This window comes from Eschrichtius robustus, chromosome 13 (assembly GCF_028021215.1).
Source record: "Eschrichtius robustus isolate mEscRob2 chromosome 13, mEscRob2.pri, whole genome shotgun sequence".
NCBI classification, from domain to species: Eukaryota; Metazoa; Chordata; class Mammalia; order Artiodactyla; family Eschrichtiidae; genus Eschrichtius; species Eschrichtius robustus.
This window is the reverse complement of record NC_090836.1, coordinates 49,004,849-49,149,027: the sequence shown is the minus strand read 5'-3', so window position 1 is coordinate 49,149,027 and position 144,179 is coordinate 49,004,849. Positions and strand designations below refer to the sequence as shown.

The window sequence follows — 144,179 nt, the reverse complement described above, 5'->3', positions numbered from 1 at the left end:
AAGCCCACGTGCCTAGAGCCCATGCTCCACAAGAGAAGTCACTGCAGTGAAAAGCCCACGCACCGCAACGAAGAGTAGCCCCTGCTCGCTGCAACTAGAGAAAAGCCCACGTGCAGCAATGAAGACCCAATGCAGCCAAAAATAAAATAAAATAAAAAAAGACAAGGGTTCTATTCTCATTGAACTTCCTTTCTAATAGGGTAATATTATAATAAATATCGCATGTGTTTATTATGTAAGATAATGCGTGGAAGTGCTTGGCACAGTACCTGGCACCAAATAACCACTCAGAAATTTAGCTATTATCATTTTTATTAGGCATTAGGTAACATTGTAGGTTTTGGAGCAGGAAAAAAAGTTAAAAGCAGTGTTTTAGAAAGAAGAGTCTATTTACAAGAAATAGAAATTATTAGAAAGGATTGAAATCAGAGGCAGAGAAACCAGTTATGATTTTTATAATTTGTATGGCCTCCTACCATTCTGCCTAAAGTAAGTATAACTCGAAACCACATCTTCAGTTTTACTGGGATTCTGATCATCTTCCTTAGGGCAATTCAGTTGCCTCAATCTTGCCAATAATAGATTCTGGCAATGAACTGCATCTTGGTAGCACACTTAGAACCAAGAGTACATAATAAATATAGCAAAAACCATGTTATATCATGGCATGCTCTCAATTTTTATTTACTAACTAATCACAGGTGTCTAATATACTGGGTAGTATGCTGTACATTCTTCCCAAATTAAATAAGTTCTGATATCTGAGAGTTCAAAAGTGAGCAGAGAAGAAAAATACACAAGCATATTTTTCGAAAGTGGTGGAATTTTAATATGAAAGTTCCAAAGAAGAGCAAATGGCCATCAGAGAAGACTTCATGGAGGGGATAATGGGAGATCCAAGAATTAGTAGGGGTTTACCAGTCATAAGTGGAAGAAGAAGTAATAGCATTCTTTATTGATAATAATGGCTATCACTAACATTCATTGAGCACTTACTATGTGTCAGTTACTATTCTGAGTGTTTTATAAGGATTAACTGACAATCCTAATAATAAACCATGAAATGGTTACTAGTGTTATTCCTGTTTTGTAGATGAGGAAACTAAATCCCAGACTTATTAAATAACTTGCCTATGAACACATAGCTATGAAGCAATAAAGGATGTATTTGAATCTGAGGAATCTAATTCTAGACCCCATGTTCATAATCATGTGCTCTTTCTCTATAGCATATATTGCATTGCACTAATTTCCTATCTAATTAATGTTCTTTAGCAAAAAGATGTGTATACACATCATGTATACACTGATGTGTATAAAATTGATGACTAATAAGAACCTGCGGTATAAACAAACAAACAAACAAAACAACTAATACTAAACTTCCTTTGGGTTATTTGTATGGAAATATGTTAATATAAATGTTTCAGACATTACATGAAATTTCTAAAAATCTTACATGTTCTGGTATAATGTTATAAATCATAATTCTAGTTATTACTTTAAAATGTATATCTCAGAAATAACTAAATTTCCTTGTCAACTGCATTATTATGAACTTTCGTCAAATCTTTAACCGTGGTCATTTTTAAGTCTTTTGTCATTTACAGACAGTTCTGGGTGTACTCTGATGCTTTTGCAAATATGTTCCTATAAAAGGGTTTCATCTTCAAGGAATTCATGGAAAAGACTCTGACAAGGACAGGTTTCTGGTAACTGACTATACTGCTGAACTGAATTGCATTGAATAATGCAATTATTGAATAAGCATTTTCAGAACTCTAATGGAAAACTGATGAACTCATAAAAGTGCTAACAAAAGATCAAGATGAAAAAAAAAATTAATTACATGGGACTGAGTGAACTGAGGTGATTATAATTTTTGTGACTCTCTGTTTGAATGAAAAAAAAAAAATCCCACAAGGACTCAGAGGCAAAAAATATATAAATCAATTTTCACTGCAAAGTAAAGGAGCTGTTACAGTGGAGAATTACTGGACTGAATGTCAATATTATGACATAGTATGAGTGTGTTTCGTGTTTGGTAATTGCAACCACTGTTGCTTTTGTTGTGGTCATCCATTTACAATGCTTGGTGTCAGTCTATTTATCTCTTGTAAAAATAAAATACAGTGTGTGTGTATGAAAAAAAAAATTCACAAGCTGATTCTGAAATACAGAATTGGGTATGGAATTGTAAAGGGCTCCAAATAACCAAAACAATCTACCAAAACAAATTTGGAAGATGAACTTTCTGACTTCCAAACTTACTACAAAGCAACATTAGTCGAAACAGTGTGGGACTGGCATAAAGATAAACACATAATATTGAGAGTCCAGAAATAAACCCATGTATGTATGGGTCAACTAATTTTTCACAAGTGTGCCAAAATCATTCAACTGGGAAAGAAGAGTTGTTTCCAAAAAAAATGGCTCTTGGACAACTGATATCCACATGCAAAAGAATGAAGTTGAAACCTTACCTTACACCATATACAAGAATTAATTCAAAATTGATCAAAAACCTAAATCTAAGAGCTAAAATGATAAATCTCTTAGAAAAAAATCTAGGGGTAATTCTTCATGACCTCGGATTTGACAATGATTTTCTAGGTATGACTCCGAAAGCATGAGCAACAGAAACACGTAGCGGAACTTCATCAAAATTGAGAACTGCTGTGCTTCAAGAGATATTCTAGAGAAAGTGAAAAGACACCCACAGAAAGGGAGAAAGTATCTGCAAGTATATATCTGATAAAGGGTTTGTACCTAGAATATACGAAAAACTCTTCAACTCAGTAATAAAAGACTAATAATAAAATAATAACATTGGATTTTTACCCAATTTAAGAATGGGCAAAAGATCTGAATGGACATTTTTCCAAAGAAATATGCAAATGGCCAGGTAAGCAACTGAAAAGACGTTCATTGTAATTAGTCATGAGGGAAATGCAAATCAAAACCACAGTGAGATACCACTTCACATCCTCTAGGATGGCTGTAATCAAAAATTCAGAAAATAACAAGTGTTGGGAGGATGTGGAGAAATTGGAACCCTCATACAATGCTAGTGGGAATGTAAAATGGTGTAGCCATTTTGGAAAACAGTCTGATAACTCCTCAAGCAATTAAAAACATAGAGTTATTACATGATCCAGCAATTCCAATCCTACGTGTATACCCAAATGCAAACCATATGTCCACACAAAAACTTGTACAGGAATGTTACCAGCATTATTCATAAGTATTCAACAGGTGGAAACAACCCAAATGTCTATCAGCTGATGAATGAATAAACACTGTGTCTATCCATACAACGGAACATTATTCAGCCACAAAAAGGAATAAAGTACTGACACATGCTACAACATGGATGAGCCTTGGAAACATTATGCTAAGTAAAAGAAGACAGTCACAAAAGACCATTTATATGAAATGTCCAGAGCAGTCAAATGTATCGAGTCAGAAAGTAGCTTAGTGGTTGCTTAGGGCTGATGAAGGTTGATAGCTCAAGAGTATCAGATTTCTTTCTGAGGTGATAAAAACTGTTCTAAAGTTGACTGCAGTGGTGGTTGCACATACATATCATACACATAGACTTTAAATCGTACACTTAAATGGGTGAATTGCATGTTATGTGAATTACAATAAAGCTGTTAAATTAAAAAAAGAAAAAAAGAAAAAGAAAAACAGAAGTTAAAAGGGAGAAATAAACAATCCTACTTTCAAACCCTATCTCTCTAGCCACCTCCACTGTGGACGGTTCCTCAAACACTGATTTCCCACATGTTGTGAGAGCAGAGGGTATAATCTCCTTACCTCTTCCTTGGTCATGGGACAGAAACATAAAAGGCTTTTGTGCCACAATCAATTAGATTTGGAACAAGATATCCATCCCTGGGAATCACCTGCTACTTCATCTATCAATGTCACCAAAGTATTGGTGACCTGAAAGAGCAAGGTCAGGTAAGTAAACACTGGAAGAATTTGGGAGATGCCCAGTTTTATCAATAGTTTTCCTTTTCAAATTGGTACAAAGCAGAAGTTAGAAATTCATACTCATTCACAGTAGACGTGTCACCTGACTGTCCATATTGGATTGTCAGAAATGAGAAGGGGATTTAAGGCAAACTATGGATATTTTGTTTTATTGGGGAAGTAAACCCTCTAACAATCAAGGAATAAAACCAGTCTTTCAGACTAGTAGAATATAATTTCTGTTATAAAAAAATGGTGTTTCTTTATCTTTCTTCCAAGAGGGCACAAAAGAAAGGATATTTTTTACAGCTCAAGCCAAGTACAAAGACCTCCTTAATATTACACAAAACTCCTGGGATATAATAAAGATTTCCTAGTAATTAAACTAATTTTTATACCTATCCTAATATGGCTGTCCAATATCTAATTCACTGATTTTAGAGTAAAATAATCAAGTAAATGTAAACTCCAAAAAGTAGCTAAACCTTGCCTGTTTCCAATCATTCCATTTCCATGCAAGACACATCATTTTGTAACACATTTTGTAGGCCACTTTATATGTTCATGCATGTGTTAAAATAGCAGTTTAGCATAGTGGTTACGAGAATAGATTCCTGAGGTCGACTGCCAGCATTTGAATCCTAGCTCCTCCATAGTCATGTGACTTTGAGTTAGTCACTTAGCCATCCTGTACTTCAGTTTTCTCTTCTGTAAACTGGTAAAAATATAAGTATGAACCACATAGAGTGGCTGTGAAGATTAAACGAGTGAACACATGTGGAGTTTGTGGAACAGAGGTTGGCACACAGTGATTCTCAGTACGTGTCTACTATCACTCCCTAATTTTGATTTCACACATTATATCATTTGATGTTCAAATTAGCCAAGATATTTAAGTAGGACAGGTATAAGCAGTCGTAGTTATTTTTTTATGCACTATATCCTTGTAGACTGTATTTTATGTTTGTATGTGTGTGTGTTAAAATCCTGATTACACACATGCCCTGTATCCTGATTATGAATTTCACAATGCTCTGCACACCGTAAGCATTCATTAAGTATGCTATAATAGCAAAACAGATGAAAAAGATATGAGTTCATGCATCCATCTGTTGGACATTGATAGAAACTTGCAAATAAGTGGATAAAAAATAACAACAATCAGAAATATTATTTCTTATGAGGCAATATTAGCAAACAAAAAAAAATGCACAGATAAGAAATTCAGAGAGAAAACATAGGTTCTGCTGTACTATTATTTATCATTTGAGGAAATGTAGTTCCTACGTGTCTAAATGGTTTGCTTAAAATGACTGTCCATTTCCAAGGAGTTAAAATGCTCACAACTATGAGTATTTACTTATATAAAGTACATACGTATCATTTGTTTGTGTTATTTGAGAATCAAGTCAAACCACAAACACTGCTGGAATCACTGGGCAGCCCCTGGTCTCCTTCCCTAGCCCATTGGTCAGCCCAGGAGCTCAGCTTTGGATCTACTCTCCTTTGGTTTTAGACCCAGCACCCATTTCATCACCGTGCTTCAGAGTTAAAACCTGCAAGAGATTCCACTCCACTATTTGTCCTCACAAGGAAAATAATCCTCTTTGTCATAAACACATTGAAGGGTATTAGTAAGAACATAACCAAAATGTTGAGGAAGCTGGTAATCATATCAGAGAGGCCCAGACAAAGACACTGGGTTGATTAGTAGAAAACAATAAGGGATCAGGTGTATCTGATCCCTGACTTGGACTATGTGAAAGGCTGAGATAGGGAAGAGGAATTAGACTTGCTCGTAGAGGACTGGTGACTAAACTTAAAGGATATAGATGTGGACTTCAGATGTGGAAGAACTTACTGATAATCAGCATCCTTGCATGGTCCTGAGATTCCCGTCCTAGAACAGTATCAGCAGGGTCTAGACAATAACATGACAGAGATGCTCTAGAAAAAGTTTCAAAACCAGCTGAATGGAGTAGCCGTACTAAGTGATCTTTGGAGTCTCAAGAGTAGGAATCTACGACTCTACAAAACCAGGGAATATAAGTAAGAAAAATGTGAATAAACTGAAGCTCACAAAAATGGTTTCTACGGGACCAAAACTTTCCAATAGCAAGATGTGTTTTTCACACATTTAAAATTGAAAATGTAATGCGCTATTAAACGTGCATATACATAGTCAGAGTACTAAACATTTTACATACTGCTGTGGGTTAGACTGTGTCCCCCAAAAAGCTATGTTGAAGTCCTTCCACTGCCCCCAGAACGTGTGATCATGACTTTAATTGGAAATAGGGCCTTTACAGATATATTCAAGTTAATATGAGGTCATACTGGATTACTGGGCTCAAAATCCAATGACCAGTGTCCTTATAGGGAGAGAAAGATTTGAGACACACAGATACAAACGGAAGAAGTCCATGTGAAGACAGAGGCAGAGATTTATATGACGTAAACAAAGGAATGCCAAGGATTACTGGTAACCACCAGAAGCTAGAAGAGGCAAGGAAAGATTCTTTCCTAAAGTGTTCAGAGGCAGTATGGCCCTGCCAGCACCTTGATTTTGGATTTCTAGTCTCCGGAACTTGAGAGAATACACTTCTGCTGTTTTAAGCCTTGTAGTTTGTGGTACTTTTCATGGCAGCCCTAAAAAACTAATACGCACGCTTTATTCTCTACAGCGATAGTACGGAAAGAATTAGGCTCTCTAATGACGGATGGACATCCTAAGACTGAGGAGGTTAGAAAACTTGGTCAAGGTCACACACTAGAAAACTGCAGGAACAGACTGCATCCAGCTCTGAATTCCTGACTCCTATCCCCTGCTCCCTGCTCCCCTCTACAACAGGCACTCACCCAGGGAATATCACACACTTCAGTACTGGGGGCACGAAGGTCATCTGACTTATGCAACAGAGCTTCCACCTCCACTTATTTATTCTTGCCCATCCCAGAGACGCCCAGTTTTTGGCCATCATCTGTAGTGAGCTAGATGTTCTTTCAGTACCTGACTTGGGGGGGAGAGGTAGGGTTCAGGAATAAAAGCAAAGTGCAGATCAGTTGGGGCTTCCCTCCACACCACCTGTGTGCTTATGTTCCCACCCTGAGCAGCCCCACACCCCTGTCTTCCCACTTCTAATCAGATATAAGATATTTGCTGAAGCTTGACTTATTGGAAAGGAAATATAGTCAAAGGTACTGAAAACTTTCGATAGGGAGATTACAAAGTAGTAGCTTCTCAAATAAATATTCTTAGCTGTTGGCTTAAAGGATTCAGGAAACAGGGAATTCCCTGGCGGTCCAGTGGTTAGGACTCTGTGCTTTCACTGCCGAGGGCACAGGTTCAATCCCTGGTTGGGGAACTAAGATCCCACGTGCCTCGCTGTGTGGCCAAAAACTTTTTTTTTAAAAAAAGGATTCAGGAAACAATTGCAAGACAGTTTGAAGCCATCGCTGGTTTCTATTTTACTCAGAGCTGATCTAAAAATATCATAAGTATTTGTGACATCTTTAAACAGATTTTTTTAAACCAAGCGTAGGGAAAGCAACAAAGAAAACTAGAATTATGGATGAGCTTCTGAGGAACTCTGATGGAGGCTGACATTCCACCTCTCACACATGTGGTGATCATCTGGAGGTTCATCTGCCCCTTCGCCAGGAGAAGGAGCTTTTGGCATGAGATATCTGTTGGCTGGTGGTAAGCAGCTGCCAGGCCAGCCTCCAAGTGGTTGCCTGCCTCGCTTGAGTGAACCTTTTAAAATATTTATATGTACATGCTAATAAAAACCAAACAGTGTACCCAGGTACTTTTAAGAGTCACGAAAATACTGTGCCACTGTACTCAGGGAATTGCTAAATTTTACTTTTGAGAACACAGTGCTTCACAGGAGTCATGCTGAAAGAATTTGTGTATGTAGAAATATGAAAGTCAGATTTATCTGCAGTGGTAAACTACTAACATGGTCTCAAATCTCTAGAATACAGTTGTGAATGTAGATCTATGTGGGAAGGGTCATTTAGCCTACACGAGAACCATCTCAGCTTCCAGGACAAAGCGGGGCGGTGTGCTTCAAAGAAGTCCTTAGGCTAGAGATGATTTACCCTGGCATTCGATTCACCCAACATTTATTGGATGGATACTCAGTGTCTTGAAGCAACTGGGGTTATAAAGCTGATCCAACAGCGAGGCAGGTGGCGTAGTGGGTGGAAAAAACATTAGCTTTGGAGTCAATTCCAAATCCCAACTGTGCGGTTCACAAGCTCTGCTGTCCTGGCAACTAGGTCTCTCCTAGTGTCAATGTCTTCATCCGTGCACTCGTCATCACGTCAACCTCACAGGCTGTTCTGAGTATTATCAAATGAGACTGTGCGTGTAAAGCACCTAGCCAGGACTTGCATGCAGCAGCATGTCTCAATAAATGTGTCTTTCTTCCTTTCCCTCTCCAATTCTCAATCCCTCCTTGATAGTAACCTTGGTTTTAGGTAGGTCCTACCCTACCCCCAACACCTCCTGAGCAAGGCTCATGCCATCTCTCCTGGTCCCCGAGGCAGAGGACTACATGACACGTTCAATACCTCTGGACTGAGCATAAAGATGGGGCCCCTGAGACAAGGCTGGTTACACAATTGTTGAGATTTGTAGGTTATGTTCAGGATTTTATACTCTTTCATTGTAGTAATAGGAGACACAAGAGTTTTAAATAGGCTTTCACTGGAGACTGAACTTTGGGGACAGTTGGGGATGCAAGGAGACTTTTGCAGTAGTTCAGTCAAGAGACAGTGGGATTCTAGATTGGGGGGACAGGGCAGGTGTCAGTGGAGAGAAAAATCATTGGATGAATTTAAGGAAAAATGCAGGTAAAATGGTGAACTGGAGACTGATTAGATATGCAGTAGAGGGAGAGAAAGAAAAAATCAATGTCGCAAACATAATTGCAAGAGCTTAGAATAGCATCTGGCACATAATGAACATTCAATAAATGTTAGTTATTATTATTACTATACTTAATATACAATATGTTAAAATACACTAAAGCACACATAAATATGATTTTTTGTTAGTACAAAATCATGAAAGGATTTTTATAGTTTTGCTTCTGAAATTCTTTGGCTAGGCATCTCAGTGAATTTACGATTTGTTATATTTTTATTATAAGCAACTTGCATATTCAGGAATTCTTACAAAAAGGGAAATCTAAGCTACAGATAATTTCCAAATATGAAAATTTTGTGAATACTAATTTCAACAATTAATGAAGTTGACTTAATATTATGTTCTGAAGACATTTAATTAAACATTTATCAATGTTAGTTTTATGGTTTCCTTTTTCAGATTTTGGAGCATATCATTTGTTTTTAGGACTCAAATATTTTCAAAGGGCCTTAAAAAAGCTCTCAGGCCCTAAGTCACATGCCTGTTATGCCTAATTAACAGAATGAACCTGAACCAGTGGACAACTGAGAAAGAACAAAGTGAAGCCAGGATCATAATACATCAGATTCTGCTAAAATGGACAATTTGGAGAAAATGACATCACATGATCTAATTTTTCTCAACTTTTATTAAATGGTTCCCAGGCTATCTCCTCCTTAACTTGGGGAGTTTACCAAATGTCATTGTAGTTTAATACATACCATTTACCCTTTTATCTTACTTATGTGTAAATAAGAGCTTATCAAATTATGCCTTTCATCAGACTGTTTAGGATCAAAGTCACTGCATATTAATGATCATCCTTGTGAAAGTACGAGGTTTTCAAAAGGCAGCAAACACTACCTCCACAGGATAGCATTTTTGACCTTAAAAGGACATTAAATATCATATAATTCAAAAAGGAGAAATGACTTGCCCAAAATCATGTAGCAGCTACTGACATGACCAAGGAAGTCAGTCACTCTGGAAACACTCTGACTAGTTCTTACCAAAGTTCTTTCTTGAGTTCTTACTAGTTCCTTAAGAGACAAATGAATGCTAGTCAGCGACTTGTAGCCTAGAATCTCCGTATCAGCTCACAAAGCACTCAGAGTGTTCATACTCTGGTCCCATATGTAAAGGTAAAACCTTGAGAACTCACTCTGAGAACAAATTAGGGAGATTAAAATGATCGAAACAATCTGGCAGGAAATTGGTTATTTACTACGAATTCTACTCAAGGAACTTGAATGCATTTAAGAATTTGCCTGAAATGTACAATGGTAGAAAAAACAAAAACAAAAAACACTCTACCTTTTCCATCTCTTCCAGTGGAAATCGTTATAGTTAGTGGGATTTTCACAAGTGATTCACTTAATGGCTCTCAAGAAATGACCAACTGAAACTTGATTCATATAAAGAGTAACTTTTATTCCGGACAACTCCTACTTGTTACTGCTAGTGGGAAACATCATGAGAAAAGTGAATGCTACACTGATTTTCCAGAGAGTTAACACTGGTCATACTAAAATGCTGGAAAGTGAAGCACTACTTTCAGTAGTGTTGTGATAAAGGAATTCTAACTACCAGAATAATTATGCCTTTTCATTGCAGCTACTACTAATTGACAGCTTACTATGTACAAAACACAATCATTTAAACTTCATGACACCCCAATAATTAAATATTACTGTACCGCTTTTACAGATGAAGAAACTGAGTTTCAGAGAATTTAAACAACTTATCCAAATTTACAGAACAACTAGGCTTCAAACCCACGTCTGTGTGATAGCATGGCCTTGCTGTTAAGAAGTATACAACTCTACATTTGAATTACAAGGTATTAGCCAGTTGTTAGGCATTTCTAAAACCATCCCTGTAATTGGTTACAAGAGCCTAAAGATGGAGCTGGAGTTCTGACAAGAGGTAGAGATCTGAAAGTCATTGGTCTGTGGATGGCAATCAAAGGAGAGGATACATTGTTTCAGTCTTTTGAGGTTTAAATTTGAGACCATCTCATTCCAAAAATATTTAGGGAATATCTATTCAGACCAGGCACTGTTCTAGATGCTCGTGATACATCAGTGAACAAAGGAGGCAAAAAGATCTCTGCCTTCCTGGAGTTTACATTCTTATGGGGGGTGGAGGGAACACAGATAAAAACATAATAAATAAGTAAATTATATAGTATGTTAAAAGGTGCTAAGTGAAATGGTGCTAAGGTGACTACCTGAGGAAGAGGAGAGCACCGGCCCTTACTAAGACTCCTGCAAAAATTCCCATGATCTGCTTAGTGGACACATCAGTAAATGGAAAGTGAGTTTCCTATCTGCTTTAGTACTATCAATACATCTGAGGTGATCCAGAGAGTCTGGGTAAAAATTAAAGTTTTGTAAATGGCTGACTAATAACTCTGGAAGCAGGCCATTGCCCCTACGTACCCCAGGAATGCTACCAGAAGTTAGGAAATCCCACAACCCAGGCAAAGACAATCACAACTACAACTCTGGTTGTAACTAGCCCAGTGCCCTAATTGAAACAAACAAACAAAAATATGGCATCTGCGTTGGGATGGTCTCGTCACCATCTATCCACCCAAGTTTCTCCTTGTTCTGACCAAAATCATGCAGTAAGAACCATTGCTCAGGAATAGACCCAGAGCTTCTCAGACTCCCAGGGTCATTACAGTTCCTCACTCCAGGTATTTCCCACCCATTCAGCAGCAATGCAAAGCAGGCAGGATGAGCCTTTCTTGTGTATGAAGTAAACAGAGCAACAATGAAGTGTGACTTCAGGGGAAGGAAATGGTTTCCTGCCTACATGAAACAACACATCTATGGAGGAACAACATCTACAAGTATTGAAATACTCAACTGTAAAATGAAAACATTAATTAAAGCAGACAAAGGTTCATATCATATACAATCCTACAAATCGTATCTTCAATTATTTTAACTGACTTAAATTTAAAATGTATGTGCCCAGTCTCAAAAATATGTCCATACTACGTTACAAGGATTTAAATAGCTGTATCTTGAAACTTATTCTTTTTAATGTGAATCTTCATGGTAGAATGAATACCTCTTGTTGTTTTGTTGCTTTTTTAAATCATAGTAAACAACACATTGACATAAAATTTACCATCTTAACCATTTTCAAATATATAGTACAGTAGTGTTAACTACATGCACAGGATCTCTAGAACTTTTTCATCTCTCAAAACGGAAACTCTATACTATTGAACAACTCTTTTCACCCTCCCCCCAATGCATAGCAACCACCGTTCTACTTTCTGTTTCCATGAGTTTGACTACTTTAGATCCCTCATATAAGTGGAATCATGCAGTATTGGTTTTTCGTGAGGGTCTTATTTCACTTAGCATAATGTCCTCAAGGTTCATCCATGTTATAGCATATAAGAAGATTTTCTTCTTTTTAAAGGCTAAATAATATTCTATTTTTTTAAATAACTAAGTTTTCTATAATAGGATACAGGCTAAAATATTTAAACTTTCCACAGGAAGTTATAATTATGCAGGAAAAAAGAGACTTCTAATAGTCCAGGAAGGTATTCTTCAGTGGTTTCCCACATCACTTCCTAAACCAAAAGTCTTACTCTGTGTTATTTTAAGTTTAAAAATGTAAGCATTTCAAACAATATTTTGACATGTCACTCTTTGGCTGTCCGAGTGTGAAAGAGGTAGGCATGCAGCATGGGAGCAGGGTAACTGAGCTTCTCTTGCTTATTAAGTTTCAATTAGGATGACTCACTAATTTATTAGTATTTGAGTAAATCTCTTTCCATGGGAAACACGTGACACAAAGTATTATAAATATTAACTCATGTAGAGAAAAACTAAGATAAAACAAAGTTGTTTCCTTTCACACTTAGGATTTACTGAAATCCAATTTTTTCAATGCCTAAATTGTTTTTTCCTTTAAAGCCAGCTAGAAATGTTGACTTTATATAAATGTAAGAAATTGCTATGTTAATTTTGATCAAATATGTAAAGCTATCAAAATCTTTATTATTTCAAATACTTTTTAAAAGACTAGGTATACATTATTAATAAATGCATAAAGAATTAATATAAGCAGATATAATAATCCTAGAAGAATTCAATATGTGGTCAGGAAGTACTGGCTAGAGACTCCATCATTTTGGTTTCAAATTGCTGTATTTTTCACTCTTCTATAATACTTTCAATTATCTACATTTGTGGAACATTGATCACAAGTGTCAACCTGCTCCCTCATAAACTTTTTGTCAGAGCAACTAATAAGTAAAAATCAGGCAGAGAAAAGAACTTTCATTGCTTAATTCTTGTCTTTCTTTTCCATACTCCAGCTCTTCCCAGACAGATGGTGTACTTCACTCCTTGATGCCTTTTCAGACTTCTCCTTTCAAAATATTCTTCTCTGTCCTGCTCTTACCAAACCTGAGTTCATTACTCAAAACTCAGTTCAAAAGGTACCTCTTCGGGGAGCCTTTCTCAACTCCCTGAAGCAAAATTAGTCTCTATTTTAGTACTAACACTTTTTATTATAACTATTTATTTGAAAATCTATCACCCCATCGCACACATAATTCTCAAGGATAGAGACTATGCCTCATTCATTTTTATAGTTCCGGCATTTATTACAGTACCTAGCACATGCATAATAGGTGCTCAGTACATGTTTGTTAAATAGTCTTATTATACACAGACACACACACACACACACACAGATTCTGCTCATTGTTAACACACTGTGCTGTCTCCATTTATTTCACCATCTGCAATATGGATTAATAAATATTTACAGGGAGATTTTTAGAAAACTGTACCAATATTTAAAAATATTCATTAACATACATTAACTGATCTGGGGGGGAAAGTACTTTAGGAGAAACTTTGGATCTTTAAAAATATACATAGGTGATGCCAACAATTATCATGCATTTGATAAATAACTCTTGGGCACTAGGCACTCACAGGAGAGTTCCCTCGTATATTATAAAACTTTCCCTAAGCTCTTTAAATTGTAGCTAATTAATATTACTTATCTTTAAAATGTGATGATGATAGTAATAAGGCTGATGGCATTTATTTCATTCAAGAAGTGACCCAAATAATTACAGACAAGAGTAGGTAATGCTAATACAAAGGAGGGCACTTTGTAACAAAACTACTTCAAAGTCCAAAGGAGTTCCAATTTTTAACAGTTAATGGTTAGTGTGGTTAACAGAAATAGTTCAAAATAAATAGTGCCAACCAATGAGAGCTCCCCAAGTTTGCAAAGCATTCACTGTTTCCAGACGCCCCAGTTTCTTGTCTCTTTTGATCTGATAGGAGTTAACCTCCTACACCATTTAGTTTTTCCCACTTCCAATATCCTAACGAACTGGTCAGAAAAAGTAAAAATAAAAACAAAAACACAACCGACCCCCCATGAAACATTAACATATTACCAAAACCATGCACTGAAAATAAAAAGACCTCAAACTTGGAGCTGGAAAGGGGCTGAGAGAGAATGTTCTTAATACTCCTCTCTTTTCTGAAATCTGCAGACAGCACTTTTACCTCCTAGCTAATTCAATACAGAAAAGCTAAGAATTAGTCCAGCTTCATTTCTTGAACTTGCAGACAAGGAGCTTGATTTCTAGCAATGATTTTATTTTAAGAAAGAACCATTGCAAGAAAACAATTTGGAATTTTCACGGGGATCATAAAATTACATTCCATCTTCTTTGCCCCTTTTCTCCTCTTCTTCCCCTCTCTCTCCCTGTCCCTTCTTCATTTCCTTTCTCTATGTTTGAAAGAAATCCAACCACCCTTGACCTTGCTTGTTTCAACAAGACCATTTCTAAATTTTTCTTTGATGGATCTAAGTAAAAGAAAATGCATTACCAGCTGTGTTTCCCCACTATTTAGCAGAACTACCTCACTGCCACAGTTCTGGGATGCCAGGAGTGAAGTCTCACCAGTGACTGCCAACACCCCTGAAATACCAATACAGTAAACTAGCAGGCATCAAAGGGATTCCTAAATCACACTGAGGACAGTTTTATTACCCATAAAGTAGAAAACCCACACAGAAGAGAAGCTGTCCTGGCTTTACTGTTTATTGGCCAGGTGGAACTGATTAAGAATGTGAGAATCTGTGGTACCAATAATCATGGGCTTCTTGTGTTCAACATAAGAAAGGGTTTCACATAACCCAGCAATAGCAGGGCATTAGTGCTCAAGAAATCCAAACTTGGAGCTATTTATACTCAGGACTGGGCTAGACAGGCTGGCTCAGAGAAAATAATCTTAAGAGACGAGTGTAGAAGACACAGGAATGACTCTCAGAAACCACAAAGAAAGCACAGCAGATTACAATTCCTTTGTAAATGATTGTAAAGATTACCCCAAGTGAAATCAGCAAAGGCTATATTAAAATGGATGGGTAGCTTATAACCAGGCCTGGCTTTATTTAAAATCCTCTTTACAAAGGAGGCCAAAAATTGCATTCCCTGCAGGAGATACTTTCTTGTCTGCAGGCTGCTTTACCAGATGTTGAAATGGGGAAAGATGCTACTGAAGAAGTTAGATCGGGGAGAGAGCAGCCTTTCATCTCTAATCCTTTCATAGAGAAAAACAGCCCTGTTTTATGGAAATCCTAAAGGAGAAGAATCCAGAAAGACAAAACAAATATAATAGGTGGTCTGTATTCATAGTATGAATATTCTTTACACTGCAGAATGTTTTGTGGCAGCATTGCTTTGAATGTGTCCCTAGTACATTTTACAAATGGTTTTATATTTTTTTTAAAAAACCAATATGCCCTTATGTTTCCAAAGGCATCTATTGCATAATCTAAATATACTGTGTGAAGATTATGCCTAAAACCTATATACTGCATTTACCATACAAAAACAAATGATCACTACTGAAGGCCAAAAAATTACAATAAAGTTTGATGATTTTTCATGGAATAATAAGTAATAAGATACGAAGACAACAAGACAGATTTACAGATTCAGGTAGAAGTTTGTTTTTAATGAAATCATTTGGTCTATATCAGATAAAAATTCTCAGGAATTGAATTTTCAAAACTCTCATAATTTCAGATGTTATTCCATAAAAACTTTATAACTTGCTTCTTGAATTATAAATGATTATCAAAGGAAATAAACTTTACCCTAAATATGTGGAATGTAAGTCACTAAAAATAGCTCTTTTACTAAAGAAACTAACACTAAAACTTAAAAGAAGGGAAATATGAGCACATATGTGCAGACAAAAGTGCACATGTCCATAAATCATGTATCAGTCATCAATAAAATAAATGTGGAAGCACAGCAAGTAAAATTAGGGCTTGGAATTTGATTACTATGGTATATATTGTGCCAAAAGAAAAATGAAACAGCCAAACGTAACTGTATCAGTATGCATGAGAAACCATCCGTTCCCAGTACATCTGTGATTACTTAGAGCATAATTCTTTGTGATTCTGAGTATCAAAGATCATCAAAAGCTCTACAACAAAGCAAGAACCTTTCAAGCATTTGGTACATTCTCAATGATGAGTTCTAAGTCTGGCTTAACATTGAGAGTTGAATTTCAGAATATCTAAATTCTGTTCCATTTTAAGACTAGAAGCAACTTATTTCATTCAGCAATCGCTTTCAACTTGAAGGATTAGGATATTCCTAGAACGAAGCAGCCTTCTGTTCCCTTTATGTTATTTTTTCACTATACACATGTAGAGGATTAGGCATAAAGTCATGCAACAGCTGTCTGGTCATGCGTGTGCTTTGGTCCCAAGGAAATGCATCACCCACCTGCACTGCAGCGGTTAATCTGCAGTGGACACATGTTGTCTAATCAGGTTCAAGACAACCAAATGAAGAGCTTAAAGGATAGAGATTATTTTACTCATTAACTTCTAGACTTCTAACTCAATTTTAAAAAAGGGTTTTTTTGTTTTGATTTTGATTTTAAATAACTCTCAAGATTTTCTGAGCTATATTGCAATTTGTCAATATCTTATAAATCTTGAGGCTTCATTTAGAAAGTTGATTTCAGAAAGGAAAATTTCTACAACTGTGCAAATGTGTTGCAGACCTGCTCAGAGAACTGGGGGGTTCTCATGGGACAAGGCAGCAAAATAGGAGGCAAAATCTCCTATGGAAGAAGAGTTCTGTTTGCTGAGTGAAGGTATAAACTGGTCACAAGTCAAAACATGGGCAAGTCAGAGAGGCACCCTGCCTGCAGGGAAGAGAACACTCACAAACTTGAACACCTGTCCGCTCTGCAGCCAGTGAGGGGGGCCTCCTCCACGGACCTGCCTGACAATGAACCAGTGTCTCCCCCGGACCCAGGCTGAGCAAGGCCTCACAACCGTCCTGCTTCTTACATGCCCACATGTGGACTGACATGTGTGCATTCAGTCCTGTATTTCCCAGTGCGTTTATGTGTTTTCACCTGCTTGAAAGGATCTGAGCTTCTAGAAGACTCCCCCCAAAGAGCCAGGAAAAGGTCTACCTTCATCCTGTGTGACCCCACCCCCAAACCCAATTCATTCTCCACGGGATGATTTTACAAAGTACAAATTTGATCACATTCTCCCGCTATTTGCCAGTTTTCAAAACAAAAAATTTTTTTAAAAACAAATTTTTCTCAGCAAAGCCTTCCATCTTTGCGCTGTTAGATTGACTTAGGTGCCCTGGGTATAACCCTAAAATATTGGTTATAATTTCTCATTATTTTTGTTAATACTGTTATTCATATTATTATCATTCTTATCATTTCCACCTTCCTCTGCTAAAGTATCAGCTCTGTGAAGTCACTGCTTTTTCAGTGTCACTTCCCTAGTACAGTGTCTGGCATATAGTAGGCATTCATAAATCGTTGACTGAATGAATGAAATGTATTGCTCTTGGTTATTATGGCTCATTTCTGTTTATAGAAGCTATATTTTGGAAGAGGAATATTTGCCCTGGAAAACTAAAGAACAATACTTTAAAGACTATTTTATTTCAGGTTTACATCTACTATAGATAATATGCTATATTGCATGTAAGCATTGTGTGTGTGTGTGTGTGTGTGTGTGTGTGTGTGTGATACTCAGACTCAGGACTGCTGGGACTTTGCCATCTGTACACACCCAGCACACCAGAGCCTTCCCCTCCTTGCCAGTGTGGTCTATGAACTCAGTACAGTAACATAACCTTGATGTGGGGTTACTCAGGCAAATTAAGTTGTTAGGATTGCCACAAATTACCCCTGGTGGGTGAATGTTCACATCTTTGAGGTCTTTACACTAGTAAGAAATAAAGAGCATTAGAAGAATGGCATAAAAACACCCTTGCTTAAATAGTTGAAAGGTTCAAAACACCGAGTTGGGGTCAGATGCAAATTATTATTGGCATTTGTCAGCTTTGCATTTCAGCTTTCCTTTTCCTCATTACAATTTTGAACTAAATTTATTTTTCTTTGGCTTCTTCCTTACACCCTCCCAGACCCTTTTTTGTAGAACAAATCTATTTCCATATGGTGCCTGTAGCCAGGACAGGAAGACCATGGGCTTCCCTCGGCTTTCTGTGTTCTCCTGATTGTTACAAACTACCCCAGTGAACTGGATTCCCTTGACCTTTAACTTCCCTCTTCCTGGTCTCCGAAATGGAATCACTTACAGATGAAGCAAGGCTGAAAAATTGCAAACATTTGGGTGCGAAGGTGATTGAGGCTCCCTCCAGAGTAGCTCTGTGCATTGTGTTTTCTTGTCATTTATTTGATTTCCAAGCCCTTGATCTGGCCTGAAAATTACAAAAGGAAGCCAGGGAACTTAAGGTTAAAAATGGAATTTTTTGTTTTTAGAAAAGGAAAAAATTGCTATTACATCAAAGTGTTTTATTTCTGAAAATTAATTCACAAGCACCTTCATGTATAGACTTTAGATTCCAGGTCTCAAAACACCTAGATATATATGTGTATATACACATTCACACATACACATATATATATATGTGTATGCATGAGTGCATGCATAGAATTTTCTCTAATTATCATGAGGTCCTTACAATACACATGTTATTATTAAATGAAGAGGTTAAGAAATTTTCCCAAGGTCACACAAGTAAACCAGCAAGTGGCAGAGCTAAGCTTTGAAGTTTGGTCTCCCTAATACCAAAGTTGATGTTCTTTCCACACACCATCCACTCATAAGTACTATATATTATAAAAGCCCAAGCAAAGTGAGATGATATTATAGGAGAAAGAAAGACAAATAAAACAGAAACAAGCTACTGTCAACATAAAGATAAGGAAGTCATTGATGTTTATGATAAATCAAGGCACAAAAAAATCTTTTCATTTCCAGGTTTTTAACCTTCAGCAAGTCAGTTATAAAACTCAAAGAAAGAAATAAGGAAGGGACTATTCTCATCTCACATATATCAACTTACCCTGGACATCAACTAGCCCTTCAAAACTGTGTTGTCTGTGATTGCCCATTCTTAAAACTTAAATTACTTGAGATTTTACCATAATTAAGCATCGCATATAACCTGGGCCTGATATAAATTATAATGAACATATATGTCATATTATTTTGTGTATCAAATACTAAATATTCCAATGAATACAATGTTGTGCATCTCTCTCGCAGGTGCATTGAGGACTCCCCAAATTAAACAGTGGGCCCTCCAATAATAAGAGAGGGCATAACATTTCCAACCACAAAAATCAGGTCTCTGCTAACACAGAAAAGTTATGAATTGAAACACTTATCTGGAAAATTCAAGTTTAAAATTCATCTATGACAGGAATTGAGAGCCTGAGGCAAAATACATCATAGAGACTAAGTTCAAACCCATCTCAACCACTGTATAATAGGTCAGATGCTCAAGACCTTCAGGGTTCACATGGATTCTCAATAGAGAAATCTCCATGTGGTCACTTTCCCAGTCACCATCAATTACTCCAAACGAACAACTATCTACACATACTCTTTCCAAGTAATTACAACCACCTGATTAACTTAGGCACAGAAAAAAAGCCAGGACACTTAAGAACTCAGAGAAGAATCATCTAAGACTAGAGACCATGGCTATGTGAATCCCCCAAGACTAAAGCTCTGAATACTGACCCCCTGAGATACATGGGGTAGAAATATATGGCCTTCGATGGCTCAGAACTCTAGGAGTCACACTGAATGTTCCCAAATCACCCGTTTGGCCACAAACAACCACTAGTGAAGGGAGGAAAAGAAGAGATTCTCCACCTTCGCATTTCCAAAAGTTCGTTTTTGAAAGCAAGGATTCCCCCCTCAGAGATGTACCAATGAACTTAACAGCAAATACATGTTATGGCCTTAATCATGTGGCATTATCTTATGTTCAAGCTTCCCCCAAATCCTTAGTTTCATGTTAGCACTGGTTCTCCTTAAATGAAAAGCCTCCTGAGAGGACATGGAATATGCCCCCATCATAGTCCCATGGGAAGACCCCCTAGTGGAGAAAGCATATGTTTTTTCCTGGCATCTCCTGTCAGCAAGGGCTACAGGGCAGGACACATCCTGAAAGGACTTTCTTCTTCGTCGCTCTCTGGGTCCCCTATGAAGTTGACTTGCCAGTATATGTATCTACTGACATCAAGGAAGATCTAAAGTAGAGCTTTGCCAAAAGGAACAATTTTGTGAAAATAAAAGTGTAAAGACAAACCTTCATGAATGCCTCATTGCCTAGTTCCAGAGCCACTGTTTCAGAAAAATGAGAATCAGGAAAACAAAGTGAGAACAGAACAAGACATCAGCCCCACTCAAGCTCATGATCAAGAAGCAAACTCAACAAAACCTGAGCCTTCTGATCAAAACCCACTGTTGGTTCAAAAACTCGGGAACTTCTCAGGCAAAATCTGAAACTGGCTGCTACAGAGGGAGGGCAAGGAGAGACCCAGGGAGGGCAAGGCAGACCACTCTAGATCGGTAGGTGGCAGTTTTAATGAGCAAGGGAACTTACATAGGAGACCTGTCTTAGAACGCCACAAAATGAGTAGATCTTTATATCTGTCCACCAGAATCTTAAAGTTCATATGGAGGCCTGACCAGGATTCAGTCACATATTCAGTCCAGATGGTCTCAACAACACCTTACTTTCTCTAGACTGTATCCTTGAAACCACCTCCTAGTGTGGGAATGGTAGGTGGAACATACATTCCAAGGACAGGGGAGTAAGTTGAGGAGTCTCTGATTGCCCAGGTCCAGCTCTTGGGTCAACCAGTGGTCATGTCCTCTCGATGACCACCTCCAACATCAATTCCCTTGATCAAATCAAGGTGATGGTTCAGCTTCTCCACAGAGGTCCTGAGGGGGCAGTCAGGTTCCATCTAGCTCTTATTTCAATGGGTGCTTCCATCAGTGTGTCTTCTGCTCAAACTGGTGAGATTGGAGTTGAAAATACTAGCATGGATCTCTCTAGCCACACTTGTTTTATCGGTGTATTTTCTTATTACTAAGCACAGTGCTGAGAATACAGTAAGTGCCTAATACATGTTTGCAGAACATAACTGAGTCTAAGATTTGAAAACAACTTGAGAGATGTGCATTCCCACTAGTCACACAATTCGGGAATCCAGTCTACACCCTCCCTGGTGAGTTTTCATCCACCATCTATTAATACTTCAAGGAATAGGGCTATCATTTCTTGTCCAAGTAATTCACTGTATTATTATCATGGTGGGGGAAATTTCACCCATGAAAGTTATAAAAGGCCTCCTCCAATTTTCACTCACTGCTCCCAGTATTGACTATATAAAGCAACACAGAACACAACCATTTCTGCGTGACAACATGTCACACATTTCAAGACAGCTACCCAGTCTACCCCAAATTTCTCTTTTCTGGGCTAGACATACCCTATACCTTCAGCTATTCCCTTATGACACAGGTTCCTGTAGGTTGAGAATGGAGTTTCTCAGGACTTAAGATCTCCAGACAGATCTGAAAAGTAGGACACTGATTATAAAGTAGTAGATGAAGAAGTTCCTGAAGTCTGGCTTGCCCCAAAACATCTCCTCACGTCTGAAATTCCTTCTCTAGGGGAACTACACCCTGGATACCTGTCAAAATAAAAATACTCAATGGAATCAAAACACACTTTCCATCATTATTCAGTAGTCCCTTTGCTTGGATTCCTTTATCACATAGCAAAGCATCCCCTTGAAAGGGAAAAAACAGAGCTCTGTTTGAATAGGAAACTTTGATATTTGATAAGAGAACATGAGGAGACACACAAGCTGGTGTGTCCCTATTGTTATACAGTTAGTTTGATTCCAACTTTGTGGGGGGTTTTGGTGGGTTTTTTAAAATTTATTTTTTCATGGAAAGGCATTTTATTTTAACTATAGCAGTGTGTTTTAATCAATCATGCTGTAACGAACATTCTTTCATATAGACGTGTATACCTCTGGTTCCATAAAATACATTACTACAAACTGAATTTACTGGAACAAAATGCATAAAGATTAAATTTTAAACTTTTCAATAAATGAGTAATACATGAAATGATTCTCCTTGAGAAGAAGGAGGTGGGGGGAGAGAGAAGGCAAGAAGGAAAGGAAGAGAGGCAGGGAGGAAGGGAGGTTCTAGTCTGATGAAGCTGAAATCCCCTTGGCCACATACCTTCCCAATCCAAGGCACATCCCCTAAAACAGCCACTGTTACCAGTTTGATGTAAATCTTTCCAAACTTTTTTTTTCTCTACATTTGCATACATATGAAATCACAGAGAATATATATGCATTTAAAACAAATATTATATATTATTTATTCTTAAATGTACTCCTCTCATCTGCTATATCATAGATGTAGTTGCATGTTTACACTACTCTACAATTCCTTTATATTTAGACACTCTACTGATAAAACCAAAGGAGTTTCTCAGTCTTTCAGACAATGGTTCAGAGAATAACTTTGCAGAGCCTTCTTTGTGCTCATTTCTCTGATGTCTACTGAGAAGCATATTGGTGGCTCAAAAGGTTATGTGCATTTTAGTTATTTATTTTTTCTTGAGAGTTATGTTTTATTCGGGGGGAATTTTTAGGACTTCAAGCCCCGGGAGGCAGCGCCTCAAGTAACCCTGAGAGAACTGCTCTGAGGAGGCAAGGAGGGGAGTCACATTGCTCTCTCAGCTGTGCTGTGTGTTAGTGCCTATTTCCCCAGACACTGGTCCAAATGTGCTCTTAACAGATATTTAAAGCTTGCCCATCTGGTGGTTACAAAGTAGCACCTAATTTTTGTTTTGTATTTTTCTTGATTATTAATGAAGTAAAACATTTCTCTTTACATTTATTATCTATCTGTACTTCCTTTTTTACACATTGACTGTTAAATACCTGCCCATTTTTCTGTTAGTTGGTCTTATTGAAATTTGGGAGTTTTTAAAATGTGAAATATAGATACCAATCTTTTGTTATATGTGGTAATTTTCCAGTGTTTCATTTGTTTTTTAAACTTTGTTTAGGGTCTATTTTTCAAGTTGATTTTCAGTTTGCTAATGAAAGCTTTCCCTACCTCAAGGTAGGGAAAATTACTCCATAATTTTTCTTGCAAGTTTTTAATACACTTGACTTTTATTCTTTAACTGTGGGAAGTAGAAACACATATTTTTTCAAAATATACAGTTGTCCCACAACTTTTTCCCATTAATTTGAAAGGCCACATTTATCATATCAAATTATGATTTACCCATAGTCCATTTCTGGGATTCTATTGTATCCCACTAATTCATTTGTCTAACCCCACACTGTTTTAATTACCATTAACTCTTTTTATATGTTATCTTGCCTATAGATAAGGCAAGTGCCTCTTTTGTTTTCTTCTTTAAAAAATGTCTATTCTTGGATATTTTCTCTTTCATATCAGATTTAGTTTGTTAATTTGCATGAAAAATAATTTTGAAATTATAATATAAATAGTATTTAGTTACTAATTTTGGGAGAATTCACAATTTTTTCATGATTTAGTCTTCTTATCCATGATCTTTATGTCTCTATGTTTATTCAGCTCTACTTCCCTAAGCCTTGGTAAAATTTGCTTTATTTAACTGATTTAATTGTATTCATTTATTTTCCATTTTAATACCTGATAATACCATTAATACCTATTAGGCTATTTACTACTACTACCCCATTACTACTCCTTTTCAAAAATTTTCTACCTTCTCTTGCTTATTTTATTAAATAATATTTAGCATACTCTTACCTAGTTCTAAAGTAAAAACCATACTTTGTCTTCCTCATTATGAAAAGGCATATCTATTTCAAGCAAAGGTGAAAAAAAGGGACACATTGAGGGGAGTACATTCCAGCAAAAAGGAAAAGCTTCTGCAGAAACAGAAAAATAGGAAGCCACAAGGTATGTTTGATGATTAAACTGTGATGTTAGGAGCACATGTTGAGGGGTGGCAGGTAGTGACAGGAGGTCAATCTAGAAATGGAAGAGGGGATCAGCTCATGGAGAGCTCATGTGTTCCAGGATTATAGTACAGTATTTGACTCTACCGTATTTACCTAACTGTGTGATGCACAAATTTAAACCTAGAGTTCCATCACTAGCATCTAATCACTATGTGTGTGTATATATATATATATATATACACACATAATAGAAGTATAGTTGATTTTACACTGCTGTGCCAATCTCTGCTGTACAGCAAAGTGACTCAGTTTTACACATATAGACATTCTTTTTTTAATATTCTTTTCCATTATGGTTTATCCCAGGAGATTGGATTCCTGTGCTATCCTGTAGGACCTTGAGCAAACAGAAGCTCAGAATTTAGGTAACTTTACAAGGTCAAGTGCTGGCAAGTGGTGGAGCTGGGCTTGGAACCTAGGTTTGTCTTATAAGAAAGGTCTAGAAGCAACTATTTACCTGTGACTACCAGTGTCATGTCAAAGGGACCCAGGGGCCAACTTGAGGCAGTTCCACTGGCCAGAGATGGGGTGATCTGAGCACCAATTAGCACAACTCAATGGACTTGAAACAATATCAAATATATGTGAATCCATGAGATCATAAAGACACTTAATAAAAACTTGGTTTTATGCCTTTAAAAATAAATAAATAAACAAATAAATAAATAAATAAAATGTAATAGTTTGTATCTACCAACCCCAAATTCCCAGTCCATCCCTCTCCCTCCCCCTTCCCCTTGGCAACCACAACTCTATGTCTGTGAGTCTATTTCTGTTTTGCAGATAGGTTCATTTGTATCATATTTTAGATTCTACATATAAGTGATATCATATGGTATTTGTCTTTCTCTTTCTGACTTACTTCACTTAGTATGATAATCTCTAGTTGCATCCATGTTCCTGCAAATGGCATTATTTTGTTCCTTTTAATGGCTGAGTAGTATTCCATTGTATATATGTACCACATCTTCTTTATCCATTCCTCTGTCGATGGACATTTAGGTGGTTTCCATGTCTTGGCTATTTGTGAATACTGCTGCTATGAACATAGGGGTGCATGCATCTTTTTGAATTATAGCTTTGTCCAGGTATATGCCCAGGAGTGTGATTGCTGGATCATATGGCAGCTCTATTTTTAGTTTTCTGAGGAACCGTCATACTGTTTTCCAGAGTGGCTGCACCAATTTACATTCCCACCAACAGTGTAGGAGGGTTCCCTTTTCTCCACACCCTCTCCAGCATTTGTTATTTGTAGACTTTTTAATGATGGTCATTCTGACCGGTGTGAGGTGGAACCTCATTACAATTTTGTCAAATCACCATATATTTTAGTTGTGATTTCAAATATAGAGACTCCTAGCACAGCTGTGGGATGCATGCTCATGGCCAGTCAAGTCATGTTCTAGGTGAAGAAATCTATCTTAGGAAGGGTGTGTAAAATCAGCCAATGAGTATCATCAGAGAATAAAGAGTGAGTCAAGTCAGGTGGATAGACTTTTCCCTTCTTTGTGGAAATTAGAGAAATGAATGCCCTATAGATTAGCAAATTTAAACAGAGCAGCAAAAGCAAATCAGTTTTTTAAATGGGGGAGTGTGAAGAATAGGAAGACTGGGGAACAGGGCAGAGGTTTCTGAGAACGAAGGGTCAGTCAGAAATGCTAAATGCTCCCAGGTAGCCCCTTGCTCTTCCTCCTTCCTTTACCCCTCCTTTAGGTAATTTCTTCCTCCTGTGTCTAGCATTCTTTTTCTCTGGCCTCCCGTTGCTATTTGCCCTGTCACTGTTCAAGCAAAGAATCTTTATTTACTTCCCTCCTCTAAGAAAACATTCCTGGCCCATTATTATGGGGCTGTATCCTCTGCTGGAAGGTAAGAAGTGGTCCTCTATTCATGAGAGGAAGAGATCCTACTATAGAACGATTCAGTTCTCTGCTGCTCTGGAGCAGTCCTGGAGCTCACCCAGATCAAATGCCCACTTTCAAGGACTCCAAAAGACAATTTTGGTCAGGGAGGCTTTTAGCATTTCTGGAATCAAAATGAGCCACTCAGCAGAAAGGGCCTGGTAGAAATTTTTGAGCAGAAACATTGTCAAGAGAAAAAAAAAAAAAAAAAGCTGAAACCTAAGACACTGTCTTCCCTAATGCAGGACATCTGGTTACCTTATCCTAAGGTAGTCAGTGCATCAGAAAAACATAAAATGCAACACACTGATGGCCAAGTTAACTCTGCCATATGAAGCTTAAGCCTGGAATTTCCTGTATTTGTATTTCAATTATAATTCATTTTCTGGATTGATTCTCCTCATTCTTCCTGAAAAGAGGTTAGGGAGAGGGTTGTCGGGGAGGAGAGAGGGAGAACAGAAAGGAGAGAGAGAGGAAAAGAGGGAAGGAGACGGGAGAAAAAGAGAAAGTGTTCAAAAGATTTGTGAAGCTGACATTTAAATGATCATTCCCTCCCACACAGGAGAAAAAAAAAGTCCTTAGCCTGAGGAAGAGAGATTTTAAGCAGACATTTAAGGAATCCCAGCATTCAAAAGAGGTGTGACGCTTATATGTGTTTTGATTATAGCAAACATCATAAAACACTTAAATGAATACGCTCATAAATAAGACTATTAACTCACCATCCATCAAGTTTATCTTCAGAGTCTTTTCCTGTCAAATGCCAGAAGAGTAGTTTTAGTGGCTCTTTAGTTACACACATTTTGGATCAAAATTCCACAATTCTTAGGGACCCAATTTTGAAAACAGTAGTAAAAAGCCTTAGCAAAAAGGGATGACATCTGAATCCTAATCTACTTTTGTGCAGAAGGTTATTCTTAATGTTCCGAAGTAGACAGGCATGTCTGTGAAATCGCTGGGTTTGCCTGACTGAACCTGGGAAGCAGGCATTTTTCTGTGTGCTTATGGCTCTGTGGTCCTGAGTTTGCCACCTGGTCTTCCTCTTTCTTCATTCACATCCCGGGTATAATCAGTGCTGTGCTAGAGCTTTTGCTCATCTGAGCTCCTGAGAGCTGACTGTGCACCTCTCTCCTCAGTTCCACGTACAGGAACCCTGGTAGTTTGCAATTGGCCGTGGTGGGAATATTGACACCATGGACATGGCAGAACACTACAAAAATCACAGCTTTTCTCCAGAGAGCCAGCTGTTAAACATTTACTGCAAAACAGAGTATAAAGTACAGTATCCATATTGTCAGTGTGCTGACAGGCTTTAGAGACATTGTTAAAAAGTGTTTGATTTTGCTATTTTCTATGTAGATTGTAAATATTCTGACCTTGTTTACCAAAGCAGTCTACATGTTTATTTGAACATGGTTCATTATAAACCATTAAAACCATTACAGAAAATCATTAATAAAGAGATTGATTCCCTGTTACTTTGAAAAACAATGAACTTTCAGGTTGGGATTGATCCCAGGCTAGAACTTAATTGAAGTGACACGTGCTTATTCATGACACATCAGCCCATCACAAAGCTCCATTTGCCTCTCAGTATAATTCACTGAAGGTGTCATGAAGGTCCCTCAAAAGTAATCTCATCTTGGACCTTAAAGGGTTAGTCAGAGCTGGCAAAAATTCCAGAAGGAAGGAGCTAGGACATTTGCAGTATAGTTCGGAGTCTGGGTAATTTGCTCCTCCCTCTTTGGTCAAGGATGCAAGGATGACAGAATGAGCCAGACCACACTGATGTGAACCACCTTTGTGCGAAGCTAAATGACACTGCTTTTCTGATCAGGGCCAATCTGTCAAGAGGGCCTCCCAGAAGGAATTGTGTACTTGCAAAACCACAACCCCTGAACTTGAGTCTGTTTCTATTAGAGAATTCTTTCCCAGACATTATGTCACTCTATTTTTCTTTTAATGTTGTTTATGAACAGGTCTGCAACTAGAGTACAGGAAATGTGTTGATTATACTTATCACAATGAAACTGTTTTTCCAAACACTTTACAGTTTTCATGCCAGTAAAATAACTTGGAACATCTTGAGTAGATAGACATTTTATTCATTAAATTGTATATGTATTCATTTATGATGTAATTTTCTATTTCAAATATTCAGATCTCATAACAAAACTATTCTCTCCTTGGGGATTGAAGCAGTGGTTTTATCTGGTTAAGAAATACAAAAACAAAAACGTATCCATTTTTCGAAGAAATGATTAAGCACTGTGAGACATTGACAAGTTTTTTTCCAAGCTGCAAAAATGTATACCCAAGCATTTCCTGAATTTTCAAAGGAATATCAGCACAGTATATTTACAAACAGTGTACTAGCAATACAGAATCAATGGCTTTATAGATATGAAGGATGAAGTCCCCTCCCCCAAAATCAAAGAGCTACAGAAATTAGAAACCAGAGTCTTAAAAATCATGTCTGATTCTCTAAACAGAATCAGAACAGAAGAAGAAGCCAAATGGTGAGGTTAAATGATTTGTTGGGGGTCATACGTGTGGTAAGGTAGCTGCAGCCTTGGCACTAAACCAGGCATTCTGATTTCCAAGAGCATTCTCCGTGGTACCACAGTCTTTCCAAAATTTGCAGTCAGCGTTCCAACAGAGCATTTGCAATGTGACAGTTGTGCCTCCACTTCTCTAGTTTGTTTGATGTCTTCATTTTTAAACTACATACTGTAATGAAGCACCTTTACTAGGCATATGTTGAAATAAAGTATTAACTCTTCTGGGTTAACCATGTTACCTCCCATTTTGCCAAGTGTAGGCATTGTATTTCTGGACATATGTTCTAAGTCCAGTATAAGTCAATCCATGTCAGTAATGATTATAATTCACAGTTAGAGAAATTAAGGCAAAATAGGTTACTTAACATATCCAAACCACAGAGTCATAGTTAGAGTCAGGTCACTGCTTTCTTTCAAATTAGATTGCTTTCTAATTAACTACACATCAATTTAATTTTTTGTAACACAGAGGAAAACCACAAGAGCAACCCAGTGGCTTCAATTACCCAGAGCAAACACTCACGTACAGATGCCTCTTCGGGGCTGTAATGTTGGGAAAAGTCCCCAGTGTAATGGAGATATTCTGAATTCAGCCCCCACGTAGGAAAACCCTAGTACTCTCTACAGTGGAGGTTGCTATTTGGAAAGTTGATTGTTTCTATTCTTTGAGCTCTACCCAAATCTCATATTCGTCCTGTATGTGTGACTTTTTATTTGTTCACTTATTAGTTTTCGACTTTTAGAGTTGAAAGGGGTCTTGAAGATCTAGTCTAATACAGCGATTCCTTCAGCATTGCAAACAATCATCTAGCTTTTGCTTAAATGTCTCCACTGGGAGGGAACACATGGATTCCACTGTCAGAAATCTTATAAAAGCCCTATTGCAATGCAACGAGAAGGGCTGTATCACATCCGTGGTATACTTCCCCCAAATTTGTAACATTGGTCTAATCATAAAAAAAAAAAAATCAGATAAACCCAAAATGAAGGGACATTCCAAAAAACACCTGACCACTAGTTTTTGTTTGTCTGTTTTTTGTTTGTTTTGGGGTTTTTTTTTTTATTCTTCCATTCAGTGAAAGTTTATTGAGTGCCGACCATGAGCCTGTCACTCTTTTGGGTGTTTGGATATAACAATGAGAAAAATCCCTGCTTTTATGAAACTTGCATTCTAGTAGGGGGAGGGAGATAATAAGCCAAACAAGTAAGTAAGCTGTATAGTTCATTCGAAAGTTTCACATATGGAGAAAAGTAAAGCAGAGAAGGGAAAAAGAAACAGTTTATAATTTAAAAAGAGTTGACCACTAGTTTTTAAAAGTGTCAAAGTCACAAAAGACAAGGAAAGCCCGAGAATCTGTCACACAGTGGAGGAGCGATGATGACTAAAGGCAATGTGGTATCGTGGACTGGACAGTGGAACAAAATAATACATTAGTGGAAAAACTGGGGAAACTAAAACATCAATTTCCTAGTTTTGATAAATATACCATGGTTCCGTAAAATGTTTATGTTAGGTATTACATTACATAAGCTGCTGACATTAGAGGAAGCTGGGTGAAGGGTAGGTATATAGGGAGTCTCTGTACTCGCTTTGCAAATCTTCTCTAAGTATAAAATTATTTTAGAACAAAGTTAAGTAAAAAAATATCCTACAAAGATATTACTTCCATTTAATGGTGAAGAAACAGTTTGATTAAGATGTGAGAGTTAAAGAGCAAATTTTTAACTTGAGCCTGTTCATTACCTTTCTGTGTGCCTTAATCAACCTTTTGTTGACAGGGTGCGTAAGAATGAGTGCTCAGTCTTGTTTTGAACTCAGCCTCTGCCACTCACAAACCTAGACAAATTTCCTCAGCTATAAAAGGTCAGGGTTATTGGCACAGCTTTCACGCTCAGTAACTGTTAGCCTCCTACTGAATACCCACTGAAGGCACAGAAACCAACTTAGCTAATATCCAAGCAACCACTCTAACAGGAGTTCTCAAACCTAGCTGAGCAACAAAATCATTGGAGAACTTTTGGAAAATATAAATTCCCAGGCCCCATTGCATTTTGATAAATCTCCTCAGGTGATTCAAATGTGCAGCCAAATTTGGGAGCCACTGCTGTTCAGTGTTTAGAGGCTCACCGAGGGGGAGTTCTTTATGCAGTGCTCCTTGAAAGTCAAGAATTTAAAGCTAAGCCTCTGCATAAAGCACCAATAGATCCTTTATAATAGGTAACATTATACATAGTTCTACCTTCCCTGTGGGAGCATTGGGAAAGGGGCATTTGTACATTATTTAAGGCAAGGTATAACTGCAAGAACTTAATCTCCTAGCCAGTCCTAAATGCAATTACATATTTATGTGTTCTCATTGTAATCATGTTGTATTTAATCCTCTTGCTTTCATTTGTCAGTTTACTAGAGCCAGGAACATGCCCTTTCGTTTAGCTTGAGTTTGCTCATTCAATTACTCAGCCATCATTTTTCAGAAAATAGCCATGACAAATTTGGGCCAGGTGGGTAAACCTACCCTGGGACAGAGGACAATAAGAAAACACTGAACAAAGGCAAAGAATAAAGAGGGGACATTGAATAATGATTTACATTTTCACCTAGGGGTCAAGCCTATTGGTTAATGAAGACAATATATAATTAAAATATCCCCAAATATAAGTGTGTGTGTACGTGTTCATGTGTGTGCATGTATATATACACACATACACACACGTGGACATATGTATATGCAAATGTATACATGTATATAAAAACATAGATAAAGCCAAGTACATGGTTTTCTTTTGGAGTCCAGGGAAGGACAGATAGATAGCAAGATTAAAAAAAAAAATTTAAGAGAAACTACCAGGGGCAAGAAGAGAGCAGCATGGTGAGTAAATAAGATTGAGATTTGGGGATAGGATTGATTAGGCCAGGATTAAAGATAGAAGTGAAGCATTGAACAAGAAAATAGTGAAGAGCAGGCGGGTTACCAAAGGAAGCTACCGCATTTCAGCTAGTGAATCACATGACCACCGCTTGAGATCAACTCACTTCACTGGTTCTGGCTTCTGCTTTGAGAATAAAGATGTTTGCAGAAGACTCATCCTGCTTTTATTTCATAATGATCTTGAAATTCCCATATTCATGCTGAATACTATTTTAGAACAGAATTTGATTTTATTTTATATTTGTCTTACAAAGAATTGTGATTAAAAACAACTAAGCATTTGTAAATGCTTTGCAATCTTTGACCTAATTTCTCTTCCTGCTGTATCCCCCTTAAAAAGCTGTTCTGAAAACACAGCTTATTCAAAATCAATGGGCAATCCGCAGGTGGATTAGCTCCAGGGGTTGCATACAGAGATAAGGCCATGGCTTATTAATGAGCAAAGGTCAGGCTTGAGTTAAGAGAATGGCTTCCCCATTGCTTAGCCCCCTGCCTTCTCTCATCACGTCATAAAAGCTTCTAAAAGGTAGGCACTCCCATTAATTAACTCTTAAAGAAGATTTGGAGTTTATTTGTAGATGTGGGGTTTTTTTCAAAATTGACTTGTACTCATTATAATTTGGAAAACTGTGACCTTAAAATGTCTTCAGAGCAATAGTTCTACTTCTAGAAATCTATCCCAAGAAAAGGATCAGAAATGCTAAGGTCTATGGAAAAATAACTTCATCATTGCATTGTTTATAATATCAAAAATCTACAATCTAAATGCCTCACTTAAAGGGAACAATTACATATAATAAGATACAGTCATATAATGATGTCTTAGGTGACTAAATTATGTTTATGAAGAATTATTAACATGGGAAATCCTTATGATTATAAGTTTGTAGAAAAAGCAAAATGTTACATTATTTCTAAAGAATTATTTAAATTAAATATAAATGAGCATGTACATGAAGCAGCAGAGGGTGATAGTTAAATGTTCAGACTCTGGGGTTAGACTGTTTGAATCTGTATTCAAACGCCCCACCACTTTACTCTGTGTGCTCTTAGGCAAGTTACTTAACCTCTCTGTATTTCAGTCCCCTGTACGCTGGAGACTAACCTACCTATCCCATAATATCTTTGTGAGGATCAAATGAAGAAAATTATATAAAGCACATAGAATGTATATAAAGCACTACTCTGTGTACTTTATATAAATTTCCTCATTTAATAAACTCAATAAATAAACTATGAATTTATCGGATCATAATCCTCAGTAAATGTTACCTATTGTTATAATTATTGTTGCTTTTCATATTATTATTTTATTATTATTAATAACTTTCTTTAATCAAGGAGAAAAGAGGACCCAAATTGTTATAGTGGTTATCTCTACACTGCAGGTTTAATATGGGACTGTTAGTTTCTATTTATATTTTTCTGTTTTTTATAAATTTAGGAAGAGATTCATGCAAGGCTTTTAAAATCAAAGAAAAATGAAATCACCTGATGTAGACATGAAAAAAATATTGCTATGACAATTTTCAAACCTTGAAATGCTGAAGTGTATGCACTATAGTGATTCCCACTTCAAATAAGGAACACATGTCACACACTGAACTTCTAACACACTAGTGTTACTTCCAAGTTACTGACTTCAGCTTCTTAGAATAAGAAGGGTTTCCCCAACGGCTGAGCTATAATTTAAGCCTGTTCCTGCCCACATAATTGTTCAAGTTAGACCAACCTACTCCTAATTGATGCACTTTATTTATGTCTTGTCTTTGAAGGAATACCCTTAAATGTAACGTAGTCACCAATGGGGATTGCTTTGTTTTGTTTAGTTGTGCTCTGGCTCTACCATCAAAAATATCATTCAAATGAAAGACAGAACTCCATGGAAGACAAAAGAACTTCCATTTCTGGAATAAGATGGCATCAACCCAAACTAAATAAGTAGGATTATTGCCACAGAAGAGCTGAAAAACTACCATGGGATTCAGATACCAATAATGACACATCTTAATTTGTTTTACATGCTGTCACCCTCCAGAGTGTAAATAAGATTTGATAAGACCTATAAGCTTTCCAAATCTCTGATTTATTTGTCCCTTCAGTCCAACCACCTAACACTGTCTGAAGAGCTCAGATTTCCACTCTGGGAATCCCACGTCATGTTTAATTCAATTGACACATGCAGAACCTTCTCTTCTCAGAAAAGCTCAAAGGTTCAATTTCAAAAGAATCTTTTCATATGTTTTATATTTAAATCTATAAAACTAGAACCAACCAAATTCGGGGCAAATAACATACCAGTTCTAAGACAGGTTTGCTTGTTTCCATTTTTATTTTTTATTACTCAGGTACTACTCAGGACATGGTACATCATACCATGCAAATGTGAAAGCTGAAGAAGTCCTTCAAACCAATCCTCTTGGCAAAGGGGATAATTACAAAATAAACCAATTACAGCAGTTGAGGCCAAAGGAAACACTATTTTATTTATTTGGCAGCCCAATCCTGTCACGTATGTAAGTAGCAAAACTTTCAAACAGACCCAGGTTAGATCATCTGCAGGAATAAGAGGATGAGCCTACTGTCTGAGGGCAAATACGATAAAGTATGGATGTACTTTTAAAGAATAAGAAGTGAAAGCGGGAAAAAGCATCCCCGTGTTTAATAATGGAAAGTTCTAACTGTATGCCACAGGATGAAGCACCAGAATTCAAGGCAGGAAGCCTCACCTGTAGCTCCTGTTCTGTCATCACAAGTTACTAAGTTACTTCATCCCTTCAGATCTTAGTTTTTTCCTTCATTCTGGAAATGACGGTTTGACGCAATATATGCAAAATATATAATGCATGCTTAATTTTTTCTCATTTTCTGCCTCATGAATTAAAACGAAAAAGCAGCTAGATGAATTTTTACCAAATTTGGAGTGCTCTGACTTAACATATAAGCTCCATGGGCTATTCATGTTGGGGGTCTAATGGCATCTCAAAAGTAAGAGTCTCCACTGCCAAAGGATGGAGAGGAAATAAATTGTGATTTCAAAGTCAAAAGGGCAGATGATCCGCATTTCAGGAGTTGATTAATAATGGAGCTGCTCTTACTTGGGTAACTCCAATAGCTAGCTCAAGGCTGAAGAGTGGTCGGGACTTATTAATTTGAAGATTGCTAATTATTTTTCTGGAACAATGACAGTCTAGTTGTAACATAGATTTAGGTTGGCATGGAGAGAGAGGGCAGGAATTATTGCTTTAATGTGTGTTTGCAAAGCACTTCACAGTGGGCTTCTCAGAGCAGTAGGTACCCCTATTCTTTCCATGGCAACTCCACTTCCACTTGACCCCCTGAGACCTTCTCTAGGACCTACTTTATCCATCATTTCCATATTGAAGTATTTTCAACCATTCTTTCCTCTCTGGCTCATTTTCTACATTCTAAAAACATGTGGTGCATCTTTTCCTGAGTCTAAAAGACTCAGCACCTTATATGTAAGAGGGTGGTCTGTCTTCGCTGTTGTCATTCTGTCCTCCACATTCACTACTCAACCCAGTGCAACAGCACTTTTGATCCTATACCCTGACCAAAGTACCAATGACCCTCCCACAGCCAAATCAGTGGCCCCCTCTCATACTTTGTCCTGATCCTCTCTGCAGCATTGGATGCTCTCTGACCTATTCTTTCTGGGATACTACACCCACTTCAACCACCAACTGGCCCTGACCTCACTCATGAGCTCCAATCAGATCTCCCTGCTGACTGGCTGTTTCTTCTCAGATATACCATAGACATTTGAGACTCAAAATCTAGATCCATGAATTTTCACCAAATCTGCTAATCCTCTTTATTCCATTAATCAGTTGGTGACACCACCATTCATTCAGTCACTCAAACCTGGAGTTACCTGGGAGTTACCCTCATTTCCTTTCTTGATCACCTCTCTAACTCGGATTTACACCTAAATACTTTTTTTTTTCCAATAGCTTGTTTTTATTTAAAACTTTCTTTTTTTTTTTTTAAACATCTTTATTGGAGTATAATTGCTTTACAATGGTGTGTTAGTTTCTGCTTTATAACAAAGTGAATCAGTTATACATATACACATGTTCCCATATCTCTTCCCTCTTGGGTCTCCCTCCCTCCCACCCTCCCTATCCCACCCCTCTAGGTGGTCACAAAGCACCGAGCTGATCTCCCTGTGCTATGCGGCTGCTTCCCACTATCTATTTTACATTTGGTAGTGTATATATGTCCACGCCACTCTCTCACTTTGTCACCACCTTAATACTTTTTACTCTCAGTGTCTGAGCCCATTCCTAATGCCCTCAGTAACTCACAGAAGACACGCAGTACTAGCCTCTGAAACAGACTCGACGCCCACAGTCTCAGCTGCTCCATTCGTCCCATCTGAGTTTCTCAAGGTTCTTTCCTTGGCTCTGTTTTCTCTCTGGGACCTTTTCCTGGACAATTTCATACACTCTCAGAACTGCAGTCATTATGCATCGGTAGCTCCCCTATGATGATCGCTACTCCTAACCTCCGTTCCAAACACTGGTATAAAATTACCAGTTGTCTGGTGGGTAGTCAGCATATAATAAACTTAACAAAAACTTAACAAATTTTCTTCCCCCCAAATCTCCTCCTCCTTCTCCTGCATTCGGTATTCGGGTTAATTGAGACACTCTACAACGTCTAAACTGAACTCAATTATCTTCCTCTCAACTGCTCCTCTTACCTTGAAGAGTGCATTTCACTTTTCAGAGAAGCTAGGAATCATCATCCTCAGCTCCTCCTGCTTCACCATCAGCCACAGCCACAGGTCAAGAAACCCCATGGATCCCAAGCCTTGAATGTCTCTTTCAAATACATTCTTACTTTCCTGTTTTGGTTTCCTATTTATTCATTCTTTTCTATTATGACAATAATTTACATTATTTAAGACTCATAATTAGAGAAAAAATTAGTAAGTAATTAGCCTTTAGTATATTTCTGGGTTTTTTTAAGAGTGCCTTTTAAAATATAGCCATAATTATAATGTATGTGCAACTTATATTCGCATATGCCAGTAGTATTCTCATCATTTTTCTTTGTGATACTATATAGACTTTAAGTTATCTTAAGTGGCTGCAATAATTAACCTAGTGCACTTTCCCACATTTATTTCACAGCCTCCCCCAAATAAACTCTTTGGGGACATCTTTATTCTTATATCCTTGCTGACCCTCCATAGGCACTTGGAAATTTGACAGATGTTCATAAGAAAATGTCTAGTAAACAGGCGGAACTTTCAAAGAATGCTTTCTTCAGCTTACCTAAATTATAACAGGCAATATTTATTTGCGGGGTGATTTTTGCATTTGTTTCAATGATCTATTGCTTTTTTATTGAAACATAATTGATTTACAATATTGTGTTAGTTTCAGGTGTACAGCAAAGTGATTCAGTTATATATATCTTTTTCAGATTATTTTCCATTATAGGTTATTACAAGATACTGAATATAGTTTCCTGTGTTATACAGTAAATCCTTGTTGCTTATGTATTTTATGTATAGTAGTTTGTATCTGTTAACCTCAGATTCCTAACTTTTCCCTCCCTCTCTTCCCCTTTGGTAGCCATAAGTTTGTTTTCCATGTCTATGAGTCTGTTTCTGTTTTGCACATACAGATTCATTTGTATTATTTTTTAGATTCCACATATAAGTGATAACATATTTGTCTTTCTCTGACTTACTTCACTTGGTACAATAATCTCTAGGTCCATCCATGTTGCTGCAAATGGCAATGTTTCATTCTTTTTTTATAGCTGAGTAATATTCCATTGTGTGTGTGTGTGTGTGTGTGTGTGTGCGTGCATGCGTGTGTGTGTATACATCTCAAACCAGTCATCTGTTGATGGGCATTTCGGTTATTTCTATGTCTTGGTTATTGTAAATAGTGCTGCTATGAACATTGGAGTGCACATATCTTTTCGAATTAGAGCTTTCTTCTTTTCCAGATGTATACCCAGAAGTGGGATTGCTGGATCATACGGTAGTTCTATTTCTAGTTTTTTAAGAAACTCCATACTGTTTTCCATAGTGACTGTATCAATTTACATTCCTACCAACAGTGTACAAGGGTTCCCTTTTCTCCACACCCTCTCTAGCATTTATTATTTGTAGACTTTTTATGATAGATAACAACCAATATTTCTTATCAGATCTTTCATATTTATCACTGGTCATGCAGAGGGCATAGGTACTATTACTAGATCCTCAAATCAAAATTAATCCTGGTCTCACAGTAGAATCTCCTACACTGGGAGTCACTCAGTCTTCCCTTACCCCAGAACCACAGTAAGGGGTTTAAAATATGGGCTCTGGAATCAGAGACCTAAGTTCAAAACCTAGTTCATTTATTTATTTAGCTTGTGACTTTGATCCAATTTATTTAGCTTCCCTTGACCTCAGCTTCCTCCTTATAACATGGTGATAACAACAGTAATTACTACACAGTGTTGTCAGGAGGATCGAGAATCAAGAGATGGCATAAGGTATGTGAAGTTCTTAGTCAAGTGTCTAGTGTATCACAAGCACTGAAGAGTACTGGCCATTATAATCATTTCTCTACCTTGTGGAGTAAAGTTTACACTCTGCCATTTGTGTTCTTATTGCTGTGGAGTTAATAAGACTGAGCCTAGCCCTCATTTTTCACTTTATTTACTAACACACTCTTGGGCTTTCCTGCCAGTCATATACCTCCATCCTTCATCATTGAGAGACAGCCAACGGCCTGAGCGAACAGAGATTCCAATTCAGTCCGTGGCTTATCATATCTTGTGTCACCCATCAGAGAGCGCTGTGGGCACTGTGACCATTTGATTCACTTTGATGATGATGCATGTACTACCAAACTGACATCGAGATTGGCTCCTGTCTATACAACTCTCGAAAAGCAAAACATTCGTTCAGATCATTTATTTTTTTAACAAGTTACAAGAATTTACTTTGGATTTTGCCAAACTGAAAAATGTTTTTAATTGCTATGGTTGAATGTATCCATGCTGTTAATCTATGTAAATGGTGATTTGGTCACTACTTATTTGTCCTAGTTGTAAAGGAAGTTGTGAAATACTATTACTAAATTTTTCTAATGAATGAGTTCCTGGTCAAGAATATCTCTGATATTCCCTGTGTATTTATTTGATCTTTTCCTTTTTCATTATTTACTTAAACTGACATATTAAAACCTACATAAGAAGAACCAGTGAATGAAAACAAATTATAGTTAGAAGTGACCGACCTACTTCTCCCCCCGACCCACCTCCCCAGTTGCAAAGACTAGCTACATCTTTAGGAAAATCTAACTTTTACTCTTATGTAAAATATACCAAAACCACTTCCAAATAAGGCACTATTTTGGTGATTAGTAACTTACTATTAAAATATTACAAATATGACAATTAACAGACCACCTGCTTGATCAGCTTGAGAAAATTACTAGAAAGAGTTTTCAGGTTTTCATAAAGAAACCAAGTTTCCATTTTCTTTCTCTTTATTTTCTTTTAAAGTATTTCTGAAGTTAATTTCTTATAGTAGCTGTATATGGCCCCAAGCGTTAAACAGTCTAATTCAAAAGTCAAGTAAGATTGAAATAGTATCTCCATAAAATATAATTAATAACTGAAAGGCAGTATTTCACATTTCACCTTGAAGGTTGTGTGTTTTACTCCCAAGGCAATGCATATTTTTAAAATCCTAAAGTAATCCCCTTTCATGTAGTTAAGATATGACTTTATTGCTCTTACTATTAAATGAGAAAAAAAAAGTTTTGAGCCATTGAAGGTTGAATGTACCCAATAAAAAATACAGCAGGAAATTCAGCTATTATCAGTGCAATTTGAGTTGTATAGGCAGTTAATGTAAATCATTCACTCCAAACAGTGACTGTTGTCCTTCCTGTGCAAGGGCTCTCACTTTCCTTCCTTTTACCCACTCTATTTTTTTTATTATAACTGAGTTTCCCACAGAAATGAGAAGCTCAGAACCCAGAATTTCAATGCACGTAAGCCCAGCTTTTACCCATTTCTCTCTTGCCGATGGCTAGGAGTGAGACGGGTATGTTCAACTTTTTTTCTCTAAGGATACACTCCAAAGCACAGAAGTGTGAGATATGTTTTGTGAAATCACAGCTACACTTGTTCAGTGAATTTGCCCTTTCCAAAGTCATTGAGAGAAAAGTAACTGTATCAAAGTATGAGCTAAAATAAATCCAGTTGTATCATCCAGCGTTTTTTCAAAGTGTTGGAGGAAAAGGGCAACACCAGCAAAGCAGCAAAGCCAGGCAGCTGATGGTTCCACTGGTAAAAACATTATTATTGATACAAACAGGTCAAGATAATGTTAGGAAAAAAAAACTTAACAGTTATTTCTTTAAAAGACACAATTTCTCCTATGTTTTATATCATTATATTTCTGTTGTCTGTCATTTACCAAGTTTTTATCATGTGCTATGCAATTTAGTAAGCACATGAAAACACTACGTCAAGTCCCACAAAAATTATCTGAAATAGATATCATTACACCCATTTTACAGATTGGAAACTGAGTTTTAAGAACATTAAAAATGTTGCCAAAGATCACTCAGGGTTTGAACTCACACTCTTAACCACCATGGTAAGTTGATCACATTTCTTCCTACCTGTTCATGTTCAAAGTAGCTCCTATTTATATGGTGCCAACTGTTTGGTCATTATTCATTAAATAATACTACTATGAGTTATTCTTTCATCACTATGTCAAAATAAATGCTGTTCAACTTTTCTTGGGAATTTTTACAATAAATTTTTGTTTTGTTTTTTCTGTTTTGTGTTTATTCCAGTAAACATTTCATTTAGGCTCTTCTGGGGCAAAATTACTTGGTTAGATCACTCAAAAGTTCTCATTAGTTTTTTTCCTCATTTTCTTAACATCTTCAACAAGCGCTCAGAAAATATAAAAGATGTAAACAACATCAACAACAAAAAAAGTTTGCTAGGCTTATCTATGCTTCCCAAGCTTCCCACCTCTACCCAAGATCTTTACATCTGTATCTTAAAAAGTTTCTTGAATTTACTTCTTTCTCTCAAATTACATGACCAAGGCTCCTTATGCATAGAGTACTCTAACAATCTCTTAACTAGTCTGCCTAATACTTCTTTACATCCCTCTGCTTAGTCCTGAATACCTGTACCAGAGTAATTGTTCTAAAACATTAGTTAACTTTATACAACTCAACAACAGAAAAACAAACAACCTGATTAAAAAATGGGCAGTGGAGCTGAATAGATATTTTTCCAAAGAAAACACAGAGACCAATAGGCACATGAAAAGATGCCCAACATCACTGATTATTAGGGAAATGCAAATCAAAACCACAATAAGATATCACCTACACCTGTTAGAATGGCTATTATCAAAAAGGCAAGAAATAATGTGTTGGCCAGGATGTGGGAATATAAATTAGTGCAGCCACTATGGAAAATAGTACAGAGATTCCTCAAAAAATTAAGAATAGAACTACCATATTATCCAGCTATCCCACTTCTGGGTATTTATCCAAAGAATACAAAAACACTAATACCAAAAGATATATTCATTCCTCTGTTCATTGAGGCATTTATTCACAACAGCAAGATATGGAAACAACCTAAGTGCCAGTTCATGGATGAATGTATAAAGAAGAGGTGGAATGTAAACACAATGGAATACTACTCCGCCATAAAAAAGATGGAATTCTGCCACTTTTGACAACATGGATGGACCTTGAGGTTACCATGCTAAGTGAAATAAGTCAGATGGACAAAGACAAATATTGTATGATTTCACTCATATGTGGAATATAAAAAACAAACAAAAAACCAAAATAAATGAACAAACCAAACAAAAACAAACATGTAGATATGAAGAACAGAGTAGTGGTTACCAGTGGGGAAGAGGCAGAGGGGAAGGTGAAATGGGTAAAAAAGGATCAACTTTATGATAATGGATGGAAACTAAATTTGGGGGGATAAGCACACTGTAGAGTATATAGAAGTAGAAATACAGTGTTGTACACATGAAACTTATATAACATTATAAAGCAATGTTACCTCAATAAAAAATAAATTAAAAAATCTAATTACCTTGATCACACACTGTAGTTGAATTGATATATTATTAGAAAATATCACATAGATAAAGGAACATAAAATATATATTTAGTATTTAAAGAATAAAATGAAAGACACCCCCAAGGATCTACCAACCGCATTAAGGAGGAGAACAACACCAGTACCTTAGAAACCCTTGTGTGACCTTCCCAGATTACATTCTGTCCTGCCCGCAAGAAGGGAACATAGTCCTGCATTTTATATTAATCATTCTATGGCTTCTCAATTTAGTTTTGTCACCTAGCATGACATTCTAAAAATATGTATATTTTTAGTGTTGCCTCTTTACTCCTCAGTGACCTGTTTTCTCAGCACTATGTTTTTGACATGCATCCATGTTACCGCCTTTAGCCATGGTTCATCCATATTCTGTTATATAGTATTTCTTTCTATGAATATTTAAAAATTCATCTCTGTGTTATTGGTGATACACATTTGAGCTGATTCTAGCATTTCGCTGTCATGAACATCCTGTTATGAACATTTTTGCACAGGTCACTGGTGTACACATGCTGGAGTTCCTCTACAGTAATGTATGTAGGAGTGGACTGTGCATGGATTCTTCTGGTAGATAATTACAAAAGGTTTACACAAATTTACACTCCCACATGATTTCTCTTTCCTTTACATCAAGGATCAGCAATCTACAGCCCATAAGACAAAGCAAGCCTGCTGGGTTTTAGGGTTTTTTTTATTTGTAAATAAAGTTTATTGGAAACAGCCACCAATTGGTTACATATTGTCTGCAATTGCTTTTGTGATACAATGGCAAAGTTGAGTCCTTACAGGAGAACTCCTCGCCTGCAAAGTCTAAAATATTTACCTTCTACCCTTTGCAGGAAAAGTTTGCCAACCCCTATTCTATATCCTTGTAAATACTTGGTATTTTCTGACTTCTAAAATCTTTGCCAATTTGGTGCATACAAACTACCTCATTGTGATGAGGTATCACCTCACACCAGTTAGAATGGGCATCATCAGAAAATCTACAAACAACAAATGCTGGAGAGGGTGTGGAGAAAAGGGAACCATCTTGCACTCTTGGTGGGAATGTAAATTGATACAGCCACTATGGAGAACAGTATGGAGGTTCCTTAAAAAACTAAAAATAGAATTACCATATGATCCAGCAATCTCACTACTGGGCATATACCCAGAGAAAACTATAATTCAAAAAGACACATGCACCCCAATGTTCATTGCAGCACTGTTTACAATAGCCAGGTCACGGAAGCAACCTAAATGCCCATCGACAGACGAATGGATAAAGAAGATGTGGTACATATATACAATGGAATATTACTCAGCCATAAAAAGGAATGAAATTGGGTCATTTGTTGAGATGTGGATGGATCTAGAGACTGTCATACAGAGTGAAGTAAGTCAGAAAGAGAAAAACAAATATCATATATTAACGCATTTTTGTGGAACCCAGAAAAATGGTACAGATGAACCAGTTTGCAGGGCAGAAATTGAGACACAGATGTAGAGAACAAACATATGGACACCACTGGGGGAAAGCCGCGGGGGGGTGGGGATGGTGGTGTGCTGAACTGGGCGATTGGGATTGACGTGTATACACTGATGTGTATAAAATTGATGACTAATAAGAACCTGCTGTATAAAAAAAATAAATAAAATTAAATTTAAAATTTTTTAAAAATTACCAACAAAATACTAGCAAACTGAAAAAAAAAAAAGAAATATCTCATTGTGGTTTAACATGTAAATATACCAAATTGAATTTGATTTAATTACTAATGATGTTTATCATCTTTTCATATGCTTATGAGCTTTTCCTGTTTCCTCGTCTGTGAAATGTTTATTCATCTCTTTTGCCAACTTTTCTATTAGATTTTGTTGAGTTTTCCCTCTGCCTTTTTGAGCCATAGGAGTTCTTTATACATACTAGTTAGTAATAATTTTTTAGTGAAATATGTTGGAAATATTTTGTCCTAGCCCTTGGCTTATCTTTTACTCTTTTTATTTATGGTTATCTTTTGCTAGAAAGAAGTACTTAATTTAAATTAACATTAAATATCTTAAGAGATACTTCCATATCCAAACACCAGAATATAAAGGTACTCTGTTATAAGGTACATGTAAAAGTATGAAATTAGAACACTCCTTAACACCATACACAAAAATAAATTCAAAATGGATTAAAGACCTAAATGTAAGGTCAGACACTGTCAAACTCTTAGAGGAAAACATAGGCAGAACACTCTATGACATAAATCACAGCAAGATCCTTTTTGACCCAACTCCTAGAGAAATGGAAATAAAAACACAAATAAACAAATGGGACCTAATGAAACTTCAAAGCTTTTGCACAGCAAAGGAAACCATAAACAAGACCAAAAGACAACCCTCAGAATGGGAGAAAATATTTGCAAATGAAGCAACTGACAAAGGATTAATCTCCAAGATTTACAAGCAGCTCATGCAGCTCAATAACAAAAAAACAAACAACCCAATCCAAAAATGGGCAGAAGACCTAAATAGACGTTTCTCCAAAGAAGATATACAGGTTGCCAACAGACACATGAAAGAATGCTCAACATCATTAATCATTAGAGAAATGCAAATCAAAGCTACAATGAAATATCATCTGACACCGGTCAGAATGGCCATCATGAAAAAATCTAGAAACAATAAATGCTGGAGAGGGTGTGGAGGAAAGGGAACCCTCTTGCACTGTTGGTCGGAATGTAAATTGATACAGCCACTATGGAGAACAGTATGGAGGTTCCTTAAAAAACTAAAAATAGAACTACCATACGACCCAGCAATCCCACTACTGGGCATATACCCTGAGAAAACCGTAATTCAAAAAGAGTCATGTACCAAAATGTTCATTGCAGCTCTACTTACAATAGCCAGGACATGGAAGCAACCTAAGTGTCCATCATCGGATGAATGGATAAAGAAGATGTGGCACATATATACAATGGAATATTACTCAGCCATAAAAAGAAATGAAATGGAGGTATTTGTAGTGAGGTGGATGGAGTTAGAGTCTGTCATACAGAGCGAAGTAAGTCAGAAAAAGAAAAACAAATACAGTATGCTAACACATATATATGGAATCTAAGGGGGAAAAAAAAAGGTCATGAAGAACCTAGTGGCAAGACGGGAATAAAGACACAGACCTACTAGAGAATGGACTTGAGGATATGGGGAGAGGGAGGGGTAAGATGTAACAGGGTGAGAGAGTGGCATGGACATATATACACTACCAAATGTAAAATAGATAGCTAGTGGGAAGCAGCCGCATAGCACAGGGAGATCAGCTCGGTGCTTTGTGACCACCTAGAGGGGTGGGAGGGAGGGAGACGCAAGAGGGAAGAGATATGGGAACATATGTATATGTATAACTGATTCACTTTGTTATAAAGCAGAAACTAACACACCATTGTAAAGCAATTATACTCCAATAAAGATGTTAAAAAAAAAAGATACTCTGTTATATTGCCTTCTCAAAGTGTTTGTTTTAAATATTGCATTTCATTTAATCCACCTGGAATTAAAATTTTTGTGTGTGAGATGAGATATGGCTCCAATTTTATTTTTTCCACAGGGATTATCACTGTTCCCAGCATCATTTATTACATTGTTCTTCCTTTTCCTATTGATTTACAATGCCTGTTCTTCTAAAATTCAAATTCCAAATAGAAAAGGATCTGTCCAGTTTCTTTATTTGTTCCTATTGGTCTAATTGTCTTTTTCTATGACAACACACACTGTCCCAACATCTGGTTGAGCAAGTAACACCATATTGATCATCTCTGCTCTCCCATATACATTTCAGAATTACTTTATTCAAGTTCATGAAAAACCAAGTTAGAATTACTTTAAATTTTTAGGTTAAATTTGAGAGAATTCACTTTTTCATAATATAAGGCCTGAGAACATGGTATACATGTATCTGTTTAGGTCTTATTAATATCATACAACAAAATGTTATAATTTTCTCCATAAAAGGCATGCATATTTTGACAGGTTTTTTTGGTGGTGGTGATTAGCCATTGTTGTTGATTTGGGGGATACTAGAAAAAATGTATTTTTCTGTTTTATTTTAATTACATTTCATGATTGTTGTAGGTACATGGATATAGAATTGAGTTTGTGTTTTTATTTTGGTATCAAATAAACTTGCAAAACTCTCTCATTGATTTCATATTGGTTAGAAGCAATGACAGTAGGTATCTTTGGCTTTTTCTGGGTTATAAAAAGAATGATTCTTACATTTCATGTTGAGTATGACACTTACTGTACACTTTTGTATAAGACCTTTTTCAGGTTAAGAAAGTTCAATTTTATTCCAAGCTTGCTAAGGCATTTTATCATGAATGAATGCTGAATTCTGTCAAACTTGTTTTTAACTGTTTTTATTAATATAATTAAATACTTTTTCTCCTTTAATCTGTTAATATAGTAAATTATATTAATTAATTTCTACCATTAAACCAACCTTGTATTATTGGATAAACAATCTAGCTCATTAATTTTGAGCCTACTTCTGATGAAAGTATTTAAGGAGATAAAACTCATTCCAAAGTTTACTTTAGTTTCTACCAAAAGTTTTACTATATAATATTTTTGTTACCATTTACTTCTAAATACTTATAATTTTAATTAGGTTTTTTAAAATCTATGAGTTCTTTGAAATTGTGTTTTTAAGTGTTTTATGTGTTTTAAGAGTTTGAAACTTACATTCAAACTTGTTATCAATTTCTAACTTCATTGGATTGTGTTTAAGAAATATAAGCTATATGATACCAATCTTTTGACGTTTGTTTAGAGTACCCTTATGCTTTAGAATGTAGTCAGTTTTCATAAGGTTCCTGGTATGCTTGAAAAAAAATTTTTTTTTCAGTTATAGAGTACAATGTTCTCTGATAATGTTAAACAGATCAAACTTGTTAATCATACTTTTCAAATCTTCTGTTTCCTTGCTGATGTTTTTGTTTGCTTGATCTATAAGTTACTGAGAGTTGTATTATAAGATCCCCTAGTACAATCTGAGACTACATTATTAGGTGCATATAAAAGAGAACTATTATATCTTAGAATTGACTTAAAGTCTTCATCCCTAGGAATGTCCCTTGACTAAAGTTTACTTTTTATGGTAATAAAATAACCATACCAACTTTGTTTTGTTTACCACTGAATGATAAACTTTTTCTGTCCTTTGACTTTAAAATTTTATCCAAAAGTTTTAAGTATATATCCTATGAGAAGAATATAGCTGGAATTCTTTTGTTTTAAAATTCAATCTGGGGCTTCCCTCGTGGCACAGTGGTTGGGAATCCGCCTGCCGGTGCGGGAGACGTGGGTTCGAGCCCTGGTCCAGGAAGATCCCACATGCCGCGGAGCAACTAAGCCTGTTCACCACAACTACTGAGCCTGCACTCTAGAGCCCGCAAGCCACAACTACTGAGCCCATGTGCCACAACTACTGAAGCCTGCATGCCTAGAGCCCGTAGAGCCCGTACTCTACAACAAGAGAAGCCACAGCAATAAGAAGCCACACACCGCAACAAAGAGTAGCCCCCACTCTCAGCAACTAGAGGAAGCCCGCGCACAGCAACAGAGACCCAACGCAGCCATAAATAAACAAATAAATAAATAAATTTTTTTTTTTTTTAAATTCAATCTGACATTTTTTTTGATTTTTTAAAAAACTTTTTATCGGAGTATAGTTGATTTACAATGTTGTGTTAGTTTCAGGTGTACAGCAAAGTGAATCAGTTATACATATACATACATCCACTCTTTTTTAGATTCTTTTCCCATATAGGTCATTACAGAGTACTGAGTAGAGTTGCCTGTGCTATACAGTCAGTCCTTATTAGTTATCTATTTCATATATAGTAGTGTGTATACGTCAATCCCAATCTCCCAATTTATCCCTCTCCCCATTTTTCCCCCAAGTAACCGTAAGTTTGTTTTCTACATCTGTGACTCTATTTCTGTTTTGTAAGTAAGTTCATTTGTACCATTTTTTTTAGATTCTACATAAAAGCGATAGCATATGATATTTGTCTTTCTCTGCCTGACTTACTTCACTCACTATGACAATCTGTAGGTTCATCCATGTTGCTGCAGATGGCATTATTTTGTTCTTTTTTATGGCTGAGTAATATTCCATTGTATATATGTACCACATCTTCTTTATCCACTCCTCTGTTGATGGACATTTAGGTTGCTTCCATGTCTTGGCTATTGTAAATAGTGCTGCTGTGAACATTGGGATGCATGTATCTTTTCAAATTATGTTTTTCTCCAGATATATGCCCAGGAGTGGGATTGCTGGATCATATGGTAGTTCTATATTTAGTTTTCTAAGGAACCTCCATACTGTTCTCCATAATGGTTATACCAGTTTACATTCCCACCAACAGTGTGGGAGGAGTCCCTTTTCTCCACACCCTCTCCAGCATTTATTGTTTGTAGATTTCTTCATGATGGCCATTCTGACCAGTGTGAGGTGGTACCTCATTGTAGTTTTGATTTGCATTTCTCTAATACTGATGTTGAGCATCTTTTCATATATTATTTGGCCATCTATATGTCTTCTTTGGAGAATGACATTTGTTTTTTAACTGGAGAGTTTAGTTTACTTATATTGATAGTGATTACTAATACACCTGGATTATTTCTACATTCTTCCTATATGCTTTTCACTTTTTGTCCTTTTCCTATTTCTTTTTTTAATCAAGCAAATGGGAATTATTGAAACTTTAAAAATATGAAAGGGAATTTAAATAATTTTTACATAGGCAAGATGTACTCATTGCAGAAAATAAGAAAACACAGATAAGGAACAAGAATTTCTAAAATGCAACCAAACATTCCATATTCATTACCTTCATGTATATCTGTCGATACTTTTATTATTTTCCATATGTTCACTTAGATTGGTTATAATGAGATTTGTGCACATATATAGTGTTGAAGTTTTTGAGGAGGAAAATTATACTATTGAATAATATTTAAGGGCATTTCCTTAACAGTATAGGATAGACTGGAGGAGAGAGATTAGCATCATAAAATGCAAAACAAAGAGCCTACTGTAGTTTTCTAAGCATAAGATAAAAGCATGGTTAAAGTGCATTTGAGCACTCAGCACCTACTTATCCTTGATAAATGTCACTAAAAGCCAAAAGAGTCATACTAAGTTTTAAAGAAAATCTTCATATCCCACCGTTATTAATGTAAGACATTAAGTCATAATTCAAGCATAATTTAAAGTCACTGAACCTTAGCTCTTTAATGATATCATAAATCTCAGCTGTGTGAAACAGAAATCAGCCCACTTTTGCAACATCTTGACAAGTGATTGTAAGATGAATTAATCAAACGTCTGTTCATCTACATGTTGTCAAATTACATTGGGGAGATAGTTTCACTCAATCAACCAATTGTTTAAATGTTGCAGAAATATAGCCTTCGTTTTAAAATCAGAACTGGCAGCATTTCTTTTGCAAGTTGCCAAGTCTGGGGCTATTAAAGGTTGTCCTGTCCCAAGAACTTTCCACTTGTAGCTGTCAAAAGATCTTTTTTCTTAATTAAGCCAAAATAGCTGGATGTCTGAGCTACTTCCTGATTGCAAATTAAGTGTCTTTGGAAACCATTCTACGTCTTCCAGGCCTAGAGGCCAATCCATGGTGCTCTTAAGATTTATGTACTCTCTGGTGGGGAAAGCAGGAGGAGGGGATGCCACAAGGACAGAAGGCACTGTTCAGGGAGGCAAGTATTCCTGGGTGGGACTTACCAGAGGAGGAGATGTGTCCGCTGGGGGGTGTGTGCTGTCATGAACGGTTTCCGGAAACTGCCAGGCCAGACTTGTCCCCACCCTATGAGGACCTTTGAGAAAGGCAACCAATATCCTTACCCTGCAAAGTTCATGTCTTCGTCCTGAACACCCACACTGATCTGTCCTGTGCTCAACAGCCTCGTTCTTCCAGGTCAGAGTTCTGGGTAGTTCCCTGAAAATGGCCACATACTACTTTTTAGACCTGATACTTAGCATCATTTTCATTTTCCCACTTTAAGTTTCTTCATTTTCCTTTTATTCATTTCAACACACACACACATCCTTCTGAGTACATAAAATGTGCTAGGTGCTAGGCACTTGGCTAGATTCAGGAGATATTGCGATAAATCATCTAGAAATAATTTGTGCATTCTCCGAACTCGTGAATACATGAGCTCAGAACACAGATGGCAAACGCATTATTCACATTCACTCTTGAGCCTTCAACCATCCTGGATAACCATCACCCCCAGACAACCCCAACCCAGGAGTCTTTATTTTTGAAATGACTCAAATAAATAGTCCTTCTGAAAATGTGGCCAAGTAGGACCCAGACAGAGAGATGTCTTGGGTAAAGGCTGCAATCTGCTCAGAGTCACGTCACATCCGATCTGGACATACAGGTGAAGGACAACACATAAAAGGAATAATTCACTTTCTCTGTGCTAAATACAGCTGCCTGTTTTTGGTGGCTGGGTGTTGTTTTCCTTTTCCCATTTTGAGAAACTCTCTTTCTTCAATGAAAATTCAGTGGTGAATCATTGAGACCCCACAAGGAGAGAAGTGTGCTCTGTGGAGGACACCTGTGGAGAGGGCCACCATGGCAGTTCCCGCAGAGTGGGTCTGCTGGGCACACAGCCACCCCCCCCAAGGCTGGCTGTGACCCAGGTTACGGGAATGCTAAAGATCTGCTTTAATCCAACCAAAATAAGAGCAGGCAGTCTTAAAGCTTTTAAAGAAAAAAAAAATCTAGTTCTACCTTTGACCCAGGCTATTTTTCTTCAAATATTTAAAGTGCAAAGGCACCGTGTGCTTATACTTTTATTTCAAACCAGAAAGTCACTCTTACTATATTTGATCACCCTCTTATTTTAATTGGCACACTTGCTTAATAATAAAGTATGGGCTGGACGTTAGCCTAATATATCATGTGTATAATAATATCGGAACCTTTTTTCTTACTTATTAACTAGGAAATACATAAAATACTGACCTTGTGGGTAAATGACTTTTGCATCCATTTTTAATCATTATTATGTTGCTAAAGAGTTGCAAGGGTAAGGTTTTAACATGGCTCCTGGGAGACTTATACCAGTCTTTACGGAACACACTGCCCACAGCTGTGGTGAAATATCCATCACTAAAAATCACAACACTTTTTATTCCACATCAGTGACATCACTGGTATAATTTAACCTTAATTCACACGTGGGAAGGAGTTGTCTACCAATGCGAAATGATCCTCAAACTGATTCTAAGGATGAGGGAGAATTGCAACATAAAGCAATCTTATGATTTTATTTGCATTCACCGTTAATGTCATTTTCCAAATATTTGGATAAGATTCTCAAAGGCCATACTTCTCTCCCTATGACAGCAGATGATAATCTCAAGACACTTCTTAAAGTATTAATAGCAATACAGTTTTCCATAAGGCCACTGTACTGCCCAAGATTCCTCAGCTTTTTAATTACCCATGTTCTAAAGGTTTTTTTTGTCCCATAAAGACTTTCTGTTTAGAAATGTGACAGTGAGGCTATTAGTCTCTAAAACCTAAACTGGTATCCTCTGAGAATCTTGATGAGGAATCTGAAATTGTACTGGGAAGAATACCAATAACAGGTGGATTTTTATAGGCTATTTGGGTTCTCATTGATATAGAGTAAGAAAGAGAGAAACAAATGGAAGAGGCCCATTATAAAGTCTCTGTTGTCTTATCTCTGATATTGACTTGTTTCATGATAACTTGAATGTCACCCTATATCCTTCTGTTGGGCGGCATCAGATTATCCTACAGGATGAAATAAGCCCCAAATTCCTTTTCAGTTAATGAGAACTAGCCTTCTCCTTGACTTCCTTCTTCCAAATAAGAGAAAATAAATGTGTTCCAATGGGAGAATATGATCAAGGAGGCAGAGGGGAGGACCACGTAAGGGCACTCATCTGCAAGGAGCACATTCTGCTCCAGGGAAATATCTGCAACCAGAAACGCAAAGCATCTAATAGTCACAGATTATGTGACAGCTTTGGGGATGCAGACCTTCAATGAAGTCTGACTGATTATTAAGCCATGCCAGACCTTGCTCCAGCATGGAGTTTCAGTGGTCAACAGAACCAACTTCCCACTCAGCCAGAGGGCTTGCCTTCTGGTGGAGGACGTAAGCAGTAATATATATAGTAATATATATATACACATAGAATATGTGTACAATGTAATTTCAGAAAGTGATACTACAAACACAAAAAATAGGTCTGGTAAGGACTAGAGATTGCCCGGGGTCATGGAGGGGAGGGAAGCTATTTTGAAGCTGCAGTAAGAAAAGTTTCTCTGGCAGGTGAAATTTGAGCGGAGACCTTAGTGAGGCAAGAACGAGCTAGAGGGTGATCAGGGAAGCACATTCTAGGTCCAGTGAACAGCAGCAGAAACCATCCTCAGGTGAGAAAAACCTTGGTATGTTCCAGAAATAAAAGGAAGGGGAGCAAGGGTGGTGTTGCCAGAGTGAGGGTGGTTCAATATCAGCGGAGTGGTGGGAGATGAGGTTGGGGAAGAAAGCAGATCCTGTGGGGGGCCTCGTGGACCACGGGGAAAACTTTGGATTTTATTCCAACTGTGAGAAAAACCACGGGAAGATTTTGAGCAAGAGAGGAGAGGGATCTGGTTTATCTTTAAAAAGAAGATTTGGGCTGCTTGGTGGAGACTTGATTATGGGGATGCAAGAGAGGCATCAGAGATTGGGTAATAGGCTCTTCCATGAATCCAGGGGAGAGAGGATTATGGCTGGAACAGGCGAGTGGGAGTGGAGGTACTGAGACTAGTGGGAATTAGCACACATTCTGAAAACACAGCTGACAGGACTTGCTGATGAGGGAGGTAGGTTGTAAGCTGTGAGAGAGAGAAGAGTTGTGGAGTCCGTGGTTGTGGGACAGGCAGTGCTACCAGCTGAGATGGCTGTTCACGGATCTCTGTCAGTCTGCCTAGGGCCTCAAAGGCTCAACGAGCTCCCATCATGGGGAAGAAGCCAGTACACACACAGACACACACACACACACACACAGAGTCACACATCCTCTGATGAGTGCTGTAATAGAAATATACTCAGGAATTTCCTGATCTCTGGATCTTCCGTAACTTTTATTTAAGCACTTCTTTTGTCTTAGACAACTGAATAGTGTGGCCTGTTGGGATATCTGATATTTCAGTTCTGGCTCATTGTACACATTTCTTCGTACAGCAGCATATATTGTTCTCTATCATCTAAGTATCTATTGCTTGGCACCACACATGTATTCTCCTCATCCATGTAAACATATGGGCAAGTATCCCTCTTTTTTCCAAATTTCCATACTGGTCCCAGGCAACCTCAATCACTCACGATCGAATCATAGTGTCTTTTTCTTTGCTCTTTCTGAGTTGTCTACATTTGACAGAGAAGGGTGGGAAGAGAGAGGAGTTTCAGGCACTCATGGTAAGGGTTTCATCACCCACGGAAAGAAACCATAAGAAACGCTACGTGGTAATACAGGAAAATTAGTCCCCAACAATTCCAGAGGAGCACTTTGCAGATTCTCAAACTGTGGAGGGTGTGTTAAAATGCAGATCCTCCGAACCTATCTGTAGAATTTCTGATTCAGTAAGTTGGGAAAAGGGCCAAATAATCTTTATGTGGGTAAGCCTCCCCTGTATCTGATGCTAGAGTTATACTGGCCACCCTTGGAGAAACACTAGTATCTGTTAATTGTATCATTGTATCCTATGCCTTCTAAACGGTAGACAGAGGAATCATATTCAATATAAAGTTTTAGAGCTAAGGATAATAAAAGAAGATAGATAGTTTAAAGATTCTATGAACTAAACCTCCTTCTATTCTTTTAAATATCAGAGTTTCAAGAAGATGATCGCTCTTAATTGCAGATCTAGTCACATATAAAACACATCTGAGTTCCCAAATATGGATTGTCTTAGGCTATTCCCATTATTTTTAATGGAGTCAAGCAGGCTACATTTGAGTGATTTTATAAAAGCTGACTTTTTAAAAAAATTATGTTTTTGCCTAGGGCAAAACTTTTAGGAAGAGCTTTTGTGACTGCAGTCAGTATCTTCACATTATGCATAATTTTGTTTCTAACATTCTCATCTTGGATCACAAGAAGTCAAGTATAATTACTAACAAGATGGAGAATTCTACCCTCACCTTGAGACATTAACATCTACTCTCACTAACACTATAGGAAAAGGTTCAAAGTTACAAGGAAAATATATGGTACATTTTATTGTTCTCTTCCCAAGCATATGAATTTCAGTGAATAATCACAAACTTCAGGAAAATGATTATCATCAACTTCTAATGCTATAGAATCCTTTTGGAACAGATCCGCCAGCATTTAATGTAATTATAATTATCCATGTTTCCATTAACTTCCTAGGTGTACTTTCATTAGGTGAAATAAAGGTTTTGTACAAATTTCTGTTTTTAAGATACTCCTTGGCTTTTAAAATTTTTACCACTACATTAAATAATCTAATGTTCTAGGACAAACTGTTCAGCTAAACTTTATTTTTAATTACATATTTAAGAAATATCTGAAAAAATCAATACACTTCTAAATTAATTATTTTTGTGTAGAGTCTCATAAAATCATAGATGAGAGCTCTTAATCCATTAAAAATTAATTCACAACTTTTAACACAGGGTAGCTTGTATCTCTAGCATTTTCTCTTATAATATTAGAAAATATAGATTTTTATCAGAATTACAGCAAGTTCATTTTCATGACGTCTATTATATTATTCATAATAAAATTATTTGTCATGGTGATGGATGGCTTAATAAGTATAAGCTAAGATAATGAAAGCTACTATCTTATAACTTGAGTTGGGTCTTTGAATGAGAGAAAGACTCTAATTCAAACATCACTGAAGGGACCTGGGCAGAGTCCCCTAAAGAAGGAAAGCCTTTGAGTTGCTCGTGGAGCAATGGATTTGAAGGGTAGCCTTTTTCAAAAAGCTGTTTGGGAAACTAGAATTCAAAACTAGCTGATCTGGGACACTTTAAAAAAAATTTCTCCGTATCCTATACAAGAGTTTAAAAAGCATAAAAATTAGCATTAGCTAATAAACCAAAAACTAAAAGAGAATTCTGCTATCACATGCAAAGTGTCTCAACAATTGAAATATAATCTCTAGTATTAATATTTCATTTCTCTGGCCTTCTTGGATCACATGTATCCCATTCATGGTTCCCCTAGTTAGGTACAGCCCTAGACAAAATTGTAAAGAAAGCAAAGCCTGTTTCCCTTTCTACATCTTTTTGTCTCTTCTGACTATCAACCACCAACGTCTTCTGCAAGCCATATGTAGTTTCACAGAACATCGACCCTAAATGCCAATGCCACCTTATGCAACATTCCTGGAAGTGGGGGTGTACTGACATTACAGAAGAGAACTTTAGGGAGACAGTCATGCCTGAGCATATACAGTTAATCTCTAATGGTGAGATTTCAAGCACCATTCTGATACCCAGGCAGGGACACCAACTTTTATAAATCAGAACCTAAAGCGACTAATTCATACATCTGCATAAGACAAATATTTTCTCCCAAACTTGGATCAATGAAGACAGGAGGGAAGAAGGAAGGAAGGAAAGGGGACGGAGTGACTGTAACTGATCATCTTCAAGAATTACCAGGCAGCTTTCCTTGCTTCCCTTATTGATCCCAGTCTGCTGACTGGATCCCCCTTCTCTTGAGCACTAAGGAAGACCCTGGAAACCCTTGTTTCTTCTGACGCTAGTGGAAAGCAGTGTGCACAGTGGTTAAGAGAATACACTGTGGAGTCACACTGCCTGGGTTCGAATCCCAGCTCTACCACAGACAAATTCCTTAGCATCTCCATACCTCAATTTCCTTATCTGCTAACACAGGGATGATACCTTACATGGTGGTTGCAAGAAATAACTGAGTTAATACATACTGAATATTTAGAGAATAATAAGAATGGTGAGAGCTTGACAAATATTGAATATCCTCATTTGTGGAGGTGCAAGCTTCTGTTACTTCCACTACATCTTACAAGGCAAATAAACAGAAGGAAGACATTTCTGTTCCTCACAAGGGTGCTAGAGGAACAGTAGTACATGGGAGAAAGAATTAAGAAGAACTGCAGGAGAGATTGGTTCAAGATGGCAGAGTAGAAGGACATGCTCTCACTCCCTCTTGCGAGAGCACCGGAACCACAACTAACTGCTGAACAATCATCGACAGGAAGACATTGGAACTCACCAAAAAAGACACCCCACATCCAAACACAAAGGAGAAGCCACAGTGAGACGGTAGGAGGGGTGCAATCACAATAAAACCAAATCCCATAACTGCTGGGTGGGTGACTCACAAACTGGAGAACACTTATACCACAGAAGTCCACCCACTGGAGTGCAGGTTATGAGCCCCACACCAGACTTCCGACCCTGGAGTTCTGGCAACAGGAGGAGGAATTCCTAGAGAATCAGACTTTGAAGGCTAATGGGATTTCATTACAGGACTTCGACAGGACGGGGGAAGCAGACACTCCACTCTTGGAAGGCACACACAAAATAGTGTGCGCACTGGGACCCAGGGGAAGGAGCAGTGACCCCATAGAAGACTGAACCAGACCTACCTGCTAGTGTTGGAGGGTCTCCTGCAGAGGCGAGGGGTGTCTGCATCTCACTGTGAGGACAAGGACACTGGCAGCAGAATTTCGGAAGTACTCCTTGGTGTGAGCCCTCCCAGAGTCTGCCATTAGCCCCAACAAAGAGCCCAGGTAGACTGCAGTGGTGGGTCATCTAAGGCCAAACAATCAACAGGGAGGGAACCCAGACCTAACCATCAGCAGAAAAGCGGATTAAAGTTTTACTGAGCTCTGCCCACCAGAGCAACAGCCAGCTCTACACACCACCAGTCCCTCCCATCAGGGAACTTGCACAAGCCTCTTAGATAGCCTCATCCACCAGAGGGCAGACAGCAGAAGCAAGAACTACAATCCTGCAGCCTGTGGAACAAAAACCACATTCACAGAAAGATAGACAAGATGAAAAGGCAGAGGGCTATGTACCACATGAAGGAACAAGACAAAACCCCAGAAAAACAACTAAATGAAGTGGAGATAGGCAACCTTCCAGAAAAACAATTCAGAATAACGATAGTGAAGATGATCCAGGACCTCGGAATAAGAATGGAGGCAAAGATTGAGAAGATGCAAGAAATGTTTAACAAAGACATAAAAGAATTAAAGAACAAACAAACAGAGATGAACAATACAATAACTGAAAGGAAAAATACACTAGAAGTAATCAATAGTAGAATAACTGGGGCAGAAGAACGGATAAGTGACCTGGAAGACAAAATGGTGGAATTCACTACTGTGGAACAGAATAAAAAAAGAATGAAAAGAAATGTAGACAGCCTAAGAGACCTCTGGGACAACATTAAATGCAACAACATTCACATTATAGGGGTCTCAGAAGGAGAAGAGAGAGAGAAAGGAGCAGAGAAAATATTTGAAGAGATTATAGTCGAAAACTTCCCTATCATGGGAAAGGAAATAGCCACCCAAGTCCAGGAAGCACAGCGAGTCCCATACAGGATAAACCCAAGGAGAAACACGCTGAGACACATAGTAATCAAATTGGCAAAAATTAAAGACAAAGAAAACTTATTGAAAGCAGCAAGGGAAAAATGACAAATAACATACAAGGGAACTTCCATAAGGTTAACAGCTGATTTCTCAGCAGAAACTCTACAAGCCAGAAGGGAGTGGCATGATATACTTAAAGTGATGAAAGGGAAGAAACTACAACCAAGATTACTCTAGCCGGCAAGGATCTCATTCAGATTCAATGGAGAAATCAAAAGCTTTACAGACAAGCAAAAGCTAAGAGAATTCAGCACCACCAAACCAGCTCTACAACAAATGCTAAAGGAACTTCTCTAAGTGGGAAACACGAGAGAAGAAAAGGACCTACAAAAACAAACGCAAAACAATTAAGAAAATGGTCGTAGGAACATACATATCGATAATTACCTTAAACGTGAATGGATTAAATGCTCCAACCAAAAGACACAGGCTTGCTGAATGGATACAAAAACAAGACCCATATATATGCTGTCTACAAGAGACCCACTTCAGACCTAGGGACACATACAGACTGAAAGTGAAGGGATGGAAAAAGATATTCCATGCAAATGGAGATCAAAAGAAAGCTGGAGTAGCAATACTCATATCAGATAAAATAGACTTTAAAATAAAGAATGTTGCAAAAGACAAGGAAGGACACTACATAATGATCAAGGGATCAATCCAAGAAGAAGATATAACAATTATAAATATATATGCACCCAACATAGGAGCACCTCAATACATAAGGCAACTGCTAACAGCTATAAAAGAGGAAATTGACAGTAACACAATAATAGTGGGGGACTTTAACACCTCACTTACACCAATGGACAGATCATCCAAATAGAAAGGTAATAAGGAAACACAAGCTTTAATGACACAATAGACCTGATAGATTTAATTGATATTTATAGGACATTCCATCCAAAAACAGCAGATTACACTTTCTTCTCAAGTGCGCACACAACATTCTCCAGGATAGATCACATCTCGGGTCACAAATCAAGCCTCAGTAAATTTAACAAAACTGAAATCATATCAAGCATCTTTTCTGACCACAACGCTATGAGATTAGAAATGAATTACAGGGAAAAAAACGTAAAAAACACAAACACATGGAGGCTAAACAATAGGTTACTAAATAACCAAGAGATCACTGAAGAAATCAAACAGGAAATCAAAAAATACCTAGAGACAAATGACAATGAAAACACGACAATCCAAAACCTATGGGATGCAGCAAAAGCAGTTCTAAGAGGGAAGTTTATAGCTATACAAGCCTACCTAAAGAAACAAGAAAAATCTCAAATAAACAATCTAACCTTACACCTAAAGGAACTAGAGAAAGAAGAACAAACAAAACCCAAAGTTACCAGAAGGAAAGAAATAATAAGGATCAGAGCAGAAATAAATGAAATAGAAACAAGGAATACAATAGCAAAGATCAATAAACTAAAAGCTGGTTCTTTGAGAAGATAAAGAAAATTGATAAACCATTAGCCAGACTCATCAAGAAAAAGAGGGAGAGGACTCAAATCAATAAAATCAGAAATGAAAAAGGAGAAGTTACAACAGACACTGCAGAAATACAAAGCATCCTAAAAGACTACTACAAGGAACTCTATGCCAACAAAATGGACAACCTGGAAGAAATGGACAAATTCTTAGAAAGGTATAACCTTCCAAGACTGAACCAGGAAGAAACAGAAAATATGAACAAACCAATCACAAGTAATGAAATTGAAACTGTGATTATAAATCTTCCAACAAACAAAAGTCCAGGACCAGATGGCTTCAGAGGTGAATTCTATCAAACCTTTAGAGAAGAGCTAACACCCATCCTTCTCAAACTCTTCCAAAAAATTGCAGAGGAAGGAACACTCTCAAACTCATTCCATGAGGCGATCATCACCCTGATACCAAAACCAGACAAAGATACTACAAAAAAAGAAAATTACAGACCAATATCACTCATGAATATAGATGCAAAAATCCTCAACAAAATACTAGCAAACAGAATCCAACAACATATTAAAAGGATCATACACCATGATCAAGTGGGATTTATCCCAGGGATGCAAGGATTCTTCAATATATGCAAATCAATCAACGTGATACACCATATTAACAAATTGAAGAATAAAAACCATATGATCATCTCAATAGATGCAGAAAAAGCTTTTGACAAAATTCAACACCCATTTATGATAAAAACTCTCCAGAAAGTGGGCATAGAGGGAACCTACCTCAACATAATAAAGGCCATATATGACAAACCCACAGCAAACATCATTCTCAATGGTGAAAAACGGAAAGCATTTCCTCTAAGATCAGGAACGAGACAAGGATGTCCACTCTCACCACTATTATTCAACATACTTTTGGAAGTCCTAGCCATGGCAATCAGAGAAGAAAAAGAAATGAAAGGAATACAAAATGGAAAAGAAGAAGTAAAACTGTCACTGTTTGCAGATGACATGATACTACACATAGAGAATCCTAAACATGCCACCAGAAAACTACTAGAGCTAATCAATGAATTTGGTAAAGTTGCAGGATACAAAATTAATGCACAGAAATCTCTTGCATTCCTATACAATAATGAGGAAAAATCTGAAAGAGAAATTAAGGAAACACTTCCATTTACCATTGCAACAAAAAGAATAAAATACCTAGGAATAAACCTACCTAGGGAGACAAAAGACCTGTATGCAGAAAACTATAAGACACTGATGAAAGAAATTAAAGATGATACCAACAGATGGAGCGTTATACCACGTTCTTGGATTGGAAGAATCAATATTGTGAGAATGACTATACTACCCAAAGCAATCTACAGATTCAATGCAATCCCTATCAAACTACCACTGGCATTTTTTACAGAACTAGAACAAAAAATCTTAAAATTTGTATGGAGACACAAAAGACCCCGAATAGCCAAAGCAGTCTTGAGGGAAAAAAACAGAGCTGGAGGAATCAGACTCCCTGACTTCAGACTGTACTACAAAGCTATAGTAAACAAGACAATATGGTAGTGGCATAAAAACAGAAACATAGATCAATGGAACAAGACAGAAAGCCCAGAGATAAACCCAGGCACCTATGGTCAACTAATCTATGACAAAGGAGGCAAGGATATACAATGGAGAAAACACAGTCTCTTCAATAAGTGGTGCTGGGAAAACTGGACAGCTACATATAAAAGAATGAAATTAGAACACTCCCTAACACCATACACAAAAGTAAACTGAAAATGGATTAGAGACCTAAATATAAGACTGTACACTATAAAACTCTTAGAGGAAAACATAGAAAGAACACTCTTTGACATAAGTCACAGCAAGATCTTTTTTGATCCACCTCCTAGAGTAATGGAAATAAAAACAAAAATAAACAAATGGGACCTAATGAAACTTCAAAGCTTTTGCACAGCAAAGGAAACCATAAACAAGACCAAAAGACAACCCTCAGAATGGGAGAAAATATTTGCAAATGAATCAACGGACAAAGGATTAATCTCCAAAATATATAAAGAGCTCATGCAGCTCAATATTAAAGAAACAAACAACCCAATCCAAAAATGGGCAGAAGACCTAAATAGACCTTTCTCCAAAGAAGACATACAGATGGCCAAGAAGCACATGAAAAGCTGCTCAACGTCACTAATTATTAGAGAAATGCAAATCAAAACTACAATGAGGTATCACCTCACACCAGTTAGAATGGGCATCATCAGAAAATCTACAAACAACAAATGCTGGAGAGGGTGTGGAGAAAAGGGAACCCTCTTGCACTGTTGGTGGGAATGTAAATTGATACAGCCACTATGGAGAACACTTTGGAGGTTCCTTAAAAACCTAAAAATAGAATTACCATATGACCCAGCAATCCCACTACTGGGCATATACCCAGAGAAAACCATAATTCAAAAAGACACATGCACCCCAGTGTTAATTGCAGCACTATTTACAATAGCAAGGTCATGGAAGCAACCTAAATGCCCATCAACAGACGAATGGATAAAGAAGATGTGGTACATATATACAATGGAATATTACTCAGCCATAAAAAGGAATGAAATTGGGTCATTTGTAGAGACGTGGATCGATCTAGAGACTGTCATACAGAGTGAAGTAAGTCAGAAAGAGAAAAACAAATATCGTATATTAACGCATATATGTGTAACCTAGAAAAATGGTACAGCTGAACCGGTTTGCAGGGCAGAAATTGAGACACAGATGTAGAGAAGAAACATATGGACACCAAGGGGGGAAAGTGGCAGGGGGTGGGGTGGTGTGATGAATTGGGAGATTGGGATTGACATGTATACACTAATATGTATAAAATGGATAACTAATAAAAACCTGCTGTATGAAAAAAAAATAAAATAAAATTCAAAAAAAACTGCAATTAGAAGACCTAAATAGACATTTCTGCAAAGAAGACATACAGATGGCCAAGAGGTACATGAAAAGATACTCAACATCACTAATTATTTGAAAAATACAAATCAAAACTACAATGAGGTATCACCTCACACCAGTCAGAATGGCCATCATCAAAAAGTCTACAAACAATAAATGCTGGAGAGGGTGTGGAGAAAAGGGAACCCTCATGCACTGTTGGTAGGAATGTAAACTGGTACAACCACGATGGAGAACAGTATGGAGGTTCCTTAAAAAACTAAAAATAGAGCTATCATCTGATTCAGCAATCCCACTCCTGGGCATATATCGAGAAAAAAACACAGTTCTAAAGGATACGTGCATCCCAGTGTTCACTGTAGCGCTGTTTACAGTAGCCACATCATGGAAGCAACCTAAATGTCCATTGACAGATGAATGGATAAAGAAGATGTGGTACACATATACAGTGGAATATTACTCAGCCATTAAAAAGAATGAAACAATGCCATTTGCAGCACCATGGATGGACCTAGAGATTATCATACTAAGTGAAGTAAGTCAGACAAAGACACACTCATATGATATCACTTATATGGGGAATCTAAAAAAAAAATGATGCAAATGAACTTATTTACGAAAGAGAAACAGGCTCAAAGACTTACAGAACGAACTTATGGATACTGGGGGAGGGTGTGGGTGTGGGTTGGGGGGAGGGATAGATTGGGAGTTTGGGATTGACATATACACACTGCTATATTTAAAATAACCTACAAGGACCCTACTGTATAGCACAGGGCACTCTGCTCAATATTATATAACAACCTAAATGGGAAAAGAATTTGAAAAAGAATAGATACAAGTATATGTATAACTGAATCACTTTGCTGTACATCTGAAACTAACACAACATTGTTAATCAACTGTATTCCAATATAAAATTTAAAAAAAAATAAATTTTAAAAAAAGAACTGCAATTATTTAATCTGCAAAGAGGAAAGCTAAGGACTATTTCTGGTAATAGCTTCTGTTTTGCCCAGAAGAAGCAGAAACGCTCAAATGGCAGCAAGAGAGCAGAAGGAATTCATTTATGTGGGCTCTAAAGATAAATGCTCAGACTGAAAAAGTTGTTCAAGTCTGAGGTCACTGCCATGGGAGTGGAGGAGGCTGCCTGCTGCAGACATGGTTGTGCTGGGGGCAAGCAGATAAGCAAGGTGCCCTCGAAAGCTTCTTCATGCTCTGTGTCAGTATTTCCCTGGAAATCTTTTTGTATGTATGTTTAAGCATAATAGAAGTGTGTAAATCTCTGGGCTGAAAACTTAAGATTTTAGCAGGAAAGTATTTGTTCTGCCTTCAGTGTAATAGGAGCACAATGTCATGTTGAAAGGGACCCGATAAAGCCGAAAATCCTTCTTCATTCTCCATTTGAAAATACTTACACAGAACAATATTGGGAATTCTGTAGCTTGATAGTGATCCTTAGATTTAGGGACAGATACAGAGTTTTGAATTCAGGGAATTTGATTTTGAGACTATTCATGACAAAGTCACCTTAATAATTTGACAGTCAGGTCTGGGTGAATATCCAATGTGTAAGAGAATGAAACTATAAATAAAAGCAGTAAGTAACTCATTTATAAGCCCTCTTCTGGTTTGGAAATGCAAATTAATTCTTAGTATATAGGCCAATTGTTCATCTAAGAAGTGGGAGAAAAATATTCTTCAGAAAAGTTCCCAGGAGGGATATGGGAATATTTTTAGTAAATATGTCTAATCATTCTTTTTGACCTCATGGCACAAATCATAACAAATTGAGTTATACAGTAACTTTCTGAGATGGCATAACAAAATTCCTAGTAAAATATCTCAGGATCTGTACAGTATGCTGTCATAACACACAAATTGAGGGTTTTATATGAAAGTTAAAAAATGTTTTTGGTTTGTTTTCCATCTTAGCATTAATTCTTTTCCTCCTGTTACTTAGGACAAATAGTTGAGGGTTTATTTAATTCCAACATTCTTTTGGTCAATAATCCCAGCAGGAGAATGTTTCTGTAGTTAACTCGCTTTATCTCCCCGAATAATGAAAAGAAAACAGCAATTTGAGAGTTAAGTAATAGGAACTAGAATCTATCAGGAACTTTATAGTGTACTGATGTAACATTCTTCACCCTGTTTTACAGGTAAAGAAAATGAAGCATAGGGTTGTTCAGTCAGCCAAAGTTACAGGGCTTCTGACCTCAGTGTCAGACTCGGGACCACCTTGCAGCCCCTGTAACAAATTCTCAAGCATTTGGATTTCTGCACTTCTGACAGGGTGGGCTATTATCTATGTGTCGAGATTCCCAGGGGAGTCTTAGTATTCCTGCTGGCTAGAGAAAGACATGGAACAGGGTAGGAAGAAGAGAAAATGTCCTGAGGTCCTTAAAGGAGTGGAGAAATTTGAAGACCACACACAGAAATGCTCTGTTCCTGGGGAAGGACACTCACCATTGAGAAAAAACTGAGGGTCACAGCCGCTGTGAACCTTCACTCATTTCCCACCTCCACCACAGGGCTCCCAGCTCCCAGCAGCTCTAGCCTCCACTGAGGTGATTTCCAGGGAACCCAGTTTTGTCCACCATATGAGTTTTCCTCAGGGCACATATTATTCCTAGAGGGTGAAGAAATGAGTAAAATAAAAGCTAGCATATGTTTAATTTATAGTTAAGTGAACATGCAGATAAGATTGTTTTCAATTCAAGCAATTTCGCACAATTGGCCAACTTGACAGAAACAGATGCATGGCTAAATTCATTTTTCTAAGTATTTTCTAAAGAGTTCAGACATGTTCATTGCAGGGTTTTTGCAAAGTAAGATTCTATTCTCCCGCTCTTTAAGCGAAGCATGGCAACTTTTTTGTGAGTAAAGGAGGTTCTCTATTTCTTCTAAAATGCCTTAATGAATGGGAAAAGATATGGTTAGGTCACAGAGTACAGCAACATTTGCTTTTGGCATCAGTATCTGGGGATTTTTGTGCTTTTCTTCCTCCTTTGCCTTATCTCTTTTCCCTTTTCACAGTTCACACTTACACAAACTGTGTCATTCATTGTAATGATAAAGCAAGTACTGAGTGTTTAGCTTTCATTCTTGTCCTTGGATGTTAAAACTGACAGCTTAGCACCTCTATTACTTTTTATCGGTGAGTCATTGCCCTTGCCAGCACTCAAGATAAGAAAGTCTCACACTTGCCAGAGGGAGAAAAAAAAAAAAAAAACAGGAAAACTGAAAAGAGCACTGGGGCTGAGTTGTACTAACCACAGAATGGAGGGTAGGAGGCTGTTCTGAAAATGGATGGACCTTGCCATTCTCCAGGACAAAGTTATAAATGAGAAACTGTCCAGTGTGATTTACGTCATTTCCAATGGAGAGTCAATTTTCAACTACCCGGTTAACCAGTATAAACCTCTAAGGAGTAGAGAAATTCAACACTTGATCGCATTTTAATCCAAGTGTTAAAAGACCTACATTCAAAATGAATCTGATCACCTCACACTAAATCCTTATTTATGAAAGATTAGCCACAAGAGCTGAGAATTGCCATTTGATACTACTGCAGCGTGTGTGTGTGTGTGTGTGTGTGTGTGTGTGTGTGTGTGTGCGCATGCATATGTAGTTATTCTGAATAACTACAGAATAACTACACCATGAGAGGATCAGAGAATTCAGTGACACATTAAGGCTGTTTTGGGGGTCACTGTTATTCACTGATCAATTTGGGGAGATTAAACAAAATTGTATGTTCCTTTTTTCCCTCTAATACAGACCATCTTTCCTGGCACTGTGTCTTCATCCCTATTGTTTAGGTACTAAAAGAAACTGCACAGGGCTGTGAGAGACCTCAAAGACATTCAGTCCTCACCTGCTCAGGGAGACACGCCATGGAGGTTCTGCCCTGTAGTTTGTGAAGGGTTTGGGAAATCTGTGAAAATATTACATTGATTTTAAGTTCCTATGTTGGACTGGTTCATCTTTCTATTGACTGAATGGTTCAGGATATACTGAGATGGAGATTAGCTATATTTAATGTGCAACAGTGACTTTCTATATCATCATAGTTTGCTTTCTCAAAAACTATGTGAAGTTCTGAGTAAGCACAAGCCACACCCATAAAACATCCTCTGCTAATTGATTCCCAATTATGATGACTTTAAAGTGGAACAAGAACTTAAAGATGCTTGCAAAGCAAGGTGTGTGAAGAAATCTAGATTTCTAATTTCTCCCCAGTTTTTACAATTGTCTCACCCAAATCTAATCTGATAGCATTGCATGTTAGTGATTACCTGTAAAGAATCTTTCCCAAGCTTCAAATTCATTATTATAGAAATGAAGTTACTTCTGGTAGATGCAATATTTAATTGTGTAATTATAGATATAAACAAGTCTGGAACTACAGTGGGTAGGAGCAAAGAGAGTACTGGGGAGGGGCCGGTAGCCACTAGATTTCAGCTAGTCTTAGGCATTAGTCCATAAATCTTAGAGAGGAAACAGAGAATAATAGGTAATCCAGTAAACTGATAAATGGAAAACAGATAAGAGAGTGTTTATTGTATTCCCAACTTACAGATGAAGAAACTGAGGTACTGAAAATTTAAGTAACTTAATCAACATCACGTAACTGGTAAAACCCGTAAAGGATATATAGGATACATGGTTATATGCAAAGTCATTATCGCACATTAAGCATTATTTAGGAAGTACTAGAGTGAAAATGGCCAATTACATTCCAGTGAATACCGGATGTGCTGGGAGTGCATTCAAGGGATAGCTAAAACAGGACTCAGGGAAACCTTCTCCAAAAGAGGGATGCTTAAGTCGAAGGGCCAACCAATCAGACAAAAGAGGGGCAGAGAGTGATCTGGACAGAGGGACCAGCACGTGAAGAAAGGCCAAAGGCAAAGAGCACAGCATGGGAAGAGAACTGCAAATAGGTCCTGGAGTAAAAGAGAGATGAGCAAATAAAATGAGTTAAAGAGGTAAGTAGAGGCCAAGCACACAAAAACACTGCATAAGTCACTCTAAAGAATTTAAACTTTACTTTGAGGACAATGGGAGCCCGAGAAAGGAATTAGGCAGTTGAGTCACAGAAGCAGATTTGAGCTTCTGGGATATCACTTGACTGCACTGTGGAGAAAGGACTGGAATGCCAGATAGGAAAGAGGCTGTGTCAGTAATCCAAGCAAGAAGCTGATGGGGGGCTAAGTTTGCATAATGTCTATAGAGATAGGAGATATATTTAGTTGCTAGCTTCATTAGGACTTGCTAATTGATTGATTGTAGAGGTGGTGGTGAGAATGAGGAAATGTGAATTAGGCTTCTGGGGCAGTAGTCATCTGAATGGAGGCAGGTATCATTCCTTGAGATAGTGAACTCAGGAGGAAAAGGAGTAAGTTTCAGGGGTGGTGAAATTTAATTCTAGATACGTTGTTACATTTGAACATTCAATTTGAGACAACCTACAGGTGGTTGAAATACATGGGTCTAGAGTTTAGGAGAAAGATCTGGGCTAGAAATATAGATGTGGTAAATATCAGCATATGGATGTAAATGGAATTCACAAAAGAAGATGAAATAATATAAGGAGCATATAGAATGGGGAAAGAAAATGAGCCAACCCCCTCCAAACGGTACCCAATTTCTGATTATCTGTCACATGCGTGACACATCAATGAGCAGGCCACCATACTCGTGGCACCATGCCTACACCTAATGGCACGTGTATAATGGCATCTTTCTTCTTTTTAAAAACTCCAGTGCACTAAGCCTGATTTTCCTTATATGAAATAGATGAGAGAGACTGAGCTGGAAAATCCATACCATGACTGGGGTGTGCCTTGACATTCCCAAGCAGGCAAAATAATAACTCAAAACTGAAGTACCCTCATTATAAATATTTTCTAATTGTACATCATTTTAAAAAAAAGGCGGTGGGGTGGATGTTAACAGTAGCTGGAAAGAAGAGGATGGGGTATCATATCTAAAGTGGTGTGCCTCAACTTCCCAGTTGAGTCTCTTCCCGCCCTCGTGAACGGTGTGTTCATACAGGTAATTTGCCACAGTGGAAATCAATGGGCATGAGTTGAAGTTAAAGTCTCAACTCTCCAAGCGATCTCCACTCCTCAATAATGAGCAGTTTAAGCAGCCCCAAAGCATGCTTTGGCAAACAACATGCAAGAAACAATGTGTAGAGGTGAAAGGATAATAACAAGTTTTCAGTTTTTGCCACAAACAAGTGTATCTCCTCACCCAGAGGAGGAGGGTGTCCCTAGATGGGCTCGGAGGTCTCCATCATTTCCTGTGGCCTCAGTCACCTGCAAGAGTAAGTCAAGGCAAGTCAAGGCACAGACTTCACTGGCAAGTCCTGTAGGCCTGAATCCTCCCCTGGCGGAGGGATCCGGCAAGTACTACTTCTAGCCTGGTAGCACTCTCAATCAGGATTTGTCAGCACTCAAGGCACAGGTGGGCCATGGTGCATATATTAATTTTTCCTGCAAGGTCCTTGTTTTCCTTTGGCTTTGAAATATTATGGTGACTACTTTTATTATTTTTACCTATTGCGTGCGATCTATAATTGCCATCGCGGTATATTAGAAGGTCATTTCCCATAATTTCCCCCCAGCTCTATCCGATGCACTAACGCTGGCTATTTGTAACTCAATATACCATTTCCAACACCATGACTTTTTCATTTTATTATTCTTTTTACTTTTGGAGCTGACATATGGAAAAAACGCGACCAGTGTTAATGTTAAAAAAAAAAAACTATATTTTTATTTAAACCATTGTTTCCTCTGTGAATAGTAGGATAATTTATACTTATTTTAAAATTTGGAATGCAAGGTTTCCTCATAACAGAACTAACTTTACTCCCCTGAAGTGCCCCCAAATACCTCCAACTCCGAGAGCTGGCCTAATATTTGCTCACTTGGTTGCTCACTCCCTTTTTCTCCTCAGCTCCATTTGATATATGTTTCCCAGGACGTAGTGGAGACTTCTGGCCCGAGAGGCTGGAAAATGTAACTCGGAATTTCCTACAATCTCAGCTCCGCTTTCTCAGCCCTCCGACCCGGGGCGGGAGCCTTGTTATTGTCACGTGGCCACGGGGGCGAAGCGCCCGGCAGGCCAATGGGCTCGCGCAGGCCTTGGCAGCCCCGCCCCTCGGCTCCGCCGCGCGGGGACTTGGCGCTCCGCCGCGGGGAGGAGGCGAAAAAGTTTCTTTTGCAGGCGAGGAGAGGCCTTGGCGCGCGGACGCTGCTCACACTGCAGCTCTGCCGCAGCTGGCCGTTCTTTTCGGTTTTCCTCTCGTTTCCTCGGGGCATGAAAGAGCTTTACTGCCAGGACTAAAAGAAAGGGGTTTACCTGGGAGCGTTAGAGGAGGGCGCGCGCACACGGCCCCGAGCGCGGGCGTCCACTCCCGACTGGAAGTTGGTGCCGGGCCCCGAGCGCGCGCCGGCGCGGAGCCCGGGTCAGAGCGAGAAACTGCAGGACCGCGATGGGCGCGCCGAGGCTCCGCGCACCCGCGGCGGCTCTGGGATTGCTGCTGTGCGCGGTGCTGGGATGCGCGGGTCCAGCCGAGGGCGGCGGCCGCGGGGCCCTGGGGCCGCCTTCTGGGGTCGGCGCAGAGCACCGGTGCCCCGTTCCGTGCCGCTGCCTCGGGGACCTCCTGGACTGCAGTCGCCAGCGGCTGTCGCGTCTGCCCGAGCCGCTCCCGCCCTGGGTCGCTCGGCTGTAAGTATTCTTCCTGAGGGCGGAGGGGGAGCCACTCGAGATTCGGGACTGCGGGCGAGGGGCCAGGATGCTCGGCGCGCAGCAGCTTTTTCCAGGGCACCTCCTCTTGGCCCAGGCCTCCAGCGGCCCTCCGCGGAGATGGAAAAGGAGCCGACCGGGCCTCAGTCTCCCTCCATCCCCCAGCGCCTGGCGGGCCGCGCAGGTGGGCCCTGAGTGCGCCCCACCCGGCCGCAGGTGGGCGAGGGGATGCAGCCGCTGACAACTCCCAGGGGCAGAATCGACGTCCTGCACCTGGAGCTCGCCAAGGGGGCTCAGATGCGCGCCCTGCCAGGCCGGGGCGGGAGAGTTGGCAACCTGCTGCCGCCCTGAGTTCGCAGTTCTCACTTTGAGAGGATGATCCCGGGGCTCAATAGTTTCTAACAGGTTCATGCCACTTTTCGCGTTCCCAACTAGTAATCGAACGCGCTCCTTTAGTTTGGGAAGCCCCCTCTACAGAGTTCGGTCACTGTCCAAGCTGTGGTGGACATCCTTTTGTTGTTCTTTACCCTGGCTTAATTTCGCGTTAGTAAATTCCCCTCTTCGACCAAACTGTAAGAAGTTGGCAAGAGTGATCAATGGATAAGGAAGGGAAGGAACGAGAGCTGTTTCAGAACCGAGAGCGTGATTTCTGTAGCTTCTCAGCAGGTCCAGAAGGTTTAGGAGAGAGCGCTGGGTGCTGTTATGCAAGTGTCTGGATGCTAGTTGTGGAGTCTGAAAACCTGAAATCACTGCCAACTGCCAGAACGAGGAAGAAAATGTAGTTTAGGTCCAAATGTCATCTTATTCTCTCCCACTCTCGTTTTGTTAAAATTGGAAGATTGGTGCAAAATGTAAACAGTCAAAACTTGTGTTTCTTTTTTTTCAAAGTAGCTATCCTGTTAAAATAACAAAAGTGCAGTCCTTCCTTAATCCTTAGATTTGGCCGTAGCAGAATTGCAGTGGAAATTTGAAACTCTGGAAACAACTTTAGTCGACTGTCCTAACATCCAAATAATAGTGGTAGGAAGTTTGGTCAGGTAGTTTAAGAAATTGTGTATTTAAATCACTGTGCTCATCAAAGTCTTTATTTGTGAATTGTAGAATTGTGGACCATCAAAAGCATATTCTTTGTGTTAATATGCCTTAGTTTAATAAAAAAAAAAGTAGAAGTAGAGAGTTTTAGATTGATATGTAATCTCTTATCATGGGATGTCTTGTTTAGTAGTTTTTATTACAATTGAAGAAGGAGATAAGGGCTTTAACCTAAAGCAGGAAGACTTTCAATTAGTTGTGGCTAATTCTGTTCAATTGCCTCTTGTGGAGGTCATGTTGCCTTATTCATGAGATGTGAATGGCTCTATTGACATCATATGGAACTGAACATTTGAATGACTGGAGGTGAACATGTATGAATAATAGAGGGATGAGAAAGAGAAAGAATACAGTGCTTCCTGGGGTGTGTTTAGAAATGCTCGAATCATTCACCAGATCTAACTTATTATTCAGTAGTTTCTCAATGTTAAGTGGCCTATCGGATCATGCCAGTGTGCAGTATATTTTTGTGTGTGTGTGAATGAATGTCTCCTTTAAAAATCGGATGTCTTAAAAAAAAAAAACACAACAGTATTGCTCTTGATTAGAAGTTGAGTTAAACCAAAAGGGGTTTGATACCTATTCAAACATTGTCTTAAAAGTAGCTGACCTAATTAGGATTTTGTTTTGCAGATAATTTGGTGGCACACTAAAAACAAATTACAGTTTATTTGGTTAGCACAATCTTTAATTACATTTCCGCCAGCAGTAAATTGTCTTAATACAAGTCCACATTCCTTAAATGTATGCGAAAATAAGTTCCACTTGTACAAATAAGCACTACGCCTGTTGTCAGAAACCCTGCTGTGATCACTCATTGGACAGCTCTGTCATTCTTGTACTTGTGTGACTTTGTAGTTGTCACCAAACCATGTGGTCCAAATTCTTTATTGTAAATGTTTCTTTTGTTTGTGCCTGAAGCTCTAGAGGTCTCCTTTCTCCACCTTTGAAAGGAGCAGAAAAATACGTGGAATTGAGCTTTAACTTCTCTTTAACTTGGTATTTGGAGCAGGAGGCATAAGATAGCTGCTTCTTAAATTTTACATAATTTGAAAAGCTTTTAAGTAGACTGTTTCCAGAGTTCAGAAATAAGTAGAAAAATGCATATTGTTCTTCCCCATATCTTAACTTCCTTTTCCTCAGGTAATTAAGAAAGTAAAAGTTCTCCTTAGGAGTACTTCATGAGAGCCCTCTTCAGAAAAAGTTTGGTGTCTAGCTTTTGTTTCATTTGTTGAATTGGTAAGTTAAAAACTTAATCTATTTAATGTACGTGTGTATGTATTTCTTTCCAGTTTATTCAGTTGTAATTTATGGCCATAGGAATCCCATGTGTGAAAAGTTGAATTGTTTGACCTGTAAAATAGTCATATTGTAGTTAGTTCTCTTTTCAAAAAGGAACTTTTAATCCTTTCATGAAAGTGGCTCTTAAAACAGTCACTATTTGCAGCGTTCCTTACAACTGCCTTTAAAAGCAGACTTGAATTTACATCTAGAGTGTGTGCTTACAAAGAGTTGAGAACCCAAAGAGCAGTGCTAGTTAGAATATGTTTACTTAGCCAAAAGAGGGAAAAGTTGCCCAATTATCAAGAAGAGTTTCAAGTATTATTAAAATCTCAATGGAATTTCAGAACTATTTGTCTTCTCACATAGAAAGCTTTGAGTTAGCTGGGCTCAGGCAAAAAAAAAGTCTGAAAGGTACTTTCTGCTGGTGTGGCTTCTTTAGTGTCTGCCTGTTATAAATCCTCTGGTTCGTACCAAAATTGGGGCTCGGGTTAGGGGTATTAGTCCTTATGGTTTTCACAGCTGTTTTTCTATATTTTCCAGACTAAAACTTGAACATAGCAGGCTGATTTATGAGTCACTTTGGATCAGTGTCTTAAAACAGCTACAGCTTGGCTTTTTGTTTTTCAGCTTTCCAGATTTCTGCTGAATTAGCAGCTCTGCAGGCCCCAGTGGGATTGATTAAGAAGCTGTGCTGGATTTGCATTTTAAAATTTGACTTGGAAGTCAGATTTCCAAATGCTAAAAGGAAGAAAATGAGAGCGGGAACCAAATGTTGTATATTAATTATTTTCCATATATATTTATTCGCTTGCTAATATGCAGGAAAAAAGACTTCTCTCTATTGTGTAGAGTTTGGTTTGCAAGTGTTTGGCCAGCTGAGTTTTGGGTAAATAGTTCACACCTCCCTGCCTCGCCACCTTTCCCATTTATTAACCTCATTACAAAAAGTTTTTTAGGAAAGGTTTCTGAGGAAGATGTTCATTACTGGAACTCTAAAAACAAAGAATCTGCCTTCCTTATTGAATGTAATGGGGTTTAAGAAAACATCGACATTGTACAAGTTGAATTTGTTTTTAATGGTCTAGCCATAAAAAACAATACAAGGAGATTTAGGAAAATGTGGCATCCTTTAATCATTTCTGAAACATAAACTCTATTAAATCTAAATTTAGGTACATTAAAAGTTTCATGGCTTTAAGTATTTAGCAGTAAAAGTCACTTCAGGGGTGATTTTTTTTCTTCTCCCCCATATAATGTGGTTTTAATAGTACACGCAGCTCTGGAATGGAAGTGTGTCACAATAACTGAAATATTTAAGGTTGCCAGCTCCTGCTTCTGGATCAGAAGTGAGGGGTCCCCAGCATATGCCCTGTTCTCTGAAGGCACAGTTTCTCATTTTACAGGTCTTTTGTTGGAGATTTCATCCTGTTACTGGTCAGAAAAAAAAAAAAAAAAGTTAAAGCACGCAATGTTTTTATTTATTTATTTTTCCTCACGGGATTGCCCTGAGAAATAATCCTTAAAATGAAATGAAAAGTGGAATTTTCGTTTTTTCTAATCAAAAAGAAAATCACCTGTGTGAGCTGGAAATGCCAGATGGGTGCCCCCTTTCCACTGAACACTTGAAACAATAGGGGATGCAGTTGTAGGCTTTTAGTGCAACGTTCTTTAGTTGAGTGGGTCCAAATGAGCCTTTCTGTTGATTCAGGCTACCTCCCAGGTGAAGCCCTCTTTTCCACGGTTGTTTTTTAGAGCCTGTGGGAAATCTGTGACTGTCTGGGGTGCTAAAAGCACACAGGTTTTGTCTGAATCCTAACGTGAGCCGTGGGGCCCATGGTTTCCTTGATGAACTCCAGATGGATGCGAGCTGGGCCGTGAGGGAAAGTGTCTGGTTCCAGCGTGGGGCGCATGCACAGCAGTGGTTGTAATTGCAGGATTTTTATAGTTTAAAGACTGTGCCAGATTTTTTTTTCATGTTATAACTCTACCGGAACAAATCTGCTCATGTCTGTACTGTCTGGTAGGTCTTTAGGCAAACATGTTTCAAATAAAACCTTTTGCAAAAAATTTTTTTTTTCCTTTTAGGTGAACTAGAGAAATCCAGGTTTATTGTCAAAACAAAAATTCAAAGACTGAAAGGATCTCTGATTTCTCATTGTTACCCTAATGGATGTGCACAAAGTAACACTGTGCGTCTCTGGATGTGATTTCTCTGCCTTTTTTTTTTGTTGTTGCGGGAGGCATGCTTATGTATTAATATATAGCAAATGGTTCCTGCTTTTCTCCAGTCAAGTCTGGTTATCTCTAACTTCGGTTATTCAAAAATCTTCACTTTTAAACACTGAAGGAATTAATCTAGGAAGGGTGGGTATGCCTCTTTCAGTGGGAGAGCTTTCAGCCATCCTGTTTGGCAGCCGGGTTTTCAGTAGCTGTTCAGCCATTTCATTTTCCTTAGACCAGTTTGAAGGCACTTAGTCAATGTATTGACCAATATAACCAAGTATTTGCCGGATTTTGTTTCACATTTTCATCCTCAATGCTGAGCTGACGTCCTAGCCTAGAATACTGCATACGTAGGAGTTCGGTTGATGTCCTATGGAAGTGGTTACTGAGTTATATTGAGTCTCTGAGTTAGAAGCAGGTTTGTTTTAATAATTGAAAAGAAATCTGATCACAGATTTCTGAACAGTCTCCTTAACTTTGTTAGGTGGTTGATGTGGTTTAAATTATACATTATATTGAGATTTGGAGAATTCAGGAAAGCAGAGAGTTTGGGTTGTTTCCTACCTGCTCCACACACACACACACACACACACACACACACACGTACTTTAAATAATTTGGTGCCTTAACCCAGGGAAACAAATATGTGTGAAAAGGAATTTCTACTTTGTTTGACTGTAATAAGGACTCTGATGCTTAGTTTTGTGATAAAAGGTTTCTTTAGAGGTTTTAGTTTCAGCCACCTGACTAATTAACCACTTTTCATAAGCTATGACTTCGTCATATCAAGTTGGAAGTGAGGAGTTGGTAGTGGATGGGGAGGGTGAAACAAAACAACCAGTTAACAAAAGATCTGTTCACCCTGGACCAAAAACCATCTCCTAAAACATTTGCGGGCTTGGAGCATTTGAATCTGCCAGCCTCCTGAACTAACTTTGTCCTCAGAGTTTGTATTTTGGAGTTTGCCCTCTCGTTTATGGGCAGGGTGGGCCAATTATTTCTTATGCTGTCGCTAGCGTCGAGAGAGAGTTCATAAATCCACTCTGTCTTGCACATCATTAAGCACTATTAGTGATTTTTGGAAACTACTTATAATTTTATTTTTGTTTTTTCATAGGGACTTAAGTCACAACAGATTGTCTTTCATCAAGGCAAGTTCCATGAGCCACCTTCACAGCCTTCGAGAAGTGTGAGTTCAGCTATTTTCTGCTTGAGGTTTGAATCAAATGTACTACCCATCACAGTATTTAATTGTAAAGAACGTTTGGGTTACAGTGAATTATTTAAAACTTTTAACTTGGGAGGGATCTTTAATTTTATAAAATTTTCACCTCTGTGGATTACAGATTGCATAATCTGCTTCTCTCTCTCTCTCTCTTTTTTTTTTGGCATTTATAGGAAACTGAACAACAATGAATTGGAGACCATTCCAAATCTAGGGCCAGTCTCAGCAAATATTACACTTCTGTCCTTGTAAGTGAACGTTAGGAGGGTTTTGAATGTATGTTTGCAGGGACCAGGGGGGGCAGTTCCATATGGGCTAGAGTACAGATCTTACAGGCAAAATAAGCTTCCTTTAAACTGGTTGACTTGTTTCCTAGCCTCTCTCTCTCTTGCTCCTAAATTTTAAGTATCATTGTAACCAGAACACTTTACACTATGCTGTTATTGCTGCTGTGGCCTTCAAGACTCAGAGAAGCCGCCTTCACCCCACAGGGACATGTATTTGATTATGGTGGACTGAGACTTAAATTCTGGTATCACTCAATGGTTGGCATGGGATCTGTGGATTCGGTATTACATAGTTCCTAGTGGAGAGTGATCGGAGTTATTTGGGGAGGAGAAATGGAGTTGGTAATGAAGCATTGAGGTATCCTCTTTTATCCTCTTTTATCCAAGTGTGGCGCCTGCAGTGGAAATCAAGGTCCAGAAACATCAAATCAAAATATCGACTTGATACAGTTAAAATTCAAAAGGTCCTTGAAGTTAGAAATATCATTGCATGTTATTTTGCAGTTCTGAGTTTTCAGATAAGAGTAAAATTGTGTTAAATTTTGTGTATTATTAGGGCAGATCACGTGTTTATATTCATGCAGTGGAGATGTTTTGGAATAATTTTAACTTTTGGCCTTTAAAGACAGCATTTGGAATGAGCATGGTTTGATTTCTAAAATTAAATAGTCTACCACCTTAATCTTGAATAATTTAAAAATATATTTCAGCCACTGAAGTTTAAAATGTTTTCCTCCTTTAAACAACTTAAGAAGAAAAAGCACCATTGTTAGTTGTATCTGGGAAAGGTGTTAGGAGGGTTGAAATTGTACAGTAAATTTCAGGAAAGCTGTTCAATTAATTACAGTGATCACTATCCGATTGCTTACATCTGGTGATTTATAGAGGTTTGTTTTTACTGAGGGCCCAGGTCAGCTAAGTCACGGGTACAGCCGCTGTGTCTGCTTTCCTCTGTTTGAATGAGAACTAAGTGACATTTGATACTGATGTGGTTTTTCCAAAGATCAGAAACAGAAAGGAATAAAAGAAAATGCAGTTGGTATTTGACAAATAAGCACTGAATTTAAAAAAGGTTTTTATGCTAGCATTAATACCTGTTTTGGCTTTCCCAATTGCTTAAAATTTTGGAGTCTGAATGGAATACTGCTTTTGGTATCTTTAACGTCTTTAGCTATTCTCATTTGACCGCTGAGGCCTATTTAAATCCCAGGGAATGCCACTTCCTTGCCCTGCTGTCCTTGTTCTGTGTATTGGCAGATACTGTCAGCATGTTCAGGGGGTCTTGAGGGTCACTGCGTGATTCATGGCTGAGAGGGTCTGCAGTGGAGTTTTGGAATCTGGGTGGGATGAGGAAAACAATCTTCACTTTGGCATGGTATAGAGGTGAAAGCGTAAGAACTTGTAAGGAAATTAGAAAGTTTGATCAGAAGTAAATAACCTAGTGATTTTTACACTTTAAAGCTGTAGTTTGTAATTAGAAAACTAGAAACCTTCAATATCTGAACTCTTCTCCATATTTTTGTTTGTGTTTCACTTTAGTGAGTGCTGAATAAACTTTACTAAACTCGAATAATCTCACTTTTTTCCCCTTAATTTGTCGTAGTATATTTAACCAGGGATTGCTTTGTTCCTCTTACATAATGATAGATTCTATTTATTACCTAGAACACATAGACTCTCCAAAGAGTAATTTATGTCGCGGGCCTGCTAATTCCATGTGCATAGTAAAAATTGTTTTTATATCTATGAAATATCTTGAAAGATTTACTTCTCTGGCTGTCCTTTTCTGTAAATGTTTTGTTTCTTCTGTTAGGCTTCTTTGGATTTCGTAATACATAGTCATTGTTTCTAAAGCACTGTTAATTTCTGTCTTGTGTAGGGTAGACTGTTTTTGTTTATATAGAAGCACTTGAAAATAACCAGAGCCAAAAGTCAGTACTTAAATACATTTCTGAAATTTCAAAAACAAAAAATTGTTAAACCACATAACATGGCTCAGATTAGAAATTTGCTGTAGCGCCACAATTAAATCCCATATCTTTCCAAGTAGTTCCCGAGACTATTTGACATCTGTCAAGATTTTTTTTTTGTACCGTTGCTGCTCTGTGCGGTGAGGTCCCCTGCCAGCTGGATGGCCTGGATGCAGGGAAGACTGTACCTGGTAAGACCCTCCTCTTCTCTCAGCTGCAGGAGCCAACAACTAATATTAGGTCAATTGTCACCCATGGCCAGAGATGAATTCACTTAGGGACCAGTTCTGATAATGTCAGGGAAGCCTGGTAAAATGCCAGCATCTTGGAATGAAGGTTGGATGAGCATTCAACTTCCCCATTAACAAAGCTCATCTCTGACCATGGGAACTTTCAGGAGGTAAAAGACCTGAATAGACTTGCTTTCCTTTGAATCCCACACAGCAGTAGCTCAGAAGTCAACTGGCACGCTGTGGGCAAAACATGGTTTGTGCTTTGTGTTTATTTTTCTTAATTTCCTAGCCACACATGGCAGGATGGTACATTTTAAGGGAAGAAGTGGAATAATTTTTGGAATGAACATGTCTTATACTAAAACTGTTGACCTGGCATAAGCGAGTTGATTTTACCAGATGTGATAGTTCTGGCTTCTTGCATGTTGCATGAGCTGCCCAACATTGGACATTTTTGAAACCTGTGACCTGAGTTAGGGCAGGTTTGAATCCATAAGTTAATGTAACGTTACTATTGAACAAGAGGCCTTATTGGTCATAAAATAGAGCTAGTTGGGTCTTGTCTTGACACTGATCGTTTATATGGTATCGTCCAACATGCAGGTGCTTTGCCTGGTATCTTAGACTTGAAAAGGTTTACGTGAAGGAATGTCAAAGGGATACCTAGATTACTGGTTAAAATGTAGATTTCCTGACCCCATCCCTAGAGATTCTGAATTAATGTGTTTGGGTGGGGCCCATGTAAATCCATTTTAACACATCTACTTGAGATTCTGATCAGATATTACATACATATTTCTGAATTACTTAAGAGGCCAATTTGTCATAACCAGATAAGCCTTTTCTCATTATTATCTCGAAGGTAGAGCATTTCTCCCAAGTCCATCCTTTTCTTCATAACCTGTCATTTTTTCAGAGATGACAGTGTCATCCTTCTAGAGAGGTTATTATAAATACTGATCACTTTTGCCGGTGGGACCCCAACAGGTATGCTCCACCGCCATTGAAGTGATTTAAAGCAGAGTGAGGTGATTAGTTTTGCTATTGGAAAATGTCATTCTGGCTTTAGTGTGGAGAATGGCCTGGCAGTGGCAGGAGGGGGCTTAGAGGGGCCAGATAATGAGGAAGCCACCACAGTAGACCTGATGCGATGGTGGCCCTGTTGTCCCACAGTGCAGCTTCCGTTGAGTCAATAGAACAGTGATTAAAAGCAAAGCTCAAGTTGGATGGCTTGCCATTAATAGCTGGCTCTTCTCTTTGGTAGTTTGTGCCCTTGGGCAAGGTACAGTCTGTGCTTCCTACTGTATAAAATGAGAATAATAATAGCACACACCTCATCAGGTTGTTGCGAGGATTGGGAGAGAGCATATAGTGAAACCTGCCTGGCATAGGCTGAGTGGTCAGTGGACATGAGCCACAGGCATGGGGATGACGGTCATTCATTAAAGGAAAATTTATCAAAGAAACAAACAGTGCCAGGTTCTGTTTAGAGTGCTGGGGACACCACAATGAACAAAGCAGACAAAAAACTCCCTCTTATTGTGAAGCTTCTATCCGTGTGAGGGGTGAGAGAAAAATAAGTAAACAAACTTTAAAAGAAAAGATAACTTCAGTTCTTGATAATGACTGTGAAGGAAAAGAAAGGAGAGTGAAGGGATGGAGAGCTCGGTCGGCTGCCCTTTAGGATGGTCAGGAAGGCTGCCTTTTGAAGACTTACCAAATCCTGCTATGTGTTCGGTGCTATTCTAAGGCCAAAGTTCAACAGTGAACAAAACAGACAGAAATCCCTGCCTTCGTGGGGCTGACCTTCTCATGGAAGGAAAAAGACGGAGAGCAAAATAAATAAGAGATGGGACTTCTCCGGTGGTCCAGTGGTTAAGAATCCGCCTTCCAGTGCAGGGGACGCAGGTTTGATCCCTGGTCGGGGAACTAAGATCCCACATGCCACGGGGCAACTAAGCCCGTGCGCCTCAACTGTAGAGCCCGCGTGCCGCAAACTACAGAGCCCACGCACTCTGGAGCCCGTGGGCCACAACTAGAGAGCCCACACGCCACAACTAGAGAGAAGCCTGCACGCTGCAATGAAGATCCCGTGTGCCACAACTAAAGACCTAACACAGCCCAAAAAAAAAAAGAGAGATGTGATCAGAAGGAACTAAGTGCTAGGGAGAGAGGAGGTATAGGACTATGTGTGGTGGAAGAGGGGGAGCAGTTTACAGTTTTAAATGGGGCTGAGGGGAGGGGCTCACTGGGAATGTGGCACTTGAATTAGGGCCTGCAGGTGAGGGAGGGAGTCATGAGGAGCATCCTGGGGGTGGGGCTCATCTCCGTAAGCCTCCCCTGCCCTGTCCAGGCCCATCTTGCCTTGTATATCCAACTGTTACATGGCCATGAGATGATTTTGTTCATATTTTTCTCCCCTACTATGAGGCCTCTGGGGCTGACTCTTGTTTTCCCTAGTACTTAATGCAGGTTATATGGCATACAATCGGTGCTTAATTAGTATATGAATTGAATTCAGGAATATTTATGGAACAACCACATGCATTTAACATTATTCAGACAGATCTCCTCCTAGAGACTTAGTCTATAGAGGAGGCTAAAAATTTACAGTGGAGAAAATGCCTACCTATGTCTTAACCTGTGTTCAGCTGTGCATGCTTGGCAATAAACAAAATAAAAAATTATAGCAACAGCAATACTAATAATTGAAAGAAAGAAAGGAAGAACACAAGAGAAGTAATTTAAGTAGCGAAAGGATTTAGCTCACCATTCTACCCAGCGAGCACATGCCCTGGAGTGTGTGTGAAATGAAAGTATGCAGGAAATAAAAGCCCCCTGTCCCATTTGCCTTTTGAAGTTTGTATATCTCAGACAACCGAGGATGACTTTGGTCTTCAGAGATAGATATATTTCCTAGCTCCTGTGCCCGACGTTCATGGGAACTACTGCATCAGGTCCTGAACTAAAAATTCAAAATACAAAACAACAACAACAACAAAACACAAAATTGACCTGTCCTAACACCAAAGGAAAAACTGGCCCTACAGGAATCATTGAGAGAGAAAGAGAGCACATGTGTGCATAAAAAAACCTTGCTGGTGTTTTAAGGGTTTTTCAAGGGTGTATCAATGATAGATGATCTTCCCCCCTCCACGGGCTTTAGAACCTGATTCTGCCTGAGGTGTAGCACCATCACATCATGGGAGATGCTTTGGGGATGCAGGAAGGTATGAGAGTCCTGCCTTCCATCAGAGGTCTGATCTGATTTATATGCTATGGAGAACAATCCTGGGTAGTAGGGAGTATTAGCAATTGCTGTAACATGAACAGTAGTCACTGTAGAATTTGGAGAAGGGTGGTGACCTTTCTTTCTTCAGTTTTGAAACTCCTACAAGCGCAGTACCTGCGGTTCTCCCGTGGCATTTGTCATACCTCTCACTCCAGGGTTGGACTCGCGTCTTACTGAGCGCTCTGTCGCCTCAGGAGCCCAATCCAGTCTCTGGCACATAAGAGGTTCTCATTAAATATCTGAGCAGATGAGAGATCTCGGGCCCTTGTGCGGAAGTAGAGAGACCTGAGCTGGAAAGGGGGCCCCCAGGTTTTTGTCTTGTTTCACGCTAATGACCTGTCTGACCTCAGGCAGAGCTAATGAACTCTGCTTTGTTTATCTGTAGGAACAGTGTAAGATGTCTGCCCGTCTATCTCATATGGTCCCGGTGAAGGATCAAATGGCATATTGTACATGAAAGGGCTCCGGATGGCGTGAGCGACCACAGCTGCTGCTGATACAGTTGCAGTGGGCTGGGGGGAGGCACAGAGACTTGGAGGGGGGCGCACAGTGGATTCTCGAACAGGAGGGTCACAGGAGGAGGGCAGGATTTAGAAACATTATCCTGGTGGCAATAGATGAGGGAGGGAGGAAGAACTTGGCATTTGGGGTGAGTTATCAGGAAAACTTTTGCTCTCTTCAAATAGTTCCAGAAAAATCAGTGAGCACTCAATTATAATTAATAAATGAACACTGTTTCTAGCCTGAGGGTTTATATAACTATAAGGTGGATTTGGAGCTGTTTAAAGTGCCCCCAGAACACCACCTACTATGTGCTGAGTGCTGGAGAACAAAGAAAAGTAGCACTTGGCCTCTGCCTTCCAGGGGCTTTGAATAAATATAATGGGCAGACAGACAATAAAGAATAAAGAGATACTCCAAGGAGGAGATGCCCTGGATAATAGAGGGAAGCAGAGGAGGGCTGTCCTTACAATGTGTGTAGAGTGAGAGGGTGAGTGAGGTCTAGACTGGGAAGGAGATTTGGTTACACGGACAGGGATCAGCTTAGGTGTTTTACAGGTTTTGGGGGAGGAATTGACTTTTTTTTAAGCAGAGGAATGAAATAATTACATTTCAATTAAGCACCAAATCTGCTTCTCTCCTTTTTCTCAAGTAGTCATTTAACAGTGCTCATATTCAAAGTCAAGTGCCATAGACCACTCAGTAATGTGACTTTGATAATTAACAGTTATGACTTGCCAAATACCTGTTATCCATCCACCTTTAGAACCGTTCTGTGCTCTGAGCCTTGCTGTATGTTAGGGCCACACCTCCTTTTCCCACAAAAGGAAATTGGCCATGGCGTGGGAGTCATGTGAGCGTGGGCTCCTGTATGCTGAAAGGAGTAGAGTCGAACTAATGACTAGAAGTCAGATCTGCAGTGCTCTGTTCTCTGTGTACTGAACCCGGCACCATGTCAGGTGGGAATTCCATCCAGAAGCATGCGTTCTCATTACAGTCCCCAAATCAGACTAATGAAAAATCAGTTTGGGAGACTTAAGAGGCTATTGCCTGGTTGCTTGGCACAGAATGTATTTAAATGATTCACCAAATTCTGCTTATAACTTTTAAAATGCATTGTTATTTTAATAGCTCACAGCTCAGAAATAAAGCTGCATGGGGGAAAGGCAAGCATTTTTATATGTTCTCAAGTGATGGTAGAGCTAAGTAATTTTATAACCATGAGGTAAAGCTCAAAGGTAAAAACAAAGTTTTTTTTTTTAAACCAAAGCCTATATAAATCAGTATTGGAAAAGCAGTCACCAGTTTATCATGTAAATTAAGGAAATTAGGGAGACGCTTCACTCAAAATGAGAACTTAAGTTTCTGGGGAATCAGGGTTCTGATGAAGTGGACACAAACGGTATCCCATCTTTACCCACATGTGGGTGTAGACGAGCCCAAGGAATTTGACCACCTTAACTGAAAAATTCATCCCCAACTGTGTGCTCTACAGATGAGGATAAATGGACTAGTGTCTTCATATGTGAAGGACATTGCATTCGAGGGCCACCACCTTCACCAGTACAAGCAAGCCAGACATTACTGTGTTTAATAGCAGTAAGCTCATGAAGCCCAAGTCTTATAGAACAAACACATAAACACCTTAATATGATAAGTTGTAATCTTTTCTTGGATTTTAAAATGTTTATATGTGATTTGCACATAAGAGAGCTTACTGTACACAGAGCCGTATGTGTAATACTCTCTAAGTTTACCTTCACATTTAATCATAAACTGGTCCCCAAAATACACATTTGCTAGGTTTTTGAATTCTCAAGTTACAGTGGCTGTATTTGAAACATAAATTTGTGATTGTGTCATGGCTCTTTAAACCCTTCAAGAATTTCCCATTGCTCTTAGATCAGGAGCAAAAATCCTTCTCAAGATAGACAATTCTCTGCGTGACCTGAGTCCTCCTTTCCTGTTAGCCTTCTCTAGAATCATTCCTCATTTCTAGGAATGTGCCAGCTTGTTCCTGCCTCCAGTCCCTTTGCCTGGAGTACTCACCCTCCCCCAGCTTTTGCTAAGTCAGACTTACACATTTTCATATCTCCTTTATTTACAACGTCTATGTTGTTATCATAAATGCAATCCCATTTTCAGTTGTATATTTGTGATTCTTTAATGTCCACTTCCACCACCAGAATGAAACTTTATAAAAGCTGAGATCATGTCTGTTTTTGTCCCCGTTGTAACTCTGTCATGTAACTCAGCGCCTGGCATATGGTGGCCACTCAGTCCATGTTCGCTAAATGGATGACTGAGTCAGTTTCCCAGTCCAAATTAATACATAGTTAATTGCAGAAGAGACTAGTCAGTTAACCTTTTTGTTCCTGCCTCTCTGTACACATTTAAAACTGTTTTCATTGGGCACCCATTGGGCACCTTTCTTCAATGATGGCTCTTGGAGCCCATAAAATTGACCCACAGTCCCTCGAACTTGACCTTCCAGTATAACTTGCCACAAGAAGTCCTGTATTACCAGTGTTTATCCTGAACCTACAGCATTTTCTCATCCTTTCCCTCAACTTCACATTAGCCTTTTGTTGGCTGCTTTGAAGTATCAAATACAGCTCCTGCCAGAGACTTCTCTCTGCTTGTGAGGCTTGTGCTTCCAAGACAGACAAAACAATAATGTTACAGCAGTTGCTTTTCCTGACTGGGAGGCAAGATTCAACATGTGTCTCTGTCCTGGCCTAGTTACTTTTCCTCCTTCTCTCCCTTCTTTTACTGTCTGTGCTGTCCTCCATAGCCTAGAGGTATGGGCTCTAGTTGTTGGTTAGAGAGACCAGAACAATGAAACAGGGCTCTAACCAGCACCTCCCCTTTTCCGTCTGGCTGCAAGTTGCTTAAGTACTAAATTCAAAACATGAAAGAAAAGACAGTTATAAATATTAGCACCTCCTTTCTAGCACTTAAAGTCACCTTCCTGGCTGTCTCCCTTCCTCTCCAGAAAGCTTCAGCTGGTAGATAGAGCGGTCTCTAGAGTGAGGCTGAAGGCAGCATGAAATATTAAGGTAATATTCACTGCACGTACCATTCAGCACAGGATAAACATGGTATACATTCTTGGACTGTCAGTTTTACAATGCACAAACCATTTTAAATTTTTTATAACAAAACGAACATACGGAGTTAGAATCAAAACAAGCATAATTTTTTTTGAAAAAAATAAGATGCTTTTGTACTTCATCACCAATGGCCATGTCATCCTGCATAAGGTATTGGCCTGGGAATAGAGGGCAGTACTCTTTAAAGATGAATGCATGTTTACAGAATCAGGACTCTCATCAGTTCATCGTATAAATCCCTCTTTTCTCTTATTCTCCTCCTGTCAGTCTTGCTTTCACTTCCTCACCTCTGTCCTCATACAAGTATCAAGAAAAGGGTGAAGGGAATTAGAAACAGTTTACTATATTATATAACTGGTCAGAACCCATGTCTTGTTAGTTTTGAGTGTCTGCATGCAATCCTTGTAACTTTGCATTGGAAGAGACATTTCTCACTGAGGGGAGGTTATGCAACCTCCCCTTGAGCCCTTCCGGGGACAAAAGCTCACTCCTGGGTGAGGTGCTGTTCCATTTGGAATAGTTCTAATTGCTGGGACTCTTTATTTGTTAAGCTGGGCTCTGCCTTTCTGCGGTTTCTGCCTATCGTCCTAGGTCTGTGCACCGGGGAGAACAACTTCAGTCTATTTTCCGCATCATAACATAATACTGACAAGTCTTAACCTGTAAGGTCTTCTTAAAGCTTTCTCTTCTCCTGGCTCAAGTTCCAGTTCCCATTTTCTATACGATGTGGGGTCTAGACCAGTGCGGTCCAGTAGTGCTTTCTGCGATAATGGAAATGTGTGCAGTCCACGGAGGTAGCCGCTGGACACATGGGGATTGAACACGTGAAATGTGGCTGGTGTGATGGAGGAATTAAGTTTTAAATTTCGTTTAAATTTAAAGAGCCACATGTGGCCGGTGGCTATTATGCTGGACAGTGCAGGTCTAGACTCTGAAAGTCCTCCTGTCACCCTCGTCCTTTAGCATGACACTAAACTCCAGTGCCCAGAGCAAGATATTGAGATGTGGTCTAATGCAGAATGTGGTGGACTGTGTCTCTTGACCAGAATATGGGATGTTAATGAAGGATAACGTTATATTAGCTTTTTAAGGACCATGTTGTATTATGGGCACATACCAAGTTGCGGTCAGCTGAAACCCCCAAGTCTATTGTCATTCTCGCACGAATTGCTTCCAAATAGGCCTTTTTAAATGATTGATTAAAAATTCAAAACACTGCCTTTCCCCAGCTTACTTTCTCTAGTTGCTTCTAGACCATCATTTTAGTGTATTGAGAGGTTTGGGATCATATCATCTAACGGATGAGTTACACTTGATTACTCACATCTCTATTCATATTCATACAAACGTTGACAGCACAGGGCCACAGGCAGCCTCAGTAGCAGGTCACTTAGCATCTTCCCTAAAGGTCCATGCCAGTCTCTGAATAAAGACTAGGGATGCAGACTCACTTGTCTATGTGATCGTCACCACCGCATGTTCTGTGTCTTATTCACAAGGACAAGTTAAGTACTTGGTGAGATCAAGACATTCTGTGTTCGTGATGTTCCTAGTCCATTGGTCTGTGGACCACATCAGAAAAATAAAATGACATTAATTTAGCCCGATGTGTTCATACAGGATTAATCCCCTGTATGAGAACTGTTTATTAATTTGAGGTTCAGAATAATGATGCCATGTTTTCTGGTTCATAGTGTCATCTTAAGGTAAAATTTACATAGACTAATTCTTTGTTAGACTAAGTTGAATGATGTTTCAATTTAAAAAATTACAATAACTTTTGTGAGGGAAGGTTTTTAGAGAAAAACTGGTCTTATTCACTGATCAGATTCCCATTAAAGACGTCCTATCAGGCATGGTGGACTGAGCACATTTGTTTCACTCTGCTCCATCCTAGAACCCCCTTAAAATGAAAATAAAGGACTAAAGTGCACACCGACAGGAACAAAGAGAAAACAGGAGAGGAGACAGTCCAAATGAAAGATTTCATTAAAATCTTTCAAGCAAGCACACAAGTTGTAAATGATTTAGAGAGAGTGGAGTGAATCCCAAAAGAAGCAAACGCTTTTTTGCTGCAGAAGCTCAGGATGCTTCAGGAATTCAAAGTCGGTAAAGATAGGGATGCAGAGTACGACTGAAAATGGGGGATTGGTGAAAACTCTTTTATAAGAAGCAGACCTCCAGGTTCCCCCTCCAAAACTTAAGGCCCAGTGACCGACCCTCCCTTGATGGAGGCAGAAAACTAGAAGTTTGCTCTCTAGAGAGTTGAAACGAAGTCTCTGGAATTTGGGGCACAGGCCCAGCTGGGCAAGGGGTGGGGATTGAGGGCAGCATTTTCTGCAGTCAGGGAAATTAAGTCTGATCTGAATCGGAGGGTGACAGTCCTCCCCTCAGCTTATGTTCCTGTTCACCTTCCCAGACATTAGCAGTCAAGCTTATCCCCACCAGCCTGGAGGTTGGAGGATCTGAGCGATCAGACAGGTGCACGTGGATCCATCGTGAAACAGACCACCTGTGGTGAGACGCACCAGTCAGCAAGTCCTTACCTCACAGCCATCAGCAAGCTTTCCGGGGCTGCTTTTTACTAAATATGAGTGGATAGCCAGTGATCACTGTCTCTTGAAAGGGTTTGTAAGAATAAAGTCAGAGTCTGAAATACATAGGAAGAGGGAACCAGAGACAATGGAAAGAGAAGGGAACTTCAAAACAACTTAATATCTCCAGAGAGAAGAGAGATGTTATATCCACAAAATAAGAAAAGAGTAGTAAATAATAATAATAAAAAGGAATATTTCAGAAAATAAGAAAGGGACTCTTAAAAGTTAAAAATATAATAACAGGGACTTCCCTGGTGGCGCAGTGGTTAAAAATCTGCCTGACGGTGCAGGGGACACAGGTTTGAGCCCTGGTCCGGGAAGATCCCACGTGCCGCAGAGCAGCTAAGCCCGTGCGCCACAACTACTGAGCCCACGTGCCACAACTACTGAGCCTGCACGCCTAGAGCTCGTGCTTCACAACAAGAGAAGCGACTGCAATGAGAAGCCCGCGCACCACAACGAAGAGTAGCCCAGCCCCCGCTCGCTGCAACTAGAGAAAAGCCCGTGCGCAGCAACAAAGACCCAATGCAGCCAAAACAACCACAACAACAATATATATATATAAAATAATAACAGACGCTTTAAAAAGGTAATAGAAGTGTTGGAAGACAGTTGAAAAACTCTCAGAAAGAAGAATCAAAAGATAAAAAGATGGAAAACTGGAGAGGAAAAGATAAGAAAATTAGAGGATCAACTTGGAAATCTAATTGGAATTCCATGAAGAGACATCTACGGAAATAGAAAAGAGGAAATTATCAAAGAGGCAAAAAATTGCCCAGAGCCACGGAACACACATTTCTAGGTTGAAAGACCCTACTGAGTGCCAGCAAATGAAAAAAAAAAGACCTACACCGAGGGACATTACTGTGCTCTTTTAGAACATCGGGGTTAAAGAGAAGCTCTGAGAGGAGGAAAAATAAAATACAAAGCAGGTCACCTGTAAGGATAGATAGTGGTTCTCCCCAGTGTGAGCCTCACCGCATCAGCATCACCTGGGAACTTGGCAGAAATGCAGATTCTCAGGTCGCACCCAGGCCTACTGAAACGGAAACCCTGAGTGTGGGACTCAGCAATCTGTGCTCCAAGAAGCCCCCCACCCCCAGTTCTGATGCCTGTTGCAATTTAAGAAACACTGGAGTTGAGAAGCAGAATGGCTGCTGGCTCCTCAAACTTGCATCCTTGAGTGTTGTGATAGGGTAAAACAGTCTTCAGAACCCTAAGGAACATGGTTTCTAATCTCAACTCGGTACACTCCCAACTGTCAATCCCATAAAGACATTTCCAAGTACGAAAAAAAAAAAAAAGTACCTTTACAGATGGTTTCTTAGAAAGCTCATGGAGGATATGCCCCAGGAAAATGAGGGAGTAAACCAAGGAAGACTGGGCAGCCAGGCAGTGGGACTCCCCTAGGAAAGAAATCCCCCCAAAGTGAGGCCAGGATCTGTAAGAGGCTGCAGTTTTATATGATGATTATGTGAAGCCTCTGTAGCACATCTGGTCATTTGCTGAATTGTCATCCAAATCCACAACTCCTTAGAGCTGGAAGAGGACATTTCCTTCCATTTCCTCCCACTGACATTGAGAAAATCAAGGTTTACAAAGTATGGTAGAACAAGACATACAACTGGGAACAGAATCAAAATCTACTTGCTGGGGAGCTGTGGTATGAACTGCTGCTTCAAAGAGATCCTACTTTTGACAGGTTGATTGATGTATGGAATCCCAGTTTTATGTTTACTTTTTCTGGCTGGCAGCTGTGGTGGTCATACCACTTTCTGATGGTTGTATGCATCTTGAACCACAGTGGAGGTACATCCTTACGGGCCAATCTAAAGCTTGATCTAGAGTTTCAAGACTAATTAAGACTATTTGGTCACTTCAGCATCTTGAATCCATTCATTTAATCCTGAGTTTGGGGAACCAAATATGAATCAGAGATTTTCTTCAATCACAAGTAAATCACAAACTTGTGGGGAGACTCAAACTCACAGCTTAACCATAGCAGTGGTTTGACCTGTGAAAATGGCTGTGGAAGACCCTGCCTCCAAAGAGAGGTAGGGAAAATTTGTTTAATTTTACTAAATAAAAGTAGAGTTAATTTTTATTGTATATAATTCAGTTATTTCAGATTAAAGTAATTGTTCAGTAAGTGTCTTGTTTAGGATCCTGTTGTCTTCTAGGACCTGCCCTTAAATTTCTGTTTACATAAAAGGACTAAATAGAATTTCTATTTGGGGATCAAAAAAGGTTGTTTTTTATGTGGTGTAAATGAGTTTCCTACTTCTATTTCTTTTTTCAAGCTTACATGTATTATAATTGGCACATAACTAGGGCTCTGATTATTGAAGGATCTCTGTATTTTAAAACATTGTGGGCAACTTTATCACGTTCACAATCCAAAAGATAATTATATTTTATGTTGACCTGACTTTTAGCTGAAAGAACGGATTCTTTGCTCCTTACCGTGGCTCCTTTGCTGCTTACTATCACTGCTTCTTCATCAAGAATCTTTCTCCTTGCAGAAGCTTCCTCAGTTGGCTTTATCCTTTGATGCCACAGGACCAGTGGACTGGTCTAAACATGTGTTCTTTTAATGAAACTTCTTAATTATCTTTTTAGAAAAAAAAAAAAGATGAGCAGAGACAGTTTATTTTTATCTGCATGGGAGAGGTTCTTTGCTTGCTAAGTCTCTCTGCTAAAAGAAGCCTAATCTTATGGGGTGTTAGTTATTCCAGCCAAGGTAGTTTTCAAGGAAGCTTTTTTTTTTGGTGGGGAAGGGGGGTAGGGAGGGGAGAGGAGTTATTGTTGGAAATATAAGTGATCTTTAATGTGTTTGCAAAATGTCGTGTTTTCTTTAACAACTTGTAATACCTTTATAAATGGTGTTAAACCAGTTGCTTACAATTTATATATAGAAATCAGTATTTCCTTGGGGCCAGGCCAACTGTCCCAGACAGTACCGTTAATGTGCTTGCTCTATGGTTGTACAGAGTGAGCACGGATTCAGCAATTTGTTGGCTGCAGTAACTGAATTGGATTTCAGGGATGTGGTCAGAGTAATGCATTCTAAGAAAGGGGGGCATTGCAACTTGTTAAAAAAATGGTTTCAGATTAAATTTCACTGCACATACCCTCTCTAAAAGGAAAATGCCACACGTGCATACCTTCTCTAAATAGCCAAGTTTGCACGTCTTTACACATCAAGCTGCAAAGCCTTCAGCTGCCTTTATGTTGTGCAGTAGGTAGGAGACACCTGAAACTATTGACAGAGATTTCTTATTCACCAAGAAGCTACACTTTAATTGGTTTCAGGAATTCCAGTGTGAAAAAACCTGATATTCTGGTTCCTCACAAAGAATATTCCACTCTGGGACTCTCTTCTCCGACTCCAGAAATAAACTCATACCATTTATATCCACTTAGGTGTGCATGAAGTTCTTTTGAGACTCTCATGCTTTCTGGAGATCACAGTGAGTCAAAAAGAACCAATCATCATCGTACCAAGTGGTCAATAACCTCATAGATTATATTTTACTGTTATTAATCTAGTTCGGGTTTAACATTTATTACAAGTGTTCCAAGTATCAGAACAAATGCACACATTTGTTATATATAAGAATAACACATTTGTCCATGTTCCTGGTGATCACAGACATGAAAATGCCAGAACTGGGCTATTCTGGTCAGTAGCTTCTCACACCTGAGCAGGAGAGGACCCTACTCTGCTTTTGAAGGGGGCCCCCTGCTTTAGAGGGCCTCTCGTATAAGCGGACAGATCACAGGGGTAGTGAGTAGTGTGGATGGGAACTCCAGTAGTGCTGAACTGGGTCCCAGTGTCCAGAGGCTGCAGAGCTGGAAACCTGAGCCTGTATGTCAGGGGAGGGGGAAAGCACGGCCTGTGCCCTAGAAACCAGAGGAAGAACGGTGCTTCACCCCCAAAACAGGTGTCCAGGCAGACCGTCGCCATTATCACTCCATCCCTCCTCTGTCCTCTGTCCTTCCTCTTGCCTGTGCCCCACCCAGTCTTTCTCCCCACTGCTGCCAGAGCAGTCTTTCCAAAATGCACATCGAATATTGTCACCCCACCGTTCAAAATCCTCTGTCCTCCTCCCTCTACTTGATCTTGAGACAAAGGCCAAATGCCCAACATGGTTTACAGGGTCCCACTTGACCTACTCTCTTCTCCTCCGAGCACCTCACTCCTCAACTTCCTCTTTCTCCAGTGTCCATTCATTTCCTCAAGGGAAAGAAGCCTTGCCTTGCTCTCACTTGCTTCTGCTTGGAACTCTAGCCTTCTCCTTGCCACGGGAAGTTTGGCTGACGCCCACACCCCTCCCATCACTTTTTAGGAGACTGTCCTTTCTTCTTCCACTTATCCCTCTGGTGGCCACTCCCTTTTGCCTGCCTTTTCTCCCCCACTAGAATTTCAGTGCTGTGAGGTCAGGGACCATATCCATCTTGTTCGTTGTCAGATCTTCAGGACTCTCAGAGCAAATATCATCATGTAAATATCATAAGTCGGGTTTGCTTCTGCTTAAAGGTATTTGGCAAAGGCTGAAAGGTGAAATTAGCGACGAAGTGAAACCATTATTGTTGGGCCTGAGAAGCCAAGGCTGACATACCTAGGCCTCCTGTTATTCCCATGGCCTCTGAGAAGCCTGAGGGAACCATCTGCATTCCAGCTGACCAGGCCCCCAAGTCTGTGTTTGTCCGTAAGGGACTGGTTGACCTCAGCAATGATTTGACCATGGAACGCCTTGACCTCAGCAATGATTTGACCATGGAACGCCTTGTACTATCAACAAACATAGATGACCAAAATATTCGTGGTCCTTACGATGGATTTGCACAAGGCTGAAACGCCCTCCTATGCTCAGAGTACAGATTTTTGAACAATGGAAAGATGACATTTCCACATTAACTTAAGTAATGGAAAAAGATAGCTTGTTTTGTTTTGTTTTGTTTTTTGTTGAAGGATTGCACATTTCCTGCCAAAAATATTAATTAACTGCAGTGCTTTAATATGTTCATCAAATTTGGCATTTATCCATAATTGGAGAAAAATTGAAGCCAGAGTTGAATTGAATCTTTGTCTCCTAGAAGTGGTTACTTGTAACCCACTCTATTATGAAGTATGTTTACTTTGAGGGTTTTAGGTGATAAAAAGATTTTTTAATCTAGTTTTTTAAGGTAGTTGTCTTTTTTTTAAACCCTTCTTGTTTGACATAAAGCAAGTTTGTTTTTTCTTTTTTTTTTAAACTTGTACATATTAGGTGGTTATTTGCCAGTTAGTCTGAGAGCTAATATGAAACTGGTATTTGGACTTAATTCAGTTCCATTAGAACAGAGTTAAAATTTTGTGATACAGGGACCATTATCCTGGCAGTTGTAAGGGATTTTTGTGCTGGGAAGCAGTGCCGACAAAGACGCACTGTACAGGCTCCGTTTATAACTGAGCACTTTCACGCTGCACTTTAGGAGGTGTCCAGCTCAGGAAATTGCTGGCTTTGGCTGGAGCATACTTTAACTGCAAGGAAAATTTTATTCGTCACTCAAGTAATTGGCAGTTTTAATACCTTGTTCATAATTACCTTATAAACAAGCGAATACACAAACCAAAGATTGTATGGCCTGTTATCTAACTTGTAGCCTTATTTGAGCAACGTGATAGACACCTGTGGGTCTCCCTCTCCCTCCCACCAGAAACCAGTTTGCTCCATTTATTGCGAAAACCTATGGCTGTTTCTTCTTGTTGTTAAATGTAAGCGTAGCTGTACTAGCTAGCCCCAGACAACCTGGGGACCAAAACCAGGTGCAGAATTTGATGGGCGGCAGTGGCTGCAGACTGGACGGAGAGGGAAGGAGATGAGAGGAGGGTGCTTCAGGGGTACTCTGCTGTTTGTGGTGGTGGGGGGCTTCCTGGTAATGCAAACATTTGGGTTGTGTATTTAAGAGAACATTTTTGTCCCCTAAAGTGTGGTTTTCTTTAACCCACACACCCTGACCCTGAGGCCCTGTGGCTTGTCTCTTGGACTGAATCCATCTCCGGGATGTAGAAATTGACTAATTGTCTCACTTGCATTACCCTGTACCTCACAGCTAGATCAAGGGGTTTACACACTGACGAATCCAGATGTGGGAAATGGTCAGAATCAGAGGTCATGGCTGACTTGACTCTAAACAAAGTCTGTAAGACTTCATGGGAATCTGAGGGGTTTGATAGTTGTGACTTGTACATGGGACTGCTAACCACCCCCCGTTTTTTTAAACCTTACTATTACCACAGAGTTCAGCTGTTAGGGTATACATCACCCCTGCCTGTTACCTTGTATAGGATTACTTTAAAAATAGGGTTAGATTTTTGGATGACTTGTGTCAAAAAAGACGATTCCCTGACAGTCCTTAGAAGTAACATAGGGAAGATTTTTCACAATATTTTGAGAAGTTTTGTTAGTTCATTGTTACTTAAATAGATTTAAAATGTACAACCTGGTTTCTCCACTTACTGGGGAAAGCAGCACCTGGCATTTGCACACATTCAGGAAGCTGGTCTTCTACTCTGTTGGGTGCCAAACACATGCAAACTCTTGGTGACCCTCTTTTCCTCCTGGGGTGCAAGCACAGACTGGGGGGAACCCAGTTTCCAGGGCATCCTTAGTGTTGGCATGATGATGGCTCAGTGAACTGGTGTGGATTCCCACAGCAGTTTGGAACCGGTAGCTCAGCATTTTTGCGAGAGTGGGAAGTTGCGGGCCTTTCTGGAGGTGCGTCTTCATCTCCAGAAAGTAAGAACTTAATTGCCAAAATTAAGTTGTTTGAATGTTTGAAACTGTGTTTTATGGGACAGCCTTCAGGGATTGCTTTGGGACCAATAGGGACTTACTCTGTGAGGTGGCCTGGGGGGAGTGCTTGGACTTGTTACGTTAAAAGCTCTAGTTTCCTAATTTAAACAGCAGAGAAATGTTATTATAATTAAATGGCATAATATATGAAAAATGCGTAGCATAGGGCTTGGCATCCAATGCCCTCAGCGTTACTAGATTCCATATACATTCCAAGACGGGGATAGATATATAGCCCTGCTTTAAAGGAGCTCACAGTATGGCAGAAAAGACCAACAGCATAAAAAGTGCTGTGTCACACACAGCAGAGGATTTTGTGAAAACACATAAGAGGTGCTCCTAACGCAGGAACCTTCTGTGATGGTGAGAGGCCTGAGAGTTACAGTAATGCAAAAGAACTTAATGAACTCAAAGCACTATACAAATGCAGTTATTGGTAAGAAAGATACACATATGAAATCTCTTTCTAAGTTTTCCCCTTAAGTGAGGGTTTACCTAAAAATGGCAGCACGTGACTTATATGACATACAGAGGTCTACTTAGAGCCTTCGATTGTTTCATTGTTCCTTGAGCTGTAAAGCGAAGACCCTTCTTTGTAGGTGGACTCTGCCATCATCCCAGCCTTTCTCCCTTGACATGTCATTTTTCCCCTGCCTAATAATGGTCTAAAAAGTCCAAGCTACCTGGTCTAATATGACAATTAAGATGGCTTGCACATCAGTTTGGTTCCTGTTTTCTAGCAAGATTGTTGTTTAATGCTGAATCTCCCCCTTGGAAACTGTTGTATTGATGACCTTCTAAAAGCTTTGACTTGGCCTCTTTTTGTTTTATTTTGTTTATCTTTTGTCATTTGTGGTCTAGTATAGTGCTCACCAGTAGAGCTTTCCACGATAGTTGGGATGTTCTGTGTGTGTACTGGCCCGTTTGGCAGATGCCAGGCGCCTATTCAGGACCTGACATGTGGCTACTATGACTAAGGAACTGAACTTTAACATTTAATTTTAATTTAAATGTAAAGAGCCACATGTGGCTACAATATTGGACATCATGGTCTGGTGTTTAAGACAGTTAATGCCAAACTTTTAAAAAATCTAATTGCTCCCAGAGATTATTTAGACTGGTGTGCTCTTATTTTTATAATATTCAAAGCCTTGGAGCATATCCACTGGTTTTGAAGACTATGGCCATGCATTGAAACTTGCTGTTTCCAAAGAAAAAGAGATTTCTCTAGGATGGCTTTTAAAAAGCCCAATCTGAAGAGTATTTTAAGTTCATTGGCACCTGTAGTGTGTATGCTTTCCAAGAGAAGAATTAGAAATGCATTAGGACTCAAGAAGAAAGAATAGGGAACTAACACACCAGTGCCTGGAATGCCAACTTGGTGCTAGTCATTTCATATCCCATTTCATAAAATGATAAGGAAGAAAGACTGTTAACAAAATAACAGAAAGAAAAATCAGTTTAAGTGCATTGCATTTAGATAACCACAGCTGTTAAACACACCCAGATTTATATAGGAAAGCTTTTCATAATTCTAAAATTATGATTTACTATTTAATGCAACATTAAAGTGACTAAAGAGTTGCTTTTTAACGTGCTGTGTAGAACAATCAGTTTTCTAAATTTCTGAAGAACGAGTTAGAAATAGAAGATATTTTTCACCTTTCAGATTGTTGTACCATTAACCCTGTTATCTGTGCTATTCTTTAAATCCAGAGCTGGAAACAAGATTGTGGAAATATTACCTGAACATCTGAGACAGTTTCAATCCCTCGAAACTTTGGACCTGAGTGGCAATAATATTTCAGAGCTTAAAACTGCACTTCCACCCCTACAACTCAAATATCTGTAAGTCGTTTTTAACAGTTTTCACCAGTGATGAAAATATTGTGCTATATTAAAAAAGGAAACAACTTTAAGATAGGGACCAGAACTCTGACCATTTCTTACTGCTGATGGATCAAAAATGTAACTTTCTTATTGACTGGTAATTTTCTGTAAGCCCGAATAACCACAATCTTCATTTTATTCTTAAACTATTGGATTACAAAAATTGAGACATCCTTTGACTGTTATAGAAAAAACAAGTGCTTCTGTAAAAAAATAATCAAAATTAAACCCCTGGTGTATTTCATTAATAAATGAATTTCACAAAAATTGGGTAAGGGTCTCTAACAAATGTTTGTTATCTTCCTATATTTTAGTCACTTTTTCCCCTAGAGATATGTGTGAATCACAGTCAATATTGGCCTGCAAGAGTTAATATTGGCCTAAAGAGTTAATTATTTTAAGTGCCCATTGTTACAAGTGATGGGTAGGTTCTCTGGAGAGTCTTTTATATACAGAGAATACATGCACTTTAACTTCCCGAAGAACCAGAAAGAGAAGCTCATCTTCAGACTTTCAACAGGTATATCAACAGCAACCGAGTGACATCCATGGAACCTGGGTATTTTGACAGTTTGGCCAACACACTCCTGGTGTTGAAGCTGAACAGGAACCGGATCTCAGCTCTCCCACCCAAGATGTTTAGACTGCCTCAACTGCAACACCTGTAAGTAAAATGTCCTCTTAGATTCTGTTTCCTCACCTCCTCTAAACCTTTGGCACCTACCCCCTAAAATCCACAGTGTGGCAGAAGGGGTTTAGAAGCAAGGATGTAACCACCTTTCCTCTGAGAGCTGGAGTTGTAGAATCACTGAGTCAGAAAGAGCCTTAAAAGTCACCCGGTACAGGCTTCTGCCTGACAAGGCAGGTTGGATTGTTCCTGAAAGAGTGAGCAGTGTAATCATTGAACAACCTCCGTACAAAGGCATCATGATGGCAGTGAAGACATCATGGTGACTCTCCACAGCTGTGGATCGTGAGAACAGTACCAATGACTGCAGGGCCCCTGATAGCTTAAGGAGCTGTAAAGCACTGTCTCATTAATAACGGTGGAATAATCTGTGAACAGGCTCCTACAGTATAGTGGTTTTCAGCCTTGGCTGCACATTACAGACACTTGGGGAGCTTTTAAAAATCCCAGTGCCCAGGCCACACCCTAGACCAATTACATTAGACCCTCTGGGGGTAAGATCCAGGCTTCAGTAATTTTTTAAAACTCCGCAGGTGATTCCAGGGTGCAACCAAGGTTGAGAATGACTGCCTTAAAGAGGAAGCATTAAACACAGTACAAATCGTGACAGAGAGGAATCAACTTTTGTAAGCAGTTGAACAGGATAAACTTGACGGCCCTGCTCCTGAATAGACCTCGTGTTTTAATGTGATATTCAGTACTCCCATTCTGGATACTTTAAAGACCAATATTAATGTGTTTACTTCTATAATGAATGGACAACAGTTTGGAAATTGAAGTGCAGTCTGGTGTCAGTATTTGATTATCCCAAAAATACATCACATGTTTCAGAAGGAAATTTACTCACTGCTAGTAAATCAAAATTCTTCTCAATAAAAATGCTTAGAAATGTAAAACATTCTATGTAATTTAACACAGGCTGGTTTAACTATATTGCAGTAATGTCACATTTTATTACTGCTTCCAGAATTTGTCATATAAGCTAACTGTTTAACTATAACATCCAATGTAGTGAACTGAACCGAAACAAGATCAAAAACGTCGATGGGCTCACGTTCCAAGGGCTTGGTGCTCTGAAGTCTCTGAAAATGCAAAGAAATGGAGTGACAAAACTTATGGATGGAGCTTTCTGGGGGCTGAGCAACATGGAAATCTTGTAAGTGCGGGTGATCAATTCCTACTCAGGTGGTATGATCATGGAATGCTCAGTGAGCATTCAGCAGCGTTTATTTGAAATCCTATGTTAAAATCTCATCATTTACAATCTTATAATTTAATATTAAGTTTTGTTTCAGGTAATGTGACTGAGAATTTAATAAGCATAGTATTTTCTGCTGATGTCTTTGTATAACAAAAGCTACACATCTCATGACAATAGGAATATGTAATAGGTTGTAATATGTCCCCTTTGAAGAGTCTAGATAATGAACTTGGGATCCTGCTTTTGATTCTTATTGTAAATGTAGGCAGCTGGACCATAACAACCTAACAGAGATTACCAAAGGCTGGCTTTACGGCTTGCTGATGCTGCAGGAACTTCATCTCAGCCAAAATGCCATCAACAGGATCAGCCCTGATGCCTGGGAGTTCTGCCAGAAACTCAGTGAGCTGTGAGTTGCCTTTTATTCTCCTCAGGTTTGAGAGCAGGAATCATGCCAGAGCATGAGCTTCTTACCACTGATCTGTGAAATTTTCATAACAAAGTTTCCAAGGTGACAGCTTTTTTCACAGGCAAACTAGTCATAGTTTTGTGATAAGTTGAAGCCAGCTCTGCTGTTTCAATTCTGTGGCACATGGGCTAAAGCCATGGTGGTGATTCTCACATAAAGAGAATTTTTTTTTAATTACTGGGATTAGAAATAATGTTTACCTGAATATTATTAAGAAGGCAGAGTTTTAAAATAAGGGTAATTGTGGCAATATATATTACCTGTTTTTGTGTTTTTTTTTTAAACAAATCATTGCACTGAACTGGAAAATAAAAGCTATCGTTTGTTTTTTTGTTCCTTTTTTCTTTACAGGGACTTAACTTTCAATCACTTATCAAGGTTGGATGATTCAAGCTTCCTGGGCCTAAGCTTGCTAAATACACTGCACATTGGGAATAACAAAGTCAGCTACATTGCTGATTGTGCCTTCCGGGGGCTTTCCAGTTTAAAGACTTTGTAAGTTACACATTTTGCTCTTCCTCCATGAACCTAATTGGTTCCTAAATGTGCCCACTTTTCTCCAAGCAGATTTCCTTTGTTATGAAGGAAATGTGTACAGCCTCAGAAGTAGTGTCTTAATCTTTCCCAGATCAGTTTGATTAAGATCGGTCCATTTCATCCGTGTGTGCTTCTTAAAGGGATTAAAAAGGACAGTGGTCAGATTGGTTTGGTGATTGCAGTCAGCCTTCTCAGGATCTCCAGGAAGCTGGTCACTGCTCAAGAGGAAAACAGTTTTAGATCCACTAATTTTTCTTCATAAAAATGCAGATTAAAAATTACCCAGAGCAAAAAAGATATACAAAGGGCAGCAAAGGAAGACGCCTGTTTATCGGACCAGTTATATCCAGACTTAATCTCTGTCCCAAGAGAAAGAAGAGAGAGTTGGATTAAATGGCCTTTGAAAAATCTTTCAAATGTTAATTTTAACGTTGTGCAACGGGCTTTTGATTCTTGCACTGTCAGAAAGTTTTGCTGTGTTCACTGTTCGAAGCATTACATGACTGAAAGACATGCTGTGTGCTTTGGCGAGCTGCTCCTTGTGTGGTTGGAGCAGTGGTTTTAAAATTTAATGTATTTTTCAGACTATTCAAGTCTTTCAGAATTTAGTCATCTTGATAGGGGAGTTAATAGGGCCGGAATCAACTCTACTGATCTCGGACAAAAGTATAAAATGCTGCTGAGGGAGGAGGGCAGGAGGTAAGATCTGTGTTAGGGAGAGAAACAGTTTTCTGTTGTTTTGAAAGGGGCAGAGAGAGATGATATGGGGAGTTATGAGGAATTCTTCCAAATTACATGCCACCTGGGTGGTGATCTTAGCTTTCTAAGCATATCTCTAACAAGAATGCCTGTATCTTTTGTTAAGTACCTGGTACCACTTTTGGTAACTCTCCTTTTTTGAACCAGGGATCTGAAGAATAATGAAATTTCTTGGACCATTGAGGACATGAATGGTGCCTTCTCTGGGCTTGACAAACTGAGGCGGTTGTGAGTATGATGTGCTTCATAATTGGCGTTGCTTTTTGACCTAAACATTTTGGGTTTTGGGGGGGTTTTTTTGGCTACACCACGCAGCTTTCGGGATCTTAGTTCCCCAACCAGGGATTGAACCCCAGGGCCACGCCGAGTCCTGACCACTGGACCGCCAGGGAACTCCCTAAACACTTTGTCTTAATTGAGCTCAGTTCCACACACAAGTTGACATCTTTAAAGAGTTTTAAAATAGGTGCTTAATCTGGTTGCTATTGATTAGATTTTCTTCCTTGGGTATAGTGGTTTTACTTAACACTTGGGTTAGTGCAGCTGACTTTAGTATCCAGATAAGAATTTTAAGTTGTTTTGAGTGCTTAGACCCTTGGGATTACTACTGTGTAAAGGTTAGTGCACTAAGTTCAGCATTTGCAAATGTGCAGTGTTGCACTTCCCTCACAGGAATGTTTAAGTGAAGTGATCAGTGACCAATGATAACACTGCGGTGGGTTCCAAGCAATACAGGATAAAAACATGTTTCTATTTAGCCACAAAATGGCCTTGAAGATGGCTAAATTCTGTGTTTTAGGCAAGCGATCTTCAAATTGACTTCCATTTAGTCCTAAACTTCTGTGGGTGATGAAGGTATCCATGGGGTGGGGGGGTAAGGAGAAAGTCTCCAGTATTACCTGCTTTATTTATTAGTGTTCTGAGACATTTTACTTGGAATAAAGTTTCTACCTCTTTGAAAAATCACTGCTTTGATTTAACCATCAGAGTAACTTCTCAAATACCTATTTTTGCTGGGCTCTCTGTCGAATGCTTTGCAACCATGCTGAACCATATTACTGAAATAGATGGCACGGATAAATTTTTTTAAGGATATCTTGTTTAATTGAAGAAAATAGAATATTCACAAATGATTTAAAAAGCAGTTCTTTTCAGGAGAGTTGCACTCCAAAATGGCTTTTATTAACTGTTCCATTATAATTTTTTTTTTTTTTAAGAATACTCCAGGGAAACCGGATTCGATCCATTACCAAAAAAGCCTTCACTGGTTTGGATGCATTAGAACATCTGTGAGTAGCAGGAACTTAGTTACCCTAAAGGCAGGCTGAAATGGTTATCTACTTATATGTCATGAAAGATAACACAAACTAGTACATAATTTTGTTGGTATCCTCTCAGTACAATAAAATACACACATCTATCCGTCCTTTGTCTACCTACCTACCTACTTATCTGTCTGTATATCTATATGAAAGTATAAGTGTACAGGTGCATATTTCTTTTGCCTTTAAGGGCATTGCTTTACATCACTTTAGGGTTTTCTTTTAGTTATTTCTCTCAAGCAGTGGTATATTTAATTTTTTTTAAAACTACCATTTATCATGCACCCACTGCACATCAGGCATTATGCTAGGTATTTATTTATATTTTCTCATTTAATACTCACGAGAAAACTACTTAATAGCTATTATTATCTTAATTTTTAAGTTAAGATGTGGTGGCTCTGAGGGTTCGTTGATTCCATCGGACAGTTAAGAAGGCAACGCACATCTTAACGCTCAAAAAAGAAGATCCCAGTCCTGGAGAGTGACAGGAGAGTTTTAACACTACTTTGAAAATTGTGTTTATTGTTACTGTTGTTTAATTATGAAGCATACAACCTGTTTTTCCTCCTTTATTCTTTTTCTCGCTCTCTTTTGCAACTAACCTGTAAGTTAGCAGCTGGCAGAAGCAGGGCTCAAACCAGGGCAGCCCCTGCTATCACAGCAGCTCTTGCCTTCACATCTTCTGCCCCCAGTAACTCCTGGCACACATTTCTGAAATGACACTTAGGCACTCGAATATTTTCAGGCACTAGGAGCACAAGCTAACCAGCCTTGATAGAAGTCAAAGCCTGCAGGAGCACAGAGCCAGCTTCTGATAACCGTGGGTGCACGTATATGTGTTCAGTGGGAGTCTGAAGCAGCATAAAGTGTGTCCACCCTGACTATTAAGGAATGCTTATAGCCAAAAGTTGTATTATCTGTTAACCTGGACAGAAGTTATCATGTAAAATACACATTTGCTTGGTACCGTCATTGGTGCTGTGTGTTTAGCTGTTAATCTGTGCACCACCATCTTGCCGTCTTCGCAATGACCCGTTGGTTGCAGGGAGCTCTGGATCGCCAGCCATGCCGACAGGGTAGCAGGGCAGGTTGTAGGGGATAACTGCAAAGCGTCATCTGGAAAGGCGGGCCAGTATTGCTGGGCTCACTGAAACAAATTATTTTCAAAGGGAAACTAGCCAAAAGGGTTTGTCCTCTGACCCATTCCATTTCTGGGAAAGTGGAATTCGTGGATCCGTGGAGCATTAGCCTCTGCTTCAGTTTCCTAAACCTTCGTGACTCTCTCAGCCTCTTTCTGTGCCCACGTTCGGGACCTCGATTCTGTCTTCTGTTGCCACTTGTCTCATTCAAGATCCCTTTTCTCCACTCTGACCCTTTTAAAGGAAAACGGAGTAGTAATCACTGTGGAGCGGACTTTAATCCAGAGCGCTCATAAGCACCAGTTAAAAATAAAGCCAGCCCCACATATTCTCTCATTTTATAAATGTCCTGCCTGAAGTGTTTGTTGGTTTGTTTGTTTTAGTGAGAACCTCTTGTCTGAACACCTACCTGTCTCCCCATGAGTGAGCTGTGTGTGGCAAAATGGGCTAGTGACTGAGAACATAGGTTTGGAAATTGAAAATAATTGAGTTCAAATCTTATCTGTCCCTTTCATGCCAAGCCAAGGTAGTTATACCGTCTGCTTTTGGGTTGATGTGAGGATTAAATGTAATAATGTGTAAACGTAAATCAGTTAACATGGTTGCGTATCATAGAAGGTATTCTATACATGATGGTTTTTTAAAAGCATAATTATAAGGAATTTTATTTCTGCATTTAAAAGTTACTAATGGTTACTAATTTGAATAATAAGAAGTGTAATATAATAGCATGGCAGAACAGCTTAGGCCCTTAAGAGTCAAAAAACCTGTATGTGGTGATATGAAATCTCTCTCACCGTAACAGAACCTGCCTCTGATGCAGATATCCTTGTTCTTGAATCCAAGCTTCCTAACGAGTTCTTCTAGTCACCCCCATTTGTGCATCTCAGCACAGAGAGTGTTTTTGTGGCGAATGGGGTGGCAGCGTGGGCCCACCCTTTGCCTGAAGGCACATAGTGACTATAATTCCCTCTAATGTATTTGATTTGGTTGCTTTTTCAGAGACCTGAGTGACAACGCAATCATGTCATTACAAGGCAATGCATTCTCACAGATGAAGAAACTTCAGCAACTGTAAGCTTTTCTTTTCCTTCCAAGAGTTTCACGTAAAGCATCGAGGGGGAAACTGACGTGGGGTGGATCATCCTGGATTATGTATCTATAGAAAGTGTCTGGCACATTCATCACATCCCTTCACTTTTGTTACCAGAAAGCAAGAGGAGTTCGTTTTTTGTTCCCTTTGTTGAAAAGAGGCGTTTCTTTTTCTTTCTGTTACAAATTGGCGGTTGAAATTTGTGGGACCCAATACAGTACAGTGCCTCATCGTAGTAACCAATTTTCAGTAGTGAGGTATTTTCGGTATATCAGCACTTCTGTCTCTGCTGGTCAGTAAGAACACCACCAACAAAAACAAAACAGTGCTAGTTCCATGTCTGGCATTTGAAGATGGACTGTAGAATATGTAGTCCATGGGATGTGTGTATTTGGTTTCCCCATTCATTGCTTTGTTAATATTTACTTGAGTTTAGGTTATACGTGTAGAAATCTGCATTTCGTACAAAACAAATTGCATGTAATTACTCTCCTCAGGCACTTAAATACATCAAGCCTTCTGTGCGATTGCCAACTAAAATGGCTCCCACAGTGGGTGGCGGAAAACAATTTTCAGAGCTTTGTAAATGCCAATTGTGCCCATCCGCAGCTGCTGAAGGGAAGAAGTATTTTTGCTGTTAGCCCAGATGGCTTTGTGTGTGGTGAGTGGAACTATGGCCTTTGACTTTTCTATTCATTCTTCTTTTTTTTTTTTTCTCCTCCCATTTGTCCAAATAATGGACTTCAATAAATTTATGTTCCCTTAATAAAGCTCTTATTTCTGCTGAGGTAGATGAGAATGGATCTGTGGCTTGCTGATGATCACAGTTTTACTGATGGAAAGAAAAACTTTTTCTATAATTTTTTCTATAACTTATAAAATTGGCATCAGAGTGGTTTGGTAGAAAGAGAATGACGTTGGATCTTGGGAGAACTGAAGGATAGTCACAGCCCTTCTACTTAACTGTGATTCCCTAAATCTCAGTCTTCGCATCTATGAAATGGGAATGCTGCTGTCTGCTCTCCCCAGTTCCGGGGGTTGTTGAGAGGCTCTTGTGAGCTCGACTTAAATCCTGTGCAGATGCTGTTTATGGTGAATAGAAAGAGAAAATTATTAGCTAGTGATTTATAGTCTGCTAAAAATTTTACTATTAGTGGGTAAAAAACATTACAAGTAACAGAAAGTTTGAGTTTATTGTAGATAAATTTAAGGTCCATTGTTTTAGCATCTAAGCATCTCAGCGTTAGAAATTTGCTTACCCAACTTCAGATAGCTAGTTAGCAGATCTGGATCAAAAACCCAAGTTTTCATCTCTCTGGTGCCGTCTTCCGTCTGCTGCGCTACACTGCTGTTTACTATTTGCTGCCGTGGAGACCTTTGTAAAACTAAATGTGCGTACAGAACATGAAATCAAACTTTGTTTGAATTTTAGTATGTGTGTTAAGATATTGCAGAACCTAATTCTACACTGGCCTTTAAAATTTTATTTAAAACTGCTTTGCCTATGATTGTTTAGCTAAGTACAAGAAAACCATATTTTTTTTAGGTTGCAGCATTAAGTGGTGCCAGCGGTTTCTGGAAATAAAACATCTGATGTAGCTTTTGGATCTAAATAAGCATTTGGCATTCATCTGTAAGGGCCTGAGCTATTCCTTTTCCATGGTCTTGATTTCTCAGTTCTGTAGTCTTCAAGATATGAACTCTCTATTACTTTGACACACACACACACACAGACACACACACACACAGACACACACACACACAGACACACACACACACACACACACACACACACACACACAGTCTCTCATATCTATATAGTACCCATAGATTTTTTACCCGATGAGAATTTTAGAATAATCACACAGAAGAAGAAACTATCTTGATTACAGCATGCAGGCGTGGCATTGGAAATTACCTGCATTGCAGTTGTCAGAGGGTCCCCCATACCCCATTCATAAACACACACACACACACGTTATTTTTTTCAGAGCACCCAAATAATACATTTTGGTTGCTTTAAGATGCTTCCTTCTGGGTTTAGACCATCTCTGAGAAACTGAAGTTCAAAAAGGTAACTTTTCCAAAAAGTAACAGAGGACTAAAAATAACTGTTTGGAATGAAAGAGTTGCTTAGCTGTAATTATAACGTAGCTCTGACAGTGTGGCACAGCGACCTGATGGACTGTCCACTCTAAACTCCAGGCTGGAGCCGGGGGCTCACAGGGAGCTTGAGAAATGCTTTTCCTTTCACTACAGGATTGTTTTTTCCTGCTCTACCTAAAAATGACTGGTCTTTTTAATGAGTTCTGTTTTTGGTAAGTGGGGTGTTAATTTGCTGTCTTTAGTGGTATTGCTTATCATTATTCATGTTTGATTTCTTAATTTTGCTGCTTATTTATGAAGAACATGGGGAAAAAATGCAGTTCCTAATAGTAGCATTTAAAGATGGTCCATGAGCCTGGAAGTGTCTTAACCGATTTCTTCTTGTATTTATGTTAAAAAAAAAAAAAAAAAAAAAAAGCACAAGAGGTCTGCAATAAACTGTATTCCAAAATATCAGTTTCCTCCCAGTTAATGATGGATAAATAGGGCTCAGTCTCTAGTTGAAATGAATGAATTACTTTATAAACTCTCTCCCAGTCTGTTATTTTCAACACTGGGACTGCTGGTCCAGCTGTGAAACATACACAGAGGGTAAAAACCTAAGCCACTGTTTGTTTTGAGTTTCTTGGTGTTCAGATCTGAGTAGCATTTGGACTCAAGCTTAAAACTGTTTTGTTTCCTCCTCTCCGTTTTGAACAGATGATTTTCCTAAACCCCAGATCACAGTTCAGCCAGAAACACAGTCGGCAATAAAAGGTTCCAATTTGAGTTTTGTCTGCTCAGCTGCCAGCAGCAGTGATTCCCCGATGACTTTTGCTTGGAAAAAAGACAATGAACTACTGCATGATGCTGAAATGGAAAATTATGCACACCTCCGGGCCCAAGGTGGGGAGGTGATGGAGTACACCACCATTCTTCGGCTCCGCAGCGTGGAATTTACCAGTGAAGGGAAATATCAGTGTGTCATCTCCAATCACTTTGGTTCATCCTACTCTGTCAAAGCCAAGCTCACAGTAAATAGTATGTGATCTGACTTTTCCTTTTGCGTTTAAAGATATGTCTTAGAAACAGAAAGTACCTGGTTTCCTCTCTTTTTTTTTACTGCTAACCCTGTCCTCTGCTCTTATAGTTCTCCACCTAACCCTTCTCACTCCACAGGATTAATAGTCTTGGTTAAGCAAGCAGTTTTTGTGTTGAAGACCCCATACTTAGCATGGTGGGTAACCAAGATGAACCAGACACGTTTTGCTCTGTGAGAGTTCACGATGTACTGGTCTGATGTGGGAGGCCATGAAGTATAGAGTTAAAGGATATCACCTTTTTTTTTTTTTTAAATGAAGTATAGTTGACTTACAATACTGTGTTAGTTTCAGGTGTACAGCAAAGTGATTCAGTTATATGTATTTTTTTCAGATAATTTTCCATTATAGGTTATTACAAGATATTGAATATAGTTCCCCGTGTTATACAGTAAATTCTTGTTGCTTATCTATTTTATGTAAAGTAGTTTGTATCTGTTAATCCCATCCTCCTAGTTTATCTCTCCCCCTCTCCCTTTCCCCTTTGGTAACCGTAAGTTTGTTTTCTGTGTCTGTGAGTCTGTTTGTTTTTTATATGTATATTAGTTTATTTTTTAGATTCCAGATATAAGTGATAATATTTGTCTTTCTCTGTCTGACTTCACTTAGTATGATATTCTCTAGGTCCACCCATGTTGCTGCAAATGGTAATATTTCATTCTTTTCTGTGGCAGAGTAAATATTCCATTGTATATATGTACCACATCTTCTTAAACCAGTTGTCTGTTGATGGGCACTTAGGTTGCTTCCATGTCTTGGCTGTTGTAAATAGTGCTGCTATGAACACTGGGGTGCATGTATCTTTTTGAATTAGAGTTTTCATCTTTTCCAGATATATGCCCAGGCGTGGAATTGCTGGGTCATATGGTAGCTCTATTTTTAGTTTTTTAGGAAACCTCCATCATACTGTTTTCCATAGTGGCTGCACCAATTTACATTTCCACCAACGGAAAGCACACCACCCTTAGCTCAGAGATCTGGGTTTGAACCCTGCCACTCCTGCTTACAGCTGTGGGACTCTCAGCAAGTTACCTAACCTCTCTGTGCCTCCTTTTCCACATCTTTCAGTTAGGAGTAATAGTACCTACCTTATAGAGGTATGATAATTGTTAAATAAAATCATTTGTGTAAAGAACTTAGCAGAATGCCTGGCGTAGAGTAAGTGCTCAGTAAATGCAATATGTGTTAGCTGCTGTTCATAAAAGTATCTCATCCTGTGCTTTGTGTGACAGGTAGACAGTTTTACAGTTTATCATTTAATTGTCTCTTTCATGGTAGAAAATATGATTCATTAATGCATTCATTCAATAAATGGTTGCTGAGGCCTGACACATAGAACAAAAAATTGTGGGACAAAACATGTGTCTAAAGTCATAGTATGTTAGAGCCAGGAGGGACTTAAAAAAAAAAAAGATGGAGTGGTCAGGATAACAAAGAGATAAACTGATTTGCCTAAGGTCTCACAAATAGTTATTGAGGAAACTAAAAAGCGACTGGAACATAGCAGAAGGACCATCAGTCTGAAGCTCAGGTGACCTGTTTCATCCTGACTCCCATCATTTCTGTACCTGTGTAACCTTGAGGGAGTACCTTAATCACTCCATCTCATCTTGCAGTTGGAAATAACCCCTGCCTTACTATGTCAGGGACATTCATAAGTATCAAAAAAAAAAAAAAAAAAAAAAAAGGGAATGAAAATGAACCTCTCAAACTCCAGAATGGTAATTGCCCATGTCGTGTCTCTGATTTCAGTGCTTCCTTCATTCACCAAGACCCCCATGGACCTCACCATCCGTGCCGGGGCCATGGCACGCTTGGAGTGCGCTGCCCTGGGACACCCGGCCCCACAGATAGCCTGGCAAAAGGACGGGGGCACAGACTTCCCGGCCGCGAGGGAGAGACGCATGCATGTGATGCCCGAGGATGACGTGTTTTTTATCGTGGACGTGAAGATAGAGGACATCGGGGTGTATAGCTGCACAGCTCAAAACAGTGCAGGAAGCATTTCTGCAAATGCAACTCTGACTGTCCTCGGTAAGTGGATATTTTCAGATTTTGTGATATATGTTAGTCTTAAATATACCAGCTCACCCAAAGGCCCTAAGAAGCTGTGAGAAGTTGTGTCTGAAGTTGAGAAGGTGAGAGATGATCCACAGGACACTGCCCTTTCCTGGAGGGGACAATGGCTTCTCAGAAGCTTTGAAGTCGCGAGTGTATTACATCTTCAGGCCTGTGGCCGGTGAAATGAGTCTGCTCCCTCCCTTGTGAGAAGGGGGAAAAGTAAATGCTTTGATGCTTTCCCTTTTGCAGGAGTCACCTTTCTCTGCTCTTTCCATCATGCAATCTCTACTAAAAGTCTTAACAATATAAAGAATATAAGAAAATAAGTGTATAAACAAATGGAAAGGGCCCTAACTTTTTTCTCAGCCTCCCATAACCACTGTGGAAATCTGAGTTCATCTTTTATCATTTACCTAAACAGATGCTTTTTAAAAATGTGAGCATGTTAATCATTTGTGTATCTTTGAAAGAGTAAATCAGAGTAACCTATGAACACCAAATAATAAAAGTAAATTATTTTCAGAATTTTAATATAGGCTGGGACATCTAGCACTAGAAAGTTTCCCTTTGAAAATGTAAACATTCTGATTTTTTTCATCCGTCAACGCACAGTTGTGCTTGAAATTATTTTTATACATTTTCTAATTCTAAAGAATGTCTAAAATGTTTTGCTTTGCCCCACTCCCACCATTCCCCAGCCTTGCCAAGAGTCAGACAGACTGAGAGAAAGGAATAGTAAATATTATCCTTAACTGATGTTATAAGTAAATGACAGCCAAATGATGAAATGAAATCCCAGATGTTGTATACATGTTTAGGGTCTTAAAGAAGCATGGACGTGAGGTTGTGGGAGAATACAGTTTTCAGCTCCCATTTGAATAAATTTAAGCGCGAGGTCTTAATGCTGTGCGAACCCTAATTTCATGTCGGAGATTAAAAACATAACTTGTCATTTCAGAGACGCCATCATTTTTGCGGCCCCTGTTAGATCGAACTGTAACCAAGGGGGAAACGGCCGTCCTGCAGTGCATCGCGGGAGGGAGCCCTCCTCCCAGATTGAACTGGACCAAGGATGACAGCCCTTTGGTGGTTACTGAAAGGCACTTTTTTGCAGCAGGCAACCAGCTGCTAATCATTGTGGACTCTGATGTCAGGGACGCCGGGAAGTACACATGTGAAATGTCTAACACCCTGGGCACCGAGAGAGGCCACGTGCGCCTCAGCGTGATCCCCACCCCCACCTGCGACTCCCCTCAGCTGACCGCCTCCTCACTGGACGATGATGGATGGGCCACCATGGGCATCGTGATCATCGCGGTGGTTTGCTGTGTGGTGGGCACGTCGCTCGTGTGGGTGGTCGTCATATATCACACACGGCGGAGGAACGAAGATTGCAGCATCACCAACACAGGTGTGTCGACAGAAGCCCGGCACAGGGTGCAGGAGTCGTGTGTGTGCTTATGGTCCCGCCGTGATTTCCTTCTGAGTGCGCGTCTCACAGTCTCAGGCCGTGTCACGAGGGTGACTCATTTGTTTCAAGCTGCAGAACTACGGTTAGCTAAAAATAACACCTTGGCCCAAAATGAAGCTGATGGTTAAAGATGAGTGCTTTCTGTCAAGACCTCATCAGAATATCCTGTTGGCTATGAGAGACAGTCCAAATCACAGCGTAAACCAGTCTGACCCTGTCACAAGCTGGTGATGGGGGACCAGGAACAGCCCTTCAGTCATGAGGCTTACACTCCGCCGTCGTTTTTCATTTTGTCATGTGTGAGCATGCGTGCATGTATGTGTACAGGCATCTAGGGAAGATTCTAGTTATTGGTGGGAGAGGGACTTTGACTTATATGTGCAAAACTCCTACATCAGTGAATAATATTAAGTTGGGAATATGGCAGAAATCAAGCTTAATTCAAAACCTTAGATATGCTCTCATGAAAATTACTTTTACCTTTGTCAGCATTTGTTGTTTTTGAAATTTGGGAGGAATATCCCACAGGCCATAAAGTAGAAAGTCAGCTCAGGCGCCCCAGAGCAGCAGAGCCCTGGTTTGCCTTACATCAAGATGGTTTTGCAACAGTCGATTGATTCGATTTGCACCGAAAACCAAACAGAACGTACCATTCATAAGGGAAGCCCGTGTGGCATTTACGATCATTCTTGGTTAATGGAATGCTGTTGTTTGATTCCAGATGAGACCAACTTGCCGGCTGACACCCCGAGTTATTTGTCATCTCAGGGAACATTAGCTGACAGACAGGATGGGTACGTCTCCTCAGAAAGTGGAAGCCACCACCAGTTCGTCACTTCTTCAGGAGGCGGATTTTTCTTACCACAACACGGCAGTAATGGTACGTGCTTAAAATGAACGTGGGCTGTAGTTGTTTTGAAATAACCCAATGGAAAGTTCAAATATAATATTAATTTTCACAAGAAATTGATACCCCCATATATGGAGGGCCCTGGCCCAAAATCACTAGCAAAGCTGAAATTAGATAGTTATGCCCTTCTCTTAAATACTAGAAAAATCTTTGTTTCTAGCAATAACAGAAGACAAGTAGGTTAAATAAAATTTAATTCCTCCAGGCGATGTAATACTTCCTTTACGTTGTAAATGTTCTTTGGCCCTGAATGTTCTTCTTACTTAAATGACATTAACTGGTTTCATGTGTGGTCTTAAAAAGTCAAAGGATTTAAAATCATTCTGTTAGAGACATCTAATACTGACTCTCACTTTAAGAACTGTATTGTTTAAAGAATAATAAGGAGGCAGCGTAATACAAGGGCATCAGCTTGGTTCAAGACCCACTTCTGACACTCCCTGTGTGACCTTGGGCAGCTATAATCCTTCCCTATTAAGTTGTTGTGAACTTTAAATACAATGATAACGGAAAATGACACGTATTAAGGGCTCAGTAACTAGCAGCCAGTGACATTATTCTCAAACATCTTACCATCTTTTCCCACAAACGTTGATTGACTATCTGCTCTGTGATGGACTCCGTAGTTGGGAGGGAAGAATATTTGTTTTCAGTTTCACAGTTTAGTCAGTGGTGAGACAAAAAATTGCACAAATAATTGCAAAGTGCTTGGCAAGGCAGTGATAGAGGGTGTAGAGATAGAAGATTTGAGCAAAAAAGCTGTAGTCCCTGTTAGACTCATTTGGCTGCAAAGAGCAGAGGCCCAAGCTCATTCAGCTGGAGCAGGGTTTACTGAAAAGATGCTTACAAAAGTCTAAAGGGACAGAACTGGAGCATAGTAGTGCCGTGTCGCCTGGATGCTGGGGCTGGAGATTGGTCCCCCCTCAGAGCAGCCCTAGAGGCCACTAGCATTACTGAGTCACATTCTGCACACTTGGCTTCTCGCTGAGACCACCACCCACCCTCCAGCTGCCCAGTTCTTGCTGCCCAGGCACATGGTCCATCGTGGCATCTCTCACCCTCATGACGTCTCTTGTCCTTCAGCTGCTGTGTCCACTACTAACCAGCATATCATTTCTGGGTCATTTAGCTCAGATACTCACGGATACGTTTTTTTCGGTTTGTTTGTTTGTTTTTTTGGCCGGGCTCATCTTTGAGCTGGCCATTAAGAGGTCATTGGTTAAATGCCAATGCCTTATCTTGGTCATCAGTGACTTTCTGGAGGAAGCAGGCAGTGCTCGTGGCATCATGTGGTTCAGACCATGGCTGCTTCAGCTGCAGTGTCCATACACAGATCAGTGTCTCTTGGAAACTAGGTGGGGCCAGCAACGAGGTTAGCTCCAGTTCAATGGTTAATCAAGCCCTCCTTTAGTAAGACATCACACATTTACTCAGTTACTAATCCATAGGCATCAATAGATTTTGAAAAAACTCTACCATAAATTTCTGCTTCCTTTGTATAATAGTCTGTCTAAACTTTTCATCTATAAATATGGAAAATGTCAAAAGTGGAGAGAGACTGTTGAATGGTACTTGAACAAAATTGGTTCAGTGACTAAGATGTGGTTTTTAAAGGGACATGCCACATTGACAACAGCAGTGAAGCCGATGTGGAAGCTGCCACAGACCCGTTCCTTTGTCCCTTTTTGGGACCCTCAGGCCCTGTGTATTTGAAGGGGAGTGTGTATGGCTCAGATCCTTTTGAAGCCTATCATACAGGTATGTGGTTTTCTTATCTGAGTTCCGTTTCCTGGAGAGACGTCCAGAAGCATTAACTCTGTCTCCTGATATTGTCCCCAAATTTAAAAGGTTGTGGTCCTGACCCAAGAACAGCTTTAATGGAACACTATGAGCCCAGTTACATAAAGAAGAAGGAGGGCTACCCGTGTCCTCATCCTTCAGAAGAATCCTGCGAGCAGAGTGTCAGTGATACAGGGTGGCCTTCCCATGTGAGGAAGTTACTCAGCTCTTCTTACTCTCAACACGAAGGACCTGGAATGAACAACTTATGTCTGAACAAGTCTTCGGCAGATTTTAGTCCAAGTCCAGAGCCAGCATCGGTTACTCTGAGTAAATCTTTCATGGGTAAGTTTATTAAATTATTAGACACCTTGACTCAGGACCCACATTCCAAGTTGCATGCGGGAGAGCCATGAGAGCTTTGAATGCCAGACTGGTGAAAAATAGTTTTTGGTGGTGTTTTTTGGTTTGTTTTTCTTTTTAATGATGCTGTCGTGACATCGTATTAGCTAGTATCTTTGTTTCTAAAAGCAAAGGCAGATGTGGGGATTTTACTTGATTATGTATTTAATCCAGCGCTAAGCCTTAGGAACTTTCTGGGCAACTCTGTGTGTGGCATCATCTAGAAGACAAGAGTTTTGGAAGTGACTTAGGAGTGCAGTTTGTCAGTCATGTGGAAAAAGTGGTTTTGGGCTACAACAGCCTTTGGGGTGGAGTTGTGTGCACAGCATGGCTGTGGTTTGGGATGTCTGGTGGCTTATAATTGAACTCACAGTCAGAGGGCAGACGGCGTCCTACCTGGCAGCAGCTGCTCATCAGCCAAGCTGGACCACCTCCTGCAAAGGAGGCTGTCAGAGCCCTAAAGCCCTCGGTAGTGCTGGTGGACACTGGCTGGCGCTGAGGTTCATTTGTGGATTTTTTAGTCTAGTGCATGGGGACGATGGGATGGAAGAACTGAGATCATCTTTTCACTGCATGGAAATATGGAAAAATGAACCACAACTTTTTTTTTTTTTTTTTAAATAGAATTTTAAAATATTTTACCCAGCTTTTAAGAAATTTCATGTTTTGTCCTGGTATAATTTTTCATATTCCTTTTTGAAAAAATGAAAATAATATCTTTTACATGACTGAGGCAAGAATTGGAGTCAATGGAATAATAATTTGCTACTAAGGAAGAAAGGGCAAGACATACGGGTTGTTTTGAGAGAAATGTGCTATACTCAGGAACAGTTGACTTGTACGTTACTATCCAGATGCGCTTTGTGGAGAATTGGGAACTCTCGATTAATACAGCTAGGACTCGGGAGGACTTCTGTTGGGGGACTTCATTGCTCCATGATGAATGTTACCATAAGTCCTGAGATGTGGTGAAGAAGGGCTGCTTGTATTCAGTGGATGTGTGTGTAAGAGGGGCACACATGCCCTCAGCTCCGTTCTGTAAGGTCTTTCTCCATAGCACAGATATACAACCATACACCTGAGTCCCATAATGTGGACTTGTAGAACGTCCGTGGGGTACTCACATTCATGGGGGAAGATGCTTCTTCATTTGAAATGCATTTTGTTGATGGCTCCAAAAGGCCCCATATGCTCAAGGGGGTTCTTTCTTTCAGGAACATTTGGAAAGCCGCTGAGAAGACCTCACCTGGATGCCTTTTCAAGCTCTGGACAATCATCAGATTGTCAGCCAAGAACCTTTCACTTGAAAGCTCGTTCTTCCCCGAACTTGGACTGTGAGTCCGAGGAAGATGGGAAAGAAAGGACAGATTTTCAGCAAGAAAATCACACGTGTACCTATAAACAGGCCTTAGAAAACCACAGGATTTCAAATTTTCCGTCTTATGACTTGGACACATAGACTGAATGGGACCAAGGAAGAGTTCTAACATACTACCTCAAGTGGACTTTTATTTAAAAGAGAGAGAATCCTATGTTTTTAAGTGGAGCTATAAATTTTAAAAGGATAAAATGTCTTATTTATACCGATGGACCAAAATTACAAAAAGTTATAAAAATTTTATACTGGGAGTAACTTTCATATAAGAATACCTTTTAAAACTATTTTACTATTTTATAACTTTGCTTTATGCAGAAAATATCTTATGTAAATCAATGGTATAAATCCATGACTATTTTATGTATTTTTATAATGCCAGATTCCTTTTTATTGAAAATGAGTACTAAAGCATTTTAAACAGTAACTGTCTTGTACGTTTTTTGAACAGAGGCCACTTCATTTTATTTTGCACATTACATTTAATAAATGTGTCATTTTGATCCCAAGCCCCATCTAAACAAGAACAATCTTTATTGTTTTCAACACGTTTTAGGCTTAATGATTTCATATTATCATGTCTCACGTTGGTGAAAATTACATTCAGCACGTTAAAATATGAGCAAATGATCATTCTTCGTACCTCCCAGGGTGGTTGTAATACAGACTCAAACCAGATTAGTGTATGTGAAAGCACATTGTAAATGAGAGCTACAGAGATCTGAGGTACATTAATTTATTTCTAACTTCTACAAACGAAAAGATGTGTTGTTGTAGTCCGGTGTACTATAGTACAACCACCATTGCTGAAATCACTGCTCACGCCACGTTTCCTTAATTATAGTAATGCTTTATGTCGTCTAATGCTTTGTGCTTTTCCAAATAGTTTCACATCCACCATCCCTTTAATTATAACAAGAGTGGTTTATTGCGCCTTTCTATTGTTAAAATGTCTAGAGCAGATGTGGTGTTCATCCTCTGTTCCAGGTTATAATGGAATGCTGGTGGAGTTCTTTGCTGTGCTTGGTTTTCTGCTGAATGAGCAATTCTTACAGAAAAGGTACTCTTAAGCTATTCTGCAACATTCTTGAAGAATTAAAATATTTTCCTAATTTGGTCACCACAACTCTACTTGTTAACAACTTAGTATCAGATCTGTTACTTAAACGTATACAATTATTTAAAATACTTGTTTTAAGCAGTATTTAGCTGAAAATATCATTATGTGACTGGCCTATATACACATATAAAAAAGAATATAGTCATTTCCAAAATTAAGTGACATAGTTTGAAGTAATTGAATGAACAAACATTAAGTTTAATAATTCAGACGGTGAAACTGTTTTTTTTCCCTTAGTAAATCCTTGAAATTAGCATTGAAGAAGTTAATATAGTACATTAAACTTTAAAATCTACTAACCTGTTGAAGGTGTGAATTTATGTCATTGTCAGTTCTTTGAACTAAATTAAAAGCATGTATTAGAAAAGCAGATTCTTCTCAGAGGGTATGTTGGGGGTAAAATTTTCCTATTTAGTGAGTTTAGAGCTTTGTTGTTTGTGAGCCAGAAGCCTGGAACCCAGATTGCAGTAAGATTTTCCTCCTTTAATTTAAGACACCAGAGTCCAAGACAGGAAGTTGATCCTTCCTGGGACCACCAGTGACTAAGAGCGGAGAAGCGATTTTGTATGGTTTGGCTTTATCATATTGCCAGATCTTCCAAATCGTGTTAATTTGTCTTCATTATTGCCAGATGTGATCCAGGCATCGATAAGGGGTCTACGCAAGGATTATGAACTTCTTTTAAAGGATTTAATTTTTCCAGACTTAAGCACAAAGGTTTAAATCATTAACACCTAAAATTCAAAAGTTAGATTCACTCTACGTTAACGTGATTTTTCTTTTACTCTTCTTGTGTGCTGAAACTTATGGATGACATATAATCTTAGCTGTCTGGAGAAACAGCGGGAGCTTAATTTCTCTTTGACATTTGCAGGAAAAGAATATCTATAATTTTGAGACTCCATATTGAATTAACGAAGTGAATCTAGTAGGTTAAGATATCCTAAAATAACATAGACTTAATTAAAAATGTAGATAAATATCAAATCACTTGGCTTATTTATGAGAAGGAATGCTTAAAATTTTCAGTTTGATCTTTCTGTGCTCTCTGGTACAAGACTATTCTTTTACAGTGTATCTTAATAGATGTTCACACAACTTTTGTATATTTTCTCTCAGTTGCACTATTGACACTAAATGATGGGATAGTTACTGTGTATAATCCTATCTGTTTTTTTAAGATATTGGGGAATAAATATTCCTTAATTGTGGTAGGCAACATTTCATAAAAATTAAATTTCTGTGTAACATCACCATTTATTTTCAGTTAGAAAATAACCAAGAAAGAAAGAAGACCAAAAAAAGAAAGAAACCAAAAGTTGTTTCTCAGAATAAAGCCAATGGTAGGTACCATTTTAAAAACTTGACAGAAAAAGGAAGGGATGATTTGGTGTTTGTACACACTTGAGGAGTTTTAGTCCTCTTGATTTAATGTGATAGGAAGTACTTTATAACCAGTATTACAATAGATGTGCTACCCTGGTATTTTTCAAAGAGAATGAGAACCAAATGTCATTGCAAAATGCCTGCTCTGTCTCTCCTGCTCTTGGAATCTGCAGTGACTGGACTTGTGTAATGGGATAATTTAGAACTCACTGTTTTTTAAGACAGCATTCTTTTAACACACTGAATAACACAATGTCCTGCCAAAGAAGCTATTAAAGTCTTCAGAGAGGTGTACGGTTTCTTCATGAATTGAATAGCTTCAATATTCCAGAAATATCTCCTTACCGGAACTTATCATTTCTGTGGGACATTTCTTAAACTAACGTATAGAGAGTACTGAACAGTCTCAAGAGGTTGCAAATTTGACCTGAAATGGCTCAGAGGTACTTTAGTAGGTATTTTCTTTTAGAAGAGGATTTGCCCACAATATTTATACTGAATTATCCCAATATATTTGGGGCCGTTTGGTTTTTGGTTTTTGTTTCGTTTTGAGAAATCTGATACTGGTAGGGTGTCTTTTATTTATTTATTTATTTTTATAAATTTATTTATTTATTTATTTTTGGGCGTGTTGGGTCTTCGTTTCTGCGCGAGGGCTTTCTCTAGTTGCAGCGAGCGGGGGCCACTCTTCAGCGCGGTGCGCGGACCTTTCGCTGTCGCGGCCTCTCTTGTTGCGGAGCACAGGCTCCAGACGCGCAGGCTCAGTAGTTGTGGCTCACGGGCTTAGTTGCTCCGTGGCATGTGGGATCTTCCCAGACCAGGGTTCGAGCCCGTGTCCCCTGCATTGGCAGGCAGATTCTCAACCACTGCGCCACCAGGGAAGCCCAGGGTGTCTTTTAATAAAGATGTTCGATTTTACCTGAGGCATACAATCAAGATAAAACATACATAAAAGTCTATTATAGATTGAAAGGTATACAGTTTATTGAATACATTCTTACCATTGCAAAAATTTCAAGTTCTTTTCCCATTTGTATTCTATTTAGTATCAAGGATCTGAATTCTGTATCCTGAATTCCATATCCTCCCATACAATGATTGATACCTATGAACACAGAAATTATATCTACTATTCACCTGTAGCTTTTTATTAGAATTATTTTTTTAAGTAAAGAATTTTTAAGAATACATTTTAAAGCATAAGGCAAAGCAATCCACGACTGTTACAATTTCATTCTTGGATTTCTTCTACAATTATTTTTTTCTTCTGTCTTTATTGGGTTTCATGGTTGACTTGGCCTTTAAAGAACAAGTTTAACTTTTTTCTTCAATCATGTTTGAATATAACGCCTAATTCCTTCATTGTTTGGCAATACGTTGAGAGTGTTGTCATTGTTTTGGTGGTTATTGTGATATCTCTGCATATGGCTCTTTTCCCCCACTCATTACAGAGTGGGAGAAAAATAATAGTACAGAGTAAAACTACATATAATAGATATACATCCACACTTTTTAACGTATCATCTAGAGCTATCTCTTTTTAAAAAAATGTTTTAATTGAAGTATAGTTGACTTACAATGTTGTGTTTCAGGTGTACAGCAAAGTGATTCGGTTATACATATATGTGTTTATGTACACATATATATATTCTTTTTCAGATTCTTTTCCCATATAGGTTATTACAAAATATTGAGTATAGTTCCCTGTGCTATACAGTAGGTCCTTGTTGGTTATCTATTTTATTTATAATAGTTGTGTATATGTTAATCCTGAACGCCTAATTTCTCCCCCCCAGCCCCCCACATATGGCTTTATTTTGACCTATCTACAGCTCAGAGTTGGAATTTGGTAACAACACACCATCAGTTGTCAAACTTTTTTATGTATTTATTTTGCATAGGTGATGTGAAATGATTAAAATGATCCTTGTCCCAATTACCGGTGGGACAGGAAACAGGTTCATAAATAAATTCTTATCATTCAATGTGTTAAATGCTATGGGTTAGTAGGGAGCCTGTCACTGGCACCGATTTTGTCTTAATTCTAACTGAACTACCTCGATGTGTTACATGCACTCACTCAGCGTGTCCTAGAACAAGCTGATTACCTGGTTTTTCCACCTGCGTCCCAAAACGATTCCAGATCTGGCACTCCCTTTTTTGTTTAATCATCAGTCATCACCATTCCTGTTGTTTTGCACCTGAATTTTCTCAAAGCTGTTTATATCTTCCCCCTTATCCCATTGCCATAGCCAACTTCAGACCCTTATCTGTCTCTTGCCGTGGTGTCTTCTTGTCCCTTGTTTCTCTCTCTCTGTTTCACTGTTACCAGAATTATGTTTCTAAAATAGATCTAAATGGGTCACTTTTCTGTTTAAAACCCCTGATGGCTAAACTTTTAATCTAGTTACAGTGTATAAGGCCTTTTACACACTGATCCCAGCCCACCCTTCAAACCATGTCCCCTCCCCACCCCCCCAACTCCCAGCATTTGTACACACAGTACCTGTGACCAGCCCCTATGCCCCTCTGTGGCTTTATTTTGACATATGTACAGCTCAGAGTTGGAATTTGGTAACAACACTGTCAGTTGTCCCTGTGCATATTTTATCTTTGGTTCAACATTTTTTGAGTGACTACTACGCTAGGCGCTGTCTTAGATACTTGAGCTGTAATACCATTAAAACAAATATTCTTCCCCCAAAAAGCTCCTAGACAGATGACAGAATTACTACCCTGAAATGTTTTTTCTCTTATCTGGCAGAATCCAGCTCCTTTTTCAAAACCAAGCCTTTCCTTTTACCCCAAGCACAGCAACTTCTTCCCTTAGGACTTTCTATGAACCATCGTGAGAAAAACCACAGGGAAACTGTTAATTACAGAGCCAGCTGTGATGTCATTGTACAAGAAATACTAAGAACAGTTAACTTGTATGTCAATAGGACATTTTCTAGGAAGAAATAAAGTAAGTTAAAAGATCAGTGGATTTTTTTTTTTTTTAAATCTCCAGATGTTTTGGTCTATCACTCATCAGGAAAATGAACTCACATTCAGTCTATTAAAGGTCTACTAAAGGTAAACAGGTGGCTAGGTGTGTCATAATAAAATATTAATATGATCAATTAATTAGTGGATGTGATTTGCCTTTCTTATGACACAGCTGATCACTACTCAAAAAAACAATAAAAATAAAAAGTGCTGTTGCCCACGCAGCGTAGTTCCTTTGAGTGGCCTTATAATTCACATATGTTACATGGATGCTAATATCTAAGAAACTCTACGCTAATAATAATAACAGCAGTGTAGGAAAAGAAAAGCCATTAAATCTGTGCAAAAACTCCTTGTGATCAAAAGTTAGAATTTTCTCCATAATACTTAAAATTTATAGTTATACATTTATAATTTAAAATTTTTATTATTGACATTTTTTTTAATCTGAAAATGACTAGCCCCTAGACCTCCCCTTATTTTCCTCACTGAACCATAATTATAATTGAAGCAATAGTTTTCAGGCATTATGCATTAGGCATCACAGGGCAGTGTGATACCTAAGAAAAGGGAAACAAATGAGGTGAGCCCTACGATACCAGGTGAGACCCATGTACTAGGCTGTAGCACAGGAGGAAAATGGAGCCAGCCATCTATCTGAGTCAAGGGGGCAGAGCTGGGAGTCTGGGAAGGCCAAGGCCACTAGGGCACTACAAAAGAGAGAACTGCACAGATAGAGAATCCCAGAGATCTGCAGAGGGTCCCCCTCGAGTCTTTGGCTGAGTACCAATCAGAACCTGCATGTAAGGAAACTACCAAAGATCAGGGAAAGAGGAAACTGTAAAAGGATTAGAAAGAACAATTCTCAGCGCTCCCAGAGGGGCCCACCAACCAGAGTGGAAAACCTCATGGTTCAAACGGGCAACAGAGAGAGTACTAAGGACATTGCCTCAGCAGTGGGGCAAAATTAAGCCTGGGCTGAAGACTGCTCTTGTTTGACCTAAAAAAGTTTCAAAAGCAAGCCTTGAAAGGATCAGCCTGTTTTCAAGTAACTTAGCTGTCTTTCAGAACAAAGCTCAAGAATATTTATAGGAATTCAGAAATATCCAGCACTCAACATGGTCAAATTCACACTATTTGATATACAATAAAACATTACCAGGCATGGAAAGAAGCAGGAAAACATGACTCGTAATAAAGGGGGAAAATCCATGGCTAGAAACATATCTAGAAATGACACAGATAATAAAATTAGTAGATAGGATGTTTAAAAACTCATTGTAACTATATTCCATATATAAATAACATATTTAACCTTGTTATAGAAGAAAAGACTTTTTACAAACTCAATGGATACAATAGAAGGAGGGTTTGTTTCTCCTAGGAGAGGTCAGAGATTTTCCAGAGGAGGGCATATTTGAGCTGAGTCTAAAGGGATGGGTAAGAAGTGGCAAAAAAGAGATTGGAATTCCAGGCTCTGGAAACTGTAACCAATATCAAAGAGAGGTGAAGGTATAAGGCTATTCAGGGACCAGTGAGTGGCCTTGGGTTAAAGAGAATGTGATTTATGTCGGGGGGACTAATGAGATGTAACTGAAAACAGAAGTTGCCACCCCTCCATCTTAATCTCTTTGTCCTCAACCTATGGTTATATGAGTCCTATAAAGCAATATTCATCTTTCCTTAACCTCACCTCTAGGTAATCCTCTCTCTTATTTTTCCTCAAACTTCTCAAAAGCATAATTCCTTTTCAACTTGGGAGTTAGGAATTTGCTCAAATTTAATTGAATTTGCTTTTGCCCAGATCACCAAAAGAGCTCATCAATATTCCTTATTGACTGGACTGATACATTGTTGCATGCTCCTTCCTTTCCGAATCTCTACATTCTTCTAGTTCTGGTGGTGTTTTGCTGATCATTTTTTTCTTGTTCTCCTTCACTGAAGCTTCTTCCATGACCCACTCCTTAAAAAGCAATGCTGCTCAGGGCTTAACCTGATTGGAGTGCCTATCTTCCATCTATTTATTCTACACCAACTTAATTTTTTATTTGCTTGGTGTAGTCTTCTCCAATACTGTCATTTTCAATCTTTCTGTGCAATTTTTAAAGTACAATTTTACTTATTTGAGGTACCTAAGGTAATCAAGTTCATCGAAGCAGTAAGTAGAATAGTGATTACCATGGGCGGGGGGAGGGGGACAAGGGGAGTCGTTTAATAGGTATAGAGTTTCAGATTTACAAGATGGAAAAATTCTGGAGATCCGTTTCACAACAATGTGACTACACTTAACATTACTGAACATGTACCTGAAATTTTTCCCTACATGGTGTTCTTTAGTTTTTTGTTGTTGTTGTTGTTTTTTGTTTTTGTTTTTGTTTTTGTTTTTGTTTTATTGGAGTATAATTGCTTTACAATGTTGTGTTAGTTTCTGCTGTACAATGAAGTGAATCAGCTATATGTATACCTATATCCCCTCCCTCTTGGACCTCCCTCCCACCCAACCCCTACCCCACCCATCTAGGTCATCACAGAGCACCGAGCTGAGCTTCCTGTGCAATACTGCAGGTTCCCACTAGCTATCTATTTTACACATGGTAGTGTATATATGTCAATCCTGATCTCCCAATTCGTCCCACCCTCCCCTTCCACCCCTGTGTCCACATGTCCGTTCTCTACGTCTATGTCTCTTTTCCTGCCCTGCAAATAGGTTCATCTGTACCATTTTCCTAGATTCCACGTATATGCGTTAATATACGATATTTGTTTTTCTCTTTCTGGCTTACTTCACTCTGTATGACAGACTCCAGTCACTGTGGTGTTCTTTAGTTTTTAATAGAGGCGTTCAAGCTGTTATCATTTCAGATCACTACTATATTTGGAATTATTTCTGCCATTTTATTTTGTTCTGTTTCCCATCCTTTTTCTTTGCTTTCTTCATTTCTCCCCTTCCTGACTTCTATTACATTACTGAAATTTTCCTTGTTTACTTTCCTTTCCTCTATTTTTTTTTTATTTTTTAGGAAGTTACCACTAAAATTTTGACATGTATTTCTCTCTCTCTCTCTCTCTCTCTTTCTGTCTCTTCCTTCTTTTTTCCTAACAAAAGGTGAAACTTTTCTGTCCTTCTCTCAAACCAGGTAATAACTTAAACACATTTTTCCTACACACTGAGTTCCCACCACGTCCTACTACGCCCTCCATCGCTACTGACATTTCTGGAATATTTTTGCATAAAGTATAGATTGCCCAACATATTTTACCACCCCTTTAATCATTTTTGTTTTCATATTTAATTTCATTAAGTTTGGTTCACTTTTTTTATGATGAACTATATTATTTGGGAATTCTTTTAACCTGTTGAAAGCTACATTTTCATGGCTTTTGTGGGTCTAAAGATATCTTCATATTGTCCTCACTCTTGAATTATGGTTTAGCTTAGTGTAAATCGTTAAATTGATGGTAGTTGTTCCTTAACATTTCAAAAATATTACTCCATTGTCTTCCAGTATCATTTGTTGAAACCAGTTCTAAGTGTAATTGTCTTTCTTTTTGCTGCTAATTCATCTTTTCTCTCTGGTAGCTTTTAATACTTTTCACTTTATCTTTCATGCTTTTCAATTTCACAGGCATGGGTCTAGATGTGGGTTTATTTTTATTTAACATACTGGACACTAAGGATGTACTTTTAATCTGAAAATGCATGTCCTCAATTCTGAAAAATTAATTTCTAGAAAACTGCTTATCTGTCTTTCTGTTTGTTTTTGAATTCTCAAATTTCTTTAAGATGTGTTTTGAAACCTCAAATAATCTTTCGCATTTTTCATTTACTCTCCTCTGTGTTCTTTCTAGGAACAAGCTCAGTAGTATCTGAATCCTCTAATTCTTTAATGACATTCTAGAAGGTTCTCTTTTTTAAAGTCAAGGACTCTATACATGATTGCTGGCTGTTTCTGTTTTTAGTCATTTCTTCTTGAGTTATATCTGCTAGTTTGTGTTTCACAATTTTTTTTCTGGGTCTTACATTTTTGTGTCTCTGAGAATCTTAAAACAAAATGATTTCGGAATCATGTATAGATTGTTCCATTATTTTTATTTTTTCAAGACTGACACAGTCTTCCACTTGTAGATCTTGTTGGCTATCTCTTTTAGTGTTAGTTTTAATTGTGTGCTTTGGGATTTTTTTGTTTGCAGGTTTATAATTCTTCTTTGCTTCTTTAAGGACTGCTTTCCTTCTGTAGTCATCTTACAATTGCCTTGGGGCCCTGCTGGACCCCTAGTCCAGAAGGAAGTTTTATATTAGAAGCTAAACATGATCTGGGGCACTTTTCAGATTCAGTCACAAGAGCTGGCCGGCAGCTTGGGGTAAGTCCAGCCTGTCTCCTTCAAACACTACAAGTGAACAGATTGACAAATGCCTTAGGCCTTGTCAGTGGTCACTGATTTTTCTACAGCATTTCACAGGTAGAGACCCTGTCCCCATGTCCAGTTTCATGCAGTGAGCCTGGCTTCATTCCCTTTGACACCTGGGAAACTTTTGACTCTTGGTCAAACTTCTGGTTCTGTCTGCTAGTTTTCTGACTTAAAGCTTAATAGAACCATGACTTTAGCCTCTGTTACTGCTGTGTGTTGCTATTTTTTTGTTACTTGAGTTGGTCCATAGATATTTTCATGTCATTTTTGAGAGTCACTATGTCATATATGTGTGTGTGCACACACACACACACACAAATATATATTATATACATATATATATATATATATGTATATATATATATATATAAAATCACCATACATACATAGGTGTTTATACTTGCTGGGTGAAGATTGAAGCAAGAAATCATGTCATCCTGACCAGGAAAAAGATCCTCTAACTGAAATTGAAAGTTATTCTGAGGGAGAAACTGAAGAAGATACCAAAGTTCTAGCTTCTGTGATTAGATGGATGGTAGCACTGTTAACCAAGATACAGAACATGGTAAGGTTGGAGAGAGAGGGGAATGAATTTTATTTTACACAATTTGAAGAACTTATTAGCAAAGCAAGTGAAAATTTCAGGAGGCTGTTAGGAAGAGAACATACAGCTCAGGAGAGTGAAAAATGCTCCTGATGGAGGGATGTGAATCATTATCACGTAAGTTAGTCTAAACCCTGAGAAGTTATGAGACCAAGAAAGTTTGTAGGGTGAGTAGATAAGAGCCAAAAGTATAGGGGACAAATCAATGAAGTGGAATTAGCGATGAAGCCTGGAAAGAGTTTTCAGAAAGGTAAAAGAAAAATAAAGAATAAAAAGGAGACTTAAAATGTATTAATTGCCTAGTATTCATTCATTTATTTAACAAACATGTATTGAGCACTTTTTATATGTCAAGCATTATTCCCCTTGCAGGGAATACAAGGACAAACAAAATAGGGGCTTCCCTGGTGGCGCAGTGGTTAGGAATCCGCCTGCCAATGCAGGGGACACGGGTTCGTGCCCCGGTCCGGGAAGATCCCACATGCCGTGGAGCGGCTAGGCCCGTGAGCCACAACTACTGAGCCTGCGCGTCTGGAGCCTGTGCTCCTCAACAAGAGAGGCCGCGATAGTGAGAGGCCCGCGCACGGCGATGAAGAGTGGCCCCCGCTTGCTGCAACTGGAGAAAGCTCTTGCACAGAAACGAAGACCCAACACAGCCAAAATTAAATAAATAAATAAATAAATTTAAAAAAAAAATAAATGGAAGTTGCTGCCTTCACTGAACTTAATGTGGAGGAGAGACAATAAGCAAAATGAGTTAAATACATAGTATGTTACACAGTGACAAATGCTAAAAAGAAAAATGAAACAAAGAAATGGGTTTAGAGGTATCAGGGATGGGGCTAAAAATTTTATATGGGGTGGCCAAAGAAAATTCACTATCATTTGAGTGGTCTTAAAAAAGTGAGGGATCCACCCATTTAGGTCACCGCAGAGCACTGAGTAGAGTTCCCTGTGCTCTATAGTAGGTTCTCACCAGTTATCTATTTTATACATAACTGATTCACTTTGCTGTACAGTAGAAACTAATACAACATTGTAAAGCAACTATACTCCAATTAAAAAAAAAAGTGAGGGATCCAGCCACGTTGATATCAGGGGGCAGAGCAGTCCACACAGAGTGGAAAAACTGCAAGTGCAAGGGTGTTGAAGCAGGAGCATTCAACTGGGGTAGGGGTGGAGGGGACAAGGGAGAAAAGAGATGCTGCCGGAGAGGTAACACAGGGGTCAGATCATGGGGCCGTAGGGGCCACTGCAAGGATTTTGGCCTTTTCTCAGTGCAGCAGGCATAGACCTTGAAGGGCTTTGATCTGAGGAAAGACTTCTATGTTAACAGGTTCATCTCATGGCTGTGTTGACAATAGACTAAAGAGGGCACATTGGAAGTAAAGAGACTAATGATGTGACCATTTTATTAATCCAGGCAAGATGTGATAGTCCTTTGGGCTAAAGTTATAGTTGTGAAGGTAGTGAGGATTATATTGTTTATATATTTTGAATCTAGAGTCAACAGGATTACTGATGGGTTGGATGTGAGGTGTGAGAGAAAAAGTGGAATCAAGGATGACCATAAGGGCTCTGGTCTGAGGAACTGAGGGATGGAGTTGTCTTATCTCAGATGGGGAAGACTGTGGGAAGATCAGGTTAGAGAATATCAGCTCGGGTTTGGACAGATCCATGAATTCTTAGTGACATCCAAGTGGAAATGTCAAGTTGGTAGTTGAAAATGAGTCTTGGATGGCTTTACAAATTCAGGAATCATTAGCATAAAGATGGTATTTAAAGTCTTTGGACCAAATCAGCTCACCTAGGGAACGAGCGTAGCCAGAGAAGGAGTCCAAGGCTGAGCTCTGGGTTTCTCCAACAATGAGGACTGGGAGATGAGGAAAATCCATCTACACTGACTGAGAAGCCAGTAGTTAAGGAGGAGAGAAACAAGCAAAGACAGTGTCTTAGGAAGCCAAGCAGAAAAAAAAAAAAGTGTGTCAAGGAGAAGGGAATAGTTGACCATGTCAAATCTGCTAATTCAGATCAAGAAGGAGCAGGACCGAGAATTTATCATTGGATTTAACAATGTGGAGATCGTTTGTGACCTTGACAGTGACCTGTTTTGGTGGAGTCATGGGTGTGAAAACTTGATTAGAGTGGGTTCAAGGGAGAGTGGAAAGAAAGAATTTAGATACAGAAAGTATAAATGATTATTTCAAGGTGTTCTACTGTAAAAGAAAAGAGAAATAGGGCACCCGCTGCAAGAGAAAAGCCAGGCAAAGAGAGGTTTTTTTGTTTGTTTGATTTTGTTTTATAAGATGGTCAGTAAAATCCTGGTATGTTTTTAGGCTAATGAGAAAAATCTAGTGGAGAATTAATAATTGCTAATGCATGAGAAAGAGAGGGAGAGAGAGAGAGAATTTTAGGACCAGAGTTTAGTGTACCAGTGGGCCACCTTAGTCATGAAACCATGAGCGTGGGTCACATCCACCCTGGTGTCAGGAGAGAAGGTGGACCATGTGGACGCTGATACTGGAAGGTGGGTACATGTGGTGATGGGAGATAGTGGGAGTTCTCTTCTGTCAGTAATATCTTCTAACTTCTCAGTGAACAAGGAGTTGGCTGAGATTGAAATAAAGGAGGAATGTTAGAGACTGATTTGATCTCAGCAGAGTAGGAGAGTGATGTAACTCAGACAATGCACTTCCACCAACACAACGCTTTCTAAGAACCTGAAGAGATGGCTCATAAACTCTGGATTCCTCTTGGCCACATTTTAAAGCTTCATGAATGACAGGATAAGCTAACTCTTTAATGATGTAATTGTTGTATGATTAAATTACTAATTTGTGACCAGTTTAATACATATTGGTAACCATGGTCAAATTATGTATCTACCTTTCCATAATCAAGAAGTCTCAACAACTTTCTGAGGGGCAAGTTGGAAAGAAATGTATGAATGAAACCTACCTAACATTTTAGGATTCACATTTCAATTTATTTTCAGGGAGGCCATTATTTTTGGAATTTTGGGGGAGCATTCACTATTGAATGAGAGATAAGTGTGTGAAAGGAGTGAGAATAAGAGAGAAACTTCCTATACAAATTAGACCAAACCTCATCAGTGCTTTGTATTTATTTTTGGAACAAGCATTGAGACTGTTATATTACAAATAAAACAAGTGTTTATAATTGAATGAGACACGTCAGTTTAGTGGTGAAGTCCCAGATTCAGGAGTCACACATCCGGCTCTAACTCCAATTACCTAAGATGTGAGTTAGTTGATATCTCCAAACCTCAGTTTCCCTATATGCCATTGGGCGATAACACCTACTTTCTAGAGTTTCTGTGAAGATTATGTTATACAAAAGAATATGGTTCCAAGCACCTGGGTTAAATAAAGATAGCTACTATTATTATTTATTTTACTCTTACTCTATTATTGAATAACATAGAGCAAATAGGAAACCTGGTTTCATTTCTGCCAGTGAAAATCTTGGACAAATTCTTTGTTATGGGGGGGAAAAAAAGAAGACCTTCTCGTATACTGATCTCACTCTGAAATTGTAGATGTAAATGAAAAGCTATATCTTTGAGGACAGAGATTTGGGTTCTCCATTTGACCTGAAACTATACTTTGAGTGTTTCTGGGAACTATTTTTTATTTCCTCACTTTTAAAATCTGGTTCATAAACTGAGTAAAGTATTTGTCACAGGAATGTTGTGGAGATCAGGGAAATGGCATATCTGAAAGCACTCAGACTACGGTGCCCTAGACACGGCTTAGTGTAAAGGGCCCAGGACCCCACGGTTGAAAATGGATTCCATGTTCTTATTGTATTTGAGCTGATAGTTTTTGAAGGATGTTGAGGCAGATCCTTTCATTGCTCTTGGGATCAGCAGTAAGCCTGCACTGAAGAAGAGGACCCAGATTTGACTATGAAAAGCTTTCTTCAACTGCAGCGGTCTAAAGGATGTTGTAGAATCACCTGTCTTCTGTTCTTCAGAATAGCAAAGTGACCTGCTCTCTAGAAGGTTTCAGCCCCGTTTCAACATGAAGGAAGAAATATGAGAAAATGATCTCTATACATTTTTTTCCTTAAGCTATACAGAATTTATACAGCGATGGGGAGAGTGGAGTGGGCTGCAGATAATTCAGCAAAAGTTCACTGAGTAGTTTGTGAATAGAAATGTGCTGTTATATTCTGTTGGTGAAGGAAAGGCATGTTTTTAAGGAGACAATGCTGAATAAGATGAAGGGACAGATTCCTGTCCATTGCCACCGCTACCTCAGTGTGGTCCCTGACAATGGCAGAGACAGTGACTGCAAGCCAAAGGGAGAAGTGATTGATTCTGACTGGCAACCATCTGGCAAGATTTCCCAGTGGTGGTCACATCGGAGGTGAGTCTTGAAGAATAAAGCGCTTTATTTTCCCTAAAGTAAATTAATTAGAACTTTGAAAAACAATATAGAAGTTTACAAAGAATAAAAGTGGACTGTAATACACTCCCCAGAGAACTAATTGTTACCATTTAGGTGTAAATCCTGTAGCTATCTTCTGTGTGTATGCATACATATTTCCAAAATGCCCACTTTAACATTCTGGGGCACAAATTCTTTTACTGTGTATCAACTTAAATACTATGTATCTTTTACTGTGTGTATCAATCTGATTTTGAGTACCTATCTTACCGGCTATATTTATGTCTCTGTTGCTTGGCTTCTGGAATTCCACCCTTGCCCTCCACCACCATACTCTAAGAGATTATTTCTAATTACCATTACTTTGCAAACGGAAGTCACATTGTAGCCACATCATGCTGTGACCCAGATGAGCTATGATTCGGGCACACAGTGAGCCAGGTACATGGTGACCATCGTGTAACTAGTGACCAAGGCATGCTAGATACTCTGACTCAAGTACATGGAGACAGAGGCCCACAATAACCAAGGGCTGCTGAGCCCCATCCACATAGATACCTGCATGAGAAAGAAAGCTGTGGCCAAGATATCATACGACCAAAGCACATTGGTGCCATTACAAAGATATACCATGTCAGAGGAGCTCTGTGCCAACATGCTGGGACCAAGTCCTATGGGGACCAAGGACCACTGTGACCCAATCATGGTGTGACCCAGGTACCTTCCGACCAAGATGTGCCAGGTCTAAGTAGTCTGTAACTGAAGCAAGTTGTGATCAAAGTAAATGGTACCCCAGGAGCCCTGTGACCGAGGCATGCTATGAACAAAGTGTACCCAGTGTAACCCAGGCACGTGGGGATCAAGGAACACTGTAACCCAGGTCTGCTGTGGCCCAGGAGTTCTATGACCCAGGCACACTGTGCCCCTGGCCTGCCACCAGGACCCCGTTGACCAGTCAGTAGTTCTCTGGGAGCAGCAGAAAGAGGCCCCTTCCCCAGAGTTACTCTCAGCTGTGGCCACCCCACAGCCAGAGGCGCAGGTAAACCTAAGTAACTCCTTTCCTTCATCATAGAGCTCACAGCTTCCACACTCACACCATGCCTGTCTCCTCTCATCCCCCCACCCCTGCCATACACATCTTGCAGAAACTTCAGGATGGCACTGTGTAAATCGTTGCAAACCTCACATACCAACAGAGTCTAGGCACATAACCTAAATGTGTGATGGAGCCAGATAGGATACATTAGGGAGTGGCAGGGACTGTGGTGTCCATTAAGGATGCCAACAGCTAAAACCATGCTGTCCAAGACACTCTGGGGGCTCCACTCTTTGGGAGCTCTTGTATAAACCATTTGTGCCCAAGAACCAAATGTTGCAGTGAATGGAATGCCATTGGCATTCTCACTGCCATGCCCTTTGGCTGATTTCTCCAGTTTCTCTCAACTTGGACCTAACCTCAGACCAGGTGTTTCTAAATGAGTAATATAGATTTATGTTTCTAATCCAGGAAGAGTGGAATCTAAGTATAAAAAAGAGCTATTAAAGCTAACTACTCTTTTTTTTATAAATGAAGGCTGTCAGACGAAAACATTCTGAAGGAGTTTCTTGGTTTCTTTATCCTCACCCCTCAGGGAAAAATGAAGCCCACCTTTTAGGACCAGGTGTTCTTTTCAGTTAAGTGATAGCATGGCAGGGAGAGGCTAAGCTCAATCAACTGTTCACAAAGTCATAAAAGTTTATACTGGTTTTGTTAACATCTGTAATTTTAAACATTTCGCGTAAAAATAAAACAGTCAGAAAAACATGGTGTCTATGTTCAATTTTGTTTGCAAACCTCTCCTGTCCACAGGAAACTTGGGAACTGGGTAGTCTGAAGTGGACCCAGGCTCCCCCCGACCCTCACTCCACCTCATTCCTACAGATGCTAATATAAATCAATTAGGGGCTGACACAGCAATTGGCTGCCTGACAAATGTTCCATAATAATACAGCTCAAGAGAATGTGGAATTTCTGATGTGCTGGTTATAACACTTCCAATATAGCTGTAAATTCCATGCCATGTCAGCACAGGTGGAAAGCTGAGTCATAAATAAAATGTTTCCCCAATTCCTAAAGAGCTCCCTAGATGATTAACCAAAGCAAGTTGTGATTTAATCCAACCACTTAAACTTCATCAAATTCAGACCAAAAAAGGCGGGGTGGGGCGGAAAGGGAGGGGAAGAGGAGAATGTGGTGTAGAGAATAGAGGGGAGGAAGAAAGGAAAAGAACACTGCCGGCCAAGTACTAAAATGAGGGAGGCTGCGCCAGCCGAAACAATAATGAGAGGACTCATTATTTGGAAAACAGTAAAAGAAAAGACCATGGCTAGACGTATGCTCAGTTCCATGGGAGTAATTAAAGGAGGCACACTACTTCTCCCCTTCTGTGGACCACAGCATGCCATGCATTCGGTGACTTGAATTTTCCACTGTGTTTTAATGGCTAATGATGGACACATACACGATTCATGTGGTTCTACCTGACCCCTCTTCCACTTTGAGAAGCCTCATGGATTTAAGCCAATCATCTTATCTGAGTGGAGGATGGAGGGAGAATGGTAGTTCTCACAAGTTTTCTCTGTGAACCTTCCCAAGGGTAGGTACTTCTTTTAGTATTCTCCATTGCTTTTAGCATAACTCTGAGTACATAGTAGACACGAAAATACTGCAGTGAAGAATGAATAAAATCAAAGGGGTGTCCTCAAAGATGCATTATATCAGGACACACAAGATAAGTAGGGCAGTATTAGCAAGTTTAGTTGAACACCTAAAATTTGAATATGCCACAAGCGTGACTTGTTCTTAAACTGGAGTCTCATTTCTCTGTCAAATTTGCTTTTAATTCTTTATAGTTTTAGATGTCATTATGTCCAAGTATATTTTGATTATTTATGAGAGGAATAAAAACCTTTTAGAGATACAAGTATCAAAACATATTACTATCTGAATTGATGTTAATGCATACTCTTATTTTCAGAGAGATGCTTAAGTAGAGTGAAAGAACTCTTATTGCCAAGATAGTAATTGGTTTTATTTTTACGCTCTTCCATTTCACATTTTATCTAGCTTCCCTGCCAAAGTTATGAATATCTATGTATGTGCATAGATGTGTGTTTGTGTAATTCTGAGTATGCTCTTAGGATACTTCTAAAGATATGGAGTATTATATGTCATTAAATTCCTATCTGATATAATAGCTATAAAGATATTACAGAGCTAAAGATAATATAGTCTATTGTCTGTGAAATGATTAATAATTTTCATATTTGTATTTCACAGTTATGCTTACTTTTCCATTCATGGGACTAAGTGTGACTTTAATTGGGGATATCAATGAGTCCTAGTGTATCTGAATTTCCTAAGTATTTATAAATTCCTTAACTCTTGACTTGCACTTGAAGAATCCTAATTCACCAAGTATTTTTATTATCAATGTCAGAGAAGACCAAATCCCTACCTAGTCAAAATAAGTAGTTAAGAATAATTATCTCTTTGTTAATATATTTTAATCTTTCTTTCTTATTACAGATATTATCTATATAGTCCCATGAAATATCAGGCAGGAAGAGTAAACCTTCCACCTATCTATTTCTACAAACTAAACTCCTGCTTTTCGCTCATTGTGTACTATACTCAGCAATATTTATATTCAATTGTGTTATGCTTTTCCTGGTCCCCAGGTCTTAGCACATATACTATATTCCCTTTTTTAGAAGGTTAAGTCCCCTGTCCATTCTGTTGACTCCAGCTCATTCTTAATGTCTCAGCTTCAAGATCCCCCTCCCCAGGAAGATTTTACAGACTCCCTAGATAAGGCAAGTCTTCCCATTCTCCTAGGTGATCATTTTAACCTCTCTCCACGAGCCTCCCAAACCTCCTCATCTCCTGTCCTCACTCAGTGAACTTTACTGAGAAAATAGAAGCAAACAGAATAGAATTTTCACGAACTCCACCACTACCCACCTATCTGCATCAATGTCCAAGTAACTTGCCATCTCTCTTATTTTAGTTGAACTATCAATTCTTCAACCAAAGGCTTGATCCTTCTGTACTATTTCCAGTTTATGCCTCACCCAGACCAGTGCACTGTCCTGTCCTCTGCCTGGAGCACCCTAACAACAGTTTACACCATCAAAGAGCCAGGTGTATGCTGCTGCCACCACTGCTGTTACAGGACAAGGGGCCCATTCTGGGCTCTGCTGCCAGTATCCAGAATTGCCGTGAGCACAACCCAATGGCAACTTCTTCTACTCCTTTGCTATGCATGCACGCCTCTCACCTCCTACCCCGGCTCTCCCCCTAAGCAAGACAACTTTGACAGATGGGAGGCATGAACTGTTGAATAAATTCTGGACTCTTTAAGGACTTAATGTCTCTGATATGGCATCTCTGAAGATGTCCCTCAAGACAGAGTGATCAGTTTGTCACAAAGGTGTAGTCAGATCAGTAAGATTCTCCTGTTTTTCTTCCTTTCCCACCACACTCTCTTTATCCACATTTCTGCTTCCTTGAGACTTCACCCTCCCAATGAAATGATACCATGTGAAGCTTTGTTTTCCTAGGGAATTTCACGAAGACAATTTTTGTTGTGCACTAGATACTCCCTTGCCTTCTCAAGGCCACTGACCCAGTAATTTCCCCTTTGTCATCATCAATTTTTCTCTCTATTCTGGATTTTTAAAATAAGGATACAGACCAGTGTTATTTCTCCCATATTAAAAATAAAAATCGGGATGCCATCTGGATGCCACGTCTTTCTCCATCTGCTCCACTTTCTTCCTCTTTTTTATTTTCCTTTTTTCTATTTTTCAAACCACAACACTCTTGGAACAGTTGTATCTAATTCCTCACCTCCTGTCCTTTCATGAACCCATTCCCTTCAGTCTTCTGATCCCATCTTTTTTCTAAAATTTCTTTTGCTATGGACATCTGTGATTTTCATGTTTCCAAATCTAGCGGTCCCTTCTCAGTCCTACTTCTGCCTGACCTACCAACAGCATTTGACAGTTCATCAATCCTGCCCCCTTATAACATTTCCTCCTCTTGGCTTCCAGGATATTTTTCGAATCTTCTTTTTACTCCAGAGACTGTTCCTTCTTCCATGGGTGGTTCTACCTCATTGTCCCAGTCTCTTAACATTGGAGTCCCCAAACGTCTTCTCATCTCTATCTATACTCAGTCTCTATGAGCACTATCTTATCCCAGGACTTTAAACACCATCTAAATGCTGCTGATGCTCATGTCTCTATCCCCAGCCTCAATCTCTTCCCTAAACTCCTTCTATGCCTCTGTCTCCTTGACATCTCCATGTAGACGTCTATTAGACATCTCAAGCTTCACATGTCAAGCCGTGGACTCTTTATCTTCCCCTCTCAAAAGATTTTCCTCCTCTAGTCTTTCTCATTGTATTCAATGGCAACTCCATTCTTCCCTTGCTCATGCTAAAACAATAGTCACTTTTAACTTCTCTCTTCCTATGCTACCCTATTTCCAGTCCATGAGCAAATTCTGTTGACTCTGCTTTCAAAATATATTCAGAATCCAGCAACTTCTCACCTAATCCCTTGCCACCAACCCGTTCCAAGCTACCTCCATCCTCACCTGAATTAGTGCTCTATATTCATAATTGGTATACTTGCTTTAGTATTTACTATCCTTCAATCTATTCTTAGGAAAACTACCAGGGTGATCCTATTATAGCATATAGGTCATGCGCCTCCTATGCTGAAAACATGCACTGACTTCAGAGTAAAAGACAAAGACCTTTATATTTGTCTGCAAGGCCATATAAGATCTGTATTACTCTTACCATGTTAGAATTCAAACATTTGAGTATCTAAAACCAACTTTCCCTAAATGCCTGTTGCAGTGTTCCTCCATGCCCTGCTCCTTCTTTGCCTTTTTTTTTTAAAGAAAACAACAAAAATATACTTTTATTATTGTTGTTCTTATTACAAAAGTAATCACTGTAAAGCTTTAGAGATATTAGCTAAGAAGAAAATAAAATTCAAATGATCTGTCATTCCTCTGGTGATAAACCTGTGTGTATATCACCTTCATGTATTCTCTACTTGAAATCTGATCATATTTTTACACTTTATTTTCTATGTAAAACACGATATGTTCAAATATATAGCATTAAATATATGTATATATAGATCACATATATGTATAATATAGGCATAATTTTAAAGAATACAGCTAGACTTAGTGTGGTGATCATTTAATAATATATACAAATATCTAATCATTATGTTGTACACCTAAAATAACATAATGTTGTATATCAATTATACTTCAGTAAAAAACATATATATGTATATCATAATTTATCTACCCATTTTTATATTTTTGGACATTTAAGTTACTTAATTTTTCCTTAATGAAGATAACACATTGATAAATGTTACTCATTTGTTCAAAACAAATATCTAGAAGAGGAAACATTAGATCAAAGGAAATGTACATTTTAAAGCTTGATATATTTTTTCTTTTGGAAGACTCCATCAATTTATACTGAGATAGCAGAGGAGACTAATTCCCCAGTCCTTATCAGAAGTATTATGATGTCCATAAATTTTTGACAACCTGAGAACTGAAAGATGGATCCTCCTTGTTATTTTAATTTACCTAAAAATTCTTCAGTGCTTACTCTATGCCAAACACCTTTCAGAGCACTCAACATGAGTTACATCATTTGATCCTCACAGTAACCCTGTGAAGTACTATGAGGTAAGTCCTATTAATACCATCATATTACAGGCAAGGAAAATAAGGCACAGATAAGCTAAGTCCTTTTTTGTAGATTAAAATGTTAAACTAAAAAATTTACCCTAGGTTAAAAAAATGGTAGCTGTAGCCAAGCCTGGATTTGCACAAACAAGGCCTGACTTTGAGACTAGTTCTTTAATGCCTATGACAGCGAGACAGAATTTTTTCATATGATTATCGGTTCTTTTTCTTTCTCTTGTAAATTTACTATTCAAGTCATTCTCCCATTGTTTTTTTTAGGGTTTTCACCTTTAATTGATATGTAAGAAATATTTATATGTTAACTCTAAAAACACTTCCTGATATAATTTGCAAATTTATATCAGGTGAGTCATTTGTCTTTATTCTGTACGTAGTAATTTGGCTTAAAGAAGTTTTATATTTTATGTAATCAAATACATCACAGGCTTCTTTCTTAGCTTTCGCTTTGCTGTAATATTTACTAAATCATCTTTATACCAGAGGTATATAAATGCCACCTATATTTTCTTCTGGTTCTTTCAGGGGTTCACCTTTTACTTTTAAATTATTGGTCCATCTGGAATTTATTTTGATGTGAGGAAAGGACCTAATTTTTTTCAGATGACTTAACAGTGTTCCAAGACCATTTATTAAACCATCCATTTCTCTGTTACTGATACAAAGTGCTTCCTTTTTTGTATACTAAATTCTTATGTCTATTCAGATCTGTTTCTAGATTTTTAACCTCCCTTAATTTTAGAAAGGTATATTTCAAAGTGCCATCTTATGGGGTTTTTAGTGTTGTGATTTGGAAAGAACATGGAATTTGGACTTCCTAGATATTCTAGCTGAGGAATTTCTTCGGTCCTCTTTTTTTTTTAATATAAAATAAGGAGGAAGCATAATATCTGCTCAACCTACAGCTAAGTTTATTGTGCAGCAGAAACAAATTTTTAAGGAAAACATATTTAATTAACCAAAAACCACTACACAGATATTTTTTAGTTGCCATAGTATGTGATAGTCATTGAATCATCATTTTAAAAAAGTTAAACGTAGAAAACAAGTTCCTTACGAAAATTAACTTGAATAAAAGAAGTTATTTTGTCAATTCACATTTAGTTTGTAGTGCTACTTCTCAACCAGGTCAATAATTTCATTCTTTGTAAGAAAGGAAGACCCTTTTAACACACAGGGGCAGGTCTTCCCTCGTGTCCATTTGACAGCCAGTTTTCCCCATTTCCTCTCTTTACTAATAGTTTTCTTTGAAAAGTCAGGCGTGTACTTTTCCTCTGAATATGAAAGCAGATGTGGACATTTTCTCCAAGTTGTTATATGTTAATGCCAGAAGATCACAACCAGCTTTGAGAGGTGCCTGTGCAGACTCTCCCTCCTCTTGAGCTGGAGACCCCATGGTCTTACCCACATGCGTGGCTCAGAGGCCCACAGGTTTGCTCACTTATCTGCAACCCACTCTTTACAGTGCATAGAGTTAAGGATTCCTTGTGCTCCAGTGAGTCTCGTCACATGGAGAGGCAGTCACCTGATGAGAAAGATGTCAAATGTCCTGGCGCTGGTCCTCACTTAAATATCCCAATTTTTGATCATAGAGCCTGAAACTGCACCACTTCTTGGGTTTTGACAGCTCTTTCCTGGTTGTGCAAAGAAACTTTGGAAAAGCCCTCAAGTCCAAATGCCATCTCAGGCTCTATGACCAAAAAATTTAGGATATGTTTGTGCTGATGCCTTCAGCTGGATGCAAATTCTTCCTTATCTGAACTCTGTCTCACCTGAAACGTCCCTTACACAGATAAGTACGTGCTGCCCTATATTAGAGTCATTTGTGTTCCAGGTCTCTGTTTTCCCAAAGTAAGCTCTTGAACATAGTTTTGTTACCTTAGCCCAGAGCCATTCCTAGAGTAGTTACCCAATATATGTGAGTTGGTTGAAATAAAAGTCAGTGTGGGGGGGGAAGTTATTTAAAACTATAGGAAAACAAATTCTCCAAGCACAAAAAGGAAAATTTAAAAAGATTTTATCTCCCTCATGGTTTTGGCATGCAGCATCCATTAAAGAAAAATATATCTATTATTACTCCAAGTTTGCCACAGTCGTACCCCAAACCCTCTTCCTGTGGTTGCCTCCCATTATTCTGCAACATCTTTTTTTTAATTGAAGTATAGTTAATTTACAATATTGTCCTAGTTTTATGTGTACAGCAAAGTGATTCAGATATATATATACATATGTATGTATGCATATATATATATATATATATATATATATATATATATATATATATTCTTTTACAGATTCTTTCCATTATAGGTTATTATAAGATATTGAGTTTAGTTCCCTGTGCTATACAGTATGGCCTTTTCGGTTATCTATTTTATATATAGTAGTGTGTATATGTTAATCCCAAACTCCTAATTTATCCCTCCCCCACCCCCTTTCCCCTTTGGTAACCGTAAGTTTGTTCTCTATGTCTGTGAGTCTATCTCTGTTTTTTAAATAAGTTCATTTGTATCACTTTTTTAGATTCCACATATAAGTGATATCGTATGCTATTTGTCTTTCTCTGACTTACTTCACTTAATATGATAATCTCTAGGTCCACCCACGTTACTGCAAATGGCATTATTTCACTCTTTTTTATGGCTGAGTAATATCCCATTGTATATATACAACATCTTCTTTATCCATTCATCTGTTGATGGACATTTAGGTTGTTTCCATGTCTTGGCTATTGTAAATATTGCTGCTATGAACATTGGGGGTGCATGTATCTTTTTGAGTTATGGTCTTCACCAGATATATGCCCAGAGTAGGCTCACTTGATCATATGGTAACTCTTTTTAGTTTTTTAAGGAACATCCATACTGTTCTCCATAGTGGCTGCACCAATTTACATTCCCACCAACAGTTCAGGAGGGTTCTTTTTCTCCACACCCTCTCCAGCATTTATTATTTGTAGACTTTTTAATGATGGCCATTCTGACTGAAGTGAGGTGATACCTCATTGTAGTTTTGATTTATTCTGCAACAACTTCTACACTCTCTTCAGTATAGCCCTCATGAACAGCAGTTGTGCAAGCCTATCACTGACTCTCTTTCTCCTCCATGTATCAAATATTGCCCAGTTTTAAAGTTCCATCTCAAAGTCAATTTCTTTTGAGAAGTCATATATTCTTCCTTATACAGCTGTCCACATCCATAGGTCTTCATCATTCATTTGAACCTAATTTACTGAATGGTATTATCAGTTACCTTTTACATGTTTATGTCCTATCTGTATAGCTGGACCATTAATTCTTTGAGGGAGCATACTATGTCTGAGCCTTTTTTAAATCACCTTTTAAAACTATACCAGTGCTTCAGTTAATACTAAATAAATATTTACTTAATTAAATTGATTTCTTAGCACACATAGTATGTCTAAGAGTCTTGATAGGCAGCTTAAAAACTCTCTGGAACCTGCCCTTCACTTTACATTCATTTCTCTTCTCTCTTCTTCCTGTTATAGCCCCACTGTACCCAGGGGCTGCTCAACAAATGTTAATGTCCATGATCTTTTCAATCAGCAGTTTGTAAAGTGGGTGATTGTTGTCTATAAGCAACAAGGGAGACACTATTTTCTATTCATGCTAATAAAAGTCTTGACTTACAAGACAGTATCTACAAACAGTGAAAGACTAAACTCGTTAGCTCTTCCTAAGCAAATAGGGTCCAGATTCAGGAGGAAGAGTGACACCTATTGTTCAGGAGATGATCATTGGTGCTTCCCATTGTTACCTCCTGTATTGATCCTTGCCTGTGTCAACCATAGGAGCTATAAATAATATCATGTCTAATGCAAAGTGGTATTGCCAGCCCTTTGTGGCACTGGACGTCTGATACCAGAAGCATTTGGTTTGTCATGTTTATTGATGGTTCACACATTTGGCAGTAGACATATTTTAATCCGTGCCCATTTAAACAGCAAGTCATTAAAGATGGGAGAAGAGCTTTGTGAAAATACAAAGAAGGTACTTTTTTAAATTACTAAAGAAAACCATGAATGATTCCATTAAGGGTGCCTGGTGAAATATGACTTATTTGGATAAAATTATAGCTCTGTAATTTTAAAGACAAAAATGAAAGCCTTTAAGTTTTATGTTACATGTGACCTATATAAAAAATAACTTCTCCTAAAAGTTCATTGTCAACAGCCAAGAGGACACTGACTTTTATGTGGTCAATTTGGTTTTTTTTGTTTTATTGTTTTTTTGTTTTTGAAGCTGGAGAATGGCCTACTGGGGATAGTCTGACATCCAGCCTCAACTTCAACATCTGTAGTGGCAGGAATTTCACTATTCCTTGAGGCAGATACAACAACATAACATGGCAATACCTCCCTTAGCCTTATCATAGTGCTGTTGAACAGATCCAATGGTAAAATGTATATGAAATGGTAAATGTATTTTGAAATGTTTGTAGTACTCCTACAAGGCCTAATGAATATAATGAAAGCCATGTCTACCCAGAATTTTAAAGGTATTAGTTAATCTGTAAAACATAACTTTTAAAATGTTATTATCCCTTTTTAAAAATTTATTTATGTATTTATTTTTATTTTTGGCTACTTTGGGTCTTCGTAGCAGCGCGCGGGCTTTCTCTAGTTGCGGTGAGCGGGGGCTACTCTTCGTTGCAGAGCACGGGCTCTAGGTGCGCGGGCTTCAGTAGTTGTGGTGCAGGGGCTTAGTTGCTCCGCGGCATGTGGAATCTTTCCGGGCCAGGGCTCGAACCCATGTCCCAAGCATTGGCAGGCGGATTCTTAACCACTGCGCCACCAGGGAAGTCCCTAAAATGTTATTATGCCTTTAAATACTACAATATATATTGCAGACTGTGCTGGAGATTGGTATTTCTATAGAATATAGCTGCATTTTTGGAGTTGTTCAGAACAGTTTGCCCCAAAGATAATCTAAAGTTCTATAAATGGCTTGCAATCAGCATTCTAAATAAAGACTCTCATTTATATATGTTTTATAAATTACAAGGCTATGTCATTCACATTTAACACAAAATATTTGCTACGTTCTCAGTGTAGTATGAGTAGTGGCACAAAGTCCACACCCTCCAGAGAGTCTCAAAATGAGCTGATTTTAAAGCAACATGGGACAAGCAACTTGGAAAATAAAAAAAGGAGTTTTTAGGCCCAAATTTGCGAAAGATATAATGGTAATATTCTCAGAGGTACTGAGAACATAGGATGTTTATGTGTCAATAATGTGAAAATAGAAGGGGCAAGGTGAAGGGACAAAGAAAGGAATTCTAGGCAAGGAAACACCATGCGTCAAGGCACAGAGAATAAGGAATGTTTTATAATTTTCAATTAGGCCAAGATGGTTAATAGTATTGTTCAGAGCTTCCATACTCTTACCTTTGTTTGTTTGTTTGTTTGTTTTGGGGTCTATTTGTTCTATGAATAATGGAGAGACAGTGTTGAACTCTCAAATATATTTTTGATTGTCTATTTCTCTTTGTAGTTCTATTGGTTTGCTGCATTTATTTTGAGCTCAGTTATTAGGTGCATAAACATTTAGGATTCTTATCTCTTCTTGATGAATTACCCCTTTATCATTAGGAAACTACCCTCTTTTTCTTGGATAATTTACTTGTCTGGTATTTACTTTGTCTAATATCAACAAGCCCATTCCAGCTTTTATTTGTTTAGTGTTAGCAGTATATTTTTTTCTTATCCATTTACTTTTACTTTTAACCAATTTTGTCTTTACACTTTAAGTGAGTTTCTTGTAAGTGGCATATAGTTGGGTCTTCCTTGCTAATCAAATCCTACATCTGCCTTTTAGACATTTAAACCATTAACATTTAATGTAAATATTGATATGATTAGGTTTAAATCTGCCATCTTTTTATTTGTTTTCTAGTTGTCACATCTGTTTCCTTTTTATTCTTTTTTTATGATTCCATTTTATCTTTGCCATTGGTTTACTAGCTATAACTCTTTGTTATATTATTTCAGTGGTTGCTTTGGAGTTTATAATATATATTTTTGACTTATCACATTCTCCCTTCAGATAATAGTACATCACTTCATATGTAGTATACAACTGTGTTTCCATTTCTCCCTTCCCAGTCCCTGTGTTATTAATTTGCTTTATTACTATCAATACATATGTTATAACCCCACAGTACATTGTTATTATTTTTGTTTTAAATAGTTGACTGTGTTTATAGAGATGTAAATAATAAGAAAAAAGACTTTATGTAGTTACCATTTATGGTGCTATTTATTCCTTTGTGTAGGTCTGGGTTTCCATCTGGTATCATTCTTCTTCTGCTTGAAGGATTTCCTGTAACATTTCTGGTTGTGGAGGTCTGTTGGTGATGATCTCTTTCAGTCTAGGGTTAACTTTTTTCCACTACTTATCCAATAACCTTCTAGTACTCTAACCCATGCCCTGTTAGTTGTGAAGTTTCTGCCCTGACTGTGGGAGACAAACCAGCCTTAGGTGATTTCCTCACATACACGTACTGATAAGTCCTCAACTAAACATTCAAAAAGGAATGTCTGCAAATTCCCAGGATTCTCTCTCTGGGCAGCTTTCTTCTCGCCGATACTCTGTCCTGTGAACTGCAGTCATCCTGGACCCTGAGGAGTCCCAGGTGTACCTCCTCATCAGGTTCCGCTGGGTTTCCCTGCACTGTGCTGCTTCCTGGAAACCTCCAGGCAGTAAGCAGAGGCAACGGCAGGGCTCACCTTGCTAGTTTTCATCTCTCAGGGATCATTTCCTTTTGTTGCCTGAAGTTCAATATCGTGAAAACTATTTCATACACTTCTCAGGCTTTCAGTTGGCAGTTAAAAAAGTGAATCTGGGGGCTTCCCTGGTGGCGCAGTGGTTGAGAATCTGCCTGCTAATGCAGGGGACACGGGTTCGAGCCCTGGTCTGGGAAGATCCCACATGCCGCGGAGCAACTAGGCCCGTGAGCCACAATTACTAGGCCTGCGTGTCTGGAGCCTGTGCTCCGCAACAAGAGAGGCCGCGATAGTGAGAGGCCCGCGCACCGCGATGAAGAGTGGCCCCCGCTTGCCACAACTAGAGAAAGCCCTGGCACAGAAACGAAGACCCAACACAGCCATAAATAAATAAATAAATAAAATTTAAAAAAAAAAAAGTTTAAAAAAAAAGTGAATCTGGCCCCTGTTACTCTATTTTGTCGGGAAATAAAAAGAAACTAAATTGAAATTGTACTTAATTTTAATTAATTTAAAGTTAGATGATCACACGTGGCTATATTGAATAGCATAGAAGGTACTGATTACAGAGGCATTCAGCCTGTGAAATTTCATTGAGCTCTGCATTTAGCATATACGTGTCTTTATGTAACACTTCAACAACAACAACAACAAAAGGTTTGAAGAACTAAGATATTTTCCTAAAATTTGCTCATCCTTTATTTCTGGATTACTGATCAAGAAAGCTGACAGAAGTTTTGGGTTTTGTTTTGTTTTGTTTTAATCATAGCAGTTTAGCAAGGAGGAGGTAACCAAATAATACCCTCACTTTTTTTCCCCCCAGGAAATATAAAAGGATGAGAGGTAAGTAAAGCATGTCTACTTAAACTGCATATACTACATTCATATGGCAAGATTAAGGACGGTGTCATCTTTAAATCCCAGTGAAGTTAAACTAAGTGATAAAAGATCTATAGGGAAAAAAAAAAAAAGATCTATAGGGTATAATAACTTTATTTAATATCTTATA

General features: G+C 38.8%; 1 protein-coding gene across 2 annotated transcripts; it reads left to right on the top strand.

Annotated features, from left to right (window-relative positions):
* The first annotated feature begins 69,244 nt into the window (after window positions 1–69,244).
* On the top strand, window positions 69,245–115,039 carry LRIG3 (leucine rich repeats and immunoglobulin like domains 3). 2 transcript variants are annotated; one of them, XM_068559836.1, is made up of 19 exons: window positions 69,245–69,754; window positions 75,489–75,560; window positions 75,770–75,844; window positions 96,148–96,279; window positions 96,842–96,985; window positions 98,022–98,165; window positions 98,476–98,619; window positions 99,031–99,174; window positions 100,123–100,203; window positions 101,193–101,264; window positions 103,442–103,513; window positions 104,030–104,193; window positions 106,338–106,658; window positions 108,470–108,751; window positions 109,737–110,189; window positions 110,971–111,129; window positions 112,774–112,917; window positions 113,008–113,283; window positions 114,555–115,038. In XM_068559836.1, exons 1-19 carry the CDS (start codon window positions 69,519–69,521, stop codon window positions 114,797–114,799), a joined length of 3,360 nt encoding a protein of 1,119 aa, XP_068415937.1. In that variant the 5' UTR covers window positions 69,245–69,518; the 3' UTR covers window positions 114,800–115,038. The 2 variants fall into 2 exon arrangements, with proteins under 2 accessions (XP_068415937.1, XP_068415938.1); XM_068559837.1 differs by lacking the exon at window positions 101,193–101,264 and having other exon boundaries at window positions 114,555–115,039.
* Window positions 115,040–144,179: the final 29,140 nt, after the last annotated feature.

Coding starts and splice junctions, on each gene's coding strand:
- LRIG3 (XM_068559836.1), top strand. CDS start 69,519: ATGGGCGCGCCGAGGCTCCGCGCACCCGCGGCGGCTCTGGGATTGCTG. Junction 98,620..99,030: donor TGCCAGAAACTCAGTGAGCT/GTGAGTTGCCTT, acceptor TTTTCTTTACAG/GGACTTAACTTTCAATCACT. Junction 110,190..110,970: donor TTGCAGCATCACCAACACAG/GTGTGTCGACAG, acceptor GTTTGATTCCAG/ATGAGACCAACTTGCCGGCT.